The sequence below is a fragment of the Globicephala melas genome, chromosome X (genome assembly GCF_963455315.2).
Source record: "Globicephala melas chromosome X, mGloMel1.2, whole genome shotgun sequence".
NCBI classification, from domain to species: domain Eukaryota; kingdom Metazoa; phylum Chordata; class Mammalia; order Artiodactyla; family Delphinidae; genus Globicephala; species Globicephala melas.
Genome location: NC_083335.1, coordinates 7,928,084 through 8,072,262, shown reverse-complemented (window position 1 = coordinate 8,072,262; position 144,179 = coordinate 7,928,084).

Genomic DNA, 144,179 nt, shown 5'->3' with positions numbered 1-144,179 from the left:
TACACAATGCTAGCAAAAGGCTAATACAATTGCGCCAAATGTTCCCGAGATGAGGTGGCTGCCAGAGTCCTCATGACTTCATGGCAGCCAGCTCAAGTACAACTGCAGCTCCACCACTACCACGCGTCCGAAGGCCGGCCTAAAAGTTGATCTTCTTGAGCGTTACTCTTCCTGGACACGCACTGATTACCCAAAATACATGTAATCAGCAGTTGTCCAAGTAGGGCACCGCACACATCAGGGCTCTCTGTGGAGGATCTCCCCCGTCCCATTCCCATCTTCGCGAGTAACTTTGATCTATCGCCCCATCACATCTTGACAGCTGCACCCATGATATATCCACACTCCTAGAGGATATCGAACCACTGCCTTCCAACCTGCCTCCCTCCCTCACTGGATATCCGCACACAGCTCCACCCCGCTATATGCCTAATGGAGAAGTATCAGAACCCCACCAATAAAACACCTATTGTACTCCTCTCTTCTTTTCAGAGGAATGATTTTCCTTCCTTCAACCTCTTTTCCTTTTATGTTGTGAGGCAAGGAGCTCTTGACTCCTCCTGAAGATGCCAGAGTCACACATGGCTACCATGGTCATTAAGATATCAAGGCAGCCAACTCAAGGACACCTGTAACTCCACCCACAACACTGGTCCAGAGGCCACCAACAACGATGTTCTTGTGAGCCTCACTCTATCCACACGGGCACCCGTCAGTGGTAGTATATGTCAACAGCACCTGTCTGGACAGGGCACCGCACACCGCACGGCTTCTATGTGGATCACACGCCCAACTCCTTCTCACTCACACATGTACCTTTCTTGCTTCTAACCATCACATTCTCATGGCTGTATCCTCGATTGATCTCTAACACTAGAAAATATCTAGACCAACTGCCCTCCAACTTGCATCTCTCCCCCTTGGGGATCTCCTAAACGGCTCTATGCATATCTACAGAACTATGGGAACACAGGAGGCATGATCATGGCTTCTGTTCTCTGCTACTCTGTTAGCAATTATCTTTACCTTATTTACTTTACACACGTTCACGTTGTTCGGGCTGGAACAGGTAAATCATCATCAAGATGCGGCTGAGGTCTACGTGGCTTCCAGGGCCTTCCTGACTTCTGGGAGAAAGATCACCTGGAGCCCCACGCCCATCGCTCATCCAAAGGCCACCACAACCGATAATCCGGTTGCACAATACTCTACCCAAAATGCACTCTTTACCCCTAGTCTAGTAAACGGCAACATTCCGGGCTGGGCAGGGCACACGGCAGGGACTCAATGCGGGGGATATGCTGAGTCTCCTTCTCAATTTATAGCAAGGTATTTCTGCTCTATGCCGACCACACCTTGATGACTGTACCCAAGATGTATCCATACACACAGACAGTGCTAACCCACTGCCCTCAGACTTGCACTGCACCTCACTGAGAATCTCATCACCAGTTCTATGAGTACTGGCAGAAAGACGAGGATACCATGGGAAAGTCTTCCTCCCTTTATCTCCTTTCCTCATAGAAACTGTGTTTCCCGTTCCTAAACTGTGGCTGCCCACACTATTAGGAATATTCGAGCACCGGATTCGTCCACAAAATGCCAGGGATCCTGGTCGCTGCCCGGGCCCTCTTCTCGCCATGGCAAGCAGCTCAACGACATGTGCCGCTCTAACAGTAGAACGTGTCCGAAGGCCACCACAAATGATATTCCTTGTGAGCCTCGCTCTACCCAGGCAGACGGTGTTTAGGCCAAGTTTGACAGATCACGACCCGTCTTGCTACGGCCCCGCATACAGCGTGCCTTCGCGTTGGAGGACTTACCCAGTACTTCTGGCACTTCCAAACAAAGTGTTCACCTCGTTCCCATCACATCGCACTGAATACATTCAACACTTTTCCGAACTTCAAGACACGTTGATTTCCCGCCATGCAACACGCATCCATTACTCAATGAGGATCTGCTCTTCTGCTCCAAGATTTCCTAGGAAGATGATGAACAGCATCAGAGGACGACATCCTTCGCATTCCCTCTTGTTCTACTGGAAAATTCCCTTCAGCTTCACACACCTGTGGGTGTTCACACCGCTAGCAACAGACGAGTGAAATCACCATGCGTCTTACCGACATCACGGGGCTGCCATAGGCCTCGTGACTTCACGGCAGCCAGCTCAAGTCAACTGCAGCTCCACCACTACCACCATTCCAAAAGCCAGCCTAAAACTTGCTCTTGTTGAGTGTTACTCAACCTGACCAGGAACTAATTACCCAAAATACAAGTAATCGGCACCTGACCAGGTAGGGCACCACGCACATCACGGCTCTCGGTGAAGGATCGCCCCAGTCCCCTTCCGACTCTCGCGACTAGCTTTCATCGGTCTTCCCGTCAAATCCTATCGGCTGCACCAATGAGATATCCAGACCCCTAGAAGATATCAAAGCACTGCCTTCAAACCTGCATCTCTCCCTGAGTGTATAGCCACACCCACCTCCACCCCGCCCTATGCCTAATTGAGATGTATCAGGACCCCACGAGAGAAACGCATATTGTACTTCTCTCTTCTTCTCGGAGGAATGATTTCCCTTCCTGCAACCTCTTTGTGTTCACTTGGGGAGGAAAGGACCACCTAACTCATCCTGAGGATGCCAGAAACACAGATGGCTCCCAGGGTCATTAGGATATCAAGGCATCCAGGTCAATGACATCTGCAAATCCACCCACATCACTGTCCCAGAGGCCACCAGCAACGATGTTCTTGTGAGCCTTACTCTACCCAAACAGCAGCGTTCACTAGTACTACATGTGAACACTACCTGTCTGGGCAGGGCACCACACACAGCACACCTTCGAGGTGGAGGACAGGCCCTACCACCCTCTCACTCACACATGTACCTTTCTTACATCTATCCATCACATCCTCATGTCCGTACACGGGCTTCCCCCGTACCCATTCACAATATCTCGACCCACAGTCCTCCAGCTTGCATCTCTCCCCCGTGGAGATCTCCGCAGCTGCTCTATGCATATCTGGAGATATATGTGAACACAGGAAGAATGATCTTGCTTTCTGTTATCTGATACTCTATCGGCAATTATTTTACCTTATTCATTTTATACATGTTCACGTTTTTTAGGGGGGAACAGGTAAATCATCATCAAGCTGTGGTTGAGATCTATGTGGCTCCCACAGCCTTCCCGACTTCGGGGAGGTTGACCACCTGCAGGCCCACGCCCATCGCCCATCCAGAGGCAGCACAACCGACACTCCAGTTGCACAGTACTCCACCTAGAAAGGCCCTGTTTACCCCTAGTCTAGTAAACGGCACCTATCCGGGCTGCGCACTGCACACAGCACAGCCTCACGCTGGGGGACCTGCTGAGTCTCATTTCCCAGCCGTAGAGAATTTTGCTTCTCTATGCCGACCACACCTTAAGACTCTACCCAAGATTTATCCATAGCCTTAGACACTCTTGACCCTCTGCCCTCCGACTTGCATCCCACCTCACTGAGCAGTTCATCACCGCTTCTATGTGTACTGTCACAAGGATGAGGATACCATGGGAGAATCTTCCTCCCTTTATCGATTTTCCTGAGGGGAACTGTCTTTCCCATTCCTACGTTGTGTGTGCCCACATTATTTGGATTGTTAGAGCACCAGAGTCATCCTCAAAACGCCAGGGATCCAGGTCGCTCTCGCTTCCCTCTTCTCGCCATGGCAAGCATCTCAAGGACACATGCAGCTCCACCACCAGAACGGGCCCACAGGCCACCACAAGTGATGTTGCTTGTGAGCCTCCCTCTAGCCAGGCAGACACTGTTGACACCAAGTCTGAGAGACCAGCACCCCTCTGAGCATGGCCACGCACACAGTGTGCTTTCGCGTTGGAGGAACGACCCAGGACTTCTGGCACTTCCACACGTACCTGTCACCACTCTACCCACCACATCATACTGAATGCATTCCAAAATTTTCCCTAGATCGAGACACTTTGATTCACCGCCCTGCAACTTGCACCCATCACTCAATGGGGATCCTTTCTTCTGCTCTAACTTATGCTAGGATGAGTACGAAGAGCATCAGAGGACAAGATCATTAGAGTTCTGTCTTGTTCTATTGGAAAGTCCCATTAGCTTCTCTCAGCTGGCGGTGTACACAATGCTAGCAAAAGGCTAATACAATTGCGCCAAATGTTCCCGAGATGAGGTGGCTGCCAGAGTCCTCATGACTTCATGGCAGCCAGCTCAAGTACAACTGCAGCTCCACCACTACCACGCGTCCGAAGGCCGGCCTAAAAGTTGATCTTCTTGAGCGTTACTCTTCCTGGACACGCACTGATTACCCAAAATACATGTAATCAGCAGTTGTCCAAGTAGGGCACCGCACACATCAGGGCTCTCTGTGGAGGATCTCCCCCGTCCCATTCCCATCTTCGCGAGTAACTTTGATCTATCGCCCCATCACATCTTGACAGCTGCACCCATGATATATCCACACTCCTAGAGGATATCGAACCACTGCCTTCCAACCTGCCTCCCTCCCTCACTGGATATCCGCACACAGCTCCACCCCGCTATATGCCTAATGGAGAAGTATCAGAACCCCACCAATAAAACACCTATTGTACTCCTCTCTTCTTTTCAGAGGAATGATTTTCCTTCCTTCAACCTCTTTTCCTTTTATGTTGTGAGGCAAGGAGCTCTTGACTCCTCCTGAAGATGCCAGAGTCACACATGGCTACCATGGTCATTAAGATATCAAGGCAGCCAACTCAAGGACACCTGTAACTCCACCCACAACACTGGTCCAGAGGCCACCAACAACGATGTTCTTGTGAGCCTCACTCTATCCACACGGGCACCCGTCAGTGGTAGTATATGTCAACAGCACCTGTCTGGACAGGGCACCGCACACCGCACGGCTTCTATGTGGATCACACGCCCAACTCCTTCTCACTCACACATGTACCTTTCTTGCTTCTAACCATCACATTCTCATGGCTGTATCCTCGATTGATCTCTAACACTAGAAAATATCTAGACCAACTGCCCTCCAACTTGCATCTCTCCCCCTTGGGGATCTCCTAAACGGCTCTATGCATATCTACAGAACTATGGGAACACAGGAGGCATGATCATGGCTTCTGTTCTCTGCTACTCTGTTAGCAATTATCTTTACCTTATTTACTTTACACACGTTCACGTTGTTCGGGCTGGAACAGGTAAATCATCATCAAGATGCGGCTGAGGTCTACGTGGCTTCCAGGGCCTTCCTGACTTCTGGGAGAAAGATCACCTGGAGCCCCACGCCCATCGCTCATCCAAAGGCCACCACAACCGATAATCCGGTTGCACAATACTCTACCCAAAATGCACTCTTTACCCCTAGTCTAGTAAACGGCAACATTCCGGGCTGGGCAGGGCACACGGCAGGGACTCAATGCGGGGGATATGCTGAGTCTCCTTCTCAATTTATAGCAAGGTATTTCTGCTCTATGCCGACCACACCTTGATGACTGTACCCAAGATGTATCCATACACACAGACAGTGCTAACCCACTGCCCTCAGACTTGCACTGCACCTCACTGAGAATCTCATCACCAGTTCTATGAGTACTGGCAGAAAGACGAGGATACCATGGGAAAATCTTCCTCCCTTTATCTCCTTTCCTCATAGAAACTGTGTTTCCCGTTCCTAAACTGTGGCTGCCCACACTATTAGGAATATTCGAGCACCGGATTCGTCCACAAAATGCCAGGGATCCTGGTCGCTGCCCGGGCCCTCTTCTCGCCATGGCAAGCAGCTCAACGACATGTGCCGCTCTAACAGTAGAACGTGTCCGAAGGCCACCACAAATGATATTCCTTGTGAGCCTCGCTCTACCCAGGCAGACGGTGTTTAGGCCAAGTTTGACAGATCACGACCCGTCTTGCTACGGCCCCGCATACAGCGTGCCTTCGCGTTGGAGGACTTACCCAGTACTTCTGGCACTTCCAAACAAAGTGTTCACCTCGTTCCCATCACATCGCACTGAATACATTCAACACTTTTCCGAACTTCAAGACACGTTGATTTCCCGCCATGCAACACGCATCCATTACTCAATGAGGATCTGCTCTTCTGCTCCAAGATTTCCTAGGAAGATGATGAACAGCATCAGAGGACGACATCCTTCGCATTCCCTCTTGTTCTACTGGAAAATTCCCTTCAGCTTCACACACCTGTGGGTGTTCACACCGCTAGCAACAGACGAGTGAAATCACCATGCGTCTTACCGACATCACGGGGCTGCCATAGGCCTCGTGACTTCACGGCAGCCAGCTCAAGTCAACTGCAGCTCCACCACTACCACCATTCCAAAAGCCAGCCTAAAACTTGCTCTTGTTGAGTGTTACTCAACCTGACCAGGAACTAATTACCCAAAATACAAGTAATCGGCACCTGACCAGGTAGGGCACCATGCACATCACGGCTCTCGGTGAAGGATCGCCCCAGTCCCCTTCCGACTCTCGCGACTAGCTTTCATCTGTCTTCCCGTCAAATCCTATCGGCTGCACCAATGAGATATCCAGACCCCTAGAAGATATCAAAGCACTGCCTTCAAACCTGCATCTCTCCCTGAGTGTATAGCCACACCCACCTCCACCCCGCCCTATGCCTAATTGAGATGTATCAGGACCCCACGAGAGAAACGCATATTGTACTTCTCTCTTCTTCTCAGAGGAATGATTTCCCTTCCTGCAACCTCTTTGTGTTCACTTGGGGAGGAAAGGACCACCTAACTCATCCTGAGGATGCCAGAAACACAGATGGCTCCCAGGGTCATTAGGATATCAAGGCATCCAGGTCAATGACATCTGCAAATCCACCCACATCACTGTCCCAGAGGCCACCACCAACGATGTTCTTGTGAGCCTTACTCTACCCAAACAGCAGCGTTCACTAGTACTACATGTGAACACTACCTGTCTGGGCAGGGCACCACACACAGCACACCTTCGAGGTGGAGGACAGGCCCTACCACCCTCTCACTCACACATGTACCTTTCTTACATCTATCCATCACATCCTCATGTCCGTACACGGGCTTCCCCCGTACCCATTCACAATATCTCGACCCACAGTCCTCCAGCTTGCATCTCTCCCCCGTGGAGATCTCCGCAGCTGCTCTATGCATATCTGGAGATATATGTGAACACAGGAAGAATGATCTTGCTTTCTGTTATCTGATACTCTATCAGCAATTATTTTACCTTATTCATTTTATACATGTTCACGTTTTTTAGGGGGGAACAGGTAAATCATCATCAAGCTGTGGTTGAGATCTATGTGGCTCCCACAGCCTTCCCGACTTCGGGGAGGTTGACCACCTGCAGGCCCACGCCCATCGCCCATCCAGAGGCAGCACAACCGACACTCCAGTTGCACAGTACTCCACCTAGAAAGGCCCTGTTTACCCCTAGTCTAGTAAACGGCACCTATCCGGGCTGCGCACTGCACACAGCACAGCCTCACGCTGGGGGACCTGCTGAGTCTCATTTCCCAGCCGTAGAGAATTTTGCTTCTCTATGCCGACCACACCTTAAGACTCTACCCAAGATTTATCCATAGCCTTAGACACTCTTGACCCTCTGCCCTCCGACTTGCATCCCACCTCACTGAGCAGTTCATCACCGCTTCTATGTGTACTGTCACAAGGATGAGGATACCATGGGAGAATCTTCCTCCCTTTATCGATTTTCCTGAGGGGAACTGTCTTTCCCATTCCTACGTTGTGTGTGCCCACATTATTTGGATTGTTAGAGCACCAGAGTCATCCTCAAAACGCCAGGGATCCAGGTCGCTCTCGCTTCCCTCTTCTCGCCACGGCAAGCATCTCAAGGACACATGCAGCTCCACCACCAGAACGGGCCCACAGGCCACCACAAGTGATGTTGCTTGTGAGCCTCCCTCTAGCCAGGCAGACACTGTTGACACCAAGTCTGAGAGACCAGCACCCCTCTGAGCATGGCCACGCACACAGTGTGCTTTCGCGTTGGAGGAACGACCCAGGACTTCTGGCACTTCCACACGTACCTGTCACCACTCTACCCACCACATCATACTGAATGCATTCCAAAATTTTCCCTAGATCGAGACACTTTGATTCACCGCCCTGCAACTTGCACCCATCACTCAATGGGGATCCTTTCTTCTGCTCTAACTTATGCTAGGATGAGTAGGAAGAGCATCAGAGGACAAGATCATTAGAGTTCTGTCTTGTTCTATTGGAAAGTCCCATTAGCTTCTCTCAGCTGGCGGTGTACACAATGCTAGCAAAAGGCTAATACAATTGCGCCAAATGTTCCCGAGATGAGGTGGCTGCCAGAGTCCTCATGACTTCATGGCAGCCAGCTCAAGTACAACTGCAGCTCCACCACTACCACGCGTCCGAAGGCCGGCCTAAAAGTTGATCTTCTTGAGCGTTACTCTTCCTGGACACGCACTGATTACCCAAAATACATGTAATCAGCAGTTGTCCAAGTAGGGCACCGCACACATCAGGGCTCTCTGTGGAGGATCTCCCCCGTCCCATTCCCATCTTCGCGAGTAACTTTGATCTATCGCCCCATCACATCTTGACAGCTGCACCCATGATATATCCACACTCCTAGAGGATATCGAACCACTGCCTTCCAACCTGCCTCCCTCCCTCACTGGATATCCGCACACAGCTCCACCCCGCTATATGCCTAATGGAGAAGTATCAGAACCCCACCAATAAAACACCTATTGTACTCCTCTCTTCTTTTCAGAGGAATGATTTTCCTTCCTTCAACCTCTTTTCCTTTTATGTTGTGAGGCAAGGAGCTCTTGACTCCTCCTGAAGATGCCAGAGTCACACATGGCTACCATGGTCATTAAGATATCAAGGCAGCCAACTCAAGGACACCTGTAACTCCACCCACAACACTGGTCCAGAGGCCACCAACAACGATGTTCTTGTGAGCCTCACTCTATCCACACGGGCACCCGTCAGTGGTAGTATATGTCAACAGCACCTGTCTGGACAGGGCACCGCACACCGCACGGCTTCTATGTGGATCACACGCCCAACTCCTTCTCACTCACACATGTACCTTTCTTGCTTCTAACCATCACATTCTCATGGCTGTATCCTCGATTGATCTCTAACACTAGAAAATATCTAGACCAACTGCCCTCCAACTTGCATCTCTCCCCCTTGGGGATCTCCTAAACGGCTCTATGCATATCTACAGAACTATGGGAACACAGGAGGCATGATCATGGCTTCTGTTCTCTGCTACTCTGTTAGCAATTATCTTTACCTTATTTACTTTACACACGTTCACGTTGTTCGGGCTGGAACAGGTAAATCATCATCAAGATGCGGCTGAGGTCTACGTGGCTTCCAGGGCCTTCCTGACTTCTGGGAGAAAGATCACCTGGAGCCCCACGCCCATCGCTCATCCAAAGGCCACCACAACCGATAATCCGGTTGCACAATACTCTACCCAAAATGCACTCTTTACCCCTAGTCTAGTAAACGGCAACATTCCGGGCTGGGCAGGGCACACGGCAGGGACTCAATGCGGGGGATATGCTGAGTCTCCTTCTCAATTTATAGCAAGGTATTTCTGCTCTATGCCGACCACACCTTGATGACTGTACCCAAGATGTATCCATACACACAGACAGTGCTAACCCACTGCCCTCAGACTTGCACTGCACCTCACTGAGAATCTCATCACCAGTTCTATGAGTACTGGCAGAAAGACGAGGATACCATGGGAAAATCTTCCTCCCTTTATCTCCTTTCCTCATAGAAACTGTGTTTCCCGTTCCTAAACTGTGGCTGCCCACACTATTAGGAATATTCGAGCACCGGATTCGTCCACAAAATGCCAGGGATCCTGGTCGCTGCCCGGGCCCTCTTCTTGCCATGGCAAGCAGCTCAACGACATGTGCCGCTCTAACAGTAGAACGTGTCCGAAGGCCACCACAAATGATATTCCTTGTGAGCCTCGCTCTACCCAGGCAGACGGTGTTTAGGCCAAGTTTGACAGATCACGACCCGTCTTGCTACGGCCCCGCATACAGCGTGCCTTCGCGTTGGAGGACTTACCCAGTACTTCTGGCACTTCCAAACAAAGTGTTCACCTCGTTCCCATCACATCGCACTGAATACATTCAACACTTTTCCGAACTTCAAGACACGTTGATTTCCCGCCATGCAACACGCATCCATTACTCAATGAGGATCTGCTCTTCTGCTCCAAGATTTCCTAGGAAGATGATGAACAGCATCAGAGGACGACATCCTTCGCATTCCCTCTTGTTCTACTGGAAAATTCCCTTCAGCTTCACACACCTGTGGGTGTTCACACCGCTAGCAACAGACGAGTGAAATCACCATGCGTCTTACTGACATCACGGGGCTGCCATAGGCCTCGTGACTTCACGGCAGCCAGCTCAAGTCAACTGCAGCTCCACCACTACCACCATTCCAAAAGCCAGCCTAAAACTTGCTCTTGTTGAGTGTTACTCAACCTGACCAGGAACTAATTACCCAAAATACAAGTAATCGGCACCTGACCAGGTAGGGCACCACACACATCACGGCTCTCGGTGAAGGATCGCCCCAGTCCCCTTCCGACTCTCGCGACTAGCTTTCATCGGTCTTCCCGTCAAATCCTATCGGCTGCACCAATGAGATATCCAGACCCCTAGAAGATATCAAAGCACTGCCTTCAAACCTGCATCTCTCCCTGAGTGTATAGCCACACCCACCTCCACCCCGCCCTATGCCTAATTGAGATGTATCAGGACCCCACGAGAGAAACGCATATTGTACTTCTCTCTTCTTCTCGGAGGAATGATTTCCCTTCCTGCAACCTCTTTGTGTTCACTTGGGGAGGAAAGGACCACCTAACTCATCCTGAGGATGCCAGAAACACAGATGGCTCCCAGGGTCATTAGGATATCAAGGCATCCAGGTCAATGACATCTGCAAATCCACCCACATCACTGTCCCAGAGGCCACCACCAACGATGTTCTTGTGAGCCTTACTCTACCCAAACAGCAGCGTTCACTAGTACTACATGTGAACACTACCTGTCTGGGCAGGGCACCACACACAGCACACCTTCGAGGTGGAGGACAGGCCCTACCACCCTCTCACTCACACATGTACCTTTCTTACATCTATCCATCACATCCTCATGTCCGTACACGGGCTTCCCCCGTACCCATTCACAATATCTCGACCCACAGTCCTCCAGCTTGCATCTCTCCCCCGTGGAGATCTCCGCAGCTGCTCTATGCATATCTGGAGATATATGTGAACACAGGAAGAATGATCTTGCTTTCTGTTATCTGATACTCTATCGGCAATTATTTTACCTTATTCATTTTATACATGTTCACGTTTTTTAGGGGGGAACAGGTAAATCATCATCAAGCTGTGGTTGAGATCTATGTGGCTCCCACAGCCTTCCCGACTTCGGGGAGGTTGACCACCTGCAGGCCCACGCCCATCGCCCATCCAGAGGCAGCACAACCGACACTCCAGTTGCACAGTACTCCACCTAGAAAGGCCCTGTTTACCCCTAGTCTAGTAAACGGCACCTATCCGGGCTGCGCACTGCACACAGCACAGCCTCACGCTGGGGGACCTGCTGAGTCTCATTTCCCAGCCGTAGAGAATTTTGCTTCTCTATGCCGACCACACCTTAAGACTCTACCCAAGATTTATCCATAGCCTTAGACACTCTTGACCCTCTGCCCTCCGACTTGCATCCCACCTCACTGAGCAGTTCATCACCGCTTCTATGTGTACTGTCACAAGGATGAGGATACCATGGGAGAATCTTCCTCCCTTTATCGATTTTCCTGAGGGGAACTGTCTTTCCCATTCCTACGTTGTGTGTGCCCACATTATTTGGATTGTTAGAGCACCAGAGTCATCCTCAAAACGCCAGGGATCCAGGTCGCTCTCGCTTCCCTCTTCTCGCCACGGCAAGCATCTCAAGGACACATGCAGCTCCACCACCAGAACGGGCCCACAGGCCACCACAAGTGATGTTGCTTGTGAGCCTCCCTCTAGCCAGGCAGACACTGTTGACACCAAGTCTGAGAGACCAGCACCCCTCTGAGCATGGCCACGCACACAGTGTGCTTTCGCGTTGGAGGAACGACCCAGGACTTCTGGCACTTCCACACGTACCTGTCACCACTCTACCCACCACATCATACTGAATGCATTCCAAAATTTTCCCTAGATCGAGACACTTTGATTCACCGCCCTGCAACTTGCACCCATCACTCAATGGGGATCCTTTCTTCTGCTCTAACTTATGCTAGGATGAGTAGGAAGAGCATCAGAGGACAAGATCATTAGAGTTCTGTCTTGTTCTATTGGAAAGTCCCATTAGCTTCTCTCAGCTGGCGGTGTACACAATGCTAGCAAAAGGCTAATACAATTGCGCCAAATGTTCCCGAGATGAGGTGGCTGCCAGAGTCCTCATGACTTCATGGCAGCCAGCTCAAGTACAACTGCAGCTCCACCACTACCACGCGTCCGAAGGCCGGCCTAAAAGTTGATCTTCTTGAGCGTTACTCTTCCTGGACACGCACTGATTACCCAAAATACATGTAATCAGCAGTTGTCCAAGTAGGGCACCGCACACATCAGGGCTCTCTGTGGAGGATCTCCCCCGTCCCATTCCCATCTTCGCGAGTAACTTTGATCTATCGCCCCATCACATCTTGACAGCTGCACCCATGATATATCCACACTCCTAGAGGATATCGAACCACTGCCTTCCAACCTGCCTCCCTCCCTCACTGGATATCCGCACACAGCTCCACCCCGCTATATGCCTAATGGAGAAGTATCAGAACCCCACCAATAAAACACCTATTGTACTCCTCTCTTCTTTTCAGAGGAATGATTTTCCTTCCTTCAACCTCTTTTCCTTTTATGTTGTGAGGCAAGGAGCTCTTGACTCCTCCTGAAGATGCCAGAGTCACACATGGCTACCATGGTCATTAAGATATCAAGGCAGCCAACTCAAGGACACCTGTAACTCCACCCACAACACTGGTCCAGAGGCCACCAACAACGATGTTCTTGTGAGCCTCACTCTATCCACACGGGCACCCGTCAGTGGTAGTATATGTCAACAGCACCTGTCTGGACAGGGCACCGCACACCGCACGGCTTCTATGTGGATCACACGCCCAACTCCTTCTCACTCACACATGTACCTTTCTTGCTTCTAACCATCACATTCTCATGGCTGTATCCTCGATTGATCTCTAACACTAGAAAATATCTAGACCAACTGCCCTCCAACTTGCATCTCTCCCCCTTGGGGATCTCCTAAACGGCTCTATGCATATCTACAGAACTATGGGAACACAGGAGGCATGATCATGGCTTCTGTTCTCTGCTACTCTGTTAGCAATTATCTTTACCTTATTTACTTTACACACGTTCACGTTGTTCGGGCTGGAACAGGTAAATCATCATCAAGATGCGGCTGAGGTCTACGTGGCTTCCAGGGCCTTCCTGACTTCTGGGAGAAAGATCACCTGGAGCCCCACGCCCATCGCTCATCCAAAGGCCACCACAACCGATAATCCGGTTGCACAATACTCTACCCAAAATGCACTCTTTACCCCTAGTCTAGTAAACGGCAACATTCCGGGCTGGGCAGGGCACACGGCAGGGCCTCAATGCGGGGGATATGCTGAGTCTCCTTCTCAATTTATAGCAAGGTATTTCTGCTCTATGCCGACCACACCTTGATGACTGTACCCAAGATGTATCCATACACACAGACAGTGCTAACCCACTGCCCTCAGACTTGCACTGCACCTCACTGAGAATCTCATCACCAGTTCTATGAGTACTGGCAGAAAGACGAGGATACCATGGGAAAATCTTCCTCCCTTTATCTCCTTTCCTCATAGAAACTGTGTTTCCCGTTCCTAAACTGTGGCTGCCCACACTATTAGGAATATTCGAGCACCGGATTCGTCCACAAAATGCCAGGGATCCTGGTCGCTGCCCGGGCCCTCTTCTCGCCATGGCAAGCAGCTCAACGACATGTGCCGCTCTAACAGTAGAACGTGTCCGAAGGCCACCACAAATGATATTCCTTGTGAGCCTCGCTCTACCCAGGCAGACGGTGTTTAGGCCAAGTTTGACAGATCACGACCCGTCTTGCTACGGCCCCGCATACAGCGTGCCTTCGCGTTGGAGGACTTACCCAGTACTTCTGGCACTTCCAAACAAAGTGTTCACCTCGTTCCCATCACATCGCACTGAATACATTCAACACTTTTCCGAACTTCAAGACACGTTGATTTCCCGCCATGCAACACGCATCCATTACTCAATGAGGATCTGCTCTTCTGCTCCAAGATTTCCTAGGAAGATGATGAACAGCATCAGAGGACGACATCCTTCGCATTCCCTCTTGTTCTACTGGAAAATTCCCTTCAGCTTCACACACCTGTGGGTGTTCACACCGCTAGCAACAGACGAGTGAAATCACCATGCGTCTTACCGACATCACGGGGCTGCCATAGGCCTCGTGACTTCACGGCAGCCAGCTCAAGTCAACTGCAGCTCCACCACTACCACCATTCCAAAAGCCAGCCTAAAACTTGCTCTTGTTGAGTGTTACTCAACCTGACCAGGAACTAATTACCCAAAATACAAGTAATCGGCACCTGACCAGGTAGGGCACCACACACATCACGGCTCTCGGTGAAGGATCGCCCCAGTCCCCTTCCGACTCTCGCGACTAGCTTTCATCGGTCTTCCCGTCAAATCCTATCGGCTGCACCAATGAGATATCCAGACCCCTAGAAGATATCAAAGCACTGCCTTCAAACCTGCATCTCTCCCTGAGTGTATAGCCACACCCACCTCCACCCCGCCCTATGCCTAATTGAGATGTATCAGGACCCCACGAGAGAAACGCATATTGTACTTCTCTCTTCTTCTCGGAGGAATGATTTCCCTTCCTGCAACCTCTTTGTGTTCACTTGGGGAGGAAAGGACCACCTAACTCATCCTGAGGATGCCAGAAACACAGATGGCTCCCAGGGTCATTAGGATATCAAGGCATCCAGGTCAATGACATCTGCAAATCCACCCACATCACTGTCCCAGAGGCCACCACCAACGATGTTCTTGTGAGCCTTACTCTACCCAAACAGCAGCGTTCACTAGTACTACATGTGAACACTACCTGTCTGGGCAGGGCACCACACACAGCACACCTTCGAGGTGGAGGACAGGCCCTACCACCCTCTCACTCACACATGTACCTTTCTTACATCTATCCATCACATCCTCATGTCCGTACACGGGCTTCCCCCGTACCCATTCACAATATCTCGACCCACAGTCCTCCAGCTTGCATCTCTCCCCCGTGGAGATCTCCGCAGCTGCTCTATGCATATCTGGAGATATATGTGAACACAGGAAGAATGATCTTGCTTTCTGTTATCTGATACTCTATCGGCAATTATTTTACCTTATTCATTTTATACATGTTCACGTTTTTTAGGGGGGAACAGGTAAATCATCATCAAGCTGTGGTTGAGATCTATGTGGCTCCCACAGCCTTCCCGACTTCGGGGAGGTTGACCACCTGCAGGCCCACGCCCATCGCCCATCCAGAGGCAGCACAACCGACACTCCAGTTGCACAGTACTCCACCTAGAAAGGCCCTGTTTACCCCTAGTCTAGTAAACGGCACCTATCCGGGCTGCGCACTGCACACAGCACAGCCTCACGCTGGGGGACCTGCTGAGTCTCATTTCCCAGCCGTAGAGAATTTTGCTTCTCTATGCCGACCACACCTTAAGACTCTACCCAAGATTTATCCATAGCCTTAGACACTCTTGACCCTCTGCCCTCCGACTTGCATCCCACCTCACTGAGCAGTTCATCACCGCTTCTATGTGTACTGTCACAAGGTTGAGGATACCATGGGAGAATCTTCCTCCCTTTATCGATTTTCCTGAGGGAACTGTCTTTCCCATTCCTACGTTGTGTGTGCCCACATTATTTGGATTGTTAGAGCACCAGAGTCATCCTCAAAACGCCAGGGATCCAGGTCGCTCTCGCTTCCCTCTTCTCGCCACGGCAAGCATCTCAAGGACACATGCAGCTCCACCACCAGAACGGGCCCACAGGCCACCACAAGTGATGTTGCTTGTGAGCCTCCCTCTAGCCAGGCAGACACTGTTGACACCAAGTCTGAGAGACCAGCACCCCTCTGAGCATGGCCACGCACACAGTGTGCTTTCGCGTTGGAGGAACGACCCAGGACTTCTGGCACTTCCACACGTACCTGTCACCACTCTACCCACCACATCATACTGAATGCATTCCAAAATTTTCCCTAGATCGAGACACTTTGATTCACCGCCCTGCAACTTGCACCCATCACTCAATGGGGATCCTTTCTTCTGCTCTAACTTATGCTAGGATGAGTAGGAAGAGCATCAGAGGACAAGATCATTAGAGTTCTGTCTTGTTCTATTGGAAAGTCCCATTAGCTTCTCTCAGCTGGCGGTGTACACAATGCTAGCAAAAGGCTAATACAATTGCGCCAAATGTTCCCGAGATGAGGTGGCTGCCAGAGTCCTCATGACTTCATGGCAGCCAGCTCAAGTACAACTGCAGCTCCACCACTACCACGCGTCCGAAGGCCGGCCTAAAAGTTGATCTTCTTGAGCGTTACTCTTCCTGGACACGCACTGATTACCCAAAATACATGTAATCAGCAGTTGTCCAAGTAGGGCACCGCACACATCAGGGCTCTCTGTGGAGGATCTCCCCCGTCCCATTCCCATCTTCGCGAGTAACTTTGATCTATCGCCCCATCACATCTTGACAGCTGCACCCATGATATATCCACACTCCTAGAGGATATCGAACCACTGCCTTCCAACCTGCCTCCCTCCCTCACTGGATATCCGCACACAGCTCCACCCCGCTATATGCCTAATGGAGAAGTATCAGAACCCCACCAATAAAACACCTATTGTACTCCTCTCTTCTTTTCAGAGGAATGATTTTCCTTCCTTCAACCTCTTTTCCTTTATGTTGTGAGGCAAGGAGCTCTTGACTCCTCCTGAAGATGCCAGAGTCACACATGGCTACCATGGTCATTAAGATATCAAGGCAGCCAACTCAAGGACACCTGTAACTCCACCCACAACACTGGTCCAGAGGCCACCAACAACGATGTTCTTGTGAGCCTCACTCTATCCACACGGGCACCCGTCAGTGGTAGTATATGTCAACAGCACCTGTCTGGACAGGGCACCGCACACCGCACGGCTTCTATGTGGATCACACGCCCAACTCCTTCTCACTCACACATGTACCTTTCTTGCTTCTAACCATCACATTCTCATGGCTGTATCCTCGATTGATCTCTAACACTAGAAAATATCTAGACCAACTGCCCTCCAACTTGCATCTCTCCCCCTTGGGGATCTCCTAAACGGCTCTATGCATATCTACAGAACTATGGGAACACAGGAGGCATGATCATGGCTTCTGTTCTCTGCTACTCTGTTAGCAATTATCTTTACCTTATTTACTTTACACACGTTCACGTTGTTCGGGCTGGAACAGGTAAATCATCATCAAGATGCGGCTGAGGTCTACGTGGCTTCCAGGGCCTTCCTGACTTCTGGGAGAAAGATCACCTGGAGCCCCACGCCCATCGCTCATCCAAAGGCCACCACAACCGATAATCCGGTTGCACAATACTCTACCCAAAATGCACTCTTTACCCCTAGTCTAGTAAACGGCAACATTCCGGGCTGGGCAGGGCACACGGCAGGGACTCAATGCGGGGGATATGCTGAGTCTCCTTCTCAATTTATAGCAAGGTATTTCTGCTCTATGCCGACCACACCTTGATGACTGTACCCAAGATGTATCCATACACACAGACAGTGCTAACCCACTGCCCTCAGACTTGCACTGCACCTCACTGAGAATCTCATCACCAGTTCTATGAGTACTGGCAGAAAGACGAGGATACCATGGGAAAATCTTCCTCCCTTTATCTCCTTTCCTCATAGAAACTGTGTTTCCCGTTCCTAAACTGTGGCTGCCCACACTATTAGGAATATTCGAGCACCGGATTCGTCCACAAAATGCCAGGGATCCTGGTCGCTGCCCGGGCCCTCTTCTTGCCATGGCAAGCAGCTCAACGACATGTGCCGCTCTAACAGTAGAACGTGTCCGAAGGCCACCACAAATGATATTCCTTGTGAGCCTCGCTCTACCCAGGCAGACGGTGTTTAGGCCAAGTTTGACAGATCACGACCCGTCTTGCTACGGCCCCGCATACAGCGTGCCTTCGCGTTGGAGGACTTACCCAGTACTTCTGGCACTTCCAAACAAAGTGTTCACCTCGTTCCCATCACATCGCACTGAATACATTCAACACTTTTCCGAACTTCAAGACACGTTGATTTCCCGCCATGCAACACGCATCCATTACTCAATGAGGATCTGCTCTTCTGCTCCAAGATTTCCTAGGAAGATGATGAACAGCATCAGAGGACGACATCCTTCGCATTCCCTCTTGTTCTACTGGAAAATTCCCTTCAGCTTCACACACCTGTGGGTGTTCACACCGCTAGCAACAGACGAGTGAAATCACCATGCGTCTTACTGACATCACGGGGCTGCCATAGGCCTCGTGACTTCACGGCAGCCAGCTCAAGTCAACTGCAGCTCCACCACTACCACCATTCCAAAAGCCAGCCTAAAACTTGCTCTTGTTGAGTGTTACTCAACCTGACCAGGAACTAATTACCCAAAATACAAGTAATCGGCACCTGACCAGGTAGGGCACCACACACATCACGGCTCTCGGTGAAGGATCGCCCCAGTCCCCTTCCGACTCTCGCGACTAGCTTTCATCGGTCTTCCCGTCAAATCCTATCGGCTGCACCAATGAGATATCCAGACCCCTAGAAGATATCAAAGCACTGCCTTCAAACCTGCATCTCTCCCTGAGTGTATAGCCACACCCACCTCCACCCCGCCCTATGCCTAATTGAGATGTATCAGGACCCCACGAGAGAAACGCATATTGTACTTCTCTCTTCTTCTCGGAGGAATGATTTCCCTTCCTGCAACCTCTTTGTGTTCACTTGGGGAGGAAAGGACCACCTAACTCATCCTGAGGATGCCAGAAACACAGATGGCTCCCAGGGTCATTAGGATATCAAGGCATCCAGGTCAATGACATCTGCAAATCCACCCACATCACTGTCCCAGAGGCCACCACCAACGATGTTCTTGTGAGCCTTACTCTACCCAAACAGCAGCGTTCACTAGTACTACATGTGAACACTACCTGTCTGGGCAGGGCACCACACACAGCACACCTTCGAGGTGGAGGACAGGCCCTACCACCCTCTCACTCACACATGTACCTTTCTTACATCTATCCATCACATCCTCATGTCCGTACACGGGCTTCCCCCGTACCCATTCACAATATCTCGACCCACAGTCCTCCAGCTTGCATCTCTCCCCCGTGGAGATCTCCGCAGCTGCTCTATGCATATCTGGAGATATATGTGAACACAGGAAGAATGATCTTGCTTTCTGTTATCTGATACTCTATCGGCAATTATTTTACCTTATTCATTTTATACATGTTCACGTTTTTTAGGGGGGAACAGGTAAATCATCATCAAGCTGTGGTTGAGATCTATGTGGCTCCCACAGCCTTCCCGACTTCGGGGAGGTTGACCACCTGCAGGCCCACGCCCATCGCCCATCCAGAGGCAGCACAACCGACACTCCAGTTGCACAGTACTCCACCTAGAAAGGCCCTGTTTACCCCTAGTCTAGTAAACGGCACCTATCCGGGCTGCGCACTGCACACAGCACAGCCTCACGCTGGGGGACCTGCTGAGTCTCATTTCCCAGCCGTAGAGAATTTTGCTTCTCTATGCCGACCACACCTTAAGACTCTACCCAAGATTTATCCATAGCCTTAGACACTCTTGACCCTCTGCCCTCCGACTTGCATCCCACCTCACTGAGCAGTTCATCACCGCTTCTATGTGTACTGTCACAAGGATGAGGATACCATGGGAGAATCTTCCTCCCTTTATCGATTTTCCTGAGGGGAACTGTCTTTCCCATTCCTACGTTGTGTGTGCCCACATTATTTGGATTGTTAGAGCACCAGAGTCATCCTCAAAACGCCAGGGATCCAGGTCGCTCTCGCTTCCCTCTTCTCGCCACGGCAAGCATCTCAAGGACACATGCAGCTCCACCACCAGAACGGGCCCACAGGCCACCACAAGTGATGTTGCTTGTGAGCCTCCCTCTAGCCAGGCAGACACTGTTGACACCAAGTCTGAGAGACCAGCACCCCTCTGAGCATGGCCACGCACACAGTGTGCTTTCGCGTTGGAGGAACGACCCAGGACTTCTGGCACTTCCACACGTACCTGTCACCACTCTACCCACCACATCATACTGAATGCATTCCAAAATTTTCCCTAGATCGAGACACTTTGATTCACCGCCCTGCAACTTGCACCCATCACTCAATGGGGATCCTTTCTTCTGCTCTAACTTATGCTAGGATGAGTAGGAAGAGCATCAGAGGACAAGATCATTAGAGTTCTGTCTTGTTCTATTGGAAAGTCCCATTAGCTTCTCTCAGCTGGCGGTGTACACAATGCTAGCAAAAGGCTAATACAATTGCGCCAAATGTTCCCGAGATGAGGTGGCTGCCAGAGTCCTCATGACTTCATGGCAGCCAGCTCAAGTACAACTGCAGCTCCACCACTACCACGCGTCCGAAGGCCGGCCTAAAAGTTGATCTTCTTGAGCGTTACTCTTCCTGGACACGCACTGATTACCCAAAATACATGTAATCAGCAGTTGTCCAAGTAGGGCACCGCACACATCAGGGCTCTCTGTGGAGGATCTCCCCCGTCCCATTCCCATCTTCGCGAGTAACTTTGATCTATCGCCCCATCACATCTTGACAGCTGCACCCATGATATATCCACACTCCTAGAGGATATCGAACCACTGCCTTCCAACCTGCCTCCCTCCCTCACTGGATATCCGCACACAGCTCCACCCCGCTATATGCCTAATGGAGAAGTATCAGAACCCCACCAATAAAACACCTATTGTACTCCTCTCTTCTTTTCAGAGGAATGATTTTCCTTCCTTCAACCTCTTTTCCTTTTATGTTGTGAGGCAAGGAGCTCTTGACTCCTCCTGAAGATGCCAGAGTCACACATGGCTACCATGGTCATTAAGATATCAAGGCAGCCAACTCAAGGACACCTGTAACTCCACCCACAACACTGGTCCAGAGGCCACCAACAACGATGTTCTTGTGAGCCTCACTCTATCCACACGGGCACCCGTCAGTGGTAGTATATGTCAACAGCACCTGTCTGGACAGGGCACCGCACACCGCACGGCTTCTATGTGGATCACACGCCCAACTCCTTCTCACTCACACATGTACCTTTCTTGCTTCTAACCATCACATTCTCATGGCTGTATCCTCGATTGATCTCTAACACTAGAAAATATCTAGACCAACTGCCCTCCAACTTGCATCTCTCCCCCTTGGGGATCTCCTAAACGGCTCTATGCATATCTACAGAACTATGGGAACACAGGAGGCATGATCATGGCTTCTGTTCTCTGCTACTCTGTTAGCAATTATCTTTACCTTATTTACTTTACACACGTTCACGTTGTTCGGGCTGGAACAGGTAAATCATCATCAAGATGCGGCTGAGGTCTACGTGGCTTCCAGGGCCTTCCTGACTTCTGGGAGAAAGATCACCTGGAGCCCCACGCCCATCGCTCATCCAAAGGCCACCACAACCGATAATCCGGTTGCACAATACTCTACCCAAAATGCACTCTTTACCCCTAGTCTAGTAAACGGCAACATTCCGGGCTGGGCAGGGCACACGGCAGGGCCTCAATGCGGGGGATATGCTGAGTCTCCTTCTCAATTTATAGCAAGGTATTTCTGCTCTATGCCGACCACACCTTGATGACTGTACCCAAGATGTATCCATACACACAGACAGTGCTAACCCACTGCCCTCAGACTTGCACTGCACCTCACTGAGAATCTCATCACCAGTTCTATGAGTACTGGCAGAAAGACGAGGATACCATGGGAAAATCTTCCTCCCTTTATCTCCTTTCCTCATAGAAACTGTGTTTCCCGTTCCTAAACTGTGGCTGCCCACACTATTAGGAATATTCGAGCACCGGATTCGTCCACAAAATGCCAGGGATCCTGGTCGCTGCCCGGGCCCTCTTCTCGCCATGGCAAGCAGCTCAACGACATGTGCCGCTCTAACAGTAGAACGTGTCCGAAGGCCACCACAAATGATATTCCTTGTGAGCCTCGCTCTACCCAGGCAGACGGTGTTTAGGCCAAGTTTGACAGATCACGACCCGTCTTGCTACGGCCCCGCATACAGCGTGCCTTCGCGTTGGAGGACTTACCCAGTACTTCTGGCACTTCCAAACAAAGTGTTCACCTCGTTCCCATCACATCGCACTGAATACATTCAACACTTTTCCGAACTTCAAGACACGTTGATTTCCCGCCATGCAACACGCATCCATTACTCAATGAGGATCTGCTCTTCTGCTCCAAGATTTCCTAGGAAGATGATGAACAGCATCAGAGGACGACATCCTTCGCATTCCCTCTTGTTCTACTGGAAAATTCCCTTCAGCTTCACACACCTGTGGGTGTTCACACCGCTAGCAACAGACGAGTGAAATCACCATGCGTCTTACCGACATCACGGGGCTGCCATAGGCCTCGTGACTTCACGGCAGCCAGCTCAAGTCAACTGCAGCTCCACCACTACCACCATTCCAAAAGCCAGCCTAAAACTTGCTCTTGTTGAGTGTTACTCAACCTGACCAGGAACTAATTACCCAAAATACAAGTAATCGGCACCTGACCAGGTAGGGCACCACACACATCACGGCTCTCGGTGAAGGATCGCCCCAGTCCCCTTCCGACTCTCGCGACTAGCTTTCATCGGTCTTCCCGTCAAATCCTATCGGCTGCACCAATGAGATATCCAGACCCCTAGAAGATATCAAAGCACTGCCTTCAAACCTGCATCTCTCCCTGAGTGTATAGCCACACCCACCTCCACCCCGCCCTATGCCTAATTGAGATGTATCAGGACCCCACGAGAGAAACGCATATTGTACTTCTCTCTTCTTCTCGGAGGAATGATTTCCCTTCCTGCAACCTCTTTGTGTTCACTTGGGGAGGAAAGGACCACCTAACTCATCCTGAGGATGCCAGAAACACAGATGGCTCCCAGGGTCATTAGGATATCAAGGCATCCAGGTCAATGACATCTGCAAATCCACCCACATCACTGTCCCAGAGGCCACCACCAACGATGTTCTTGTGAGCCTTACTCTACCCAAACAGCAGCGTTCACTAGTACTACATGTGAACACTACCTGTCTGGGCAGGGCACCACACACAGCACACCTTCGAGGTGGAGGACAGGCCCTACCACCCTCTCACTCACACATGTACCTTTCTTACATCTATCCATCACATCCTCATGTCCGTACACGGGCTTCCCCCGTACCCATTCACAATATCTCGACCCACAGTCCTCCAGCTTGCATCTCTCCCCCGTGGAGATCTCCGCAGCTGCTCTATGCATATCTGGAGATATATGTGAACACAGGAAGAATGATCTTGCTTTCTGTTATCTGATACTCTATCGGCAATTATTTTACCTTATTCATTTTATACATGTTCACGTTTTTTAGGGGGGAACAGGTAAATCATCATCAAGCTGTGGTTGAGATCTATGTGGCTCCCACAGCCTTCCCGACTTCGGGGAGGTTGACCACCTGCAGGCCCACGCCCATCGCCCATCCAGAGGCAGCACAACCGACACTCCAGTTGCACAGTACTCCACCTAGAAAGGCCCTGTTTACCCCTAGTCTAGTAAACGGCACCTATCCGGGCTGCGCACTGCACACAGCACAGCCTCACGCTGGGGGACCTGCTGAGTCTCATTTCCCAGCCGTAGAGAATTTTGCTTCTCTATGCCGACCACACCTTAAGACTCTACCCAAGATTTATCCATAGCCTTAGACACTCTTGACCCTCTGCCCTCCGACTTGCATCCCACCTCACTGAGCAGTTCATCACCGCTTCTATGTGTACTGTCACAAGGATGAGGATACCATGGGAGAATCTTCCTCCCTTTATCGATTTTCCTGAGGGAACTGTCTTTCCCATTCCTACGTTGTGTGTGCCCACATTATTTGGATTGTTAGAGCACCAGAGTCATCCTCAAAACGCCAGGGATCCAGGTCGCTCTCGCTTCCCTCTTCTCGCCACGGCAAGCATCTCAAGGACACATGCAGCTCCACCACCAGAACGGGCCCACAGGCCACCACAAGTGATGTTGCTTGTGAGCCTCCCTCTAGCCAGGCAGACACTGTTGACACCAAGTCTGAGAGACCAGCACCCCTCTGAGCATGGCCACGCACACAGTGTGCTTTCGCGTTGGAGGAACGACCCAGGACTTCTGGCACTTCCACACGTACCTGTCACCACTCTACCCACCACATCATACTGAATGCATTCCAAAATTTTCCCTAGATCGAGACACTTTGATTCACCGCCCTGCAACTTGCACCCATCACTCAATGGGGATCCTTTCTTCTGCTCTAACTTATGCTAGGATGAGTAGGAAGAGCATCAGAGGACAAGATCATTAGAGTTCTGTCTTGTTCTATTGGAAAGTCCCATTAGCTTCTCTCAGCTGGCGGTGTACACAATGCTAGCAAAAGGCTAATACAATTGCGCCAAATGTTCCCGAGATGAGGTGGCTGCCAGAGTCCTCATGACTTCATGGCAGCCAGCTCAAGTACAACTGCAGCTCCACCACTACCACGCGTCCGAAGGCCGGCCTAAAAGTTGATCTTCTTGAGCGTTACTCTTCCTGGACACGCACTGATTACCCAAAATACATGTAATCAGCAGTTGTCCAAGTAGGGCACCGCACACATCAGGGCTCTCTGTGGAGGATCTCCCCCGTCCCATTCCCATCTTCGCGAGTAACTTTGATCTATCGCCCCATCACATCTTGACAGCTGCACCCATGATATATCCACACTCCTAGAGGATATCGAACCACTGCCTTCCAACCTGCCTCCCTCCCTCACTGGATATCCGCACACAGCTCCACCCCGCTATATGCCTAATGGAGAAGTATCAGAACCCCACCAATAAAACACCTATTGTACTCCTCTCTTCTTTTCAGAGGAATGATTTTCCTTCCTTCAACCTCTTTTCCTTTATGTTGTGAGGCAAGGAGCTCTTGACTCCTCCTGAAGATGCCAGAGTCACACATGGCTACCATGGTCATTAAGATATCAAGGCAGCCAACTCAAGGACACCTGTAACTCCACCCACAACACTGGTCCAGAGGCCACCAACAACGATGTTCTTGTGAGCCTCACTCTATCCACACGGGCACCCGTCAGTGGTAGTATATGTCAACAGCACCTGTCTGGACAGGGCACCGCACACCGCACGGCTTCTATGTGGATCACACGCCCAACTCCTTCTCACTCACACATGTACCTTTCTTGCTTCTAACCATCACATTCTCATGGCTGTATCCTCGATTGATCTCTAACACTAGAAAATATCTAGACCAACTGCCCTCCAACTTGCATCTCTCCCCCTTGGGGATCTCCTAAACGGCTCTATGCATATCTACAGAACTATGGGAACACAGGAGGCATGATCATGGCTTCTGTTCTCTGCTACTCTGTTAGCAATTATCTTTACCTTATTTACTTTACACACGTTCACGTTGTTCGGGCTGGAACAGGTAAATCATCATCAAGATGCGGCTGAGGTCTACGTGGCTTCCAGGGCCTTCCTGACTTCTGGGAGAAAGATCACCTGGAGCCCCACGCCCATCGCTCATCCAAAGGCCACCACAACCGATAATCCGGTTGCACAATACTCTACCCAAAATGCACTCTTTACCCCTAGTCTAGTAAACGGCAACATTCCGGGCTGGGCAGGGCACACGGCAGGGACTCAATGCGGGGGATATGCTGAGTCTCCTTCTCAATTTATAGCAAGGTATTTCTGCTCTATGCCGACCACACCTTGATGACTGTACCCAAGATGTATCCATACACACAGACAGTGCTAACCCACTGCCCTCAGACTTGCACTGCACCTCACTGAGAATCTCATCACCAGTTCTATGAGTACTGGCAGAAAGACGAGGATACCATGGGAAAACCTTCCTCCCTTTATCTCCTTTCCTCATAGAAACTGTGTTTCCCGTTCCTAAACTGTGGCTGCCCACACTATTAGGAATATTCGAGCACCGGATTCGTCCACAAAATGCCAGGGATCCTGGTCGCTGCCCGGGCCCTCTTCTCGCCATGGCAAGCAGCTCAACGACATGTGCCGCTCTAACAGTAGAACGTGTCCGAAGGCCACCACAAATGATATTCCTTGTGAGCCTCGCTCTACCCAGGCAGACGGTGTTTAGGCCAAGTTTGACAGATCACGACCCGTCTTGCTACGGCCCCGCATACAGCGTGCCTTCGCGTTGGAGGACTTACCCAGTACTTCTGGCACTTCCAAACAAAGTGTTCACCTCGTTCCCATCACATCGCACTGAATACATTCAACACTTTTCCGAACTTCAAGACACGTTGATTTCCCGCCATGCAACACGCATCCATTACTCAATGAGGATCTGCTCTTCTGCTCCAAGATTTCCTAGGAAGATGATGAACAGCATCAGAGGACGACATCCTTCGCATTCCCTCTTGTTCTACTGGAAAATTCCCTTCAGCTTCACACACCTGTGGGTGTTCACACCGCTAGCAACAGACGAGTGAAATCACCATGCGTCTTACCGACATCACGGGGCTGCCATAGGCCTCGTGACTTCACGGCAGCCAGCTCAAGTCAACTGCAGCTCCACCACTACCACCATTCCAAAAGCCAGCCTAAAACTTGCTCTTGTTGAGTGTTACTCAACCTGACCAGGAACTAATTACCCAAAATACAAGTAATCGGCACCTGACCAGGTAGGGCACCACACACATCACGGCTCTCGGTGAAGGATCGCCCCAGTCCCCTTCCGACTCTCGCGACTAGCTTTCATCGGTCTTCCCGTCAAATCCTATCGGCTGCACCAATGAGATATCCAGACCCCTAGAAGATATCAAAGCACTGCCTTCAAACCTGCATCTCTCCCTGAGTGTATAGCCACACCCACCTCCACCCCGCCCTATGCCTAATTGAGATGTATCAGGACCCCACGAGAGAAACGCATATTGTACTTCTCTCTTCTTCTCGGAGGAATGATTTCCCTTCCTGCAACCTCTTTGTGTTCACTTGGGGAGGAAAGGACCACCTAACTCATCCTGAGGATGCCAGAAACACAGATGGCTCCCAGGGTCATTAGGATATCAAGGCATCCAGGTCAATGACATCTGCAAATCCACCCACATCACTGTCCCAGAGGCCACCACCAACGATGTTCTTGTGAGCCTTACTCTACCCAAACAGCAGCGTTCACTAGTACTACATGTGAACACTACCTGTCTGGGCAGGGCACCACACACAGCACACCTTCGAGGTGGAGGACAGGCCCTACCACCCTCTCACTCACACATGTACCTTTCTTACATCTATCCATCACATCCTCATGTCCGTACACGGGCTTCCCCCGTACCCATTCACAATATCTCGACCCACAGTCCTCCAGCTTGCATCTCTCCCCCGTGGAGATCTCCGCAGCTGCTCTATGCATATCTGGAGATATATGTGAACACAGGAAGAATGATCTTGCTTTCTGTTATCTGATACTCTATCGGCAATTATTTTACCTTATTCATTTTATACATGTTCACGTTTTTTAGGGGGGAACAGGTAAATCATCATCAAGCTGTGGTTGAGATCTATGTGGCTCCCACAGCCTTCCCGACTTCGGGGAGGTTGACCACCTGCAGGCCCACGCCCATCGCCCATCCAGAGGCAGCACAACCGACACTCCAGGTGCACAGTACTCCACCTAGAAAGGCCCTGTTTACCCCTAGTCTAGTAAACGGCACCTATCCGGGCTGCGCACTGCACACAGCACAGCCTCACGCTGGGGGACCTGCTGAGTCTCATTTCCCAGCCGTAGAGAATTTTGCTTCTCTATGCCGACCACACCTTAAGACTCTACCCAAGATTTATCCATAGCCTTAGACACTCTTGACCCTCTGCCCTCCGACTTGCATCCCACCTCACTGAGCAGTTCATCACCGCTTCTATGTGTACTGTCACAAGGATGAGGATACCATGGGAGAATCTTCCTCCCTTTATCGATTTTCCTGAGGGGAACTGTCTTTCCCATTCCTACGTTGTGTGTGCCCACATTATTTGGATTGTTAGAGCACCAGAGTCATCCTCAAAACGCCAGGGATCCAGGTCGCTCTCGCTTCCCTCTTCTCGCCACGGCAAGCATCTCAAGGACACATGCAGCTCCACCACCAGAACGGGCCCACAGGCCACCACAAGTGATGTTGCTTGTGAGCCTCCCTCTAGCCAGGCAGACACTGTTGACACCAAGTCTGAGAGACCAGCACCCCTCTGAGCATGGCCACGCACACAGTGTGCTTTCGCGTTGGAGGAACGACCCAGGACTTCTGGCACTTCCACACGTACCTGTCACCACTCTACCCACCACATCATACTGAATGCATTCCAAAATTTTCCCTAGATCGAGACACTTTGATTCACCGCCCTGCAACTTGCACCCATCACTCAATGGGGATCCTTTCTTCTGCTCTAACTTATGCTAGGATGAGTACGAAGAGCATCAGAGGACAAGATCATTAGAGTTCTGTCTTGTTCTATTGGAAAGTCCCATTAGCTTCTCTCAGCTGGCGGTGTACACAATGCTAGCAAAAGGCTAATACAATTGCGCCAAATGTTCCCGAGATGAGGTGGCTGCCAGAGTCCTCATGACTTCATGGCAGCCAGCTCAAGTACAACTGCAGCTCCACCACTACCACGCGTCCGAAGGCCGGCCTAAAAGTTGATCTTCTTGAGCGTTACTCTTCCTGGACACGCACTGATTACCCAAAATACATGTAATCAGCAGTTGTCCAAGTAGGGCACCGCACACATCAGGGCTCTCTGTGGAGGATCTCCCCCGTCCCATTCCCATCTTCGCGAGTAACTTTGATCTATCGCCCCATCACATCTTGACAGCTGCACCCATGATATATCCACACTCCTAGAGGATATCGAACCACTGCCTTCCAACCTGCCTCCCTCCCTCACTGGATATCCGCACACAGCTCCACCCCGCTATATGCCTAATGGAGAAGTATCAGAACCCCACCAATAAAACACCTATTGTACTCCTCTCTTCTTTTCAGAGGAATGATTTTCCTTCCTTCAACCTCTTTTCCTTTATGTTGTGAGGCAAGGAGCTCTTGACTCCTCCTGAAGATGCCAGAGTCACACATGGCTACCATGGTCATTAAGATATCAAGGCAGCCAACTCAAGGACACCTGTAACTCCACCCACAACACTGGTCCAGAGGCCACCAACAACGATGTTCTTGTGAGCCTCACTCTATCCACACGGGCACCCGTCAGTGGTAGTATATGTCAACAGCACCTGTCTGGACAGGGCACCGCACACCGCACGGCTTCTATGTGGATCACACGCCCAACTCCTTCTCACTCACACATGTACCTTTCTTGCTTCTAACCATCACATTCTCATGGCTGTATCCTCGATTGATCTCTAACACTAGAAAATATCTAGACCAACTGCCCTCCAACTTGCATCTCTCCCCCTTGGGGATCTCCTAAACGGCTCTATGCATATCTACAGAACTATGGGAACACAGGAGGCATGATCATGGCTTCTGTTCTCTGCTACTCTGTTAGCAATTATCTTTACCTTATTTACTTTACACACGTTCACGTTGTTCGGGCTGGAACAGGTAAATCATCATCAAGATGCGGCTGAGGTCTACGTGGCTTCCAGGGCCTTCCTGACTTCTGGGAGAAAGATCACCTGGAGCCCCACGCCCATCGCTCATCCAAAGGCCACCACAACCGATAATCCGGTTGCACAATACTCTACCCAAAATGCACTCTTTACCCCTAGTCTAGTAAACGGCAACATTCCGGGCTGGGCAGGGCACACGGCAGGGACTCAATGCGGGGGATATGCTGAGTCTCCTTCTCAATTTATAGCAAGGTATTTCTGCTCTATGCCGACCACACCTTGATGACTGTACCCAAGATGTATCCATACACACAGACAGTGCTAACCCACTGCCCTCAGACTTGCACTGCACCTCACTGAGAATCTCATCACCAGTTCTATGAGTACTGGCAGAAAGACGAGGATACCATGGGAAAATCTTCCTCCCTTTATCTCCTTTCCTCATAGAAACTGTGTTTCCCGTTCCTAAACTGTGGCTGCCCACACTATTAGGAATATTCGAGCACCGGATTCGTCCACAAAATGCCAGGGATCCTGGTCGCTGCCCGGGCCCTCTTCTCGCCATGGCAAGCAGCTCAACGACATGTGCCGCTCTAACAGTAGAACGTGTCCGAAGGCCACCACAAATGATATTCCTTGTGAGCCTCGCTCTACCCAGGCAGACGGTGTTTAGGCCAAGTTTGACAGATCACGACCCGTCTTGCTACGGCCCCGCATACAGCGTGCCTTCGCGTTGGAGGACTTACCCAGTACTTCTGGCACTTCCAAACAAAGTGTTCACCTCGTTCCCATCACATCGCACTGAATACATTCAACACTTTTCCGAACTTCAAGACACGTTGATTTCCCGCCATGCAACACGCATCCATTACTCAATGAGGATCTGCTCTTCTGCTCCAAGATTTCCTAGGAAGATGATGAACAGCATCAGAGGACGACATCCTTCGCATTCCCTCTTGTTCTACTGGAAAATTCCCTTCAGCTTCACACACCTGTGGGTGTTCACACCGCTAGCAACAGACGAGTGAAATCACCATGCGTCTTACCGACATCACGGGGCTGCCATAGGCCTCGTGACTTCACGGCAGCCAGCTCAAGTCAACTGCAGCTCCACCACTACCACCATTCCAAAAGCCAGCCTAAAACTTGCTCTTGTTGAGTGTTACTCAACCTGACCAGGAACTAATTACCCAAAATACAAGTAATCGGCACCTGACCAGGTAGGGCACCACACACATCACGGCTCTCGGTGAAGGATCGCCCCAGTCCCCTTCCGACTCTCGCGACTAGCTTTCATCGGTCTTCCCGTCAAATCCTATCGGCTGCACCAATGAGATATCCAGACCCCTAGAAGATATCAAAGCACTGCCTTCAAACCTGCATCTCTCCCTGAGTGTATAGCCACACCCACCTCCACCCCGCCCTATGCCTAATTGAGATGTATCAGGACCCCACGAGAGAAACGCATATTGTACTTCTCTCTTCTTCTCGGAGGAATGATTTCCCTTCCTGCAACCTCTTTGTGTTCACTTGGGGAGGAAAGGACCACCTAACTCATCCTGAGGATGCCAGAAACACAGATGGCTCCCAGGGTCATTAGGATATCAAGGCATCCAGGTCAATGACATCTGCAAATCCACCCACATCACTGTCCCAGAGGCCACCACCAACGATGTTCTTGTGAGCCTTACTCTACCCAAACAGCAGCGTTCACTAGTACTACATGTGAACACTACCTGTCTGGGCAGGGCACCACACACAGCACACCTTCGAGGTGGAGGACAGGCCCTACCACCCTCTCACTCACACATGTACCTTTCTTACATCTATCCATCACATCCTCATGTCCGTACACGGGCTTCCCCCGTACCCATTCACAATATCTCGACCCACAGTCCTCCAGCTTGCATCTCTCCCCCGTGGAGATCTCCGCAGCTGCTCTATGCATATCTGGAGATATATGTGAACACAGGAAGAATGATCTTGCTTTCTGTTATCTGATACTCTATCAGCAATTATTTTACCTTATTCATTTTATACATGTTCACGTTTTTTAGGGGGGAACAGGTAAATCATCATCAAGCTGTGGTTGAGATCTATGTGGCTCCCACAGCCTTCCCGACTTCGGGGAGGTTGACCACCTGCAGGCCCACGCCCATCGCCCATCCAGAGGCAGCACAACCGACACTCCAGTTGCACAGTACTCCACCTAGAAAGGCCCTGTTTACCCCTAGTCTAGTAAACGGCACCTATCCGGGCTGCGCACTGCACACAGCACAGCCTCACGCTGGGGGACCTGCTGAGTCTCATTTCCCAGCCGTAGAGAATTTTGCTTCTCTATGCCGACCACACCTTAAGACTCTACCCAAGATTTATCCATAGCCTTAGACACTCTTGACCCTCTGCCCTCCGACTTGCATCCCACCTCACTGAGCAGTTCATCACCGCTTCTATGTGTACTGTCACAAGGATGAGGATACCATGGGAGAATCTTCCTCCCTTTATCGATTTTCCTGAGGGAACTGTCTTTCCCATTCCTACGTTGTGTGTGCCCACATTATTTGGATTGTTAGAGCACCAGAGTCATCCTCAAAACGCCAGGGATCCAGGTCGCTCTCGCTTCCCTCTTCTCGCCACGGCAAGCATCTCAAGGACACATGCAGCTCCACCACCAGAACGGGCCCACAGGCCACCACAAGTGATGTTGCTTGTGAGCCTCCCTCTAGCCAGGCAGACACTGTTGACACCAAGTCTGAGAGACCAGCACCCCTCTGAGCATGGCCACGCACACAGTGTGCTTTCGCGTTGGAGGAACGACCCAGGACTTCTGGCTCTTCCACACGTACCTGTCACCACTCTACCCACCACATCATACTGAATGCATTCCAAAATTTTCCCTAGATCGAGACACTTTGATTCACCGCCGTGCAACTTGCACCCATCACTCAATGGGGATCCTTTCTTCTGCTCTAACTTATGCTAGGATGAGTAGGAAGAGCATCAGAGGACAAGATCATTAGAGTTCTGTCTTGTTCTATTGGAAAGTCCCATTAGCTTCTCTCAGCTGGCGGTGTACACAATGCTAGCAAAAGGCTAATACAATTGCGCCAAATGTTCCCGAGATGAGGTGGCTGCCAGAGTCCTCATGACTTCATGGCAGCCAGCTCAAGTACAACTGCAGCTCCACCACTACCACGCGTCCGAAGGCCGGCCTAAAAGTTGATCTTCTTGAGCGTTACTCTTCCTGGACACGCACTGATTACCCAAAATACATGTAATCAGCAGTTGTCCAAGTAGGGCACCGCACACATCAGGGCTCTCTGTGGAGGATCTCCCCCGTCCCATTCCCATCTTCGCGAGTAACTTTGATCTATCGCCCCATCACATCTTGACAGCTGCACCCATGATATATCCACACTCCTAGAGGATATCGAACCACTGCCTTCCAACCTGCCTCCCTCCCTCACTGGATATCCGCACACAGCTCCACCCCGCTATATGCCTAATGGAGAAGTATCAGAACCCCACCAATAAAACACCTATTGTACTCCTCTCTTCTTTTCAGAGGAATGATTTTCCTTCCTTCAACCTCTTTTCCTTTATGTTGTGAGGCAAGGAGCTCTTGACTCCTCCTGAAGATGCCAGAGTCACACATGGCTACCATGGTCATTAAGATATCAAGGCAGCCAACTCAAGGACACCTGTAACTCCACCCACAACACTGGTCCAGAGGCCACCAACAACGATGTTCTTGTGAGCCTCACTCTATCCACACGGGCACCCGTCAGTGGTAGTATATGTCAACAGCACCTGTCTGGACAGGGCACCGCACACCGCACGGCTTCTATGTGGATCACACGCCCAACTCCTTCTCACTCACACATGTACCTTTCTTGCTTCTAACCATCACATTCTCATGGCTGTATCCTCGATTGATCTCTAACACTAGAAAATATCTAGACCAACTGCCCTCCAACTTGCATCTCTCCCCCTTGGGGATCTCCTAAACGGCTCTATGCATATCTACAGAACTATGGGAACACAGGAGGCATGATCATGGCTTCTGTTCTCTGCTACTCTGTTAGCAATTATCTTTACCTTATTTACTTTACACACGTTCACGTTGTTCGGGCTGGAACAGGTAAATCATCATCAAGATGCGGCTGAGGTCTACGTGGCTTCCAGGGCCTTCCTGACTTCTGGGAGAAAGATCACCTGGAGCCCCACGCCCATCGCTCATCCAAAGGCCACCACAACCGATAATCCGGTTGCACAATACTCTACCCAAAATGCACTCTTTACCCCTAGTCTAGTAAACGGCAACATTCCGGGCTGGGCAGGGCACACGGCAGGGACTCAATGCGGGGGATATGCTGAGTCTCCTTCTCAATTTATAGCAAGGTATTTCTGCTCTATGCCGACCACACCTTGATGACTGTACCCAAGATGTATCCATACACACAGACAGTGCTAACCCACTGCCCTCAGACTTGCACTGCACCTCACTGAGAATCTCATCACCAGTTCTATGAGTACTGGCAGAAAGACGAGGATACCATGGGAAAATCTTCCTCCCTTTATCTCCTTTCCTCATAGAAACTGTGTTTCCCGTTCCTAAACTGTGGCTGCCCACACTATTAGGAATATTCGAGCACCGGATTCGTCCACAAAATGCCAGGGATCCTGGTCGCTGCCCGGGCCCTCTTCTCGCCATGGCAAGCAGCTCAACGACATGTGCCGCTCTAACAGTAGAACGTGTCCGAAGGCCACCACAAATGATATTCCTTGTGAGCCTCGCTCTACCCAGGCAGACGGTGTTTAGGCCAAGTTTGACAGATCACGACCCGTCTTGCTACGGCCCCGCATACAGCGTGCCTTCGCGTTGGAGGACTTACCCAGTACTTCTGGCACTTCCAAACAAAGTGTTCACCTCGTTCCCATCACATCGCACTGAATACATTCAACACTTTTCCGAACTTCAAGACACGTTGATTTCCCGCCATGCAACACGCATCCATTACTCAATGAGGATCTGCTCTTCTGCTCCAAGATTTCCTAGGAAGATGATGAACAGCATCAGAGGACGACATCCTTCGCATTCCCTCTTGTTCTACTGGAAAATTCCCTTCAGCTTCACACACCTGTGGGTGTTCACACCGCTAGCAACAGACGAGTGAAATCACCATGCGTCTTACCGACATCACGGGGCTGCCATAGGCCTCGTGACTTCACGGCAGCCAGCTCAAGTCAACTGCAGCTCCACCACTACCACCATTCCAAAAGCCAGCCTAAAACTTGCTCTTGTTGAGTGTTACTCAACCTGACCAGGAACTAATTACCCAAAATACAAGTAATTGGCACCTGACCAGGTAGGGCACCACACACATCACGGCTCTCGGTGAAGGATCGCCCCAGTCCCCTTCCGACTCTCGCGACTAGCTTTCATCGGTCTTCCCGTCAAATCCTATCGGCTGCACCAATGAGATATCCAGACCCCTAGAAGATATCAAAGCACTGCCTTCAAACCTGCATCTCTCCCTGAGTGTATAGCCACACCCACCTCCACCCCGCCCTATGCCTAATTGAGATGTATCAGGACCCCACGGGAGAAACGCATATTGTACTTCTCTCTTCTTCTCGGAGGAATGATTTCCCTTCCTGCAACCTCTTTGTGTTCACTTGGGGAGGAAAGGACCACCTAACTCATCCTGAGGATGCCAGAAACACAGATGGCTCCCAGGGTCATTAGGATATCAAGGCATCCAGGTCAATGACATCTGCAAATCCACCCACATCACTGTCCCAGAGGCCACCACCAACGATGTTCTTGTGAGCCTTACTCTACCCAAACAGCAGCGTTCACTAGTACTACATGTGAACACTACCTGTCTGGGCAGGGCACCACACACAGCACACCTTCGAGGTGGAGGACAGGCCCTACCACCCTCTCACTCACACATGTACCTTTCTTACATCTATCCATCACATCCTCATGTCCGTACACGGGCTTCCCCCGTACCCATTCACAATATCTCGACCCACAGTCCTCCAGCTTGCATCTCTCCCCCGTGGAGATCTCCGCAGCTGCTCTATGCATATCTGGAGATATATGTGAACACAGGAAGAATGATCTTGCTTTCTGTTATCTGATACTCTATCGGCAATTATTTTACCTTATTCATTTTATACATGTTCACGTTTTTTAGGGGGGAACAGGTAAATCATCATCAAGCTGTGGTTGAGATCTATGTGGCTCCCACAGCCTTCCCGACTTCGGGGAGGTTGACCACCTGCAGGCCCACGCCCATCGCCCATCCAGAGGCAGCACAACCGACACTCCAGTTGCACAGTACTCCACCTAGAAAGGCCCTGTTTACCCCTAGTCTAGTAAACGGCACCTATCCGGGCTGCGCACTGCACACAGCACAGCCTCACGCTGGGGGACCTGCTGAGTCTCATTTCCCAGCCGTAGAGAATTTTGCTTCTCTATGCCGACCACACCTTAAGACTCTACCCAAGATTTATCCATAGCCTTAGACACTCTTGACCCTCTGCCCTCCGACTTGCATCCCACCTCACTGAGCAGTTCATCACCGCTTCTATGTGTACTGTCACAAGGATGAGGATACCATGGGAGAATCTTCCTCCCTTTATCGATTTTCCTGAGGGGAACTGTCTTTCCCATTCCTACGTTGTGTGTGCCCACATTATTTGGATTGTTAGAGCACCAGAGTCATCCTCAAAACGCCAGGGATCCAGGTCGCTCTCGCTTCCCTCTTCTCGCCACGGCAAGCATCTCAAGGACACATGCAGCTCCACCACCAGAACGGGCCCACAGGCCACCACAAGTGATGTTGCTTGTGAGCCTCCCTCTAGCCAGGCAGACACTGTTGACACCAAGTCTGAGAGACCAGCACCCCTCTGAGCATGGCCACGCACACAGTGTGCTTTCGCGTTGGAGGAACGACCCAGGACTTCTGGCACTTCCACACGTACCTGTCACCACTCTACCCACCACATCATACTGAATGCATTCCAAAATTTTCCCTAGATCGAGACACTTTGATTCACCGCCCTGCAACTTGCACCCATCACTCAATGGGGATCCTTTCTTCTGCTCTAACTTATGCTAGGATGAGTAGGAAGAGCATCAGAGGACAAGATCATTAGAGTTCTGTCTTGTTCTATTGGAAAGTCCCATTAGCTTCTCTCAGCTGGCGGTGTACACAATGCTAGCAAAAGGCTAATACAATTGCGCCAAATGTTCCCGAGATGAGGTGGCTGCCAGAGTCCTCATGACTTCATGGCAGCCAGCTCAAGTACAACTGCAGCTCCACCACTACCACGCGTCCGAAGGCCGGCCTAAAAGTTGATCTTCTTGAGCGTTACTCTTCCTGGACACGCACTGATTACCCAAAATACATGTAATCAGCAGTTGTCCAAGTAGGGCACCGCACACATCAGGGCTCTCTGTGGAGGATCTCCCCCGTCCCATTCCCATCTTCGCGAGTAACTTTGATCTATCGCCCCATCACATCTTGACAGCTGCACCCATGATATATCCACACTCCTAGAGGATATCGAACCACTGCCTTCCAACCTGCCTCCCTCCCTCACTGGATATCCGCACACAGCTCCACCCCGCTATATGCCTAATGGAGAAGTATCAGAACCCCACCAATAAAACACCTATTGTACTCCTCTCTTCTTTTCAGAGGAATGATTTTCCTTCCTTCAACCTCTTTTCCTTTATGTTGTGAGGCAAGGAGCTCTTGACTCCTCCTGAAGATGCCAGAGTCACACATGGCTACCATGGTCATTAAGATATCAAGGCAGCCAACTCAAGGACACCTGTAACTCCACCCACAACACTGGTCCAGAGGCCACCAACAACGATGTTCTTGTGAGCCTCACTCTATCCACACGGGCACCCGTCAGTGGTAGTATATGTCAACAGCACCTGTCTGGACAGGGCACCGCACACCGCACGGCTTCTATGTGGATCACACGCCCAACTCCTTCTCACTCACACATGTACCTTTCTTGCTTCTAACCATCACATTCTCATGGCTGTATCCTCGATTGATCTCTAACACTAGAAAATATCTAGACCAACTGCCCTCCAACTTGCATCTCTCCCCCTTGGGGATCTCCTAAACGGCTCTATGCATATCTACAGAACTATGGGAACACAGGAGGCATGATCATGGCTTCTGTTCTCTGCTACTCTGTTAGCAATTATCTTTACCTTATTTACTTTACACACGTTCACGTTGTTCGGGCTGGAACAGGTAAATCATCATCAAGATGTGGCTGAGGTCTACGTGGCTTCCAGGGCCTTCCTGACTTCTGGGAGAAAGATCACCTGGAGCCCCACGCCCATCGCTCATCCAAAGGCCACCACAACCGATAATCCGGTTGCACAATACTCTACCCAAAATGCACTCTTTACCCCTAGTCTAGTAAACGGCAACATTCCGGGCTGGGCAGGGCACACGGCAGGGACTCAATGCGGGGGATATGCTGAGTCTCCTTCTCAATTTATAGCAAGGTATTTCTGCTCTATGCCGACCACACCTTGATGACTGTACCCAAGATGTATCCATACACACAGACAGTGCTAACCCACTGCCCTCAGACTTGCACTGCACCTCACTGAGAATCTCATCACCAGTTCTATGAGTACTGGCAGAAAGACGAGGATACCATGGGAAAATCTTCCTCCCTTTATCTCCTTTCCTCATAGAAACTGTGTTTCCCGTTCCTAAACTGTGGCTGCCCACACTATTAGGAATATTCGAGCACCGGATTCGTCCACAAAATGCCAGGGATCCTGGTCGCTGCCCGGGCCCTCTTCTCGCCATGGCAAGCAGCTCAACGACATGTGCCGCTCTAACAGTAGAACGTGTCCGAAGGCCACCACAAATGATATTCCTTGTGAGCCTCGCTCTACCCAGGCAGACGGTGTTTAGGCCAAGTTTGACAGATCACGACCCGTCTTGCTACGGCCCCGCATACAGCGTGCCTTCGCGTTGGAGGACTTACCCAGTACTTCTGGCACTTCCAAACAAAGTGTTCACCTCGTTCCCATCACATCGCACTGAATACATTCAACACTTTTCCGAACTTCAAGACACGTTGATTTCCCGCCATGCAACACGCATCCATTACTCAATGAGGATCTGCTCTTCTGCTCCAAGATTTCCTAGGAAGATGATGAACAGCATCAGAGGACGACATCCTTCGCATTCCCTCTTGTTCTACTGGAAAATTCCCTTCAGCTTCACACACCTGTGGGTGTTCACACCGCTAGCAACAGACGAGTGAAATCACCATGCGTCTTACCGACATCACGGGGCTGCCATAGGCCTCGTGACTTCACGGCAGCCAGCTCAAGTCAACTGCAGCTCCACCACTACCACCATTCCAAAAGCCAGCCTAAAACTTGCTCTTGTTGAGTGTTACTCAACCTGACCAGGAACTAATTACCCAAAATACAAGTAATTGGCACCTGACCAGGTAGGGCACCACACACATCACGGCTCTCGGTGAAGGATCGCCCCAGTCCCCTTCCGACTCTCGCGACTAGCTTTCATCGGTCTTCCCGTCAAATCCTATCGGCTGCACCAATGAGATATCCAGACCCCTAGAAGATATCAAAGCACTGCCTTCAAACCTGCATCTCTCCCTGAGTGTATAGCCACACCCACCTCCACCCCGCCCTATGCCTAATTGAGATGTATCAGGACCCCACGGGAGAAACGCATATTGTACTTCTCTCTTCTTCTCGGAGGAATGATTTCCCTTCCTGCAACCTCTTTGTGTTCACTTGGGGAGGAAAGGACCACCTAACTCATCCTGAGGATGCCAGAAACACAGATGGCTCCCAGGGTCATTAGGATATCAAGGCATCCAGGTCAATGACATCTGCAAATCCACCCACATCACTGTCCCAGAGGCCACCACCAACGATGTTCTTGTGAGCCTTACTCTACCCAAACAGCAGCGTTCACTAGTACTACATGTGAACACTACCTGTCTGGGCAGGGCACCACACACAGCACACCTTCGAGGTGGAGGACAGGCCCTACCACCCTCTCACTCACACATGTACCTTTCTTACATCTATCCATCACATCCTCATGTCCGTACACGGGCTTCCCCTGTACCCATTCACAATATCTCGACCCACAGTCCTCCAGCTTGCATCTCTCCCCCGTGGAGATCTCCGCAGCTGCTCTATGCATATCTGGAGATATATGTGAACACAGGAAGAATGATCTTGCTTTCTGTTATCTGATACTCTATCGGCAATTATTTTACCTTATTCATTTTATACATGTTCACGTTTTTTAGGGGGGAACAGGTAAATCATCATCAAGCTGTGGTTGAGATCTATGTGGCTCCCACAGCCTTCCCGACTTCGGGGAGGTTGACCACCTGCAGGCCCACGCCCATCGCCCATCCAGAGGCAGCACAACCGACACTCCAGTTGCACAGTACTCCACCTAGAAAGGCCCTGTTTACCCCTAGTCTAGTAAACGGCACCTATCCGGGCTGCGCACTGCACACAGCACAGCCTCACGCTGGGGGACCTGCTGAGTCTCATTTCCCAGCCGTAGAGAATTTTGCTTCTCTATGCCGACCACACCTTAAGACTCTACCCAAGATTTATCCATAGCCTTAGACACTCTTGACCCTCTGCCCTCCGACTTGCATCCCACCTCACTGAGCAGTTCATCACCGCTTCTATGTGTACTGTCACAAGGATGAGGATACCATGGGAGAATCTTCCTCCCTTTATCGATTTTCCTGAGGGGAACTGTCTTTCCCATTCCTACGTTGTGTGTGCCCACATTATTTGGATTGTTAGAGCACCAGAGTCATCCTCAAAACGCCAGGGATCCAGGTCGCTCTCGCTTCCCTCTTCTCGCCACGGCAAGCATCTCAAGGACACATGCAGCTCCACCACCAGAACGGGCCCACAGGCCACCACAAGTGATGTTGCTTGTGAGCCTCCCTCTAGCCAGGCAGACACTGTTGACACCAAGTCTGAGAGACCAGCACCCCTCTGAGCATGGCCACGCACACAGTGTGCTTTCGCGTTGGAGGAACGACCCAGGACTTCTGGCACTTCCACACGTACCTGTCACCACTCTACCCACCACATCATACTGAATGCATTCCAAAATTTTCCCTAGATCGAGACACTTTGATTCACCGCCCTGCAACTTGCACCCATCACTCAATGGGGATCCTTTCTTCTGCTCTAACTTATGCTAGGATGAGTAGGAAGAGCATCAGAGGACAAGATCATTAGAGTTCTGTCTTGTTCTATTGGAAAGTCCCATTAGCTTCTCTCAGCTGGCGGTGTACACAATGCTAGCAAAAGGCTAATACAATTGCGCCAAATGTTCCCGAGATGAGGTGGCTGCCAGAGTCCTCATGACTTCATGGCAGCCAGCTCAAGTACAACTGCAGCTCCACCACTACCACGCGTCCGAAGGCCGGCCTAAAAGTTGATCTTCTTGAGCGTTACTCTTCCTGGACACGCACTGATTACCCAAAATACATGTAATCAGCAGTTGTCCAAGTAGGGCACCGCACACATCAGGGCTCTCTGTGGAGGATCTCCCCCGTCCCATTCCCATCTTCGCGAGTAACTTTGATCTATCGCCCCATCACATCTTGACAGCTGCACCCATGATATATCCACACTCCTAGAGGATATCGAACCACTGCCTTCCAACCTGCCTCCCTCCCTCACTGGATATCCGCACACAGCTCCACCCCGCTATATGCCTAATGGAGAAGTATCAGAACCCCACCAATAAAACACCTATTGTACTCCTCTCTTCTTTTCAGAGGAATGATTTTCCTTCCTTCAACCTCTTTTCCTTTATGTTGTGAGGCAAGGAGCTCTTGACTCCTCCTGAAGATGCCAGAGTCACACATGGCTACCATGGTCATTAAGATATCAAGGCAGCCAACTCAAGGACACCTGTAACTCCACCCACAACACTGGTCCAGAGGCCACCAACAACGATGTTCTTGTGAGCCTCACTCTATCCACACGGGCACCCGTCAGTGGTAGTATATGTCAACAGCACCTGTCTGGACAGGGCACCGCACACCGCACGGCTTCTATGTGGATCACACGCCCAACTCCTTCTCACTCACACATGTACCTTTCTTGCTTCTAACCATCACATTCTCATGGCTGTATCCTCGATTGATCTCTAACACTAGAAAATATCTAGACCAACTGCCCTCCAACTTGCATCTCTCCCCCTTGGGGATCTCCTAAACGGCTCTATGCATATCTACAGAACTATGGGAACACAGGAGGCATGATCATGGCTTCTGTTCTCTGCTACTCTGTTAGCAATTATCTTTACCTTATTTACTTTACACACGTTCACGTTGTTCGGGCTGGAACAGGTAAATCATCATCAAGATGTGGCTGAGGTCTACGTGGCTTCCAGGGCCTTCCTGACTTCTGGGAGAAAGATCACCTGGAGCCCCACGCCCATCGCTCATCCAAAGGCCACCACAACCGATAATCCGGTTGCACAATACTCTACCCAAAATGCACTCTTTACCCCTAGTCTAGTAAACGGCAACATTCCGGGCTGGGCAGGGCACACGGCAGGGACTCAATGCGGGGGATATGCTGAGTCTCCTTCTCAATTTATAGCAAGGTATTTCTGCTCTATGCCGACCACACCTTGATGACTGTACCCAAGATGTATCCATACACACAGACAGTGCTAACCCACTGCCCTCAGACTTGCACTGCACCTCACTGAGAATCTCATCACCAGTTCTATGAGTACTGGCAGAAAGACGAGGATACCATGGGAAAATCTTCCTCCCTTTATCTCCTTTCCTCATAGAAACTGTGTTTCCCGTTCCTAAACTGTGGCTGCCCACACTATTAGGAATATTCGAGCACCGGATTCGTCCACAAAATGCCAGGGATCCTGGTCGCTGCCCGGGCCCTCTTCTCGCCATGGCAAGCAGCTCAACGACATGTGCCGCTCTAACAGTAGAACGTGTCCGAAGGCCACCACAAATGATATTCCTTGTGAGCCTCGCTCTACCCAGGCAGACGGTGTTTAGGCCAAGTTTGACAGATCACGACCCGTCTTGCTACGGCCCCGCATACAGCGTGCCTTCGCGTTGGAGGACTTACCCAGTACTTCTGGCACTTCCAAACAAAGTGTTCACCTCGTTCCCATCACATCGCACTGAATACATTCAACACTTTTCCGAACTTCAAGACACGTTGATTTCCCGCCATGCAACACGCATCCATTACTCAATGAGGATCTGCTCTTCTGCTCCAAGATTTCCTAGGAAGATGATGAACAGCATCAGAGGACGACATCCTTCGCATTCCCTCTTGTTCTACTGGAAAATTCCCTTCAGCTTCACACACCTGTGGGTGTTCACACCGCTAGCAACAGACGAGTGAAATCACCATGCGTCTTACCGACATCACGGGGCTGCCATAGGCCTCGTGACTTCACGGCAGCCAGCTCAAGTCAACTGCAGCTCCACCACTACCACCATTCCAAAAGCCAGCCTAAAACTTGCTCTTGTTGAGTGTTACTCAACCTGACCAGGAACTAATTACCCAAAATACAAGTAATTGGCACCTGACCAGGTAGGGCACCACACACATCACGGCTCTCGGTGAAGGATCGCCCCAGTCCCCTTCCGACTCTCGCGACTAGCTTTCATCGGTCTTCCCGTCAAATCCTATCGGCTGCACCAATGAGATATCCAGACCCCTAGAAGATATCAAAGCACTGCCTTCAAACCTGCATCTCTCCCTGAGTGTATAGCCACACCCACCTCCACCCCGCCCTATGCCTAATTGAGATGTATCAGGACCCCACGGGAGAAACGCATATTGTACTTCTCTCTTCTTCTCGGAGGAATGATTTCCCTTCCTGCAACCTCTTTGTGTTCACTTGGGGAGGAAAGGACCACCTAACTCATCCTGAGGATGCCAGAAACACAGATGGCTCCCAGGGTCATTAGGATATCAAGGCATCCAGGTCAATGACATCTGCAAATCCACCCACATCACTGTCCCAGAGGCCACCACCAACGATGTTCTTGTGAGCCTTACTCTACCCAAACAGCAGCGTTCACTAGTACTACATGTGAACACTACCTGTCTGGGCAGGGCACCACACACAGCACACCTTCGAGGTGGAGGACAGGCCCTACCACCCTCTCACTCACACATGTACCTTTCTTACATCTATCCATCACATCCTCATGTCCGTACACGGGCTTCCCCTGTACCCATTCACAATATCTCGACCCACAGTCCTCCAGCTTGCATCTCTCCCCCGTGGAGATCTCCGCAGCTGCTCTATGCATATCTGGAGATATATGTGAACACAGGAAGAATGATCTTGCTTTCTGTTATCTGATACTCTATCGGCAATTATTTTACCTTATTCATTTTATACATGTTCACGTTTTTTAGGGGGGAACAGGTAAATCATCATCAAGCTGTGGTTGAGATCTATGTGGCTCCCACAGCCTTCCCGACTTCGGGGAGGTTGACCACCTGCAGGCCCACGCCCATCGCCCATCCAGAGGCAGCACAACCGACACTCCAGTTGCACAGTACTCCACCTAGAAAGGCCCTGTTTACCCCTAGTCTAGTAAACGGCACCTATCCGGGCTGCGCACTGCACACAGCACAGCCTCACGCTGGGGGACCTGCTGAGTCTCATTTCCCAGCCGTAGAGAATTTTGCTTCTCTATGCCGACCACACCTTAAGACTCTACCCAAGATTTATCCATAGCCTTAGACACTCTTGACCCTCTGCCCTCCGACTTGCATCCCACCTCACTGAGCAGTTCATCACCGCTTCTATGTGTACTGTCACAAGGATGAGGATACCATGGGAGAATCTTCCTCCCTTTATCGATTTTCCTGAGGGGAACTGTCTTTCCCATTCCTACGTTGTGTGTGCCCACATTATTTGGATTGTTAGAGCACCAGAGTCATCCTCAAAACGCCAGGGATCCAGGTCGCTCTCGCTTCCCTCTTCTCGCCACGGCAAGCATCTCAAGGACACATGCAGCTCCACCACCAGAACGGGCCCACAGGCCTCCACAAGTGATGTTGCTTGTGAGCCTCCCTCTAGCCAGGCAGACACTGTTGACACCAAGTCTGAGAGACCAGCACCCCTCTGAGCATGGCCACGCACACAGTGTGCTTTCGCGTTGGAGGAACGACCCAGGACTTCTGGCACTTCCACACGTACCTGTCACCACTCTACCCACCACATCATACTGAATGCATTCCAAAATTTTCCCTAGATCGAGACACTTTGATTCACCGCCCTGCAACTTGCACCCATCACTCAATGGGGATCCTTTCTTCTGCTCTAACTTATGCTAGGATGAGTACGAAGAGCATCAGAGGACAAGATCATTAGAGTTCTGTCTTGTTCTATTGGAAAGTCCCATTAGCTTCTCTCAGCTGGCGGTGTACACAATGCTAGCAAAAGGCTAATACAATTGCGCCAAATGTTCCCGAGATGAGGTGGCTGCCAGAGTCCTCATGACTTCATGGCAGCCAGCTCAAGTACAACTGCAGCTCCACCACTACCACGCGTCCGAAGGCCGGCCTAAAAGTTGATCTTCTTGAGCGTTACTCTTCCTGGACACGCACTGATTACCCAAAATACATGTAATCAGCAGTTGTCCAAGTAGGGCACCGCACACATCAGGGCTCTCTGTGGAGGATCTCCCCCGTCCCATTCCCATCTTCGCGAGTAACTTTGATCTATCGCCCCATCACATCTTGACAGCTGCACCCATGATATATCCACACTCCTAGAGGATATCGAACCACTGCCTTCCAACCTGCCTCCCTCCCTCACTGGATATCCGCACACAGCTCCACCCCGCTATATGCCTAATGGAGAAGTATCAGAACCCCACCAATAAAACACCTATTGTACTCCTCTCTTCTTTTCAGAGGAATGATTTTCCTTCCTTCAACCTCTTTTCCTTTATGTTGTGAGGCAAGGAGCTCTTGACTCCTCCTGAAGATGCCAGAGTCACACATGGCTACCATGGTCATTAAGATATCAAGGCAGCCAACTCAAGGACACCTGTAACTCCACCCACAACACTGGTCCAGAGGCCACCAACAACGATGTTCTTGTGAGCCTCACTCTATCCACACGGGCACCCGTCAGTGGTAGTATATGTCAACAGCACCTGTCTGGACAGGGCACCGCACACCGCACGGCTTCTATGTGGATCACACGCCCAACTCCTTCTCACTCACACATGTACCTTTCTTGCTTCTAACCATCACATTCTCATGGCTGTATCCTCGATTGATCTCTAACACTAGAAAATATCTAGACCAACTGCCCTCCAACTTGCATCTCTCCCCCTTGGGGATCTCCTAAACGGCTCTATGCATATCTACAGAACTATGGGAACACAGGAGGCATGATCATGGCTTCTGTTCTCTGCTACTCTGTTAGCAATTATCTTTACCTTATTTACTTTACACACGTTCACGTTGTTCGGGCTGGAACAGGTAAATCATCATCAAGATGCGGCTGAGGTCTACGTGGCTTCCAGGGCCTTCCTGACTTCTGGGAGAAAGATCACCTGGAGCCCCACGCCCATCGCTCATCCAAAGGCCACCACAACCGATAATCCGGTTGCACAATACTCTACCCAAAATGCACTCTTTACCCCTAGTCTAGTAAACGGCAACATTCCGGGCTGGGCAGGGCACACGGCAGGGCCTCAATGCGGGGGATATGCTGAGTCTCCTTCTCAATTTATAGCAAGGTATTTCTGCTCTATGCCGACCACACCTTGATGACTGTACCCAAGATGTATCCATACACACAGACAGTGCTAACCCACTGCCCTCAGACTTGCACTGCACCTCACTGAGAATCTCATCACCAGTTCTATGAGTACTGGCAGAAAGACGAGGATACCATGGGAAAATCTTCCTCCCTTTATCTCCTTTCCTCATAGAAACTGTGTTTCCCGTTCCTAAACTGTGGCTGCCCACACTATTAGGAATATTCGAGCACCGGATTCGTCCACAAAATGCCAGGGATCCTGGTCGCTGCCCGGGCCCTCTTCTCGCCATGGCAAGCAGCTCAACGACATGTGCCGCTCTAACAGTAGAACGTGTCCGAAGGCCACCACAAATGATATTCCTTGTGAGCCTCGCTCTACCCAGGCAGACGGTGTTTAGGCCAAGTTTGACAGATCACGACCCGTCTTGCTACGGCCCCGCATACAGCGTGCCTTCGCGTTGGAGGACTTACCCAGTACTTCTGGCACTTCCAAACAAAGTGTTCACCTCGTTCCCATCACATCGCACTGAATACATTCAACACTTTTCCGAACTTCAAGACACGTTGATTTCCCGCCATGCAACACGCATCCATTACTCAATGAGGATCTGCTCTTCTGCTCCAAGATTTCCTAGGAAGATGATGAACAGCATCAGAGGACGACATCCTTCGCATTCCCTCTTGTTCTACTGGAAAATTCCCTTCAGCTTCACACACCTGTGGGTGTTCACACCGCTAGCAACAGACGAGTGAAATCACCATGCGTCTTACCGACATCACGGGGCTGCCATAGGCCTCGTGACTTCACGGCAGCCAGCTCAAGTCAACTGCAGCTCCACCACTACCACCATTCCAAAAGCCAGCCTAAAACTTGCTCTTGTTGAGTGTTACTCAACCTGACCAGGAACTAATTACCCAAAATACAAGTAATTGGCACCTGACCAGGTAGGGCACCACACACATCACGGCTCTCGGTGAAGGATCGCCCCAGTCCCCTTCCGACTCTCGCGACTAGCTTTCATCGGTCTTCCCGTCAAATCCTATCGGCTGCACCAATGAGATATCCAGACCCCTAGAAGATATCAAAGCACTGCCTTCAAACCTGCATCTCTCCCTGAGTGTATAGCCACACCCACCTCCACCCCGCCCTATGCCTAATTGAGATGTATCAGGACCCCACGGGAGAAACGCATATTGTACTTCTCTCTTCTTCTCGGAGGAATGATTTCCCTTCCTGCAACCTCTTTGTGTTCACTTGGGGAGGAAAGGACCACCTAACTCATCCTGAGGATGCCAGAAACACAGATGGCTCCCAGGGTCATTAGGATATCAAGGCATCCAGGTCAATGACATCTGCAAATCCACCCACATCACTGTCCCAGAGGCCACCACCAACGATGTTCTTGTGAGCCTTACTCTACCCAAACAGCAGCGTTCACTAGTACTACATGTGAACACTACCTGTCTGGGCAGGGCACCACACACAGCACACCTTCGAGGTGGAGGACAGGCCCTACCACCCTCTCACTCACACATGTACCTTTCTTACATCTATCCATCACATCCTCATGTCCGTACACGGGCTTCCCCCGTACCCATTCACAATATCTCGACCCACAGTCCTCCAGCTTGCATCTCTCCCCCGTGGAGATCTCCGCAGCTGCTCTATGCATATCTGGAGATATATGTGAACACAGGAAGAATGATCTTGCTTTCTGTTATCTGATACTCTATCGGCAATTATTTTACCTTATTCATTTTATACATGTTCACGTTTTTTAGGGGGGAACAGGTAAATCATCATCAAGCTGTGGTTGAGATCTATGTGGCTCCCACAGCCTTCCCGACTTCGGGGAGGTTGACCACCTGCAGGCCCACGCCCATCGCCCATCCAGAGGCAGCACAACCGACACTCCAGTTGCACAGTACTCCACCTAGAAAGGCCCTGTTTACCCCTAGTCTAGTAAACGGCACCTATCCGGGCTGCGCACTGCACACAGCACAGCCTCACGCTGGGGGACCTGCTGAGTCTCATTTCCCAGCCGTAGAGAATTTTGCTTCTCTATGCCGACCACACCTTAAGACTCTACCCAAGATTTATCCATAGCCTTAGACACTCTTGACCCTCTGCCCTCCGACTTGCATCCCACCTCACTGAGCAGTTCATCACCGCTTCTATGTGTACTGTCACAAGGATGAGGATACCATGGGAGAATCTTCCTCCCTTTATCGATTTTCCTGAGGGAACTGTCTTTCCCATTCCTACGTTGTGTGTGCCCACATTATTTGGATTGTTAGAGCACCAGAGTCATCCTCAAAACGCCAGGGATCCAGGTCGCTCTCGCTTCCCTCTTCTCGCCACGGCAAGCATCTCAAGGACACATGCAGCTCCACCACCAGAACGGGCCCACAGGCCACCACAAGTGATGTTGCTTGTGAGCCTCCCTCTAGCCAGGCAGACACTGTTGACACCAAGTCTGAGAGACCAGCACCCCTCTGAGCATGGCCACGCACACAGTGTGCTTTCGCGTTGGAGGAACGACCCAGGACTTCTGGCACTTCCACACGTACCTGTCACCACTCTACCCACCACATCATACTGAATGCATTCCAAAATTTTCCCTAGATCGAGACACTTTGATTCACCGCCCTGCAACTTGCACCCATCACTCAATGGGGATCCTTTCTTCTGCTCTAACTTATGCTAGGATGAGTAGGAAGAGCATCAGAGGACAAGATCATTAGAGTTCTGTCTTGTTCTATTGGAAAGTCCCATTAGCTTCTCTCAGCTGGCGGTGTACACAATGCTAGCAAAAGGCTAATACAATTGCGCCAAATGTTCCCGAGATGAGGTGGCTGCCAGAGTCCTCATGACTTCATGGCAGCCAGCTCAAGTACAACTGCAGCTCCACCACTACCACGCGTCCGAAGGCCGGCCTAAAAGTTGATCTTCTTGAGCGTTACTCTTCCTGGACACGCACTGATTACCCAAAATACATGTAATCAGCAGTTGTCCAAGTAGGGCACCGCACACATCAGGGCTCTCTGTGGAGGATCTCCCCCGTCCCATTCCCATCTTCGCGAGTAACTTTGATCTATCGCCCCATCACATCTTGACAGCTGCACCCATGATATATCCACACTCCTAGAGGATATCGAACCACTGCCTTCCAACCTGCCTCCCTCCCTCACTGGATATCCGCACACAGCTCCACCCCGCTATATGCCTAATGGAGAAGTATCAGAACCCCACCAATAAAACACCTATTGTACTCCTCTCTTCTTTTCAGAGGAATGATTTTCCTTCCTTCAACCTCTTTTCCTTTATGTTGTGAGGCAAGGAGCTCTTGACTCCTCCTGAAGATGCCAGAGTCACACATGGCTACCATGGTCATTAAGATATCAAGGCAGCCAACTCAAGGACACCTGTAACTCCACCCACAACACTGGTCCAGAGGCCACCAACAACGATGTTCTTGTGAGCCTCACTCTATCCACACGGGCACCCGTCAGTGGTAGTATATGTCAACAGCACCTGTCTGGACAGGGCACCGCACACCGCACGGCTTCTATGTGGATCACACGCCCAACTCCTTCTCACTCACACATGTACCTTTCTTGCTTCTAACCATCACATTCTCATGGCTGTATCCTCGATTGATCTCTAACACTAGAAAATATCTAGACCAACTGCCCTCCAACTTGCATCTCTCCCCCTTGGGGATCTCCTAAACGGCTCTATGCATATCTACAGAACTATGGGAACACAGGAGGCATGATCATGGCTTCTGTTCTCTGCTACTCTGTTAGCAATTATCTTTACCTTATTTACTTTACACACGTTCACGTTGTTCGGGCTGGAACAGGTAAATCATCATCAAGATGCGGCTGAGGTCTACGTGGCTTCCAGGGCCTTCCTGACTTCTGGGAGAAAGATCACCTGGAGCCCCACGCCCATCGCTCATCCAAAGGCCACCACAACCGATAATCCGGTTGCACAATACTCTACCCAAAATGCACTCTTTACCCCTAGTCTAGTAAACGGCAACATTCCGGGCTGGGCAGGGCACACGGCAGGGCCTCAATGCGGGGGATATGCTGAGTCTCCTTCTCAATTTATAGCAAGGTATTTCTGCTCTATGCCGACCACACCTTGATGACTGTACCCAAGATGTATCCATACACACAGACAGTGCTAACCCACTGCCCTCAGACTTGCACTGCACCTCACTGAGAATCTCATCACCAGTTCTATGAGTACTGGCAGAAAGACGAGGATACCATGGGAAAATCTTCCTCCCTTTATCTCCTTTCCTCATAGAAACTGTGTTTCCCGTTCCTAAACTGTGGCTGCCCACACTATTAGGAATATTCGAGCACCGGATTCGTCCACAAAATGCCAGGGATCCTGGTCGCTGCCCGGGCCCTCTTCTCGCCATGGCAAGCAGCTCAACGACATGTGCCGCTCTAACAGTAGAACGTGTCCGAAGGCCACCACAAATGATATTCCTTGTGAGCCTCGCTCTACCCAGGCAGACGGTGTTTAGGCCAAGTTTGACAGATCACGACCCGTCTTGCTACGGCCCCGCATACAGCGTGCCTTCGCGTTGGAGGACTTACCCAGTACTTCTGGCACTTCCAAACAAAGTGTTCACCTCGTTCCCATCACATCGCACTGAATACATTCAACACTTTTCCGAACTTCAAGACACGTTGATTTCCCGCCATGCAACACGCATCCATTACTCAATGAGGATCTGCTCTTCTGCTCCAAGATTTCCTAGGAAGATGATGAACAGCATCAGAGGACGACATCCTTCGCATTCCCTCTTGTTCTACTGGAAAATTCCCTTCAGCTTCACACACCTGTGGGTGTTCACACCGCTAGCAACAGACGAGTGAAATCACCATGCGTCTTACCGACATCACGGGGCTGCCATAGGCCTCGTGACTTCACGGCAGCCAGCTCAAGTCAACTGCAGCTCCACCACTACCACCATTCCAAAAGCCAGCCTAAAACTTGCTCTTGTTGAGTGTTACTCAACCTGACCAGGAACTAATTACCCAAAATACAAGTAATTGGCACCTGACCAGGTAGGGCACCACACACATCACGGCTCTCGGTGAAGGATCGCCCCAGTCCCCTTCCGACTCTCGCGACTAGCTTTCATCGGTCTTCCCGTCAAATCCTATCGGCTGCACCAATGAGATATCCAGACCCCTAGAAGATATCAAAGCACTGCCTTCAAACCTGCATCTCTCCCTGAGTGTATAGCCACACCCACCTCCACCCCGCCCTATGCCTAATTGAGATGTATCAGGACCCCACGGGAGAAACGCATATTGTACTTCTCTCTTCTTCTCGGAGGAATGATTTCCCTTCCTGCAACCTCTTTGTGTTCACTTGGGGAGGAAAGGACCACCTAACTCATCCTGAGGATGCCAGAAACACAGATGGCTCCCAGGGTCATTAGGATATCAAGGCATCCAGGTCAATGACATCTGCAAATCCACCCACATCACTGTCCCAGAGGCCACCACCAACGATGTTCTTGTGAGCCTTACTCTACCCAAACAGCAGCGTTCACTAGTACTACATGTGAACACTACCTGTCTGGGCAGGGCACCACACACAGCACACCTTCGAGGTGGAGGACAGGCCCTACCACCCTCTCACTCACACATGTACCTTTCTTACATCTATCCATCACATCCTCATGTCCGTACACGGGCTTCCCCCGTACCCATTCACAATATCTCGACCCACAGTCCTCCAGCTTGCATCTCTCCCCCGTGGAGATCTCCGCAGCTGCTCTATGCATATCTGGAGATATATGTGAACACAGGAAGAATGATCTTGCTTTCTGTTATCTGATACTCTATCGGCAATTATTTTACCTTATTCATTTTATACATGTTCACGTTTTTTAGGGGGGAACAGGTAAATCATCATCAAGCTGTGGTTGAGATCTATGTGGCTCCCACAGCCTTCCCGACTTCGGGGAGGTTGACCACCTGCAGGCCCACGCCCATCGCCCATCCAGAGGCAGCACAACCGACACTCCAGTTGCACAGTACTCCACCTAGAAAGGCCCTGTTTACCCCTAGTCTAGTAAACGGCACCTATCCGGGCTGCGCACTGCACACAGCACAGCCTCACGCTGGGGGACCTGCTGAGTCTCATTTCCCAGCCGTAGAGAATTTTGCTTCTCTATGCCGACCACACCTTAAGACTCTACCCAAGATTTATCCATAGCCTTAGACACTCTTGACCCTCTGCCCTCCGACTTGCATCCCACCTCACTGAGCAGTTCATCACCGCTTCTATGTGTACTGTCACAAGGATGAGGATACCATGGGAGAATCTTCCTCCCTTTATCGATTTTCCTGAGGGAACTGTCTTTCCCATTCCTACGTTGTGTGTGCCCACATTATTTGGATTGTTAGAGCACCAGAGTCATCCTCAAAACGCCAGGGATCCAGGTCGCTCTCGCTTCCCTCTTCTCGCCACGGCAAGCATCTCAAGGACACATGCAGCTCCACCACCAGAACGGGCCCACAGGCCACCACAAGTGATGTTGCTTGTGAGCCTCCCTCTAGCCAGGCAGACACTGTTGACACCAAGTCTGAGAGACCAGCACCCCTCTGAGCATGGCCACGCACACAGTGTGCTTTCGCGTTGGAGGAACGACCCAGGACTTCTGGCACTTCCACACGTACCTGTCACCACTCTACCCACCACATCATACTGAATGCATTCCAAAATTTTCCCTAGATCGAGACACTTTGATTCACCGCCCTGCAACTTGCACCCATCACTCAATGGGGATCCTTTCTTCTGCTCTAACTTATGCTAGGATGAGTAGGAAGAGCATCAGAGGACAAGATCATTAGAGTTCTGTCTTGTTCTATTGGAAAGTCCCATTAGCTTCTCTCAGCTGGCGGTGTACACAATGCTAGCAAAAGGCTAATACAATTGCGCCAAATGTTCCCGAGATGAGGTGGCTGCCAGAGTCCTCATGACTTCATGGCAGCCAGCTCAAGTACAACTGCAGCTCCACCACTACCACGCGTCCGAAGGCCGGCCTAAAAGTTGATCTTCTTGAGCGTTACTCTTCCTGGACACGCACTGATTACCCAAAATACATGTAATCAGCAGTTGTCCAAGTAGGGCACCGCACACATCAGGGCTCTCTGTGGAGGATCTCCCCCGTCCCATTCCCATCTTCGCGAGTAACTTTGATCTATCGCCCCATCACATCTTGACAGCTGCACCCATGATATATCCACACTCCTAGAGGATATCGAACCACTGCCTTCCAACCTGCCTCCCTCCCTCACTGGATATCCGCACACAGCTCCACCCCGCTATATGCCTAATGGAGAAGTATCAGAACCCCACCAATAAAACACCTATTGTACTCCTCTCTTCTTTTCAGAGGAATGATTTTCCTTCCTTCAACCTCTTTTCCTTTATGTTGTGAGGCAAGGAGCTCTTGACTCCTCCTGAAGATGCCAGAGTCACACATGGCTACCATGGTCATTAAGATATCAAGGCAGCCAACTCAAGGACACCTGTAACTCCACCCACAACACTGGTCCAGAGGCCACCAACAACGATGTTCTTGTGAGCCTCACTCTATCCACACGGGCACCCGTCAGTGGTAGTATATGTCAACAGCACCTGTCTGGACAGGGCACCGCACACCGCACAGCTTCTATGTGGATCACACGCCCAACTCCTTCTCACTCACACATGTACCTTTCTTGCTTCTAACCATCACATTCTCATGGCTGTATCCTCGATTGATCTCTAACACTAGAAAATATCTAGACCAACTGCCCTCCAACTTGCATCTCTCCCCCTTGGGGATCTCCTAAACGGCTCTATGCATATCTACAGAACTATGGGAACACAGGAGGCATGATCATGGCTTCTGTTCTCTGCTACTCTGTTAGCAATTATCTTTACCTTATTTACTTTACACACGTTCACGTTGTTCGGGCTGGAACAGGTAAATCATCATCAAGATGCGGCTGAGGTCTACGTGGCTTCCAGGGCCTTCCTGACTTCTGGGAGAAAGATCACCTGGAGCCCCACGCCCATCGCTCATCCAAAGGCCACCACAACCGATAATCCGGTTGCACAATACTCTACCCAAAATGCACTCTTTACCCCTAGTCTAGTAAACGGCAACATTCCGGGCTGGGCAGGGCACACGGCAGGGACTCAATGCGGGGGATATGCTGAGTCTCCTTCTCAATTTATAGCAAGGTATTTCTGCTCTATGCCGACCACACCTTGATGACTGTACCCAAGATGTATCCATACACACAGACAGTGCTAACCCACTGCCCTCAGACTTGCACTGCACCTCACTGAGAATCTCATCACCAGTTCTATGAGTACTGGCAGAAAGACGAGGATACCATGGGAAAATCTTCCTCCCTTTATCTCCTTTCCTCATAGAAACTGTGTTTCCCGTTCCTAAACTGTGGCTGCCCACACTATTAGGAATATTCGAGCACCGGATTCGTCCACAAAATGCCAGGGATCCTGGTCGCTGCCCGGGCCCTCTTCTCGCCATGGCAAGCAGCTCAACGACATGTGCCGCTCTAACAGTAGAACGTGTCCGAAGGCCACCACAAATGATATTCCTTGTGAGCCTCGCTCTACCCAGGCAGACGGTGTTTAGGCCAAGTTTGACAGATCACGACCCGTCTTGCTACGGCCCCGCATACAGCGTGCCTTCGCGTTGGAGGACTTACCCAGTACTTCTGGCACTTCCAAACAAAGTGTTCACCTCGTTCCCATCACATCGCACTGAATACATTCAACACTTTTCCGAACTTCAAGACACGTTGATTTCCCGCCATGCAACACGCATCCATTACTCAATGAGGATCTGCTCTTCTGCTCCAAGATTTCCTAGGAAGATGATGAACAGCATCAGAGGACGACATCCTTCGCATTCCCTCTTGTTCTACTGGAAAATTCCCTTCAGCTTCACACACCTGTGGGTGTTCACACCGCTAGCAACAGACGAGTGAAATCACCATGCGGCTTACCGACATCACGGGGCTGCCATAGGCCTCGTGACTTCACGGCAGCCAGCTCAAGTCAACTGCAGCTCCACCACTACCACCATTCCAAAAGCCAGCCTAAAACTTGCTCTTGTTGAGTGTTACTCAACCTGACCAGGAACTAATTACCCAAAATACAGGTAATCGGCACCTGACCAGGTAGGGCACCACACACATCACGGCTCTCGGTGAAGGATCGCCCCAGTCCCCTTCCGACTCTCGCGACTAGCTTTCATCGGTCTTCCCGTCAAATCCTATCGGCTGCACCAATGAGATATCCAGACCCCTAGAAGATATCAAAGCACTGCCTTCAAACCTGCATCTCTCCCTGAGTGTATAGCCACACCCACCTCCACCCCGCCCTATGCCTAATTGAGATGTATCAGGACCCCACGAGAGAAACGCATATTGTACTTCTCTCTTCTTCTCGGAGGAATGATTTCCCTTCCTGCAACCTCTTTGTGTTCACTTGGGGAGGAAAGGACCACCTAACTCATCCTGAGGATGCCAGAAACACAGATGGCTCCCAGGGTCATTAGGATATCAAGGCATCCAGGTCAATGACATCTGCAAATCCACCCACATCACTGTCCCAGAGGCCACCACCAACGATGTTCTTGTGAGCCTTACTCTACCCAAACAGCAGCGTTCACTAGTACTACATGTGAACACTACCTGTCTGGGCAGGGCACCACACACAGCACACCTTCGAGGTGGAGGACAGGCCCTACCACCCTCTCACTCACACATGTACCTTTCTTACATCTATCCATCACATCCTCATGTCCGTACACGGGCTTCCCCCGTACCCATTCACAATATCTCGACCCACAGTCCTCCAGCTTGCATCTCTCCCCCGTGGAGATCTCCGCAGCTGCTCTATGCATATCTGGAGATATATGTGAACACAGGAAGAATGATCTTGCTTTCTGTTATCTGATACTCTATCAGCAATTATTTTACCTTATTCATTTTATACATGTTCACGTTTTTTAGGGGGGAACAGGTAAATCATCATCAAGCTGTGGTTGAGATCTATGTGGCTCCCACAGCCTTCCCGACTTCGGGGAGGTTGACCACCTGCAGGCCCACGCCCATCGCCCATCCAGAGGCAGCACAACCGACACTCCAGTTGCACAGTACTCCACCTAGAAAGGCCCTGTTTACCCCTAGTCTAGTAAACGGCACCTATCCGGGCTGCGCACTGCACACAGCACAGCCTCACGCTGGGGGACCTGCTGAGTCTCATTTCCCAGCCGTAGAGAATTTTGCTTCTCTATGCCGACCACACCTTAAGACTCTACCCAAGATTTATCCATAGCCTTAGACACTCTTGACCCTCTGCCCTCCGACTTGCATCCCACCTCACTGAGCAGTTCATCACCGCTTCTATGTGTACTGTCACAAGGATGAGGATACCATGGGAGAATCTTCCTCCCTTTATCGATTTTCCTGAGGGGAACTGTCTTTCCCATTCCTACGTTGTGTGTGCCCACATTATTTGGATTGTTAGAGCACCAGAGTCATCCTCAAAACGCCAGGGATCCAGGTCGCTCTCACTTCCCTCTTCTCGCCATGGCAAGCATCTCAAGGACACATGCAGCTCCACCACCAGAACGGGCCCACAGGCCACCACAAGTGATGTTGCTTGTGAGCCTCCCTCTAGCCAGGCAGACACTGTTGACACCAAGTCTGAGAGACCAGCACCCCTCTGAGCATGGCCACGCACACAGTGTGCTTTCGCGTTGGAGGAACGACCCAGGACTTCTGGCACTTCCACACGTACCTGTCACCACTCTACCCACCACATCATACTGAATGCATTCCAAAATTTTCCCTAGATTGAGACACTTTGATTCACCGCCCTGCAACTTGCACCCATCACTCAATGGGGATCCTTTCTTCTGCTCTAACTTATGCTAGGATGAGTACGAAGAGCATCAGAGGACAAGATCATTAGAGTTCTGTCTTGTTCTATTGGAAAGTCCCATTAGCTTCTCTCAGCTGGCGGTGTACACAATGCTAGCAAAAGGCTAATACAATTGCGCCAAATGTTCCCGAGATGAGGTGGCTGCCAGAGTCCTCATGACTTCATGGCAGCCAGCTCAAGTACAACTGCAGCTCCACCACTACCACGCGTCCGAAGGCCGGCCTAAAAGTTGATCTTCTTGAGCGTTACTCTTCCTGGACACGCACTGATTACCCAAAATACATGTAATCAGCAGTTGTCCAAGTAGGGCACCGCACACATCAGGGCTCTCTGTGGAGGATCTCCCCCGTCCCATTCCCATCTTCGCGAGTAACTTTGATCTATCGCCCCATCACATCTTGACAGCTGCACCCATGATATATCCACACTCCTAGAGGATATCGAACCACTGCCTTCCAACCTGCCTCCCTCCCTCACTGGATATCCGCACACAGCTCCACCCCGCTATATGCCTAATGGAGAAGTATCAGAACCCCACCAATAAAACACCTATTGTACTCCTCTCTTCTTTTCAGAGGAATGATTTTCCTTCCTTCAACCTCTTTTCCTTTATGTTGTGAGGCAAGGAGCTCTTGACTCCTCCTGAAGATGCCAGAGTCACACATGGCTACCATGGTCATTAAGATATCAAGGCAGCCAACTCAAGGACACCTGTAACTCCACCCACAACACTGGTCCAGAGGCCACCAACAACGATGTTCTTGTGAGCCTCACTCTATCCACACGGGCACCCGTCAGTGGTAGTATATGTCAACAGCACCTGTCTGGACAGGGCACCGCACACCGCACGGCTTCTATGTGGATCACACGCCCAACTCCTTCTCACTCACACATGTACCTTTCTTGCTTCTAACCATCACATTCTCATGGCTGTATCCTCGATTGATCTCTAACACTAGAAAATATCTAGACCAACTGCCCTCCAACTTGCATCTCTCCCCCTTGGGGATCTCCTAAACGGCTCTATGCATATCTACAGAACTATGGGAACACAGGAGGCATGATCATGGCTTCTGTTCTCTGCTACTCTGTTAGCAATTATCTTTACCTTATTTACTTTACACACGTTCACGTTGTTCGGGCTGGAACAGGTAAATCATCATCAAGATGCGGCTGAGGTCTACGTGGCTTCCAGGGCCTTCCTGACTTCTGGGAGAAAGATCACCTGGAGCCCCACGCCCATTGCTCATCCAAAGGCCACCACAACCGATAATCCGGTTGCACAATACTCTACCCAAAATGCACTCTTTACCCCTAGTCTAGTAAACGGCAACATTCCGGGCTGGGCAGGGCACACGGCAGGGCCTCAATGCGGGGGATATGCTGAGTCTCCTTCTCAATTTATAGCAAGGTATTTCTGCTCTATGCCGACCACACCTTGATGACTGTACCCAAGATGTATCCATACACACAGACAGTGCTAACCCACTGCCCTCAGACTTGCACTGCACCTCACTGAGAATCTCATCACCAGTTCTATGAGTACTGGCAGAAAGACGAGGATACCATGGGAAAATCTTCCTCCCTTTATCTCCTTTCCTCATAGAAACTGTGTTTCCCGTTCCTAAACTGTGGCTGCCCACACTATTAGGAATATTCGAGCACCGGATTCGTCCACAAAATGCCAGGGATCCTGGTCGCTGCCCAGGCCCTCTTCTCGCCATGGCAAGCAGCTCAACGACATGTGCCGCTCTAACAGTAGAACGTGTCCGAAGGCCACCACAAATGATATTCCTTGTGAGCCTCGCTCTACCCAGGCAGACGGTGTTTAGGCCAAGTTTGACAGATCACGACCCGTCTTGCTACGGCCCCGCATACAGCGTGCCTTCGCGTTGGAGGACTTACCCAGTACTTCTGGCACTTCCAAACAAAGTGTTCACCTCGTTCCCATCACATCGCACTGAATACATTCAACACTTTTCCGAACTTCAAGACACGTTGATTTCCCGCCATGCAACACGCATCCATTACTCAATGAGGATCTGCTCTTCTGCTCCAAGATTTCCTAGGAAGATGATGAACAGCATCAGAGGACGACATCCTTCGCATTCCCTCTTGTTCTACTGGAAGATTCCCTTCAGCTTCACACACCTGTGGGTGTTCACACCGCTAGCAACAGACGAGTGAAATCACCATGCGTCTTACCGACATCACGGGGCTGCCATAGGCCTCGTGACTTCACGGCAGCCAGCTCAAGTCAACTGCAGCTCCACCACTACCACCATTCCAAAAGCCAGCCTAAAACTTGCTCTTGTTGAGTGTTACTCAACCTGACCAGGAAATAATTACCCAAAATACAAGTAATCGGCACCTGACCAGGTAGGGCACCACGCACATCACGGCTCTCGGTGAAGGATCGCCCCAGTCCCCTTCCGACTCTCGCGACTAGCTTTCATCTGTCTTCCCGTCAAATCCTATCGGCTGCACCAATGAGATATCCAGACCCCTAGAAGATATCAAAGCACTGCCTTCAAACCTGCATCTCTTCCTGAGTGTATAGCCACACCCACCTCCACCCCGCCCTATGCCTAATTGAGATGTATCAGGACCCCACGAGAGAAACGCATATTGTACTTCTCTCTTCTTCTCGGAGGAATGATTTCCCTTCCTGCAACCTCTTTGTGTTCACTTGGGGAGGAAAGGACCACCTAACTCATCCTGAGGATGCCAGAAACACAGATGGCTCCCAGGGTCATTAGGATATCAAGGCATCCAGGTCAATGACATCTGCAAATCCACCCACATCACTGTCCCAGAGGCCACCACCAACGATGTTCTTGTGAGCCTTACTCTACCCAAACAGCAGCGTTCACTAGTACTACATGTGAACACTACCTGTCTGGGCAGGGCACCACACACAGCACACCTTCGAGGTGGAGGACAGGCCCTACCACCCTCTCACTCACACATGTACCTTTCTTACATCTATCCATCACATCCTCATGTCCGTACACGGGCTTCCCCCGTACCCATTCACAATATCTCGACCCACAGTCCTCCAGCTTGCATCTCTCCCCCGTGGAGATCTCCGCAGCTGCTCTATGCATATCTGGAGATATATGTGAACACAGGAAGAATGATCTTGCTTTCTGTTATCTGATACTCTATCGGCAATTATTTTACCTTATTCATTTTATACATGTTCACGTTTTTTAGGGGGGAACAGGTAAATCATCATCAAGCTGTGGTTGAGATCTATGTGGCTCCCACAGCCTTCCCGACTTCGGGGAGGTTGACCACCTGCAGGCCCACGCCCATCGCCCATCCAGAGGCAGCACAACCGACACTCCAGTTGCACAGTACTCCACCTAGAAAGGCCCTGTTTACCCCTAGTCTAGTAAACGGCACCTATCCGGGCTGCGCACTGCACACAGCACAGCCTCACGCTGGGGGACCTGCTGAGTCTCATTTCCCAGCCGTAGAGAATTTTGCTTCTCTATGCCGACCACACCTTAAGACTCTACCCAAGATTTATCCATAGCTTTAGACACTCTTGACCCTCTGCCCTCCGACTTGCATCCCACCTCACTGAGCAGTTCATCACAGCTTCTATGTGTACTGTCACAAGGATGAGGATACCATGGGAGAATCTTCCTCCCTTTATCGATTTTCCTGAGGGGAACTGTCTTTCCCATTCCTACGTTGTGTGTGCCCACATTATTTGGATTGTTAGAGCACCAGAGTCATCCTCAAAACGCCAGGGATCCAGGTCGCTCTCACTTCCCTCTTCTCGCCATGGCAAGCATCTCAAGGACACATGCAGCTCCACCACCAGAACGGGCCCACAGGCTACCACAAGTGATGTTGCTTGTGAGCCTCCCTCTAGCCAGGCAGACACTGTTGACACCAAGTCTGAGAGACCAGCACCCCTCTGAGCATGGCCACGCACACAGTGTGCTTTCGCGTTGGAGGAACGACCCAGGACTTCTGGCACTTCCACACGTACCTGTCACCACTCTACCCACCACATCATACTGAATGCATTCCAAAATTTTCCCTAGATCGAGACACTTTGATTCACCGCCGTGCAACTTGCACCCATCACTCAATGGGGATCCTTTCTTCTGCTCTAACTTATGCTAGGATGAGTAGGAAGAGCATCAGAGGACAAGATCATTAGAGTTCTGTCTTGTTCTATTGGAAAGTCCCATTAGCTTCTCTCAGCTGGCGGTGTACACAATGCTAGCAAAAGGCTAATACAATTGCGCCAAATGTTCCCGAGATGAGGTGGCTGCCAGAGTCCTCATGACTTCATGGCAGCCAGCTCAAGTACAACTGCAGCTCCACCACTACCACGCGTCCGAAGGCCGGCCTAAAAGTTGATCTTCTTGAGCGTTACTCTTCCTGGACACGCACTGATTACCCAAAATACATGTAATCAGCAGTTGTCCAAGTAGGGCACCGCACACATCAGGGCTCTCTGTGGAGGATCTCCCCCGTCCCATTCCCATCTTCGCGAGTAACTTTGATCTATCGCCCCATCACATCTTGACAGCTGCACCCATGATATATCCACACTCCTAGAGGATATCGAACCACTGCCTTCCAACCTGCCTCCCTCCCTCACTGGATATCCGCACACAGCTCCACCCCGCTATATGCCTAATGGAGAAGTATCAGAACCCCACCAATAAAACACCTATTGTACTCCTCTCTTCTTTTCAGAGGAATGATTTTCCTTCCTTCAACCTCTTTTCCTTTATGTTGTGAGGCAAGGAGCTCTTGACTCCTCCTGAAGATGCCAGAGTCACACATGGCTACCATGGTCATTAAGATATCAAGGCAGCCAACTCAAGGACACCTGTAACTCCACCCACAACACTGGTCCAGAGGCCACCAACAACGATGTTCTTGTGAGCCTCACTCTATCCACACGGGCACCCGTCAGTGGTAGTATATGTCAACAGCACCTGTCTGGACAGGGCACCGCACACCGCACGGCTTCTATGTGGATCACACGCCCAACTCCTTCTCACTCACACATGTACCTTTCTTGCTTCTAACCATCACATTCTCATGGCTGTATCCTCGATTGATCTCTAACACTAGAAAATATCTAGACCAACTGCCCTCCAACTTGCATCTCTCCCCCTTGGGGATCTCCTAAACGGCTCTATGCATATCTACAGAACTATGGGAACACAGGAGGCATGATCATGGCTTCTGTTCTCTGCTACTCTGTTAGCAATTATCTTTACCTTATTTACTTTACACACGTTCACGTTGTTCGGGCTGGAACAGGTAAATCATCATCAAGATGCGGCTGAGGTCTACGTGGCTTCCAGGGCCTTCCTGACTTCTGGGAGAAAGATCACCTGGAGCCCCACGCCCATCGCTCATCCAAAGGCCACCACAACCGATAATCCGGTTGCACAATACTCTACCCAAAATGCACTCTTTACCCCTAGTCTAGTAAACGGCAACATTCCGGGCTGGGCAGGGCACACGGCAGGGCCTCAATGCGGGGGATATGCTGAGTCTCCTTCTCAATTTATAGCAAGGTATTTCTGCTCTATGCCGACCACACCTTGATGACTGTACCCAAGATGTATCCATACACACAGACAGTGCTAACCCACTGCCCTCAGACTTGCACTGCACCTCACTGAGAATCTCATCACCAGTTCTATGAGTACTGGCAGAAAGACGAGGATACCATGGGAAAATCTTCCTCCCTTTATCTCCTTTCCTCATAGAAACTGTGTTTCCCGTTCCTAAACTGTGGCTGCCCACACTATTAGGAATATTCGAGCACCGGATTCGTCCACAAAATGCCAGGGATCCTGGTCGCTGCCCAGGCCCTCTTCTCGCCATGGCAAGCAGCTCAACGACATGTGCCGCTCTAACAGTAGAACGTGTCCGAAGGCCACCACAAATGATATTCCTTGTGAGCCTCGCTCTACCCAGGCAGACGGTGTTTAGGCCAAGTTTGACAGATCACGACCCGTCTTGCTACGGCCCCGCATACAGCGTGCCTTCGCGTTGGAGGACTTACCCAGTACTTCTGGCACTTCCAAACAAAGTGTTCACCTCGTTCCCATCACATCGCACTGAATACATTCAACACTTTTCCGAACTTCAAGACACGTTGATTTCCCGCCATGCAACACGCATCCATTACTCAATGAGGATCTGCTCTTCTGCTCCAAGATTTCCTAGGAAGATGATGAACAGCATCAGAGGATGACATCCTTCGCATTCCCTCTTGTTCTACTGGAAGATTCCCTTCAGCTTCACACACCTGTGGGTGTTCACACCGCTAGCAACAGACGAGCGAAATCACCATGCGTCTTACCGACATCACGGGGCTGCCATAGGCCTCGTGACTTCACGGCAGCCAGCTCAAGTCAACTGCAGCTCCACCACTACCACCATTCCAAAAGCCAGCCTAAAACTTGCTCTTGTTGAGTGTTACTCAACCTGACCAGGAAATAATTACCCAAAATACAAGTAATCGGCACCTGACCAGGTAGGGCACCACGCACATCACGGCTCTCGGTGAAGGATCGCCCCAGTCCCCTTCCGACTCTCGCGACTAGCTTTCATCGGTCTTCCCGTCAAATCCTATCGGCTGCACCAATGAGATATCCAGACCCCTAGAAGATATCAAAGCACTGCCTTCAAACCTGCATCTCTCCCTGAGTGTATAGCCACACCCACCTCCACCCCGCCCTATGCCTAATTGAGATGTATCAGGACCCCACGAGAGAAACGCATATTGTACTTCTCTCTTCTTCTCGGAGGAATGATTTCCCTTCCTGCAACCTCTTTGTGTTCACTTGGGGAGGAAAGGACCACCTAACTCATCCTGAGGATGCCAGAAACACAGATGGCTCCCAGGGTCATTAGGATATCAAGGCATCCAGGTCAATGACATCTGCAAATCCACCCACATCACTGTCCCAGAGGCCACCACCAACGATGTTCTTGTGAGCCTTACTCTACCCAAACAGCAGCGTTCACTAGTACTACATGTGAACACTACCTGTCTGGGCAGGGCACCACACACAGCACACCTTCGAGGTGGAGGACAGGCCCTACCACCCTCTCACTCACACATGTACCTTTCTTACATCTATCCATCACATCCTCATGTCCGTACACGGGCTTCCCCCGTACCCATTCACAATATCTCGACCCACAGTCCTCCAGCTTGCATCTCTCCCCCGTGGAGATCTCCGCAGCTGCTCTATGCATATCTGGAGATATATGTGAACACAGGAAGAATGATCTTGCTTTCTGTTATCTGATACTCTATCGGCAATTATTTTACCTTATTCATTTTATACATGTTCACGTTTTTTAGGGGGGATCAGGTAAATCATCATCAAGGTGTGGTTGAGATCTATGTGGCTCCCACAGCCTTCCCGACTTCGGGGAGGTTGACCACCTGCAGGCCCACGCCCATCGCCCATCCAGAGGCAGCACAACCGACACTCCAGTTGCACAGTACTCCACCTAGAAAGGCCCTGTTTACCCCTAGTCTAGTAAACGGCACCTATCCGGGCTGCGCACTGCACACAGCACAGCCTCACGCTGGGGGACCTGCTGAGTCTCATTTCCCAGCCGTAGAGAATTTTGCTTCTCTATGCCGACCACACCTTAAGACTCTACCCAAGATTTATCCATAGCTTTAGACACTCTTGACCCTCTGCCCTCCGACTTGCATCCCACCTCACTGAGCAGTTCATCACAGCTTCTATGTGTACTGTCACAAGGATGAGGATACCATGGGAGAATCTTCCTCCCTTTATCGATTTTCCTGAGGGGAACTGTCTTTCCCATTCCTACGTTGTGTGTGCCCACATTATTTGGATTGTTAGAGCACCAGAGTCATCCTCAAAACGCCAGGGATCCAGGTCGCTCTCGCTTCCCTCTTCTCGCCATGGCAAGCATCTCAAGGACACATGCAGCTCCACCACCAGAACGGGCCCACAGGCCACCACAAGTGATGTTGCTTGTGAGCCTCCCTCTAGCCAGGCAGACACTGTTGACACCAAGTCTGAGAGACCAGCACCCCTCTGAGCATGGCCACGCACACAGTGTGCTTTCGCGTTGGAGGAACGACCCAGGACTTCTGGCACTTCCACACGTACCTGTCACCACTCTACCCACCACATCATACTGAATGCATTCCAAAATTTTCCCTAGATCGAGACACTTTGATTCACCGCCGTGCAACTTGCACCCATCACTCAATGGGGATCCTTTCTTCTGCTCTAACTTATGCTAGGATGAGTAGGAAGAGCATCAGAGGACAAGATCATTAGAGTTCTGTCTTGTTCTATTGGAAAGTCCCATTAGCTTCTCTCAGCTGGCGGTGTACACAATGCTAGCAAAAGGCTAATACAATTGCGCCAAATGTTCCCGAGATGAGGTGGCTGCCAGAGTCCTCATGACTTCATGGCAGCCAGCTCAAGTACAACTGCAGCTCCACCACTACCACGCGTCCGAAGGCCGGCCTAAAAGTTGATCTTCTTGAGCGTTACTCTTCCTGGACACGCACTGATTACCCAAAATACATGTAATCAGCAGTTGTCCAAGTAGGGCACCGCACACATCAGGGCTCTCTGTGGAGGATCTCCCCCGTCCCATTCCCATCTTCGCGAGTAACTTTGATCTATCGCCCCATCACATCTTGACAGCTGCACCCATGATATATCCACACTCCTAGAGGATATCGAACCACTGCCTTCCAACCTGCCTCCCTCCCTCACTGGATATCCGCACACAGCTCCACCCCGCTATATGCCTAATGGAGAAGTATCAGAACCCCACCAATAAAACACCTATTGTACTCCTCTCTTCTTTTCAGAGGAATGATTTTCCTTCCTTCAACCTCTTTTCCTTTATGTTGTGAGGCAAGGAGCTCTTGACTCCTCCTGAAGATGCCAGAGTCACACATGGCTACCATGGTCATTAAGATATCAAGGCAGCCAACTCAAGGACACCTGTAACTCCACCCACAACACTGGTCCAGAGGCCACCAACAACGATGTTCTTGTGAGCCTCACTCTATCCACACGGGCACCCGTCAGTGGTAGTATATGTCAACAGCACCTGTCTGGACAGGGCACCGCACACCGCACGGCTTCTATGTGGATCACACGCCCAACTCCTTCTCACTCACACATGTACCTTTCTTGCTTCTAACCATCACATTCTCATGGCTGTATCCTCGATTGATCTCTAACACTAGAAAATATCTAGACCAACTGCCCTCCAACTTGCATCTCTCCCCCTTGGGGATCTCCTAAACGGCTCTATGCATATCTACAGAACTATGGGAACACAGGAGGCATGATCATGGCTTCTGTTCTCTGCTACTCTGTTAGCAATTATCTTTACCTTATTTACTTTACACACGTTCACGTTGTTCGGGCTGGAACAGGTAAATCATCATCAAGATGCGGCTGAGGTCTACGTGGCTTCCAGGGCCTTCCTGACTTCTGGGAGAAAGATCACCTGGAGCCCCACGCCCATCGCTCATCCAAAGGCCACCACAACCGATAATCCGGTTGCACAATACTCTACCCAAAATGCACTCTTTACCCCTAGTCTAGTAAACGGCAACATTCCGGGCTGGGCAGGGCACACGGCAGGGCCTCAATGCGGGGGATATGCTGAGTCTCCTTCTCAATTTATAGCAAGGTATTTCTGCTCTATGCCGACCACACCTTGATGACTGTACCCAAGATGTATCCATACACACAGACAGTGCTAACCCACTGCCCTCAGACTTGCACTGCACCTCACTGAGAATCTCATCACCAGTTCTATGAGTACTGGCAGAAAGACGAGGATACCATGGGAAAATCTTCCTCCCTTTATCTCCTTTCCTCATAGAAACTGTGTTTCCCGTTCCTAAACTGTGGCTGCCCACACTATTAGGAATATTCGAGCACCGGATTCGTCCACAAAATGCCAGGGATCCTGGTCGCTGCCCGGGCCCTCTTCTCGCCATGGCAAGCAGCTCAACGACATGTGCCGCTCTAACAGTAGAACGTGTCCGAAGGCCACCACAAATGATATTCCTTGTGAGCCTCGCTCTACCCAGGCAGACGGTGTTTAGGCCAAGTTTGACAGATCACGACCCGTCTTGCTACGGCCCCGCATACAGCGTGCCTTCGCGTTGGAGGACTTACCCAGTACTTCTGGCACTTCCAAACAAAGTGTTCACCTCGTTCCCATCACATCGCACTGAATACGTTCAACACTTTTCCGAACTTCAAGACACGTTGATTTCCCGCCATGCAACACGCATCCATTACTCAATGAGGATCTGCTCTTCTGCTCCAAGATTTCCTAGGAAGATGATGAACAGCATCAGAGGACGACATCCTTCGCATTCCCTCTTGTTCTACTGGAAGATTCCCTTCAGCTTCACACACCTGTGGGTGTTCACACCGCTAGCAACAGACGAGCGAAATCACCATGCGTCTTACCGACATCACGGGGCTGCCATAGGCCTCGTGACTTCACGGCAGCCAGCTCAAGTCAACTGCAGCTCCACCACTACCACCATTCCAAAAGCCAGCCTAAAACTTGCTCTTGTTGAGTGTTACTCAACCTGACCAGGAAATAATTACCCAAAATACAAGTAATCGGCACCTGACCAGGTAGGGCACCACGCACATCACGGCTCTCGGTGAAGGATCGCCCCAGTCCCCTTCCGACTCTCGCGACTAGCTTTCATCTGTCTTCCCGTCAAATCCTATCGGCTGCACCAATGAGATATCCAGACCCCTAGAAGATATCAAAGCACTGCCTTCAAACCTGCATCTCTCCCTGAGTGTATAGCCACACCCACCTCCACCCCGCCCTATGCCTAATTGAGATGTATCAGGACCTCACGAGAGAAACGCATATTGTACTTCTCTCTTCTTCTCGGAGGAATGATTTCCCTTCCTGCAACCTCTTTGTGTTCACTTGGGGAGGAAAGGACCACCTAACTCATCCTGAGGATGCCAGAAACACAGATGGCTCCCAGGGTCATTAGGATATCAAGGCATCCAGGTCAATGACATCTGCAAATCCACCCACATCACTGTCCCAGAGGCCACCACCAACGATGTTCTTGTGAGCCTTACTCTACCCAAACAGCAGCGTTCACTAGTACTACATGTGAACACTACCTGTCTGGGCAGGGCACCACACACAGCACACCTTCGAGGTGGAGGACAGGCCCTACCACCCTCTCACTCACACATGTACCTTTCTTACATCTATCCATCACATCCTCATGTCCGTACACGGGCTTCCCCCGTACCCATTCACAATATCTCGACCCACAGTCCTCCAGCTTGCATCTCTCCCCCGTGGAGATCTCCGCAGCTGCTCTATGCATATCTGGAGATATATGTGAACACAGGAAGAATGATCTTGCTTTCTGTTATCTGATACTCTATCAGCAATTATTTTACCTTATTCATTTTATACATGTTCACGTTTTTTAGGGGGGAACAGGTAAATCATCATCAAGCTGTGGTTGAGATCTATGTGGCTCCCACAGCCTTCCCGACTTCGGGGAGGTTGACCACCTGCAGGCCCACGCCCATCGCCCATCCAGAGGCAGCACAACCGACACTCCAGTTGCACAGTACTCCACCTAGAAAGGCCCTGTTTACCCCTAGTCTAGGAAACGGCACCTATCCGGGCTGCGCACTGCACACAGCACAGCCTCACGCTGGGGGACCTGCTGAGTCTCATTTCCCAGCCGTAGAGAATTTTGCTTCTCTATGCCGACCACACCTTAAGACTCTACCCAAGATTTATCCATAGCCTTAGACACTCTTGACCCTCTGCCCTCCGACTTGCATCCCACCTCACTGAGCAGTTCATCACCGCTTCTATGTGTACTGTCACAAGGATGAGGATACCATGGGAGAATCTTCCTCCCTTTATCGATTTTCCTGAGGGGAACTGTCTTTCCCATTCCTACGTTGTGTGTGTCCACATTATTTGGATTGTTAGAGCACCAGAGTCATCCTCAAAACGCCAGGGATCCAGGTCGCTCTCGCTTCCCTCTTCTCGCCATGGCAAGCATCTCAAGGACACATGCAGCTCCACCACCAGAACGGGCCCACAGGCCACCACAAGTGATGTTGCTTGTGAGCCTCCCTCTAGCCAGGCAGACACTGTTGACACCAAGTCTGAGAGACCAGCACCCCTCTGAGCATGGCCACGCACACAGTGTGCTTTCGCGTTGGAGGAACGACCCAGGACTTCTGGCACTTCCACACGTACCTGTCACCACTCTACCCACCACATCATACTGAATGCATTCCAAAATTTTCCCTAGATCGAGACACTTTGATTCACCGCCGTGCAACTTGCACCCATCACTCAATGGGGATCCTTTCTTCTGCTCTAACTTATGCTAGGATGAGTAGGAAGAGCATCAGAGGACAAGATCATTAGAGTTCTGTCTTGTTCTATTGGAAAGTCCCATTAGCTTCTCTCAGCTGGCGGTGTACACAATGCTAGCAAAAGGCTAATACAATTGTGCCAAATGTTCCCGAGATGAGGTGGCTGCCAGAGTCCTCATGACTTCATGGCAGCCAGCTCAAGTACAACTGCAGCTCCACCACTACCACGCGTCCGAAGGCCGGCCTAAAAGTTGATCTTCTTGAGCGTTACTCTTCCTGGACACGCACTGATTACCCAAAATACATGTAATCAGCAGTTGTCCAAGTAGGGCACCGCACACATCAGGGCTCTCTGTGGAGGATCTCCCCCGTCCCATTCCCATCTTCGCGAGTAACTTTGATCTATCGCCCCATCACATCTTGACAGCTGCACCCATGATATATCCACACTCCTAGAGGATATCGAACCACTGCCTTCCAACCTGCCTCCCTCCCTCACTGGATATCCGCACACAGCTCCACCCCGCTATATGCCTAATGGAGAAGTATCAGAACCCCACCAATAAAACACCTATTGTACTCCTCTCTTCTTTTCAGAGGAATGATTTTCCTTCCTTCAACCTCTTTTCCTTTATGTTGTGAGGCAAGGAGCTCTTGACTCCTCCTGAAGATGCCAGAGTCACACATGGCTACCATGGTCATTAAGATATCAAGGCAGCCAACTCAAGGACACCTGTAACTCCACCCACAACACTGGTCCAGAGGCCACCAACAACGATGTTCTTGTGAGCCTCACTCTATCCACACGGGCACCCGTCAGTGGTAGTATATGTCAACAGCACCTGTCTGGACAGGGCACCGCACACCGCACGGCTTCTATGTGGATCACACGCCCAACTCCTTCTCACTCACACATGTACCTTTCTTGCTTCTAACCATCACATTCTCATGGCTGTATCCTCGATTGATCTCTAACACTAGAAAATATCTAGACCAACTGCCCTCCAACTTGCATCTCTCCCCCTTGGGGATCTCCTAAACGGCTCTATGCATATCTACAGAACTATGGGAACACAGGAGGCATGATCATGGCTTCTGTTCTCTGCTACTCTGTTAGCAATTATCTTTACCTTATTTACTTTACACACGTTCACGTTGTTCGGGCTGGAACAGGTAAATCATCATCAAGATGCGGCTGAGGTCTACGTGGCTTCCAGGGCCTTCCTGACTTCTGGGAGAAAGATCACCTGGAGCCCCACGCCCATCGCTCATCCAAAGGCCACCACAACCGATAATCCGGTTGCACAATACTCTACCCAAAATGCACTCTTTACCCCTAGTCTAGTAAACGGCAACATTCCGGGCTGGGCAGGGCACACGGCAGGGCCTCAATGCGGGGGATATGCTGAGTCTCCTTCTCAATTTATAGCAAGGTATTTCTGCTCTATGCCGACCACACCTTGATGACTGTACCCAAGATGTATCCATACACACAGACAGTGCTAACCCACTGCCCTCAGACTTGCACTGCACCTCACTGAGAATCTCATCACCAGTTCTATGAGTACTGGCAGAAAGACGAGGATACCATGGGAAAATCTTCCTCCCTTTATCTCCTTTCCTCATAGAAACTGTGTTTCCCGTTCCTAAACTGTGGCTGCCCACACTATTAGGAATATTCGAGCACCGGATTCGTCCACAAAATGCCAGGGATCCTGGTCGCTGCCCAGGCCCTCTTCTCGCCATGGCAAGCAGCTCAACGACATGTGCCGCTCTAACAGTAGAACGTGTCCGAAGGCCACCACAAATGATATTCCTTGTGAGCCTCGCTCTACCCAGGCAGACGGTGTTTAGGCCAAGTTTGACAGATCACGACCCGTCTTGCTACGGCCCCGCATACAGCGTGCCTTCGCGTTGGAGGACTTACCCAGTACTTCTGGCACTTCCAAACAAAGTGTTCACCTCGTTCCCATCACATCGCACTGAATACATTCAACACTTTTCCAAACTTCAAGACACGTTGATTTCCCGCCATGCAACACGCATCCATTACTCAATGAGGATCTGCTCTTCTGCTCCAAGATTTCCTAGGAAGATGATGAACAGCATCAGAGGATGACATCCTTCGCATTCCCTCTTGTTCTACTGGAAGATTCCCTTCAGCTTCACACACCTGTGGGTGTTCACACCGCTAGCAACAGACGAGCGAAATCACCATGCGTCTTACCGACATCACGGGGCTGCCATAGGCCTCGTGACTTCACGGCAGCCAGCTCAAGTCAACTGCAGCTCCACCACTACCACCATTCCAAAAGCCAGCCTAAAACTTGCTCTTGTTGAGTGTTACTCAACCTGACCAGGAACTAATTACCCAAAATACAAGTAATCGGCACCTGACCAGGTAGGGCACCACGCACATCACGGCTCTCGGTGAAGGATCGCCCCAGTCCCCTTCCGACTCTCGCGACTAGCTTTCATCGGTCTTCCCGTCAAATCCTATCGGCTGCACCAATGAGATATCCAGACCCCTAGAAGATATCAAAGCACTGCCTTCAAACCTGCATCTCTCCCTGAGTGTATAGCCACACCCACCTCCACCCCGCCCTATGCCTAATTGAGATGTATCAGGACCCCACGAGAGAAACGCATATTGTACTTCTCTCTTCTTCTCGGAGGAATGATTTCCCTTCCTGCAACCTCTTTGTGTTCACTTGGGGAGGAAAGGACCACCTAACTCATCCTGAGGATGCCAGAAACACAGATGGCTCCCAGGGTCATTAGGATATCAAGGCATCCAGGTCAATGACATCTGCAAATCCACCCACATCACTGTCCCAGAGGCCACCACCAACGATGTTCTTGTGAGCCTTACTCTACCCAAACAGCAGCGTTCACTAGTACTACATGTGAACACTACCTGTCTGGGCAGGGCACCACACACAGCACACCTTCGAGGTGGAGGACAGGCCCTACCACCCTCTCACTCACACATGTACCTTTCTTACATCTATCCATCACATCCTCATGTCCGTACACGGGCTTCCCCCGTACCCATTCACAATATCTCGACCCACAGTCCTCCAGCTTGCATCTCTCCCCCGTGGAGATCTCCGCAGCTGCTCTATGCATATCTGGAGATATATGTGAACACAGGAAGAATGATCTTGCTTTCTGTTATCTGATACTCTATCGGCAATTATTTTACCTTATTCATTTTATACATGTTCACGTTTTTTAGGGGGGATCAGGTAAATCATCATCAAGGTGTGGTTGAGATCTATGTGGCTCCCACAGCCTTCCTGACTTCGGGGAGGTTGACCACCTGCAGGCCCACGCCCATCGCCCATCCAGAGGCAGCACAACCGACACTCCAGTTGCACAGTACTCCACCTAGAAAGGCACTGTTTACCCCTAGTCTAGTAAACGGCACCTATCCGGGCTGCGCACTGCACACAGCACAGCCTCACGCTGGGGGACCTGCTGAGTCTCATTTCCCAGCCGTAGAGAATTTTGCTTCTCTATGCCGACCACACCTTAAGACTCTACCCAAGATTTATCCATAGCCTTAGACACTCTTGACCCTCTGCCCTCCGACTTGCATCCCACCTCACTGAGCAGTTCATCACAGCTTCTATGTGTACTGTCACAAGGATGAGGATACCATGGGAGAATCTTCCTCCCTTTATCGATTTTCCTGAGGGGAACTGTCTTTCCCATTCCTACGTTGTGTGTGCCCACATTATTTGGATTGTTAGAGCACCAGAGTCATCCTCAAAACGCCAGGGATCCAGGTCGCTCTCGCTTCCCTCTTCTCGCCATGGCAAGCATCTCAAGGACACATGCAGCTCCACCACCAGAACGGGCCCACAGGCCACCACAAGTGATGTTGCTTGTGAGCCTCCCTCTAGCCAGGCAGACACTGTTGACACCAAGTCTGAGAGACCAGCACCCCTCTGAGCATGGCCACGCACACAGTGTGCTTTCGCGTTGGAGGAACGACCCAGGACTTCTGGCACTTCCACACGTACCTGTCACCACTCTACCCACCACATCATACTGAATGCATTCCAAAATTTTCCCTAGATCGAGACACTTTGATTCACCGCCCTGCAACTTGCACCCATCACTCAATGGGGATCCTTTCTTCTGCTCTAACTTATGCTAGGATGAGTACAAAGAGCATCAGAGGACAAGATCATTAGAGTTCTGTCTTGTTCTATTGGAAAGTCCCATTAGCTTCTCTCAGCTGGCGGTGTACACAATGCTAGCAAAAGGCTAATACAATTGCGCCAAATGTTCCCGAGATGAGGTGGCTGCCAGAGTCCTCATGACTTCATGGCAGCCAGCTCAAGTACAACTGCAGCTCCACCACTACCACGCGTCCGAAGGCCGGCCTAAAAGTTGATCTTCTTGAGCGTTACTCTTCCTGGACACGCACTGATTACCCAAAATACATGTAATCAGCAGTTGTCCAAGTAGGGCACCGCACACATCAGGGCTCTCTGTGGAGGATCTCCCCCGTCCCATTCCCATCTTCGCGAGTAACTTTGATCTATCGCCCCATCACATCTTGACAGCTGCACCCATGATATATCCACACTCCTAGAGGATATCGAACCACTGCCTTCCAACCTGCCTCTCTCCCTCACTGGATATCCGCACACAGCTCCACCCCGCTATATGCCTAATGGAGAAGTATCAGAACCCCACCAATAAAACACCTATTGTACTCCTCTCTTCTTTTCAGAGGAATGATTTTCCTTCCTTCAACCTGTTTTCCTTTATGTTGTGAGGCAAGGAGCTCTTGACTCCTCCTGAAGATGCCAGAGTCACACATGGCTACCATGGTCATTAAGATATCAAGGCAGCCAACTCAAGGACACCTGTAACTCCACCCACAACACTGGTCCAGAGGCCACCAACAACGATGTTCTTGTGAGCCTCACTCTATCCACACGGGCACCCGTCAGTGGTAGTATATGTCAACAGCACCTGTCTGGACAGGGCACCGCACACTGCACGGCTTCTATGTGGATCACACGCCCAACTCCTTCTCACTCACACATGTACCTTTCTTGCTTCTAACCATCACATTCTCATGGCTGTATCCTCGATTGATCTCTAACACTAGAAAATATCTAGACCAACTGCCCTCCAACTTGCATCTCTCCCCCTTGGGGATCTCCTAAACGGCTCTATGCATATCTACAGAACTATGGGAACACAGGAGGCATGATCATGGCTTCTGTTCTCTGCTACTCTGTTAGCAATTATCTTTACCTTATTTACTTTACACACGTTCACGTTGTTCGGGCTGGAACAGGTAAATCATCATCAAGATGCGGCTGAGGTCTACGTGGCTTCCAGGGCCTTCCTGACTTCTGGGAGAAAGATCACCTGGAGCCCCACGCCCATCGCTCATCCAAAGGCCACCACAACCGATAATCCGGTTGCACAATACTCTACCCAAAATGCACTCTTTACCCCTAGTCTAGTAAACGGCAACATTCCGGGCTGGGCAGGGCACACGGCAGGGCCTCAATGCGGGGGATATGCTGAGTCTCCTTCTCAATTTATAGCAAGGTATTTCTGCTCTATGCCGACCACACCTTGATGACTGTACCCAAGATGTATCCATACACACAGACAGTGCTAACCCACTGCCCTCAGACTTGCACTGCACCTCACTGAGAATCTCATCACCAGTTCTATGAGTACTGGCAGAAAGACGAGGATACCATGGGAAAATCTTCCTCCCTTTATCTCCTTTCCTCATAGAAACTGTGTTTCCCGTTCCTAAACTGTGGCTGCCCACACTATTAGGAATATTCGAGCACCGGATTCGTCCACAAAATGCCAGGGATCCTGGTCGCTGCCCAGGCCCTCTTCTCGCCATGGCAAGCAGCTCAACGACATGTGCCGCTCTAACAGTAGAACGTGTCCGAAGGCCACCACAAATGATATTCCTTGTGAGCCTCGCTCTACCCAGGCAGACGGTGTTTAGGCCAAGTTTGACAGATCACGACCCGTCTTGCTACGGCCCCGCATACAGCGTGCCTTCGCGTTGGAGGACTTACCCAGTACTTCTGGCACTTCCAAACAAAGTGTTCACCTCATTCCCATCACATCGCACTGAATACATTCAACACTTTTCCGAACTTCAAGACACGTTGATTTCCCGCCATGCAACACGCATCCATTACTCAATGAGGATCTGCTCTTCTGCTCCAAGATTTCCTAGGAAGATGATGAACAGCATCAGAGGACGACATCCTTCGCATTCCCTCTTGTTCTACTGGAAGATTCCCTTCAGCTTCACACACCTGTGGGTGTTCACACCGCTAGCAACAGACGAGCGAAATCACCATGCGTCTTACCGACATCACGGGGCTGCCATAGGCCTCGTGACTTCACGGCAGCCAGCTCAAGTCAACTGCAGCTCCACCACTACCACCATTCCAAAAGCCAGCCTAAAAGTTGCTCTTGTTGAGTGTTACTCAACCTGACCAGGAACTAATTACCCAAAATACAAGTAATCGGCACCTGACCAGGTAGGGCACCACACACATCACGGCTCTCGGTGAAGGATCGCCCCAGTCCCCTTCCGACTCTCGCGACTAGCTTTCATCGGTCTTCCCGTCAAATCCTATCGGCTGCACCAATGAGATATCCAGACCCCTAGAAGATATCAAAGCACTGCCTTCAAACCTGCATCTCTCCCTGAGTGTATAGCCACACCCACCTCCACCCCGCCCTATGCCTAATTGAGATGTATCAGGACCCCACGAGAGAAACGCATATTGTACTTCTCTCTTCTTCTCGGAGGAATGATTTCCCTTCCTGCAACCTCTTTGTGTTCACTTGGGGAGGAAAGGACCACCTAACTCATCCTGAGGATGCCAGAAACACAGATGGCTCCCAGGGTCATTAGGATATCAAGGCATCCAGGTCAATGACATCTGCAAATCCACCCACATCACTGTCCCAGAGGCCACCACCAACGATGTTCTTGTGAGCCTTACTCTACCCAAACAGCAGCGTTCACTAGTACTACATGTGAACACTACCTGTCTGGGCAGGGCACCGCACACAGCACACCTTCGAGGTGGAGGACAGGCCCTACCACCCTCTCACTCACACATGTACCTTTCTTACATCTATCCATCACATCCTCATGTCCGTACACGGGCTTCCCCCGTACCCATTCACAATATCTCGACCCACAGTCCTCCAGCTTGCATCTCTCCCCCGTGGAGATCTCCGCAGCTGCTCTATGCATATCTGGAGATATATGTGAACACAGGAAGAATGATCTTGCTTTCTGTTATCTGATACTCTATCGGCAATTATTTTACCTTATTCATTTTATACATGTTCACGTTTTTTAGGGGGGAACAGGTAAATCATCATCAAGCTGTGGTTGAGATCTATGTGGCTCCCACAGCCTTCCCGACTTCGGGGAGGTTGACCACCTGCAGGCCCACGCCCATCGCCCATCCAGAGGCAGCACAACCGACACTCCAGTTGCACAGTACTCCACCTAGAAAGGCCCTGTTTACCCCTAGTCTAGTAAACGGCACCTATCCGGGCTGCGCACTGCACACAGCACAGCCTCACGCTGGGGGACCTGCTGAGTCTCATTTCCCAGCCGTAGAGAATTTTGCTTCTCTATGCCGACCACACCTTAAGACTCTACCCAAGATTTATCCATAGCCTTAGACACTCTTGACCCTCTGCCCTCCGACTTGCATCCCACCTCACTGAGCAGTTCATCACCGCTTCTATGTGTACTGTCACAAGGATGAGGATACCATGGGAGAATCTTCCTCCCTTTATCGATTTTCCTGAGGGGGACTGTCTTTCCCATTCCTACGTTGTGTGTGCCCACATTATTTGGATTGTTAGAGCAGCAGAGTCGTCCTCAAAACGCCAGGGATCCAGGTCGCTCTCGCTTCCCTCTTCTCGCCACGGCAAGCATCTCAAGGACACATGCAGCTCCACCACCAGAACGGGCCCACAGGCCACCACAAGTGATGTTGCTTGTGAGCCTCCCTCTAGCCAGGCAGACACTGTTGACACCAAGTCTGAGAGACCAGCACCCCTCTGAGCATGGCCACGCACACAGTGTGCTTTCGCGTTGGAGGAACGACCCAGGACTTCTGGCACTTCCACACGTACCTGTCACCACTCTACCCACCACATCATACTGAATGCATTCCAAAATTTTCCCTAGATCGAGACACTTTGATTCACCGCCCTGCAACTTGCACCCATCACTCAATGGGGATCCTTTCTTCTGCTCTAACTTATGCTAGGATGAGTAGGAAGAGCATCAGAGGACAAGATCATTAGAGTTCTGTCTTGTTCTATTGGAAAGTCCCATTAGCTTCTCTCAGCTGGCGGTGTACACAATGCTAGCAAAAGGCTAATACAATTGCGCCAAATGTTCCCGAGATGAGGTGGCTGCCAGAGTCCTCATGACTTCATGGCAGCCAGCTCAAGTACAACTGCAGCTCCACCACTACCACGCGTCCGAAGGCCGGCCTAAAAGTTGATCTTCTTGAGCGTTACTCTTCCTGGACACGCACTGATTACCCAAAATACATGTAATCAGCAGTTGTCCAAGTAGGGCACCGCACACATCAGGGCTCTCTGTGGAGGATCTCCCCCGTCCCATTCCCATCTTCGCGAGTAACTTTGATCTATCGCCCCATCACATCTTGACAGCTGCACCCATGATATATCCACACTCCTAGAGGATATCGAACCACTGCCTTCCAACCTGCCTCCCTCCCTCACTGGATATCCGCACACAGCTCCACCCCGCTATATGCCTAATGGAGAAGTATCAGAACCCCACCAATAAAACACCTATTGTACTCCTCTCTTCTTTTCAGAGGAATGATTTTCCTTCCTTCAACCTCTTTTCCTTTATGTTGTGAGGCAAGGAGCTCTTGACTCCTCCTGAAGATGCCAGAGTCACACATGGCTACCATGGTCATTAAGATATCAAGGCAGCCAACTCAAGGACACCTGTAACTCCACCCACAACACTGGTCCAGAGGCCACCAACAACGATGTTCTTGTGAGCCTCACTCTATCCACACGGGCACCCGTCAGTGGTAGTATATGTCAACAGCACCTGTCTGGACAGGGCACCGCACACCGCACGGCTTCTATGTGGATCACACGCCCAACTCCTTCTCACTCACACATGTACCTTTCTTGCTTCTAACCATCACATTCTCATGGCTGTATCCTCGATTGATCTCTAACACTAGAAAATATCTAGACCAACTGCCCTCCAACTTGCATCTCTCCCCCTTGGGGATCTCCTAAACGGCTCTATGCATATCTACAGAACTATGGGAACACAGGAGGCATGATCATGGCTTCTGTTCTCTGCTACTCTGTTAGCAATTATCTTTACCTTATTTACTTTACACACGTTCACGTTGTTCGGGCTGGAACAGGTAAATCATCATCAAGATGCGGCTGAGGTCTACGTGGCTTCCAGGGCCTTCCTGACTTCTGGGAGAAAGATCACCTGGAGCCCCACGCCCATCGCTCATCCAAAGGCCACCACAACCGATAATCCGGTTGCACAATACTCTACCCAAAATGCACTCTTTACCCCTAGTCTAGTAAACGGCAACATTCCGGGCTGGGCAGGGCACACGGCAGGGCCTCAATGCGGGGGATATGCTGAGTCTCCTTCTCAATTTATAGCAAGGTATTTCTGCTCTATGCCGACCACACCTTGATGACTGTACCCAAGATGTATCCATACACACAGACAGTGCTAACCCACTGCCCTCAGACTTGCACTGCACCTCACTGAGAATCTCATCACCAGTTCTATGAGTACTGGCAGAAAGACGAGGATACCATGGGAAAATCTTCCTCCCTTTATCTCCTTTCCTCATAGAAACTGTGTTTCCCGTTCCTAAACTGTGGCTGCCCACACTATTAGGAATATTCGAGCACCGGATTCGTCCACAAAATGCCAGGGATCCTGGTCGCTGCCCGGGCCCTCTTCTCGCCATGGCAAGCAGCTCAACGACATGTGCCGCTCTAACAGTAGAACGTGTCCGAAGGCCACCACAAATGATATTCCTTGTGAGCCTCGCTCTACCCAGGCAGACGGTGTTTAGGCCAAGTTTGACAGATCACGACCCGTCTTGCTACGGCCCCGCATACAGCGTGCCTTCGCGTTGGAGGACTTACCCAGTACTTCTGGCACTTCCAAACAAAGTGTTCACCTCGTTCCCATCACATCGCACTGAATACGTTCAACACTTTTCCGAACTTCAAGACACGTTGATTTCCCGCCATGCAACACGCATCCATTACTCAATGAGGATCTGCTCTTCTGCTCCAAGATTTCCTAGGAAGATGATGAACAGCATCAGAGGACGACATCCTTCGCATTCCCTCTTGTTCTACTGGAAGATTCCCTTCAGCTTCACACACCTGTGGGTGTTCACACCGCTAGCAACAGACGAGCGAAATCACCATGCGTCTTACCGACATCACGGGGCTGCCATAGGCCTCGTGACTTCACGGCAGCCAGCTCAAGTCAACTGCAGCTCCACCACTACCACCATTCCAAAAGCCAGCCTAAAACTTGCTCTTGTTGAGTGTTACTCAACCTGACCAGGAAATAATTACCCAAAATACAAGTAATCGGCACCTGACCAGGTAGGGCACCACGCACATCACGGCTCTCGGTGAAGGATCGCCCCAGTCCCCTTCCGACTCTCGCGACTAGCTTTCATCTGTCTTCCCGTCAAATCCTATCGGCTGCACCAATGAGATATCCAGACCCCTAGAAGATATCAAAGCACTGCCTTCAAACCTGCATCTCTCCCTGAGTGTATAGCCACACCCACCTCCACCCCGCCCTATGCCTAATTGAGATGTATCAGGACCTCACGAGAGAAACGCATATTGTACTTCTCTCTTCTTCTCGGAGGAATGATTTCCCTTCCTGCAACCTCTTTGTGTTCACTTGGGGAGGAAAGGACCACCTAACTCATCCTGAGGATGCCAGAAACACAGATGGCTCCCAGGGTCATTAGGATATCAAGGCATCCAGGTCAATGACATCTGCAAATCCACCCACATCACTGTCCCAGAGGCCACCACCAACGATGTTCTTGTGAGCCTTACTCTACCCAAACAGCAGCGTTCACTAGTACTACATGTGAACACTACCTGTCTGGGCAGGGCACCACACACAGCACACCTTCGAGGTGGAGGACAGGCCCTACCACCCTCTCACTCACACATGTACCTTTCTTACATCTATCCATCACATCCTCATGTCCGTACACGGGCTTCCCCCGTACCCATTCACAATATCTCGACCCACAGTCCTCCAGCTTGCATCTCTCCCCCGTGGAGATCTCCGCAGCTGCTCTATGCATATCTGGAGATATATGTGAACACAGGAAGAATGATCTTGCTTTCTGTTATCTGATACTCTATCAGCAATTATTTTACCTTATTCATTTTATACATGTTCACGTTTTTTAGGGGGGAACAGGTAAATCATCATCAAGCTGTGGTTGAGATCTATGTGGCTCCCACAGCCTTCCCGACTTCGGGGAGGTTGACCACCTGCAGGCCCACGCCCATCGCCCATCCAGAGGCAGCACAACCGACACTCCAGTTGCACAGTACTCCACCTAGAAAGGCCCTGTTTACCCCTAGTCTAGGAAACGGCACCTATCCGGGCTGCGCACTGCACACAGCACAGCCTCACGCTGGGGGACCTGCTGAGTCTCATTTCCCAGCCGTAGAGAATTTTGCTTCTCTATGCCGACCACACCTTAAGACTCTACCCAAGATTTATCCATAGCCTTAGACACTCTTGACCCTCTGCCCTCCGACTTGCATCCCACCTCACTGAGCAGTTCATCACCGCTTCTATGTGTACTGTCACAAGGATGAGGATACCATGGGAGAATCTTCCTCCCTTTATCGATTTTCCTGAGGGGAACTGTCTTTCCCATTCCTACGTTGTGTGTGTCCACATTATTTGGATTGTTAGAGCACCAGAGTCATCCTCAAAACGCCAGGGATCCAGGTCGCTCTCGCTTCCCTCTTCTCGCCATGGCAAGCATCTCAAGGACACATGCAGCTCCACCACCAGAACGGGCCCACAGGCCACCACAAGTGATGTTGCTTGTGAGCCTCCCTCTAGCCAGGCAGACACTGTTGACACCAAGTCTGAGAGACCAGCACCCCTCTGAGCATGGCCACGCACACAGTGTGCTTTCGCGTTGGAGGAACGACCCAGGACTTCTGGCACTTCCACACGTACCTGTCACCACTCTACCCACCACATCATACTGAATGCATTCCAAAATTTTCCCTAGATCGAGACACTTTGATTCACCGCCGTGCAACTTGCACCCATCACTCAATGGGGATCCTTTCTTCTGCTCTAACTTATGCTAGGATGAGTAGGAAGAGCATCAGAGGACAAGATCATTAGAGTTCTGTCTTGTTCTATTGGAAAGTCCCATTAGCTTCTCTCAGCTGGCGGTGTACACAATGCTAGCAAAAGGCTAATACAATTGTGCCAAATGTTCCCGAGATGAGGTGGCTGCCAGAGTCCTCATGACTTCATGGCAGCCAGCTCAAGTACAACTGCAGCTCCACCACTACCACGCGTCCGAAGGCCGGCCTAAAAGTTGATCTTCTTGAGCGTTACTCTTCCTGGACACGCACTGATTACCCAAAATACATGTAATCAGCAGTTGTCCAAGTAGGGCACCGCACACATCAGGGCTCTCTGTGGAGGATCTCCCCCGTCCCATTCCCATCTTCGCGAGTAACTTTGATCTATCGCCCCATCACATCTTGACAGCTGCACCCATGATATATCCACACTCCTAGAGGATATCGAACCACTGCCTTCCAACCTGCCTCCCTCCCTCACTGGATATCCGCACACAGCTCCACCCCGCTATATGCCTAATGGAGAAGTATCAGAACCCCACCAATAAAACACCTATTGTACTCCTCTCTTCTTTTCAGAGGAATGATTTTCCTTCCTTCAACCTCTTTTCCTTTATGTTGTGAGGCAAGGAGCTCTTGACTCCTCCTGAAGATGCCAGAGTCACACATGGCTACCATGGTCATTAAGATATCAAGGCAGCCAACTCAAGGACACCTGTAACTCCACCCACAACACTGGTCCAGAGGCCACCAACAACGATGTTCTTGTGAGCCTCACTCTATCCACACGGGCACCCGTCAGTGGTAGTATATGTCAACAGCACCTGTCTGGACAGGGCACCGCACACCGCACGGCTTCTATGTGGATCACACGCCCAACTCCTTCTCACTCACACATGTACCTTTCTTGCTTCTAACCATCACATTCTCATGGCTGTATCCTCGATTGATCTCTAACACTAGAAAATATCTAGACCAACTGCCCTCCAACTTGCATCTCTCCCCCTTGGGGATCTCCTAAACGGCTCTATGCATATCTACAGAACTATGGGAACACAGGAGGCATGATCATGGCTTCTGTTCTCTGCTACTCTGTTAGCAATTATCTTTACCTTATTTACTTTACACACGTTCACGTTGTTCGGGCTGGAACAGGTAAATCATCATCAAGATGCGGCTGAGGTCTACGTGGCTTCCAGGGCCTTCCTGACTTCTGGGAGAAAGATCACCTGGAGCCCCACGCCCATCGCTCATCCAAAGGCCACCACAACCGATAATCCGGTTGCACAATACTCTACCCAAAATGCACTCTTTACCCCTAGTCTAGTAAACGGCAACATTCCGGGCTGGGCAGGGCACACGGCAGGGCCTCAATGCGGGGGATATGCTGAGTCTCCTTCTCAATTTATAGCAAGGTATTTCTGCTCTATGCCGACCACACCTTGATGACTGTACCCAAGATGTATCCATACACACAGACAGTGCTAACCCACTGCCCTCAGACTTGCACTGCACCTCACTGAGAATCTCATCACCAGTTCTATGAGTACTGGCAGAAAGACGAGGATACCATGGGAAAATCTTCCTCCCTTTATCTCCTTTCCTCATAGAAACTGTGTTTCCCGTTCCTAAACTGTGGCTGCCCACACTATTAGGAATATTCGAGCACCGGATTCGTCCACAAAATGCCAGGGATCCTGGTCGCTGCCCAGGCCCTCTTCTCGCCATGGCAAGCAGCTCAACGACATGTGCCGCTCTAACAGTAGAACGTGTCCGAAGGCCACCACAAATGATATTCCTTGTGAGCCTCGCTCTACCCAGGCAGACGGTGTTTAGGCCAAGTTTGACAGATCACGACCCGTCTTGCTACGGCCCCGCATACAGCGTGCCTTCGCGTTGGAGGACTTACCCAGTACTTCTGGCACTTCCAAACAAAGTGTTCACCTCGTTCCCATCACATCGCACTGAATACATTCAACACTTTTCCAAACTTCAAGACACGTTGATTTCCCGCCATGCAACACGCATCCATTACTCAATGAGGATCTGCTCTTCTGCTCCAAGATTTCCTAGGAAGATGATGAACAGCATCAGAGGATGACATCCTTCGCATTCCCTCTTGTTCTACTGGAAGATTCCCTTCAGCTTCACACACCTGTGGGTGTTCACACCGCTAGCAACAGACGAGCGAAATCACCATGCGTCTTACCGACATCACGGGGCTGCCATAGGCCTCGTGACTTCACGGCAGCCAGCTCAAGTCAACTGCAGCTCCACCACTACCACCATTCCAAAAGCCAGCCTAAAACTTGCTCTTGTTGAGTGTTACTCAACCTGACCAGGAACTAATTACCCAAAATACAAGTAATCGGCACCTGACCAGGTAGGGCACCACGCACATCACGGCTCTCGGTGAAGGATCGCCCCAGTCCCCTTCCGACTCTCGCGACTAGCTTTCATCGGTCTTCCCGTCAAATCCTATCGGCTGCACCAATGAGATATCCAGACCCCTAGAAGATATCAAAGCACTGCCTTCAAACCTGCATCTCTCCCTGAGTGTATAGCCACACCCACCTCCACCCCGCCCTATGCCTAATTGAGATGTATCAGGACCCCACGAGAGAAACGCATATTGTACTTCTCTCTTCTTCTCGGAGGAATGATTTCCCTTCCTGCAACCTCTTTGTGTTCACTTGGGGAGGAAAGGACCACCTAACTCATCCTGAGGATGCCAGAAACACAGATGGCTCCCAGGGTCATTAGGATATCAAGGCATCCAGGTCAATGACATCTGCAAATCCACCCACATCACTGTCCCAGAGGCCACCACCAACGATGTTCTTGTGAGCCTTACTCTACCCAAACAGCAGCGTTCACTAGTACTACATGTGAACACTACCTGTCTGGGCAGGGCACCACACACAGCACACCTTCGAGGTGGAGGACAGGCCCTACCACCCTCTCACTCACACATGTACCTTTCTTACATCTATCCATCACATCCTCATGTCCGTACACGGGCTTCCCCCGTACCCATTCACAATATCTCGACCCACAGTCCTCCAGCTTGCATCTCTCCCCCGTGGAGATCTCCGCAGCTGCTCTATGCATATCTGGAGATATATGTGAACACAGGAAGAATGATCTTGCTTTCTGTTATCTGATACTCTATCGGCAATTATTTTACCTTATTCATTTTATACATGTTCACGTTTTTTAGGGGGGATCAGGTAAATCATCATCAAGGTGTGGTTGAGATCTATGTGGCTCCCACAGCCTTCCCGACTTCGGGGAGGTTGACCACCTGCAGGCCCACGCCCATCGCCCATCCAGAGGCAGCACAACCGACACTCCAGTTGCACAGTACTCCACCTAGAAAGGCACTGTTTACCCCTAGTCTAGTAAACGGCACCTATCCGGGCTGCGCACTGCACACAGCACAGCCTCACGCTGGGGGACCTGCTGAGTCTCATTTCCCAGCCGTAGAGAATTTTGCTTCTCTATGCCGACCACACCTTAAGACTCTACCCAAGATTTATCCATAGCCTTAGACACTCTTGACCCTCTGCCCTCCGACTTGCATCCCACCTCACTGAGCAGTTCATCACAGCTTCTATGTGTACTGTCACAAGGATGAGGATACCATGGGAGAATCTTCCTCCCTTTATCGATTTTCCTGAGGGGAACTGTCTTTCCCATTCCTACGTTGTGTGTGCCCACATTATTTGGATTGTTAGAGCACCAGAGTCATCCTCAAAACGCCAGGGATCCAGGTCGCTCTCGCTTCCCTCTTCTCGCCATGGCAAGCATCTCAAGGACACATGCAGCTCCACCACCAGAACGGGCCCACAGGCCACCACAAGTGATGTTGCTTGTGAGCCTCCCTCTAGCCAGGCAGACACTGTTGACACCAAGTCTGAGAGACCAGCACCCCTCTGAGCATGGCCACGCACACAGTGTGCTTTCGCGTTGGAGGAACGACCCAGGACTTCTGGCACTTCCACACGTACCTGTCACCACTCTACCCACCACATCATACTGAATGCATTCCAAAATTTTCCCTAGATCGAGACACTTTGATTCACCGCCCTGCAACTTGCACCCATCACTCAATGGGGATCCTTTCTTCTGCTCTAACTTATGCTAGGATGAGTACAAAGAGCATCAGAGGACAAGATCATTAGAGTTCTGTCTTGTTCTATTGGAAAGTCCCATTAGCTTCTCTCAGCTGGCGGTGTACACAATGCTAGCAAAAGGCTAATACAATTGCGCCAAATGTTCCCGAGATGAGGTGGCTGCCAGAGTCCTCATGACTTCATGGCAGCCAGCTCAAGTACAACTGCAGCTCCACCACTACCACGCGTCCGAAGGCCGGCCTAAAAGTTGATCTTCTTGAGCGTTACTCTTCCTGGACACGCACTGATTACCCAAAATACATGTAATCAGCAGTTGTCCAAGTAGGGCACCGCACACATCAGGGCTCTCTGTGGAGGATCTCCCCCGTCCCATTCCCATCTTCGCGAGTAACTTTGATCTATCGCCCCATCACATCTTGACAGCTGCACCCATGATATATCCACACTCCTAGAGGATATCGAACCACTGCCTTCCAACCTGCCTCTCTCCCTCACTGGATATCCGCACACAGCTCCACCCCGCTATATGCCTAATGGAGAAGTATCAGAACCCCACCAATAAAACACCTATTGTACTCCTCTCTTCTTTTCAGAGGAATGATTTTCCTTCCTTCAACCTGTTTTCCTTTATGTTGTGAGGCAAGGAGCTCTTGACTCCTCCTGAAGATGCCAGAGTCACACATGGCTACCATGGTCATTAAGATATCAAGGCAGCCAACTCAAGGACACCTGTAACTCCACCCACAACACTGGTCCAGAGGCCACCAACAACGATGTTCTTGTGAGCCTCACTCTATCCACACGGGCACCCGTCAGTGGTAGTATATGTCAACAGCACCTGTCTGGACAGGGCACCGCACACCGCACGGCTTCTATGTGGATCACACGCCCAACTCCTTCTCACTCACACATGTACCTTTCTTGCTTCTAACCATCACATTCTCATGGCTGTATCCTCGATTGATCTCTAACACTAGAAAATATCTAGACCAACTGCCCTCCAACTTGCATCTCTCCCCCTTGGGGATCTCCTAAACGGCTCTATGCATATCTACAGAACTATGGGAACACAGGAGGCATGATCATGGCTTCTGTTCTCTGCTACTCTGTTAGCAATTATCTTTACCTTATTTACTTTACACACGTTCACGTTGTTCGGGCTGGAACAGGTAAATCATCATCAAGATGCGGCTGAGGTCTACGTGGCTTCCAGGGCCTTCCTGACTTCTGGGAGAAAGATCACCTGGAGCCCCACGCCCATCGCTCATCCAAAGGCCACCACAACCGATAATCCGGTTGCACAATACTCTACCCAAAATGCACTCTTTACCCCTAGTCTAGTAAACGGCAACATTCCGGGCTGGGCAGGGCACACGGCAGGGCCTCAATGCGGGGGATATGCTGAGTCTCCTTCTCAATTTATAGCAAGGTATTTCTGCTCTATGCCGACCACACCTTGATGACTGTACCCAAGATGTATCCATACACACAGACAGTGCTAACCCACTGCCCTCAGACTTGCACTGCACCTCACTGAGAATCTCATCACCAGTTCTATGAGTACTGGCAGAAAGACGAGGATACCATGGGAAAATCTTCCTCCCTTTATCTCCTTTCCTCATAGAAACTGTGTTTCCCGTTCCTAAACTGTGGCTGCCCACACTATTAGGAATATTCGAGCACCGGATTCGTCCACAAAATGCCAGGGATCCTGGTCGCTGCCCAGGCCCTCTTCTCGCCATGGCAAGCAGCTCAACGACATGTGCCGCTCTAACAGTAGAACGTGTCCGAAGGCCACCACAAATGATATTCCTTGTGAGCCTCGCTCTACCCAGGCAGACGGTGTTTAGGCCAAGTTTGACAGATCACGACCCGTCTTGCTACGGCCCCGCATACAGCGTGCCTTCGCGTTGGAGGACTTACCCAGTACTTCTGGCACTTCCAAACAAAGTGTTCACCTCATTCCCATCACATCGCACTGAATACATTCAACACTTTTCCGAACTTCAAGACACGTTGATTTCCCGCCATGCAACACGCATCCATTACTCAATGAGGATCTGCTCTTCTGCTCCAAGATTTCCTAGGAAGATGATGAACAGCATCAGAGGACGACATCCTTCGCATTCCCTCTTGTTCTACTGGAAGATTCCCTTCAGCTTCACACACCTGTGGGTGTTCACACCGCTAGCAACAGACGAGCGAAATCACCATGCGTCTTACCGACATCACGGGGCTGCCATAGGCCTCGTGACTTCACGGCAGCCAGCTCAAGTCAACTGCAGCTCCACCACTACCACCATTCCAAAAGCCAGCCTAAAAGTTGCTCTTGTTGAGTGTTACTCAACCTGACCAGGAACTAATTACCCAAAATACAAGTAATCGGCACCTGACCAGGTAGGGCACCACACACATCACGGCTCTCGGTGAAGGATCGCCCCAGTCCCCTTCCGACTCTCGCGACTAGCTTTCATCGGTCTTCCCGTCAAATCCTATCGGCTGCACCAATGAGATATCCAGACCCCTAGAAGATATCAAAGCACTGCCTTCAAACCTGCATCTCTCCCTGAGTGTATAGCCACACCCACCTCCACCCCGCCCTATGCCTAATTGAGATGTATCAGGACCCCACGAGAGAAACGCATATTGTACTTCTCTCTTCTTCTCGGAGGAATGATTTCCCTTCCTGCAACCTCTTTGTGTTCACTTGGGGAGGAAAGGACCACCTAACTCATCCTGAGGATGCCAGAAACACAGATGGCTCCCAGGGTCATTAGGATATCAAGGCATCCAGGTCAATGACATCTGCAAATCCACCCACATCACTGTCCCAGAGGCCACCACCAACGATGTTCTTGTGAGCCTTACTCTACCCAAACAGCAGCGTTCACTAGTACTACATGTGAACACTACCTGTCTGGGCAGGGCACCGCACACAGCACACCTTCGAGGTGGAGGACAGGCCCTACCACCCTCTCACTCACACATGTACCTTTCTTACATCTATCCATCACATCCTCATGTCCGTACACGGGCTTCCCCCGTACCCATTCACAATATCTCGACCCACAGTCCTCCAGCTTGCATCTCTCCCCCGTGGAGATCTCCGCAGCTGCTCTATGCATATCTGGAGATATATGTGAACACAGGAAGAATGATCTTGCTTTCTGTTATCTGATACTCTATCGGCAATTATTTTACCTTATTCATTTTATACATGTTCACGTTTTTTAGGGGGGAACAGGTAAATCATCATCAAGCTGTGGTTGAGATCTATGTGGCTCCCACAGCCTTCCCGACTTCGGGGAGGTTGACCACCTGCAGGCCCACGCCCATCGCCCATCCAGAGGCAGCACAACCGACACTCCAGTTGCACAGTACTCCACCTAGAAAGGCCCTGTTTACCCCTAGTCTAGTAAACGGCACCTATCCGGGCTGCGCACTGCACACAGCACAGCCTCACGCTGGGGGACCTGCTGAGTCTCATTTCCCAGCCGTAGAGAATTTTGCTTCTCTATGCCGACCACACCTTAAGACTCTACCCAAGATTTATCCATAGCCTTAGACACTCTTGACCCTCTGCCCTCCGACTTGCATCCCACCTCACTGAGCAGTTCATCACCGCTTCTATGTGTACTGTCACAAGGATGAGGATACCATGGGAGAATCTTCCTCCCTTTATCGATTTTCCTGAGGGGGACTGTCTTTCCCATTCCTACGTTGTGTGTGCCCACATTATTTGGATTGTTAGAGCAGCAGAGTCGTCCTCAAAACGCCAGGGATCCAGGTCGCTCTCGCTTCCCTCTTCTCGCCACGGCAAGCATCTCAAGGACACATGCAGCTCCACCACCAGAACGGGCCCACAGGCCACCACAAGTGATGTTGCTTGTGAGCCTCCCTCTAGCCAGGCAGACACTGTTGACACCAAGTCTGAGAGACCAGCACCCCTCTGAGCATGGCCACGCACACAGTGTGCTTTCGCGTTGGAGGAACGACCCAGGACTTCTGGCACTTCCACACGTACCTGTCACCACTCTACCCACCACATCATACTGAATGCATTCCAAAATTTTCCCTAGATCGAGACACTTTGATTCACCGCCCTGCAACTTGCACCCATCACTCAATGGGGATCCTTTCTTCTGCTCTAACTTATGCTAGGATGAGTAGGAAGAGCATCAGAGGACAAGATCATTAGAGTTCTGTCTTGTTCTATTGGAAAGTCCCATTAGCTTCTCTCAGCTGGCGGTGTACACAATGCTAGCAAAAGGCTAATACAATTGCGCCAAATGTTCCCGAGATGAGGTGGCTGCCAGAGTCCTCATGACTTCATGGCAGCCAGCTCAAGTACAACTGCAGCTCCACCACTACCACGCGTCCGAAGGCCGGCCTAAAAGTTGATCTTCTTGAGCGTTACTCTTCCTGGACACGCACTGATTACCCAAAATACATGTAATCAGCAGTTGTCCAAGTAGGGCACCGCACACATCAGGGCTCTCTGTGGAGGATCTCCCCCGTCCCATTCCCATCTTCGCGAGTAACTTTGATCTATCGCCCCATCACATCTTGACAGCTGCACCCATGATATATCCACACTCCTAGAGGATATCGAACCACTGCCTTCCAACCTGCCTCCCTCCCTCACTGGATATCCGCACACAGCTCCACCCCGCTATATGCCTAATGGAGAAGTATCAGAACCCCACCAATAAAACACCTATTGTACTCCTCTCTTCTTTTCAGAGGAATGATTTTCCTTCCTTCAACCTCTTTTCCTTTATGTTGTGAGGCAAGGAGCTCTTGACTCCTCCTGAAGATGCCAGAGTCACACATGGCTACCATGGTCATTAAGATATCAAGGCAGCCAACTCAAGGACACCTGTAACTCCACCCACAACACTGGTCCAGAGGCCACCAACAACGATGTTCTTGTGAGCCTCACTCTATCCACACGGGCACCCGTCAGTGGTAGTATATGTCAACAGCACCTGTCTGGACAGGGCACCGCACACCGCACGGCTTCTATGTGGATCACACGCCCAACTCCTTCTCACTCACACATGTACCTTTCTTGCTTCTAACCATCACATTCTCATGGCTGTATCCTCGATTGATCTCTAACACTAGAAAATATCTAGACCAACTGCCCTCCAACTTGCATCTCTCCCCCTTGGGGATCTCCTAAACGGCTCTATGCATATCTACAGAACTATGGGAACACAGGAGGCATGATCATGGCTTCTGTTCTCTGCTACTCTGTTAGCAATTATCTTTACCTTATTTACTTTACACACGTTCACGTTGTTCGGGCTGGAACAGGTAAATCATCATCAAGATGCGGCTGAGGTCTACGTGGCTTCCAGGGCCTTCCTGACTTCTGGGAGAAAGATCACCTGGAGCCCCACGCCCATCGCTCATCCAAAGGCCACCACAACCGATAATCCGGTTGCACAATACTCTACCCAAAATGCACTCTTTACCCCTAGTCTAGTAAACGGCAACATTCCGGGCTGGGCAGGGCACACGGCAGGGCCTCAATGCGGGGGATATGCTGAGTCTCCTTCTCAATTTATAGCAAGGTATTTCTGCTCTATGCCGACCACACCTTGATGACTGTACCCAAGATGTATCCATACACACAGACAGTGCTAACCCACTGCCCTCAGACTTGCACTGCACCTCACTGAGAATCTCATCACCAGTTCTATGAGTACTGGCAGAAAGACGAGGATACCATGGGAAAATCTTCCTCCCTTTATCTCCTTTCCTCATAGAAACTGTGTTTCCCGTTCCTAAACTGTGGCTGCCCACACTATTAGGAATATTCGAGCACCGGATTCGTCCACAAAATGCCAGGGATCCTGGTCGCTGCCCAGGCCCTCTTCTCGCCATGGCAAGCAGCTCAACGACATGTGCCGCTCTAACAGTAGAACGTGTCCGAAGGCCACCACAAATGATATTCCTTGTGAGCCTCGCTCTACCCAGGCAGACGGTGTTTAGGCCAAGTTTGACAGATCACGACCCGTCTTGCTACGGCCCCGCATACAGCGTGCCTTCGCGTTGGAGGACTTACCCAGTACTTCTGGCACTTCCAAACAAAGTGTTCACCTCGTTCCCATCACATCGCACTGAATACATTCAACACTTTTCCGAACTTCAAGACACGTTGATTTCCCGCCATGCAACACGCATCCATTACTCAATGAGGATCTGCTCTTCTGCTCCAAGATTTCCTAGGAAGATGATGAACAGCATCAGAGGACGACATCCTTCGCATTCCCTCTTGTTCTACTGGAAGATTCCCTTCAGCTTCACACACCTGTGGGTGTTCACACCGCTAGCAACAGACGAGTGAAATCACCATGCGTCTTACCGACATCACGGGGCTGCCATAGGCCTCGTGACTTCACGGCAGCCAGCTCAAGTCAACTGCAGCTCCACCACTACCACCATTCCAAAAGCCAGCCTAAAAGTTGCTCTTGTTGAGTGTTACTCAACCTGACCAGGAACTAATTACCCAAAATACAAGTAATCGGCACCTGACCAGGTAGGGCACCACACACATCACGGCTCTCGGTGAAGGATCGCCCCAGTCCCCTTCCGACTCTCGCGACTAGCTTTCATCGGTCTTCCCGTCAAATCCTATCGGCTGCACCAATGAGATATCCAGACCCCTAGAAGATATCAAAGCACTGCCTTCAAACCTGCATCTCTCCCTGAGTGTATAGCCACACCCACCTCCACCCCGCCCTATGCCTAATTGAGATGTATCAGGACCCCACGAGAGAAACGCATATTGTACTTCTCTCTTCTTCTCGGAGGAATGATTTCCCTTCCTGCAACCTCTTTGTGTTCACTTGGGGAGGAAAGGACCACCTAACTCATCCTGAGGATGCCAGAAACACAGATGGCTCCCAGGGTCATTAGGATATCAAGGCATCCAGGTCAATGACATCTGCAAATCCACCCACATCACTGTCCCAGAGGCCACCACCAACGATGTTCTTGTGAGCCTTACTCTACCCAAACAGCAGCGTTCACTAGTACTACATGTGAACACTACCTGTCTGGGCAGGGCACCACACACAGCACACCTTCGAGGTGGAGGACAGGCCCTACCACCCTCTCACTCACACATGTACCTTTCTTACATCTATCCATCACATCCTCATGTCCGTACACGGGCTTCCCCCGTACCCATTCACAATATCTCGACCCACAGTCCTCCAGCTTGCATCTCTCCCCCGTGGAGATCTCCGCAGCTGCTCTATGCATATCTGGAGATATATGTGAACACAGGAAGAATGATCTTGCTTTCTGTTATCTGATACTCTATCGGCAATTATTTTACCTTATTCATTTTATACATGTTCACGTTTTTTAGGGGGGAACAGGTAAATCATCATCAAGCTGTGGTTGAGATCTATGTGGCTCCCACAGCCTTCCCGACTTCGGGGAGGTTGACCACCTGCAGGCCCACGCCCATCGCCCATCCAGAGGCAGCACAACCGACACTACAGTTGCACAGTACTCCACCTAGAAAGGCACTGTTTACCCCTAGTCTAGTAAACGGCACCTATCCGGGCTGCGCACTGCACACAGCACAGCCTCACGCTGGGGGACCTGCTGAGTCTCATTTCCCAGCCGTAGAGAATTTTGCTTCTCTATGCCGACCGCACCTTAAGACTCTACCCAAGATTTATCCATAGCCTTAGACACTCTTGACCCTCTGCCCTCCGACTTGCATCCCACCTCACTGAGCAGTTCATCACCGCTTCTATGTGTACTGTCACAAGGATGAGGATACCATGGGAGAATCTTCCTCCCTTTATCGATTTTCCTGAGGGGAACTGTCTTTCCCATTCCTACGTTGTGTGTGCCCACATTATTTGGACTGTTAGAGCACCAGAGTCATCCTCAAAACGCCAGGGATCCAGGTCGCTCTCGCTTCCCTCTTCTCGCCATGGCAAGCATCTCAAGGACACATGCAGCTCCACCACCAGAACGGGCCCACAGGCCACCACAAGTGATGTTGCTTGTGAGCCTCCCTCTAGCCAGGCAGACACTGTTGACACCAAGTCTGAGAGACCAGCACCCCTCTGAGCATGGCCACGCACACAGTGTGCTTTCGCGTTGGAGGAACGACCCAGGACTTCTGGCACTTCCACACGTACCTGTCACCACTCTACCCACCACATCATACTGAATGCATTCCAAAATTTTCCCTAGATCGAGACACTTTGATTCACCGCCCTGCAACTTGCACCCATCACTCAATGGGGATCCTTTCTTCTGCTCTAACTTATGCTAGGATGAGTACGAAGAGCATCAGAGGACAAGATCATTAGAGTTCTGTCTTGTTCTATTGGAAAGTCCCATTAGCTTCTCTCAGCTGGCGGTGTACACAATGCTAGCAAAAGGCTAATACAATTGCGCCAAATGTTCCCGAGATGAGGTGGCTGCCAGAGTCCTCATGACTTCACGGCAGCCAGCTCAAGTACAACTGCAGCTCCACCACTGCCACGCGTCCGAAGGCCGGCCTAAAAGTTGATCTTCTTGAGCGTTACTCTTCCTGGACACGCACTGATTACCCAAAATACATGTAATCAGCAGTTGTCCAAGTAGGGCACCGCACACATCAGGGCTCTCTGTGGAGGATCTCCCCCGTCCCATTCCCATCTTCGCGAGTAACTTTGATCTATCGCCCCATCACATCTTGACAGCTGCACCCATGATATATCCACACTCCTAGAGGATATCGAACCACTGCCTTCCAACCTGCCTCCCTCCCTCACTGGATATCCGCACACAGCTCCACCCCGCTATATGCCTAATGGAGAAGTATCAGAACCCCACCAATAAAACACCTATTGTACTCCTCTCTTCTTTTCAGAGGAATGATTTTCCTTCCTTCAACCTCTTTTTCTTTACGTTGTGAGGCAAGGAGCTCTTGACTCCTCCTGAAGATGCCAGAGTCACACATGGCTACCATGGTCATTAAGATATCAAGGCAGCCAACTCAAGGACACCTGTAACTCCACCCACAACACTGGTCCAGTGGCCACCAACAACGATGTTCTTATGAGCCTCACTCTATCCACACGGGCACCCGTCAGTGGTAGTTTATGTCAACAGCAGCTGTCTGGACAGGGCACCGCACACCGCACGGCTTCTATGTGGATCACACGCCCAACTCCTTCTCACTCACACATGTACCTTTCTTGCTTCTAACCATCACATTCTCATGGCTGTATCCTCGATTGATCTCTAACACTAGAAAATATCTAGACCAACTGCCCTCCAACTTGCATCTCTCCCCCTTGGGGATCTCCTAAACGGCTCTATGCATATCTACAGAACTATGGGAACACAGGAGGCATGATCATGGCTTCTGTTCTCTGCTACTCTGTTAGCAATTATCTTTACCTTATTTACTTTACACACGTTCACGTTGTTCGGGCTGGAACAGGTAAATCATCATCAAGATGTGGCTGAGGTCTACGTGGCTTCCAGGGCCTTCCTGACTTCTGGGAGGAAGATCACCTGGAGCCCCACGCCCATCGCTCATCCAAAGGCCACCACAACCGATAATCCGGTTGCACAATACTCTACCCAAAATGCACTCTTTACCCCTAGTCTAGTAAACGGCAACATTCCGGGCTGGGCAGGGCACACGGCAGGGCCTCAATGCGGGGATATGCTGAGTCTCCTTCTCAATTTATAGCAAAGTATTTCTTCTCTATGCCGACCACACCTTGATGACTGTACCCAAGATGTATCCATACACATAGACAGTGCTAACCCACTGCCCTCAGACTTGCACTGCACCTCACTGAGAATCTCATCACCAGTTCTATGAGTACTGGCAGAAAGACGAGGATACCATGGGAAAATCTTCCTCCCTTTATCTCCTTTCCTCATAGAAACTGTGTTTCCCGTTCCTAAACTGTGGCTGCCCACACTATTAGGAATATTCGAGCACCGGATTCGTCCACAAAATGCCAGGGATCCTGGTCGCTGCCCGGGCCCTCTTCTCGCCATGGCAAGCAGCTCAACGACATGTGCCGCTCTAACAGTAGAACGTGTCCGAAGGCCACCACAAATGATATTCCTTGTGAGCCTCGCTCTACCCAGGCAGACGGTGTTTAGGCCAAGTTTGACAGATCACGACCCGTCTTGCTACGGCCCCGCATACAGCGTGCCTTCGCGTTGGAGGACTTACCCAGTACTTCTGGCACTTCCAAACAAAGTGTTCACCTCGTTCCCATCACATCGCACTGAATACATTCAACACTTTTCCGAACTTCAAGACACGTTGATTTCCCGCCATGCAACACGCATCCATTACTCAATGAGGATCTGCTCTTCTGCTCCAAGATTTCCTAGGAAGATGATGAACAGCATCAGAGGACGACATCCTTCGCATTCCCTCTTGTTCTACTGGAAAATTCCCTTCAGCTTCACACACCTGTGGGTGTTCACACCGCTAGCAACAGACGAGTGAAATCACCATGCGTCTTACCGACATCACGGGGCTGCCATAGGCCTCGTGACTTCACGGCAGCCAGCTCAAGTCAACTGCAGCTCCACCACTACCACCATTCCAAAAGCCAGCCTAAAACTTGCTCTTGTTGAGTGTTACTCAACCTGACCAGGAACTAATTACCCAAAATACAAGTAATCGGCACCTGACCAGGTAGGGCACCACACACATCACGGCTCTCGGTGAAGGATCGCCCCAGTCCCCTTCCGACTCTCGCGACTAGCTTTCATCGGTCTTCCCGTCAAATCCTATCGGCTGCACCAATGAGATATCCAGACCCCTAGAAGATATCAAAGCACTGCCTTCAAACCTGCATCTCTCCCTGAGTGTATAGCCACACCCACCTCCACCCCGCCCTATGCCTAATTGAGATGTATCAGGACCCCACGAGAGAAACGCATATTGTACTTCTCTCTTCTTCTCGGAGGAATGATTTCCCTTCCTGCAACCTCTTTGTGTTCACTTGGGGAGGAAAGGACCACCTAACTCATCCTGAGGATGCCAGAAACACAGATGGCTCCCAGGGTCATTAGGATATCAAGGCATCCAGGTCAATGACATCTGCAAATCCACCCACATCACTGTCCCAGAGGCCACCACCAACGATGTTCTTGTGAGCCTTACTCTACCCAAACAGCAGCGTTCACTAGTACTACATGTGAACACTACCTGTCTGGGCAGGGCACCACACACAGCACACCTTCGAGGTGGAGGACAGGCCCTACCACCCTCTCACTCACACATGTACCTTTCTTACATCTATCCATCACATCCTCATGTCCGTACACGGGCTTCCCCCGTACCCATTCACTATCTCGACCCACAGTCCTCCAGCTTGCATCTCTCCCCCGTGGAGATCTCCGCAGCTGCTCTATGCATATCTGGAGATATATGTGAACACAGGAAGAATGATCTTGCTTTCTGTTATCTGCTACTCTATCAGCAATTATTTTACCTTATTCACTTTATACATGTTCACGTTTTTTAGGGGGGATCAGGTAAATCATCATCAAGGTGTGGTTGAGATCTATGTGGCTCCCACAGCCTTCCTGACTTCGGGGAGGTTGACCACCTCCAGGCCCACGCCCATCGCCCATCCAGAGGCAGCACACCCGACACTCCAGTTGCACAGTACTCCACCTAGAAAGGCCCTGTTTACCCCTAGTCTAGTAAACGGCACCTATCCGGGCTGTGCACTGCACACAGCACAGCCTCACGCTGGGGGACCTGCTGAGTCTCATTTCCCAGCCGTAGAGAATTTTGCTTCTCTATGCCGACCACACCTTAAGACTCTACCCCAGATTTATCCATAGCCTTAGACACTCTTGACCCTCTGCCCTCCGACTTGCATCCCACCTCACTGAGCAGTTCATCACCGCTTCTATGTGTACTGTCACAAGGATGAGGATACCATGGGAGAATCTTCCTCCCTTTATCGATTCTCCTGAGGGGAACTGTCTTTCCCATTCCTACGTTGTGTGTGCCCACATTATTTAGATTATTAGAGCACCAGAGTCATCCTCAAAACGCCAGGGATCCAGGTCGCTCTCGCTCCCCTCTTCTCGCCATGGCAAGCATCTCAAGGACACATGCAGCTCCACCACCAGAACGAGGCCACAGCCACCACAAGTGATGTTGCTTGTGAGCCTCCCTCTAGCCAGGCAGACACTGTTGACACCAAGTCTGAGAGACCAGCACCCCTCTGAGCATGGCCACGCACACAGTGTGCTTTTGCGTTGGAGGAACGACCCAGGACTTCTGGCACTTCCACACGTACCTGTCACCACTCTACCCACCACATCATACTGAATGCATTCCAAAAATTTTCCCTACATCGAGACACTTTGATTCACCGCCCTGCAACTTGCACCCATCACTCAATGGGGATCCTTTCTCCTGCTCTAACTTATGCTAGGATGAGTAGGAAGAGCATCAGAGGACAAGATCATTAGAGTTCTGTTTGTTCTATTGGAAAGTCCCATTAGCTTCGCTCAGCTGGCGGTGTACACGATGCTAGCAAAAGGCTAATACAATTGCGCCGAATGTTCCCGAGATGAGGTGGCTGCCAGAGACCTCGTGACTTCACGGCAGCCAGCTCAAGTCAACTGCAGCTCCACCACTACCACCATTCCAAAAGCCAGCCTAAAATTTGCTCTTCTTGAGTGTTACTCAACCTGACCAAGATCTAATTACCCAAAATACAAGTAATCGGCACCTGGCCGGGTAGGGCACCACACACATCAGGGCTCTCGGTGAAGGATCGCCCCATCCTCTTCCGACTGTCGCGACTAGCTTTCATCTGTCTTCCCGTCAAATCCTATCGGCTGCACCAATGAGATATCCAGAGCCCTAGAAGATATCAAAGCACTGCCTTCAAAACTGTATCTCTCCCTGAGTGTATAGCCGCACCCACCTCCACCCCGCCCTATGCCTAATTGAGATGTATCAGGACCCCACGAGAGAAACGCATATTGTACTTCTCTCTTCTTCTCAGAGGAATGATTTCCCTTCCTGCAACCTCTTTGTGTTCATTTTGGGAGGAAAGGACCACCTAACTCATCCTGAGGATGCCAGAAACACAGATGGCTCCCGCGGTCATTAGGATATCAAGGGATCCAGGTCAATTACACCTGTAAATCCACCCACATCACTGTCCCAGAGGCCTCCAGCAACGATGTTCTTGTGAGCCTTACTCTACCCAAGCAGCAGCATTCACTAGTACTACATGTGAACACTACCTGTCTGGGCAGGGCACCACACACAGCACACCTTCGAGGTGGAGGACAGGCCCTACCACCCTCTCACTCACACATGTACCTTTCTTACATCTATCCATCACATCCTCATGTCCGTACACGGGCTTCCCCCGTACCCATTCACAATATCTCGACCCACAGTCCTCCAGCTTGCATCTCTCCCCCGTGGAGATCTCCGCAGCTGCTCTATGCATATCTGGAGATATATGTGAACACAGGAAGAATGATCTTGCTTCCTGTTATCTGATACTCTATCAGCAATTATTTTACCTCATTCACTTTATACATGTTCACGTTTTTTAGGGGGGATCAAGTAAATCATCATCAAGGTGTGGTTGAGATCTATGTGGCTCCCACAGCCTTCCTGACTTCGGGGAGGTTGACCACCTGCAGGCCCACGCCCATCGCCCATCCAGAGGCAGCACACCCGACACTCCAGTTGCACAGTACTCCACCTAGAAAGGCACTGTTTACCCCTACTCTAGTAAACGGCACCTATTCGGGCTGCGCACTGCACACAGCACGGCCTCACGCTGGGGAACCTGCTGAGTCTCATTTCCCAGCCGTAGAGAATTTTGCTTCTCTATGCCGACCACACCTTAAGACTCTACCCAAGATTTATCCATAGGCTTAGACACTCTTGACCCTCTGCCCTCCGACTTGCATCCCACCTCACTGAGCAGTTCATCACCGCTTCTATGTGTACTGTCACAAGGATGAGGATGCCATGGGAGAATCTTCCTCCCTTTATCAATTTTCCTGAGGGCAACTGTCTTTCCCATTCCTAAGTTGTGTGTGCCCACATTATTTGGATTATTAGAGCACCAGAGTCATCCTCAAAACGCCAGGGATCCAGGTCGCTCTCGCTTCCCTCTTCTCGCCATGGCAAGCATCTCAAGGACACATGCAGCTCCACCACCAGAACGGGTCCACAGGCCACCACAAGTGATGTTCCTTGTGAGCCTCCCTCTAGCCAGGCAGACACTGTTTACAGACACTGTTTACACCAAGTCTGAGAGACCAGCACCCCTCTGAGCATGGCCACGCACACAGTGTGGTTTCGCGCCCAGGACTTCTGGCACTTCCACACGTACCTGTCACCACTCTACCCACCACATCATACTGAATGCATTCCAAAAATTTTCCCTACATCGAGACACTTTGATTCACCGCCCTGCAACTTGCACCCATCACTCAATGGGGATCCTTTCTCCTGCTCTAACTTATGCTAGGATCAGTAGGAAGAGCATCAGAGGACAACATCATTAGAGTTCTGTCTTGTTCTATTGGAAAGTCCCATTAGCTTCGCTCAGCTGGCGGTGTACACGATGCTAGCAAAAGGCTAATACAATTGCGCCGAATGTTCCCGAGATGAGGTGGCTGCCAGAGACCTCGTGACTTCACGGCAGCCAGCTCAAGTCAACTGCAGCTCCACCACTACCACCATTCCAAAAGCCAGCCTAAAAGTTGCTCTTGTTGAGTGTTACTCAACCTGACCAGGAACTAATTACCCAAAATACAAGTAATCGGCACCTGGTCGGGTAGGGCACCACACACATCAGGGCTCTCGGTGAAGGATCGCCCCATCCTCTTCCGACTGTCGCGACTAGCTTTCATCTGTCTTCCCGTCAAATCCTATCGGCTGCACCAATGAGATATCCAGAGCCCTAGAAGATATCAAAGCACTGCCTTCAAACCTGTATCTCTCCCTGAGTGTATAGCCGCACCCACCTCCACCCCGCCCTATGCCTAATTGAGATGTATCAGGACCCCACGAGAGAAACGCATATTGTACTTCTCTCTTCTTCTCAGAGGAATGATTTCCCTTCCTGCAACCTCTTTGTGTTCATTTTGGGAGGAAAGGACCACCTAACTCATCCTGAGGATGCCAGAAACACAGATGGCTCCCGGGGTCATTAGGGTATCAAGGGATCCAGGTCAATGACATCTGCATATCCACCCACATCACTGTCCCAGAGACCACCACCAACGATGTTCTTCTGAGCCTTACTCTACCCAAACAGCAGCGTTCACTAGTACTACATGTGAACACTACCTGTCTGGGCAGGGCACCGCACACAGCACACCTTCGAAGTGGAGGAAAGGCCCAACCACCCTCTCACTCACACATGTACCTTTCTTACATCTATCCATCACATCCTCATGTCCGTACACGGGCTTCCCCCGTACCCATTCACAATATCTCGACCCACAGTCCTCCAGCTTGCATCTCTCCCCCGTGGAGATTTCCGCAGCTGCTCTATGCATACCTGGAGATATATGTGAACACAGGAAGAATGATCTTGCTTTCTGTTATCTGATACTCTATCAGCAATTATTTTACCTTATTCATTTTATACATGTTCACGTTTTTTAGGGGGGATCAGGTAAATCATCATCAAGGTGTGGTTGAGATCTATGTGGCTCCCACAGCCTTCCTGACTTCGGGGAGGTTGACCACCTGCAGGCCCACGCCCATCGCCCATCCAGAGGCAGCACACCCGACACTCCAGTTGCACAGTACTCCACCTAGAAAGGCACTGTTTACCCCTAGTCTAGTAAACGGCACCTATCCGGGCTGCGCACTGCACACAGCACAGCCTCACGCTTGGGGACCTGTTGAGTCTCATTTCCCAGCCGTAGAGAATTTTGCTGTTCTATGCCGACCACACCTTAAGACTCTACTCAAGATTTCTCCATAGCCTTAGACACTCTTGACCCTCTGCCCTCCGACTAGCATCCCACCTCACTGAGCAGTTCATCACCGCTTCTATGTGTACTGTCACAAGGATGAGGATGCCATGGGAGAATCTTCCTCCCTTTATCGATTTTCCTGAGGGCAACTGTCTTTCCCATTCGTAAGTTGTGTGTGCCCACATTATTTGGATTATTAGAGCACCAGAGTCATCCTCAAAACGCCAGGGATCCAGGTCGCTCTCGCTTCCCTCTTCTCGCCATGGCAAGCATCTCAAGGACACATGCAGCTCCACCACCAGAACGGGTCCACAGGCCACCACAAGTGATGTTCCTTGCGAGCCTCCCTCTAGCCAGGCAGACACTGTTTACAGACACTGTTTACACCAAGTCTGAGAGACCAGCACCCCTCTGAGCATGGCCACGCACACAGTGTGGTTTCGCGTTGGAGGAACGACCCAGAACTTCTGGCACTTCCACACGTACCTGTCACCACTCTACCCACCACATCATACTGAATGCATTCCAAAAATTTTCCCTACATCGAGACACTTTGATTCACCGCCCTGCAACTTGCACCCATCACTCAATGGGGATCCTTTCTTCTGCTCTAACTTATGCTAGGATGAGTAGGAAGAGCATCAGAGGACAAGATCATTAGAGTTCTGTCTTCTTCTATTGGAAAGTCCCATTAGCTTCGCTCAGCTGGCGGTGTACACGATGCTAGCAAAAGGCTAATACAATTGCACCGAATGTTCCCGAGATGAGGTGGCTGCCAGAGACCTCATGACTTCACGGAAGCCAGCTCAAGTCAACTGCAGCTCCACCACTACCACCATTCCAAAAGCCATCCAATAACTTGCTCTTGTTGAGTGTTACTCAACCTGACCAGGAACTAATTACCCAAAATACAAGTAATCGGCAACTGGCCGGGTAGGGTACCACACACATCAGGGCTATCGGTGAAGGATCGCCCCATCCTCTTCCGACTATCGCGACTACCTTTCATCTGTCTTCCCGTCAAATCCTATCGGCTGCAACAATGAGATATCCAGACCCCTAGAAGATATCAAAGTACTGCCTTCAAACTTGTATCTCTCCCTGAGTGTATACCCGCACCCACCTCCACCCCGCCCTATGCCTAATTGAGATGTATGAGGACCCCACGAGAGAAACGCATATTGTACTTCTCTCTTCTTCTCAGAGGAATGATTTCCCTTCCTGCAACCTCTTTGTGTTCATTTTGGGAGGAAAGGACCACCTAACTCATCCTGAGGATGCCAGAAACACAGATGGCTCCCGCGGTCATTAGGATATCAAGGGATCCAGGTCAATTACACCTGTAAATCCACCCACATCACTGTCCCAGAGGCCTCCAGCAACGATGTTCTTGTGAGCCTTACTCTACCCAAACAGCAGCATTCACTAGTACTACATGTGAACACTACCTGTCTGGGCAGGGCACCACACACAGCACACCTTCGAGGTGGAGGACAGGCCCTACCACCCTCTCACTCACACATGTACCTTTCTTACATCTATCCATCACATCCTCATGTCCGTACACGGGCTTCCCCCGTACCCATTCACAATATCTCGACCCACAGTCCTCCAGCTTGCATCTCTCCCCCGTGGAGATCTCCGCAGCTGCTCTATGCATATCTGGAGATATATGTGAACACAGGAAGAATGACCTTGCTTCCTGTTATCTGATACTCTATCAGCAATTATTTTACCTCATTCACTTTATACATGTTCACGTTTTTTAGGGGGGATCAAGTAAATCATCATCAAGGTGTGGTTGAGATCTATGTGGCTCCCACAGCCTTCCTGACTTCGGGGAGGTTGACCACCTGCAGGCCCACGCCCATCGCCCATCCAGAGGCAGCACACCCGACACTCCAGTTGCACAGTACTCCACCTAGAAAGGCAATGTTTACCCCTACTCTAGTAAACGGCACCTATCCGGGCTGCGCACTGCACACAGCACGGCCTCACGCTGGGGGACCTGCTGAGTCTCATTTCCCAGCCGTAGAGAATTTTGCTTCTCTATGCCGACCACACCTTAAGACTCTACCCAAGATTTATCCATAGGCTTAGACACTCTTGACCCTCTGCCCTCCGACTTGCATCCCACCTCACTGAGCAGTTCATCACCGCTTCTATGTGTACTGTCACAAGGATGAGGATGCCATGGGAGAATCTTCCTCCCTTTATCAATTTTCCTGAGGGCAACTGTCTTTCCCATTCCTAAGTTGTGTGTGCCCACATTATTTGGATTATTAGAGCACCAGAGTCATCCTCAAAACGCCAGGGATCCAGGTCGCTCTCGCTTCCCTCTTCTCGCCATGGCAAGCATCTCAAGGACACATGCAGCTCCACCACCAGAACGGGTCCACAGGCCACCACAAGTGATGTTCCTTGTGAGCCTCCCTCTAGCCAGGCAGACACTGTTTACAGACACTGTTTACACCAAGTCTGAGAGACCAGCACCCCTCTGAGCATGGCCACGCACACAGTGTGGTTTCGCGCCCAGGACTTCTGGCACTTCCACACGTACCTGTCACCACTCTACCCACCACATCATACTGAATGCATTCCAAAAATTTTCCCTACATCGAGACACTTTGATTCACCGCCCTGCAACTTGCACCCATCACTCACTGGGGATCCTTTCTCCTGCTCTAACTTATGCTAGGATGAGTAGGAAGAGCATCAGAGGACAAGATCATTAGAGTTCTGTCTTGTTCTATTGGAAAGTCCCATTAGCTTCGCTCAGCTGGCGGTGTACACGATGCTAGCAAAAGGCTAATACAATTGCGCCGAATGTTCCCGAGATGAGGTGGCTGCCAGAGACCTCGTGACTTCACGGCAGCCAGCTCAAGTCAACTGCAGCTCCACCACTACCACCATTCCAAAAGCCAGCCTAAAAGTTGCTCTTGTTGAGTGTTACTCAACCTGACCAGGAACTAATTACCCAAAATACAAGTAATCGGCACCTGGCCGGGTAGGGCACCACACACATCAGGGCTCTCGGTGAAGGATCGCCCCATCCTCTTCCGACTGTCGCGACTAGCTTTCATCTGTCTTCCCGTCAAATCCTATCGGCTGCACCAATGAGATATCCAGAGCCCTAGAAGATATCAAAGCACTGCCTTCAAACCTGTATCTCTCCCTGAGTGTATAGCCGCACCCACCTCCACCCCGCCCTATGCCTAATTGAGATGTATCAGGACCCCACGAGAGAAACGCATATTGTACTTCTCTCTTCTTCTCAGAGGAATGATTTCCCTTCCTGCAACCTCTTTGTGTTCATTTTGGGAGGAAAGGACCACCTAACTCATCCTGAGGATGCCAGAAACACAGATGGCTCCCGGGGTCATTAGGGTATCAAGGCATCCAGGTCAATGACATCTGCAAATCCACCCACATCACTGTCCCAGAGGCCACCACCAACGATGTTCTTGTGAGCCTTACTCTACCCAAACAGCAGCGTTCACTAGTACTACATGTGAACACTACCTGTCTGGGCAGGGCACCGCACACAGCACACCTTCGAGGTGGAGGACAGGCCCTACCACCCTCTCACTCACACATGTACCTTTCTTACATCTATCCATCACATCCTCATGTCCGTACACGGGCTTCCCCCGTACCCATTCACAATATCTCGACCCACAGTGCTCCAGCTTGCATCTCTCCCCCGTGGAGATCTCCGCAGCTGCTCTATGCATATCTGGAGATATATGTGAACACAGGAAGAATGATCTTGCTTTCTGTTATCTGATACTCTATCAGCAATTATTTTACCTCATTCATTTTATACATGTTCACGTTTTTTAGGGGGGATCAGGTAAATCATCATCAAGCTGTGGTTGAGATCTATGTGGCTCCCACAGCCTTCCTGACTTCGGGGAGGTTGACCACCTGCAGGCCCACGCCCATCGCCCATCCAGAGGCAGCACACCCCACCCTCCAGTTGCACAGTACTCCACCTAGAAAGGCACTGTTTACCCCTAGTCTAGTAAACGGCACCTATCCGGGCTGCGCACTGCACACAGCACAGCCTCACGCTTGGGGACCTGTTGAGTCTCATTTCCCAGCCGTAGAGAATTTTGCTGTTCTATGCCGACCACACCTTAAGACTCTACTGAAGATTTATCCATAGCCTTAGACACTCTTGACCCTCTGCCCTCCGACTAGCATCCCACCTCACTGAGCAGTTCATCACCGCTTCTATGTGTACTGTCACAAGGATGAGGATGCCATGGGAGAATCTTCCTCCCTTTATCGATTTTCCTGAGGGCAACTGTCTTTCCCATTCGTAAGTTGTGTGTGCCCACATTATTTGGATTATTAGAGCACCAGAGTCATCCTCAAAACGCCAGGGATCCAGGTCGCTCTCGCTTCCCTCTTCTCGCCATGGCAAGCATCTCAAGGACACATGCAGCTCCACCACCAGAACGGGTCCACAGGCCACCACAAGTGATGTTCCTTGCGAGCCTCCCTCTAGCCAGGCAGACACTGTTTACAGACACTGTTTACACCAAGTCTGAGAGACCAGCACCCCTCTGAGCATGGCCACGCACACAGTGTGGTTTCGCGTTGGAGGAACGACCCAGAACTTCTGGCACTTCCACACGTACCTGTCACCACTCTACCCACCACATCATACTGAATGCATTCCAAAAATTTTCCCTACATCGAGACACTTTGATTCACCGCCCTGCAACTTGCACCCATCACTCAATGGGGATCCTTTCTTCTGCTCTAACTTATGCTAGGATGAGTAGGAAGAGCATCAGAGGACAAGATCATTAGAGTTCTGTCTTCTTCTATTGGAAAGTCCCATTAGCTTCGCTCAGCTGGCGGTGTACACGATGCTAGCAAAAGGCTAATACAATTGCACCGAATGTTCCCGAGATGAGGGGGCTGCCAGAGACCTCATGACTTCACGGAAGCCAGCTCAAGTCAACTGCAGCTCCACCACTACCACCATTCCAAAAGCCATCCAATAACTTGCTCTTGTTGAGTGTTACTCAACCTGACCAGGAACTAATTACCCAAAATACAAGTAATCGGCAACTGGCCGGGTAGGGTACCACACACATCAGGGCTATCGGTGAAGGATCGCCCCATCCTCTTCCGACTGTCGCGACTACCTTTCATCTGTCTTCCCGTCAAATCCTATCGGCTGCAACAATGAGATATCCAGACCCCTAGAAGATATCAAAGTACTGCCTTCAAACTTGTATCTCTCCCTGAGTGTATACCCGCACCCACCTCCACCCCGCCCTATGCCTAATTGAGATGTATGAGGACCCCACGAGAGAAACGCATATTGTACTTCTCTCTTCTTCTCAGAGGAATGATTTCCCTTCCTGCAACCTCTTTGTGTTCATTTTGGGAGGAAAGGACCACCTAACTCATCCTGAGGATGCCAGAAACACAGATGGCTCCCGCGGTCATTAGGATATCAAGGGATCCAGGTCAATTACACCTGTAAATCCACCCACATCACTGTCCCAGAGGCCTCCAGCAACGATGTTCTTGTGAGCCTTACTCTACCCAAACAGCAGCATTCACTAGTACTACATGTGAACACTACCTGTCTGGGCAGGGCACCACACACAGCACACCTTCGAGGTGGAGGACAGGCCCTACCACCCTCTCACTCACACATGTACCTTTCTTACATCTATCCATCACATCCTCATGTCCGTACACGGGCTTCCCCCGTACCCATTCACAATATCTCGACCCACAGTCCTCCAGCTTGCATCTCTCCCCCGTGGAGATCTCCGCAGCTGCTCTATGCATATCTGGAGATATATGTGAACACAGGAAGAATGACCTTGCTTCCTGTTATCTGATACTCTATCAGCAATTATTTTACCTCATTCACTTTATACATGTTCACGTTTTTTAGGGGGGATCAAGTAAATCATCATCAAGGTGTGGTTGAGATCTATGTGGCTCCCACAGCCTTCCTGACTTCGGGGAGGTTGACCACCTGCAGGCCCACGCCCATCGCCCATCCAGAGGCAGCACACCCGACACTCCAGTTGCACAGTACTCCACCTAGAAAGGCAATGTTTACCCCTACTCTAGTAAACGGCACCTATCCGGGCTGCGCACTGCACACAGCACGGCCTCACGCTGGGGGACCTGCTGAGTCTCATTTCCCAGCCGTAGAGAATTTTGCTTCTCTATGCCGACCACACCTTAAGACTCTACCCAAGATTTATCCATAGGCTTAGACACTCTTGACCCTCTGCCCTCCGACTTGCATCCCACCTCACTGAGCAGTTCATCACCGCTTCTATGTGTACTGTCACAAGGATGAGGATGCCATGGGAGAATCTTCCTCCCTTTATCAATTTTCCTGAGGGCAACTGTCTTTCCCATTCCTAAGTTGTGTGTGCCCACATTATTTGGATTATTAGAGCACCAGAGTCATCCTCAAAACGCCAGGGATCCAGGTCGCTCTCGCTTCCCTCTTCTCGCCATGGCAAGCATCTCAAGGACACATGCAGCTCCACCACCAGAACGGGTCCACAGGCCACCACAAGTGATGTTCCTTGTGAGCCTCCCTCTAGCCAGGCAGACACTGTTTACAGACACTGTTTACACCAAGTCTGAGAGACCAGCACCCCTCTGAGCATGGCCACGCACACAGTGTGGTTTCGCGCCCAGGACTTCTGGCACTTCCACACGTACCTGTCACCACTCTACCCACCACATCATACTGAATGCATTCCAAAAATTTTCCCTACATCGAGACACTTTGATTCACCGCCCTGCAACTTGCACCCATCACTCAATGGGGATCCTTTCTCCTGCTCTAACTTATGCTAGGATGAGTAGGAAGAGCATCAGAGGACAAGATCATTAGAGTTCTGTCTTGTTCTATTGGAAAGTCCCATTAGCTTCGCTCAGCTGGCGGTGTACACGATGCTAGCAAAAGGCTAATACAATTGCGCCGAATGTTCCCGAGATGAGGTGGCTGCCAGAGACCTCGTGACTTCACGGCAGCCAGCTCAAGTCAACTGCAGCTCCACCACTACCACCATTCCAAAAGCCAGCCTAAAAGTTGCTCTTGTTGAGTGTTACTCAACCTGACCAGGAACTAATTACCCAAAATACAAGTAATCGGCACCTGGCCGGGTAGGGCACCACACACATCAGGGCTCTCGGTGAAGGATCGCCCCATCCTCTTCCGACTGTCGCTACTAGCTTTCATCTGTCTTCCCGTCAAATCCTATCGGCTGCACCAATGTGATATCCAGACCCCTAGAAGATATCAAAGTACTGCCTTCAAACCTGTATCTCTCCCTGAGTGTATAGCCGCACCCACCTCCACCCCGCCCTATGTCTAATTGAGATGTATCAGGACCCCACGAGAGAAACGCATATTGTACTTCTCTCTTCTTCTCAGAGGAATGATTTCCCTTCCTGCAACCTCTTTGTGTTCATTTTGGGAGGAAAGGACCACCTAACTCATCCTGAGGATGCCAGAAACACAGATGGCTCCCGGGGTCATTAGGGTATCAAGGCATCCAGGTCAATGACATCTGCAAATCCACCCACATCACTGTCCCAGAGGCCACCACCAACGATGTTCTTGTGAGCCTTACTCTACCCAAACAGCAGCGTTCACTAGTACTACATGTGAACACTACCTGTCTGGGCAGGGCACCGCACACAGCACACCTTCGAGGTGGAGGACAGGCCCTACCACCCTCTCACTCACACATGTACCTTTCTTACATCTATCCATCACATCCTCATGTCCGTACACGGGCTTCCCCCGTACCCATTCACAATATCTCGACCCACAGTGCTCCAGCTTACATCTCTCCCCCGTGGAGATCTCCGCAGCTGCTCTATGCATATCTGGAGATATATGTGAACACAGGAAGAATGATCTTGCTTTCTGTTATCTGCTACTCTATCAGCAATTATTTTACCTCATTCACTTTATACATGTTCACGTTTTTTAGGGGGGATCAGGTAAATCATCATCAAGGTGTGGTTGAGATCTATGTGGCTCCCACAGCCTTCCTGACTTCGGGGAGGTTGACCACCTGCAGGCCCACGCCCATCGCCCATCCAGAGGCAGCACACCCGACACTCCAGTTGCACAGTACTCCACCTAGAAAGGCACTGTTTAACCCTAATCTAGGAAACGGCACCTATCCGGGCTGCGCACTGCACACAGCACAGCCTCACGCTGGGGGACCTGCTGAGTCTCATTTCCCAGCCGTAGAGAATTTTGCTTCTCTATGCCGACCACACCTTAAGACTCTACTCAAGATTTCTCCATAGCCTTAGACACTCTTGACCCTCTGCCCTCCGACTTGCATCCCACCTCACTGAGCAGTTCATCACCGCTTCTATGTGTACTGTCACAAGGATGAGGATGCCATGGGAGAATCTTCCTCCCTTTATCGATTTTCCTGAGGGCAACTGTCTTTCCCATTCCTAAGTTGTGTGTGCCCACATTATTTGGATTATTAGAGCACAGAGTCATCCTCAAAACGCCAGGCATCCAGGTCGCTCTCGCTTCCCTCTTCTCGCCATGGCAAGCATCTCAAGGACACATGCAGCTCCACCACCAGAACGGGTCCACAGGCCACCACAAGTGATGTTCCTTGTGAGCCTCCCTCTAGCCAGGCAGACACTGTTTACAGACACTGTTTACACCAAGTCTGAGAGACCAGCATCCCTCTGAGCATGGCCACGCACACAGTGTGCTTTCGCGTTGGAGGAACGACCCAGGACTTCTGGCACTTCCACACGTACCTGTCACCACTCTACCCACCACATCATACTGAATGCATTCCAAAAATTTTCCCTACATCGAGACACTTTGATTCACCGCCCTGCAACTTGCACCCATCACTCACTGGGGATCCTTTCTCCTGCTCTAACTTATGCTAGGATGAGTAGGAAGAGCATCAGAGGACAAGATCATTAGAGTTCTGTCTTGTTCTATTGGAAAGTCCCATTAGCTTCGCTCAGCTGGTGGTGTACACGATGCTAGCAAAAGGCTAATACAATTGCGCCGAATGTTCCCGAGATGAGGTGGCTGCCAGAGACCTCGTGACTTCACGGCAGCCAGCTCAAGTCAACTGCAGCTCCACCACTACCACCATTCCAAAAGCCAGCCTAAAAGTTGCTCTTGTTGAGTGTTACTCAACCTGACCAGGAACTAATTACCCAAAATACAAGTAATCGGCACCTGGCCGGGTAGGGCACCACACACATCAGGGCTCTCGGTGAAGGATCGCCCCATCCTCTTCCGACTGTCGCGACTAGCTTTCATCTGTCTTCCCGTCAAATCCTATCGGCTGCACCAATGAGATATCCAGACCCCTAGAAGATATCAAAGTACTGCCTTCAAACCTGTATCTCTCCCTGAGTGTATAGCCGCACCCACCTCCACCCCGCCCTATGTCTAATTGAGATGTATCAGGACCCCACGAGAGAAACGCATATTGTACTTCTCTCTTCTTCTCAGAGGAATGATTTCCCTTCCTGCAACCTCTTTGTGTTCATTTTGGGAGGAAAGGACCACCTAACTCATCCTGAGGATGCCAGAAACACAGATGGCTCCCGGGGTCATTAGGGTATCAAGGCATCCAGGTCAATGACATCTGCAAATCCACCCACATCACTGTCCCAGAGGCCACCACCAACGATGTTCTTGTGAGCCTTACTCTACCCAAACAGCAGCGTTCACTAGTACTACATGTGAACACTACCTGTCTGGGCAGGGCACCGCACACAGCACACCTTCGAGGTGGAGGACAGGCCCTACCACCCTCTCACTCACACATGTACCTTTCTTACATCTATCCATCACATCCTCATGTCCGTACACGGGCTTCCCCCGTACCCATTCACAATATCTCGACCCACAGTGCTCCAGCTTGCATCTCTCCCCCGTGGAGATCTCCGCAGCTGCTCTATGCATATCTGGAGATATATGTGAACACAGGAAGAATGATCTTGCTTTCTGTTATCTGCTACTCTATCAGCAATTATTTTACCTCATTCACTTTATACATGTTCACGTTTTTTAGGGGGGATCAGGTAAATCATCATCAAGGTGTGGTTGAGATCTATGTGGCTCCCACAGCCTTCCTGACTTCGGGGAGGTTGACCACCTGCAGGCCCACGCCCATCGCCCATCCAGAGGCAGCACACCCGACACTCCAGTTGCACAGTACTCCACCTAGAAAGGCACTGTTTACCCCTAGTCTAGGAAACGGCACCTATCCGGGCTGCGCAGTGCACACAGCACAGCCTCACGCTGGGGGACCTGCTGAGTCTCATTTCCCAGCCGTAGAGAATTTTGCTTCTCTATGCCGACCACACCTTAAGACTCTACTCAAGATTTCTCCATAGCCTTAGACACTCTTGACCCTCTGCCCTCCGACTTGCATCCCACCTCACTGAGCAGTTCATCACCGCTTCTATGTGTACTGTCACAAGGATGAGGATGCCATGGGAGAATCTTCCTCCCTTTATCGATTCTCCTGAGGGGAACTGTCTTTCCCATTCCTAAGTTGTGTGTGCCCACATTATTTGGATTATTAGAGCACCAGAGTCATCCTCAAAACGCCAGGCATCCAGGTCGCTCTCGCTTCCCTCTTCTCGCCATGGCAAGCATCTCAAGGACACATGCAGCTCCACCACCAGAACGGGTCCACAGGCCACCACAAGTGATGTTCCTTGTGAGCCTCCCTCTAGCCAGGCAGACACTGTTTACAGACACTGTTTACACCAAGTCTGAGAGACCAGCATCCCTCTGAGCATGGCCACGCACACAGTGTGCTTTCGCGTTGGAGGAACGACCCAGGACTTCTGGCACTTCCACACGTACCTGTCACCACTCTACCCACCACATCATACTGAATGCATTCCAAAAATTTTCCCTACATCGAGACACTTTGATTCACCGCCCTGCAACTTGCACCCATCACTCAATGGGGATCCTTTCTCCTGCTCTAACTTATGCTAGGATGAGTAGGAAGAGCATCAGAGGACAAGATCATTAGAGTTCTGTCTTGTTCTATTGGAAAGTCCCATTAGCTTCGCTCAGCTGGCGGTGTACACGATGCTAGCAAAAGGCTAATACAATTGCGCCACATGTTCCCGAGATGAGGTGGCTGCCAGAGACCTCGTGACTTCACGGCAGCCAGCTCAAGTCAACTGCAGCTCCACCACTACCACCATTCCAAAAGCCAGCCTAAAAGTTGCTCTTGTTGAGTGTTACTCAACCTGACCAGGAACTAATTACCCAAAATACAAGTAATCGGCACCTGGCCGGGTAGGGCACCACACACATCAGGGCTCTCGGTGAAGGATCGCCCCATCCTCTTCCGACTGTCGCGACTAGCTTTCATCTGTCTTCCCGTCAAATCCTATCGGCTGCACCAATGTGATATCCAGAGCCCTAGAAGATATCAAAGTACTGCCTTCAAACCTGTATCTCTCCCTGAGTGTATAGCCGCACCCACCTCCACCCCGCCCTATGTCTAATTGAGATGTATCAGGACCCCACGAGAGAAACGCATATTGTACTTCTCTCTTCTTCTCAGAGGAATGATTTCCCTTCCTGCAACCTCTTTGTGTTCATTTTGGGAGGAAAGGACCACCTAACTCATCCTGAGGATGCCAGAAACACAGATGGCTCCCGGGGTCATTAGGGTATCAAGGCATCCAGGTCAATGACATCTGCAAATCCACCCACATCACTGTCCCAGAGGCCACCACCAACGATGTTCTTGTGAGCCTTACTCTACCCAAACAGCAGCGTTCACTAGTACTACATGTGAACACTACCTGTCTGGGCAGGGCACCGCACACAGCACACCTTCGAGGTGGAGGACAGGCCCTACCACCCTCTCACTCACACATGTACCTTTCTTACATCTATCCATCACATCCTCATGTCCGTACACGGGCTTCCCCCGTACCCATTCACAATATCTCGACCCACAGTGCTCCAGCTTGCATCTCTCCCCCGTGGAGATCTCCGCAGCTGCTCTATGCATATCTGGAGATATATGTGAACACAGGAAGAATGATCTTGCTTTCTGTTATCTGCTACTCTATCAGCAATTATTTTACCTCATTCACTTTATACATGTTCACGTTTTTTAGGGGGGATCAGGTAAATCATCATCAAGGTGTGGTTGAGATCTATGTGGCTCCCACAGCCTTCCTGACTTCGGGGAGGTTGACCACCTGCAGGCCCACGCCCATCGCCCATCCAGAGGCAGCACACCCGACACTCCAGTTGCACAGTACTCCACCTAGAAAGGCACTGTTTACCCCTAGTCTAGGAAACGGCACCTATCCGGGCTGCGCAGTGCACACAGCACAGCCTCACGCTGGGGGACCTGCTGAGTCTCATTTCCCAGCCGTAGAGAATTTTGCTTCTCTATGCCGACCACACCTTAAGACTCTACTCAAGATTTCTCCATAGCCTTAGACACTCTTGACCCTCTGCCCTCCGACTTGCATCCCACCTCACTGAGCAGTTCATCACCGCTTCTATGTGTACTGTCACAAGGATGAGGATGCCATGGGAGAATCTTCCTCCCTTTATCGATTCTCCTGAGGGGAACTGTCTTTCCCATTCCTAAGTTGTGTGTGCCCACATTATTTGGATTATTAGAGCACCAGAGTCATCCTCAAAACGCCAGGCATCCAGGTCGCTCTCGCTTCCCTCTTCTCGCCATGGCAAGCATCTCAAGGACACATGCAGCTCCACCACCAGAACGGGTCCACAGGCCACCACAAGTGATGTTCCTTGTGAGCCTCCCTCTAGCCAGGCAGACACTGTTTACAGACACTGTTTACACCAAGTCTGAGAGACCAGCATCCCTCTGAGCATGGCCACGCACACAGTGTGCTTTCGCGTTGGAGGAACGACCCAGGACTTCTGGCACTTCCACACGTACCTGTCACCACTCTACCCACCACATCATACTGAATGCATTCCAAAAATTTTCCCTACATCGAGACACTTTGATTCACCGCCCTGCAACTTGCACCCATCACTCAATGGGGATCCTTTCTCCTGCTCTAACTTATGCTAGGATGAGTAGGAAGAGCATCAGAGGACAAGATCATTAGAGTTCTGTCTTGTTCTATTGGAAAGTCCCATTAGCTTCGCTCAGCTGGCGGTGTACACGATGCTAGCAAAAGGCTAATACAATTGCGCCACATGTTCCCGAGATGAGGTGGCTGCCAGAGACCTCGTGACTTCACGGCAGCCAGCTCAAGTCAACTGCAGCTCCACCACTACCACCATTCCAAAAGCCAGCCTAAAAGTTGCTCTTGTTGAGTGTTACTCAACCTGACCAGGAACTAATTACCCAAAATACAAGTAATCGGCACCTGGCCGGGTAGGGCACCACACACATCAGGGCTCTCGGTGAAGGATCGCCCCATCCTCTTCCGACTGTCGCGACTAGCTTTCATCTGTCTTCCCGTCAAATCCTATCGGCTGCACCAATGTGATATCCAGAGCCCTAGAAGATATCAAAGTACTGCCTTCAAACCTGTATCTCTCCCTGAGTGTATAGCCGCACCCACCTCCACCCCGCCCTATGTCTAATTGAGATGTATCAGGACCCCACGAGAGAAACGCATATTGTACTTCTCTCTTCTTCTCAGAGGAATGATTTCCCTTCCTGCAACCTCTTTGTGTTCATTTTGGGAGGAAAGGACCACCTAACTCATCCTGAGGATGCCAGAAACACAGATGGCTCCCGGGGTCATTAGGGTATCAAGGCATCCAGGTCAATGACATCTGCAAATCCACCCACATCACTGTCCCAGAGGCCACCACCAACGATGTTCTTGTGAGCCTTACTCTACCCAAACAGCAGCGTTCACTAGTACTACATGTGAACACTACCTGTCTGGGCAGGGCACCGCACACAGCACACCTTCGAGGTGGAGGACAGGCCCTACCACCCTCTCACTCACACATGTACCTTTCTTACATCTATCCATCACATCCTCATGTCCGTACACGGGCTTCCCCCGTACCCATTCACAATATCTCGACCCACAGTGCTCCAGCTTGCATCTCTCCCCCGTGGAGATCTCCGCAGCTGCTCTATGCATATCTGGAGATATATGTGAACACAGGAAGAATGATCTTGCTTTCTGTTATCTGCTACTCTATCAGCAATTATTTTACCTCATTCACTTTATACATGTTCACGTTTTTTAGGGGGGATCAGGTAAATCATCATCAAGGTGTGGTTGAGATCTATGTGGCTCCCACAGCCTTCCTGACTTCGGGGAGGTTGACCACCTGCAGGCCCACGCCCATCGCCCATCCAGAGGCAGCACACCCGACACTCCAGTTGCACAGTACTCCACCTAGAAAGGCACTGTTTACCCCTAGTCTAGTAAACGGCACCTATCCGGGCTGCGCACTGCACACAGCACAGCCTCACGCTGGGGGACCTGCTGAGTCTCATTTCCCAGCCGTAGAGAATTTTGCTTCTCTATGCCGACCACACCTTAAGACTCTACTCAAGATTTCTCCATAGCCTTAGACACTCTTGACCCTCTGCCCTCCGACTTGCATTCCACCTCACTGAGCAGTTCATCACCGCTTCTATGTGTACTGTCACAAGGATGAGGATGCCATGGGAGAATCTTCCTCCCTTTATCGATTTTCCTGAGGGCAACTGTCTTTCCCATTCCTAAGTTGTGTGTGCCCACATTATTTGGATTATTAGAGCACAGAGTCATCCTCAAAACGCCAGGCATCCAGGTCGCTCTCGCTTCCCTCTTCTCGCCATGGCAAGCATCTCAAGGACACATGCAGCTCCACCACCAGAACGGGTCCACAGGCCACCACAACTGGTGTTCCTTGTGAGCCTCCCTCTAGCCAGGCAGACACTGTTTACAGACACTGTTTACACCAAGTCTGAGAGACCAGCATCCCTCTGAGCATGGCCACGCACACAGTGTGCTTTCGCGTTGGAGGAACGACCCAGGACTTCTGGCACTTCCACACGTACCTGTCACCACTCTACCCACCACATCATACTGAATGCATTCCAAAAATTTTCCCTACATCGAGACACTTTGATTCACCGCCCTGCAACTTGCACCCATCACTCAATGGGGATCCTTTCTCCTGCTCTAACTTATGCTAGGATGAGTAGGAAGAGCATCAGAGGACAATATCATTAGAGTTCTGTCTTGTTCTATTGGAAACTCCCATTAGCTTCGCTCAGCTGGCGGTGTACACGATGCTAGCAAAAGGCTAATACAATTGCGCCGAATGTTCCCGAGATGAGGTGGCTGCCAGAGACCTCGTGACTTCACGGCAGCCAGCTCAAGTCAACTGCAGCTCCACCACTACCACCATTCCAAAAGCCAGCCTAAAAGTTGCTCTTGTTGAGTGTTACTCAACCTGACCAGGAACTAATTACCCAAAATACAAGTAATCGGCACCTGGCCGGGTAGGGCACCACACACATCAGGGCTCTCGGTGAAGGATCGCCCCATCCTCTTCCGACTGTCACGACTAGCATTCATCTGTCTTCCCGTCAAATCCTATCGGCTGCACCAATGTGATACCAGACCCCTAGAAGATATCAAAGTACTGCCTTCAAAGCTGTATCTCTCCCTGAGTGTATAGCCGCACCCACCTCCACCCCGCCCTATGCCTAATTGAGATGTATCAGGACCCCACGAGAGAAACACATATTGTACTTCTCTCTTCTTCTCAGAGGAATGATTTCCCTTCCTGCAACCTCTTTGTGTTCATTTTCGGAGGAAAGGACCACCTAACTCATCCTGAGGATGCCAGAAACACAGATGGCTCCCGGGGTCATTAGGGTATCAAGGCATCCAGGTCAATGACATCTGCAAATCCACCCACATCACTGTCCCAGAGGCCACCACCAACGATGTTCTTGTGAGCCTTACTCTACCCAAACAGCAGCGTTCACTAGTACTACATGTGAACACTACCTGTCTGGGCAGGGCACCGCACACAGCACACCTTCGAGGTGGAGGACAGGCCCTACCACCCTCTCACTCACACATGTACCTTTCTTACATCTATCCATCACATCCTCATGTCCGTACACGGGCTTCCCCCGTACCCATTCACAATATCTCGACCCACAGTCCTCCAGCTTGCATCTCTCCCCCGTGGAGATCTCCGCAGCTGCTCTATGCATATCTGGAGATATATGTGAACACAGGAAGAATGATCTTGCTTTCTGTTATCTGCTACTCTATCAGCAATTATTTTACCTCATTCACTTTATACATGTTCACGTTTTTTAGGGGGGATCAGGTAAATCATCATCAAGGTGTGGTTGAGATCTATGTGGCTCCCACAGCCTTCCTGACTTCGGGGAGGTTGACCACCTGCAGGCCCACGCCCATCGCCCATCCAGAGGCAGCACACCCGACACTCCAGTTGCACAGTACTCCACCTAGAAAGGCACTGTTTACCCCTAGTCTAGTAAACGGCACCTATCCGGGCTGCGCACTGCACACAGCACAGCCTCACGCTGGGGGACCTGCTGAGTCTCATTTCCCAGCCGTAGAGAATTTTGCTTCTCTATGCCGACCACACCTTAAGACTCTACTCAAGATTTATCCATAGCCTTAGACACTCTTGACCCTCTGCCCTCCGACTTGCATTCCACCTCACTGAGCAGTTCATCACCGCTTCTATGTGTACTGTCACAAGGATGAGGATGCCATGGGAGAATCTTCCTCCCTTTATCGATTTTCCTGAGGAGAACTGTCTTTCCCATTCCTAAGTTGTGTGTGCCCACATTATTTGGATTATTAGAGCACAGAGTCATCCTCAAAACGCCAGGCATCCAGGTCGCTCTCGCTTCCCTCTTCTCGCCATGGCAAGCATCTCAAGGACACATGCAGCTCCACCACCAGAACGGGTCCACAGGCCACCACAAGTGATGTTGCTTGTGAGCCTCCCTCTAGCCAGGCAGACACTGTTTACAGACACTGTTTACACCAAGTCTGAGAGACCAGCATCCCTCTGAGCATGGCCACGCACACAGTGTGCTTTCGCGTTGGAGGAACGACCCAGGACTTCTGGCACTTCCACACGTACCTGTCACCACTCTACCCACCACATCATACTGAATGCATTCCAAAAATTTTCCCTACATCGAGACACTTTGATTCACCGCCCTGCAACTTGCACCCATCACTCAATGGGGATCCTTTCTCCTGCTCTAACTTATGCTAGGATGAGTAGGAAGAGCATCAGAGGACAAGATCATTAGAGTTCTGTCTTGTTCTATTGGAAAGTCCCATTAGCTTCGCTCAGCTGGCGGTGTACACGATGCTAGCAAAAGGCTAATACAATTGCGCCGAATGTTCCCGAGATGAGGTGGCTGCCAGAGACCTCGTGACTTCACGGCAGCCAGCTCAAGTCAACTGCAGCTCCACCACTACCACCATTCCAAAAGCCAGCCTAAAAGTTGCTCTTGTTGAGTGTTACTCAACCTGACCAGGAACTAATTACCCAAAATACAAGTAATCGGCACCTGGCCGGGTAGGGCACCACACACATCAGGGCTCTCGGTGAAGGATCGCCCCATCCTCTTCCGACTGTCGCGACTAGCTTTCATCTGTCTTCCCGTCAAATCCTATCGGCTGCACCAATGAGATATCCAGAGCCCTAGAAGATATCAAAGCACTGCCTTCAAACCTGTATCTCTCCCTGTGTGTATAGCCGCACCCACCTCCACCCCGCCCTATGTCTAATTGAGATGTATCAGGACCCCACGAGAGAAACGCATATTGTACTTCTCTCTTCTTCTCAGTGGAATGATTTTCCTTCCTGCAACCTCTTTGTGTTCATTTTGGGAGGAAAGGACCACCTAACTCATCCTGAGGATGCCAGAAACACAGATGGCTCCCGGGGTCATTAGGGTATCAAGGCATCCAGGTCAATGACATCTGCAAATCCACCCACATCACTGTCCCAGAGGGCACCACCAACGATGTTCTTGTGAGCCTTACTCTACCCAAACAGCAGCGTTCACTAGTACTACATGTGAACACTACCTGTCTGGGCAGGGCACCGCACACAGCACACCTTCGAGGTGGAGGACAGGCCCTACCACCCTCTCACTCACACATGTACCTTTCTTACATCTATCCATCACATCCTCATTTCCGTACACGGGCTTCCCCCGTACCCATTCACAATATCTCGACCCACAGTCCTCCAGCTTGCATCTCTCCCCCGTGGAGATCTCCGCAGCTGCTCTATGCATATCTGGAGATATATGTGAACACAGGAAGAATGATCTTGCTTTCTGTTATCTGCTACTCTATCAGCAATTATTTTACCTCATTCACTTTATACATGTTCACGTTTTTTAGGGGGGATCAGGTAAATCATCATCAAGGTGTGGTTGAGATCTATGTGGCTCCCACAGCCTTCCTGACTTCGGGGAGGTTGACCACCTGCAGGCCCACGCCCATCGCCCATCCAGAGGCAGCACGCCCGACACTCCAGTTGCACAGTACTCCACCTAGAAAGGCACTGTTTACCCCTAGTCTAGTAAACGGCACCTATCCGGGCTGCGCACTGCACACAGCACAGCCTCACGCTGGGGGACCTGCTGAGTCTCATTTCCCAGCCGTAGAGAATTTTGCTTCTCTATGCCGACCACACCTTAAGACTCTACTCAAGATTTATCCATAGCCTTAGACACTCTTGACCCTCTGCCCTCCGACTTGCATTACACCTCACTGAGCAGTTCATCACCGCTTCTATGTGTACTGTCACAAGGATGAGGATGCCATGGGAGAATCTTCCTCCCTTTATCGATTTTCCTGAGGAGAACTGTCTTTCCCATTCCTAAGTTGTGTGTGCCCACATTATTTGGATTATTAGAGCACCAGAGTCATCCTCAAAACGCCAGGCATCCAGGTCGCTCTCGCTTCCCTCTTCTCGCCATGGCAAGCATCTCAAGGACACATGCAGCTCCACCACCAGAACGGGTCCACAGGCCACCACAAGTGATGTTGCTTGTGAGCCTCCCTCTAGCCAGGCAGACACTGTTTACAGACACTGTTTACACCAAGTCTGAGAGACCAGCATCCCTCTGAGCATGGCCACGCACACAGTGTGCTTTCGCGTTGGAGGAACGACCCAGGACTTCTGGCACTTCCACACGTACCTGTCACCACTCTACCCACCACATCATACTGAATGCATTCCAAAAATTTTCCCTACATCGAGACACTTTGATTCACCGCCCTGCAACTTGCACCCATCACTCAATGGGGATCCTTTCTCCTGCTCTAACTTATGCTAGGATGAGTAGGAAGAGCATCAGAGGACAAGATCATTAGAGTTCTGTCTTGTTCTATTGGAAAGTCCCATTAGCTTCGCTCAGCTGGCGGTGTACACGATGCTAGCAAAAGGCTAATACAATTGCGCCGAATGTTCCCGAGATGAGGTGGCTGCCAGAGACCTCGTGACTTCACGGCAGCCAGCTCAAGTCAACTGCAGCTCCACCACTACCACCATTCCAAAAGCCAGCCTAAAAGTTGCTCTTGTTGAGTGTTACTCAATCTGACCAGGAACTAATTACCCAAAATACAAGTAATCGGCACCTGGCCGGGTAGGGCACCACACACATCAGGGCTCTCGGTGAAGGATCGCCCCATCCTCTTCCGACTGTCGCGACTAGCTTTCATCTGTCTTCCCGTCAAATCCTATCGGCTGCACCAATGAGATATCCAGAGCCCTAGAAGATATCAAAGCACTGCCTTCAAACCTGTATCTCTCCCTGAGTGTATAGCCGCACCCACCTCCACCCCGCCCTATGCCTAATTGAGATGTATCAGGACCCCACGAGAGAAACACATATTGTACTTCTCTCTTCTTCTCAGAGGAATGATTTCCCTTCCTGCAACCTCTTTGTGTTCATTTTCGGAGGAAAGGACCACCTAACTCTTCCTGAGGATGCCAGAAACACAGATGGCTCCCGGGGTCATTAGGGTATCAAGGCATCCAGGTCAATGACATCTGCAAATCCACCCACATCACTGTCCCAGAGGCCACCACCAACGATGTTCTTGTGAGCCTTACTCTACCCAAACAGCAGCGTTCACTAGTACTACATGTGAACACTACCTGTCTGGGCAGGGCACCGCACACAGCACACCTTCGAGGTGGAGGACAGGCCCTACCACCCTCTCACTCACACATGTACCTTTCTTACATCTATCCATCACATCCTCATGTCCGTACACGGGCTTCCCCCATACCCATTCACAATATCTCGACCCACAGTCCTCCAGCTTGCATCTCTCCCCCGTGGAGATCTCCGCAGCTGCTCTATGCATATCTGGAGATATATGTGAACACAGGAAGAATGATCTTGCTTTCTGTTATCTGCTACTCTATCAGCAATTATTTTACCTCATTCACTTTATACATGTTCACGTTTTTTAGGGGGGATCAGGTAAATCATCATCAAGGTGTGGTTGAGATCTATGTGGCTCCCACAGCCTTCCTGACTTCGGGGAGGTTGACCACCTGCAGGCCCACGCCCATCGCCCATCCAGAGGCAGCACGCCCGACACTCCAGTTGCACAGTACTCCACCTAGAAAGGCACTGTTTACCCCTAGTCTAGTAAACGGCACCTATCCGGGCTGTGCACTGCACACAGCACAGCCTCACGCTGGGGGACCTGCTGAGTCTCATTTCCCAGCCGTAGAGAATTTTGCTTCTCTATGCCGACCACACCTTAAGACTCTACTCAAGATTTCTCCATAGCCTTAGACACTCTTGACCCTCTGCCCTCCGACTTGCATCCCACCTCACTGAGCAGTTCATCACCGCTTCTATGTGTACTGTCACAAGGATGAGGATGCCATGGGAGAATCTTCCTCCCTTTATCGATTTTCCTGAGGGCAACTGTCTTTCCCATTCCTAAGTTGTGTGTGCCCACATTATTTGGATTATTAGAGCACCAGAGTCATCCTCAAAACGCCAGGGATCCAGGTCGCTCTCGCTTCCCTCTTCTCGCCATGGCAAGCATCTCAAGGACACATGCAGCTCCACCACCAGAACGGGTCCACAGGCCACCACAAGTGATGTTCCCTGTGAGCCTCCCTCTAGCCAGGCAGACACTGTTTACAGACACTGTTTACACCAAGTCTGAGAGACCAGCATCCCTCTGAGCATGGCCACGCACACAGTGTGCTTTCGCGTTGGAGGAACGACCCAGGACTTCTGGCACTTCCACACGTACCTGTCACCACTCTACCCACCACATCATACTGAATGCATTCCAAAAATTTTCCCTACATCGAGACACTTTGATTCACCACGCTGCAACTTGCACCCATCACTCAATGGGGATCCTTTCTCCTGCTCTAACTTATGCTAGGATGAGTAGGAAGAGCATCAGAGGACAAGATCATTAGAGTTCTGTCTTGTTCTATTGGAAACTCCCATTAGCTTCGCTCAGCTGGCGGTGTACACGATGCTAGCAAAAGGCTAATACAATTGCGCCGAATGTTCCCGAGATGAGGTGGCTGCCAGAGACCTCGTGACTTCACGGCAGCCAGCTCAAGTCAAGTGCAGCTCCACCACTACCACCATTCCAAAACCCAGCCTAAAAGTTGCTCTTGTTGAGTGTTACTCAACCTGACCAGGAACTAATTACCCAAAATACAAGTAATCGGCACCTGGCCGGGTAGGGCACCACACACATCAGGGCTCTCGGTGAAGGATCACCCCATCCTCTTCCGACTGTCGCGACTAGCTTTCATCTGTCTTCCCGTCAAATCCTATCGGCTGCACCAATGAGATATCCAGACCCCTAGAAGATATCAAAGCACTGCCTTCAAACCTGTATCTCTCCCTGTGTGTATAGCCGCACCCACCTCCACCCCGCCCTATGTCTAATTGAGATGTATCAGGACCCCACGAGAGAAACGCATATTGTACTTCTCTCTTCTTCTCAGTGGAATGATTTTCCTTCCTGCAACCTCTTTGTGTTCATTTTGGGAGGAAAGGACCACCTAACTCATCCTGAGGATGCCAGAAACACAGATGGCTCCCGGGGTCATTAGGGTATCAAGGCATCCAGGTCAATGACATCTGCAAATCCACCCACATCACTGTCCCAGAGGCCACCACCAACGATGTTCTTGTGAGCCTTACTCTACCCAAACAGCAGCGTTCACTAGTACTACATGTGAACACTACCTGTCTGGGCAGGGCACCGCACACAGCACACCTTCGAGGTGGAGGACAGGCCCTACCACCCTCTCACTCACACATGTACCTTTCTTACATCTATCCATCACATCCTCATGTCCGTACACGGGCTTCCCCCGTACCCATTCACAATATCTCGACTCACAGTCCTCCAGCTTGCATCTCTCCCCCGTGGAGATCTCCGCAGCTGCTCTATGCATATCTGGAGATATATGTGAACACAGGAAGAATGATCTTGCTTTCTGTTATCTGCTACTCTATCAGCAATTATTTTACCTCATTCACTTTATACATGTTCACGTTTTTTAGGGGGGATCAGGTAAATCATCATCAAGGTGTGGTTGAGATCTATGTGGCTCCCACAGCCTTCCTGACTTCGGGGAGGTTGACCACCTGCAGGCCCACGCCCATCGCCCATCCAGAGGCAGCACACCCGACACTCCAGTTGCACAGTACTCCACCTAGAAAGGCACTGTTTACCCCTAGTCTAGTAAACGGCACCTATCCGGGCTGCGCACTGCACACAGCACAGCCTCACGCTGGGGTACCTGCTGAGTCTCATTTCCCAGCCGTAGAGAATTTTGCTTCTCTATGCCGACCACACCTTAAGACTCTACTCAAGATTTCTCCATAGCCTTAGACACTCCTGACCCTCTGCCCTCCGACTTGCATCCCACCTCACTGAGCAGTTCATCACCGCTTCTATGTGTACTGTCACAAGGATGAGGATGCCATGGGAGAATCTTCCTCCCTTTATCGATTTTCCTGAGGGGAACTGTCTTTCCCATTCCTAAGTTGTGTGTGCCCACATTATTTGGATTATTAGAGCACCAGAGTCATCCTCAAAACGCCAGGGATCCAGGTCGCTCTCGCTTCCCTCTTCTCGCCATGGCAAGCATCTCAAGGACACATGCAGCTCCACCACCAGAACGGGTCCACAGGCCACCACAAGTGATGTTCCTTGTGAGCCTCCCTCTAGCCAGGCAGACACTGTTTACAGACACTGTTTACACCAAGTCTGAGAGACCAGCATCCCTCTGAGCATGGCCACGCACACAGTGTGCTTTCGCGTTGGAGGAACGACCCAGGACTTCTGGCACTTCCACACGTACCTGTCACCACTCTACCCACCACATCATACTGAATGCATTCCAAAAATTTTCCCTACATCAAGACACTTTGATTCACCGCCCTGCAACTTGCACCCATCACTCAATGGGGATCCTTTCTCCTGCTCTAACTTATGCTAGGATGAGTAGGAAGAGCATCAGAGGACAAGATCATTAGAGTTCTGTCTTGTTCTATTGGAAAGTCCCATTAGCTTCGCTCAGCTGGCGGTGTACACGATGCTAGCAAAAGGCTAATACAATTGCGCCGAATGTTCCCGAGATGAGGTGGCTGCCAGAGACCTCGTGACTTCACGGCAGCCAGCTCAAGTCAACTGCAGCTCCACCACTACCACCATTCCAAAAGCCAGCCTAAAAGTTGCTCTTGTTGAGTGTTACTCAACCTGACCAGGAACTAATTACCCAAAATACAAGTAATCGGCACCTGGCCGGGTAGGGCACCACACACATCAGGGCTCTCGGTGAAGGATCGCCCCATCCTCTTCCGACTGTCGCGACTAGCTTTCATCTGTCTTCCCGTCAAATCCTATCGGCTGCACCAATGAGATATCCAGAGCCCTAGAAGATATCAAAGTACTGCCTTCAAACCTGTATCTCTCCCTGAGTGTATAGCCGCACCCACCTCCACCCCGCCCTATGTCTAATTGAGATGTATCAGGACCCCACGAGAGAAACGCATATTGTACTTCTCTCTTCTTCTCAGAGGAATGATTTCCCTTCCTGCAACCTCTTTGTGTTCATTTTGGGAGGAAAGGACCACCTAACTCATCCTGAGGATGCCAGAAACACAGATGGCTCCCGGGGTCATTAGGGTATCAAGGCATCCAGGTCAATGACATCTGCAAATCCACCCACATCACTGTCCCAGAGGCCACCACCAACGATGTTCTTGTGAGCCTTACTCTACCCAAACAGCAGCGTTCACTAGTACTACATGTGAACACTACCTGTCTGGGCAGGGCACCGCACACAGCACACCTTCGAGGTGGAGGACAGGCCCTACCACCCTCTCACTCACACATGTACCTTTCTTACATCTATCCATCACATCCTCATGTCCGTACACGGGCTTCCCCCGTACCCATTCACAATATCTCGACCCACAGTCCTCCAGCTTGCATCTCTCCCCCGTGGAGATCTCCGCAGCTGCTCTATGCATATCTGGAGATATATGTGAACACAGGAAGAATGATCTTGCTTTCTGTTATCTGCTACTCTATCAGCAATTATTTTACCTCATTCACTTTATACATGTTCACGTTTTTTAGGGGGGATCAGGTAAATCATCATCAAGGTGTGGTTGAGATCTATGTGGCTCCCACAGCCTTCCTGACTTCGGGGAGGTTGACCACCTGCAGGCCCACGCCCATCGCCCATCCAGAGGCAGCACACCCGACACTCCAGTTGCACAGTACTCCACCTAGAAAGGCCCTGTTTACCCCTAGTCTAGTAAACGGCACCTATCCGGGCTGCGCACTGCACACAGCACAGCCTCACGCTGGGGAACCTGCTGAGTCTCATTTCCCAGCCGTAGAGAATTTTGCTTCTCTATGCCGACCACACCTTAAGACTCTACTCAAGATTTCTCCATAGCCTTAGACACTCTTGACCCTCTGCCCTCCGACTTGCATCCCACCTCACTGAGCAGTTCCTCACCGCTTCTATGTGTACTGTCACAAGGATGAGGATGCCATGGGAGAATCTTCCTCCCTTTATCGATTTTCCTGAGGGGAACTGTCTTTCCCATTCCTAAGTTGTGTGTGCCCACATTATTTGGATTATTAGAGCACCAGAGTCATCCTCAAAACGCCAGGCATCCAGGTCGCTCTCGCTTCCCTCTTCTCGCCATGGCAAGCATCTCAAGGACACATGCAGCTCCACCACCAGAACGGGTCCACAGGCCACCACAAGTGATGTTCCTTGTGAGCCTCCCTCTAGCCAGGCAGACACTGTTTACAGACACTGTTTACACCAAGTCTGAGAGACCAGCATCCCTCTGAGCATGGCCACGCACACAGTGTGCTTTCGCGTTGGAGGAACGACCCAGGACTTCTGGCACTTCCACACGTACCTGTCCCCACTCTACCCACCACATCATACTGAATGCATTCCAAAAATTTTCCCTACATCGAGACACTTTGATTCACCGCCCTGCAACTTGCACCCATCACTCAATGGGGATCCTTTCTCCTGCTCTAACTTATGCTAGGATCAGTAGGAAGAGCATCAGAGGACAAGGTCATTAGAGTTCTGTCTTGTTCTATTGGAAAGTCCCATTAGCTTCGCTCAGCTGGCGGTGTACACGATGCTAGCAAAAGGCTAATACAATTGCGCCGAATGTTCCCGAGATGAGGTGGCTGCCAGAGACCTCGTGACTTCACGGCAGCCAGCTCAAGTCAACTGCAGCTCCACCACTACCACCATTCCAAAAGCCAGCCTAAAAGTTGCTCTTGTTGAGTGTTACTCAACCTGACCAGGAACTAATTACCCAAAATACAAGTAATCGGCACCTGGCCGGGTAGGGCACCACACACATCAGGGCTCTCGGTGAAGGATCGCCACATCCTCTTCCGACTGTCGCGACTAGCTTTCATCTGTCTTCCCGTCAAATCCTATCGGCTGCACCAATGAGATATCCAGACCCCTAGAAGATATCAAAGCACTGCCTTCAAACCTGTATCTCTCCCTGAGTGTATAGCCGCACCCACCTCCACGCCGCCCTATGCCTAATTGAGATGTATCAGGACCCCACGAGAGAAACGCATATTGTACTTCTCTCTTCTTCTCAGAGGAATGATTTCCCTTCCTGCAACCTCTTTGTGTTCACTTTGGGATGAACGGACCACCTAACTCACCCTGAGGACGCCAGAAACACAGATGGCTCCCAGGGTCATTAGGATATCAAGGCATCCAGGTCAATGACATCTGCAAATCCACCCACATCACTGTCCCAGAGGCCACCACCAACGATGTTCTTGTGAGCCTTACTCTACCCAAACAGCAGCGTTCACTAGTACTACATGTGAACACTACCTGTCTGGGCAGGGCACCGCACACAGCACACCTTCGAGGTGGAGGACAGGCCCTACCACCCTCTCACTCACACATGTACCTTTCTTACATCTATCCATCACATCCTCATGTCCGTACACGGGCTTCCCCCGTACCCATTCACAATATCTCGACCCACAGTCCTCCAGCTTGCATCTCTCCCCCGTGGAGATCTCCGCAGCTGCTCTATGCATATCTGGAGATATATGTGAACACAGGAAGAATGATCTTGCTTTCTGTTATCTGCTACTCTATCAGCAATTATTTTACCTTATTCACTTTATACATGTTCACGTTTTTTACGGGGGATCAGGTAAATCATCATCAAGGTGTGGTTGAGATCTATGTGGCTCCCACAGCCTTCCTGACTTCGGGGAGGTTGACCACCTGCAGGCCCACGCCCATCGCCCATCCAGAGGCAGCACAACCGACACTCCAGTTGCACAGTACTCCACCTAGAAAGGCACTGTTTACCCCTAGTCTAGTAAACGGCACCTATCCGGGCTGCGCACTGCACACAGCACAGCCTCACGCTTGGGGACCTGTTGAGTCTCATTTCCCAGCCGTAAAGAATTTTGCTTCTCTATGCCGACCACACCTTAAGACTCTACTCAAGATTTCTCCATAGCCTTAGACACTCTTGACCCTCTGCCCTCCGACTTGCATCCCACCTCACTGAGCAGTTCATCACCGCTTCTATGTGTACTGTCACAAGGATGAGGATGCCATGGGAGAATCTTCCTCCCTTTATCGATTCTCCTGAGGGGAACTGTCTTTCCCATTCCTAAGTTGTGTGTGCCCACATTATTTGGATTATTAGAGCACCAGAGTCATCCTCAAAACGCCAGGGATCCAGGTCGCTCTCTCTTCCCTCTTCTCGCCATGGCAAGCATCTCAAGGACACATGCAGCTCCACCACCAGAACGGGTCCACAGGCCACCACAAGTGATGTTCCTTGTGAGCCTCCCTCTAGCCAGGCAGACACTGTTTACAGACACTGTTTACACCAAGTCTGAGAGACCAGCATCCCTCTGAGCATGGCCACGCACACAGTGTGCTTTCGCGTTGGAGGAACGACCCAGGACTTCTGGCACTTCCACACGTACCTGTCACCACTCTACCCACCACATCATACTGAATGCATTCCAAGAATTTTCCCTACATCGAGACACTCTGATTCACCGCCCTGCAACTTGCACCCATCACTCAATGGGGATCCTTTCTCCTGCTCTAACTTATGCTAGGATGAGTAGGAAGAGCATCAGAGGACAAGATCATTAGAGTTCTGTCTTGTTCTATTGGAAAGTCCCATTAGCTTCGCTCAGCTGGCGGTGTACACGATGCTAGCAAAAGGCTAATACAATTGCGCCGAATGTTCCCGAGATGAGGTGGCTGCCAGAGACCTCGTGACTTCACGGCAGCCAGCTCAAGTCAACTGCAGCTCCACCACTACCACCATTCCAAAAGCCAGCCTAAAAGTTGCTCTTGTTGAGTGTTACTCAACCTGACCAGGAACTAATTACCCAAAATACAAGTAATCGGCACCTGGCCGGGTAGGGCACCACACACATCAGGGCTCTCGGTGAAGGATCGCCCTATCCTCTTCCGACTGTCGCGACTAGCTTTCATCTGTCTTCCCGTCAAATCCTATCGGCTGCACCAATGAGATATCCAGAGCCCTAGAAGATATCAAAGTACTGCCTTCAAACCTGTATCTCTCCCTGAGTGTATAGCCGCACCCACCTCCACCCCGCCCTATGTCTAATTGAGATGTATCAGGACCCCACGAGAGAAACGCATATTGTACTTCTCTCTTCTTCTCAGAGGAATGATTTCCCTTCCTGCAACCTCTTTGTGTTCATTTTGGGAGGAAAGGACCACCTAACTCATCCTGAGGATGCCAGAAACACAGATGGCTCCCGGGGTCATTAGGGTATCAAGGCATCCAGGTCAATGACATCTGCAAATCCACCCACATCACTGTCCCAGAGGCCACCACCAACGATGTTCTTGTGAGCCTTACTCTACCCAAACAGCAGCGTTCACTAGTACTACATGTGAACACTACCTGTCTGGGCAGGGCACCGCACACAGCACACCTTCGAGGTGGAGGACAGGCCCTACCACCCTCTCACTCACACATGTACCTTTCTTACATCTATCCATCACATCCTCATGTCCGTACACGGGCTTCCCCCGTACCCATTCACAATATCTCGACCCACAGTCCTCCAGCTTGCATCTCTCCCCCGTGGAGATCTCCGCAGCTGCTCTATGCATATCTGGAGATATATGTGAACACAGGAAGAATGATCTTGCTTTCTGTTATCTGCTACTCTATCAGCAATTATTTTACCTCATTCACTTTATACATGTTCACGTTTTTTAGGGGGGATCAGGTAAATCATCATCAAGGTGTGGTTGAGATCTATGTGGCTCCCACAGCCTTCCTGACTTCGGGGAGGTTGACCACCTGCAGGCCCACGCCCATCGCCCATCCAGAGGCAGCACACCCGACACTCCAGTTGCACAGTACTCCACCTAGAAAGGCACTGTTTACCCCTAGTCTAGTAAACGGCACCTATCCGGGCTGCGCACTGCACACAGCACAGCCTCACGCTGGGGGACCTGCTGAGTCTCATTTCCCAGCCATAGAGAATTTTGCTTCTCTATGCCGACCACACCTTAAGACTCTACTCAAGATTTCTCCATAGCCTTAGACACTCTTGACCCTCTGCCCTCCGACTTGCATCCCACCTCACTGAGCAGTTCATCACCGCTTCTATGTGTACTGTCACAAGGATGAGGATGCCATGGGAGAATCTTCCTCCCTTTATCGATTTTCCTGAGGGCAACTGTCTTTCCCATTCCTAAGTTGTGTGTGCCCACATTATTTGCATTATTAGAGCACCAGAGTCATCCTCAAAACGCCAGGGATCCAGGTCGCTCTCGCTTCCCTCTTCTCGCCATGGCAAGCATCTCAAGGACACATGCAGCTCCACCACCAGAACGGGTCCACAGGCCACCACAAGTGATGTTCCCTGTGAGCCTCCCTCTAGCCAGGCAGACACTGTTTACAGACACTGTTTACACCAAGTCTGAGAGACCAGCATCCCTCTGAGCATGGCCACGCACACAGTGTGGTTTCGCGTTGGAGGAACGACCCAGGACTTCTGGCACTTCCACACGTACCTGTCACCACTGTACCCACCACATCATACTGAATGCATTCCAAGAATTTTCCCTACATCGAGACACTTTGATTCACCGCCCTGCAACTTGCACCCATCACTCAATGGGGATCCTTTCTCCTGCTCTAACTTATGCTAGGATGAGTAGGAAGAGCATCAGAGGACAAGATCATTAGAGTTCTGTCTTGTTCTATTGGAAAGTCCCATTAGCTTCGCTCAGCTGGCGGTGTACACGATGCTAGCAAAAGGCTAATACAATTGCGCCGAATGTTCCCGAGATGAGGTGGCTGCCAGAGACCTCGTGACTTCACGGCAGCCAGCTCAAGTCAACTGCAGCTCCACCACTACCACCATTCCAAAAGCCAGCCTAAAAGTTGCTCTTGTTGAGTGTTACTCAACCTGACCAGGAACTAATTACCCAAAATACAAGTAATCGGCAACTGGCCGGGTAGGGCACCACACACATCAGGGCTCTCGGTGAAGGATCGCCCCATCCTCTTCCGACTGTCGCGACTAGCTTTCATCTGTCTTCCCGTCAAATCCTATCGGCTGCACCAATGAGATATCCAGACCCCTAGAAGATATCAAAGTACTGCCTTCAAACCTGTATCTCTCCCTGAGTGTATAGCCGCACCCACCTCCACCCCGCCCTATGTCTAATTGAGATGTATCAGGACCCCACGAGAGAAACGCATATTGTACTTCTCTCTTCTTCTCAGAGGAATGATTTCCCTTCCTGCAACCTCTTTGTGTTCATTTTGGGAGGAAAGGACCACCTAACTCATCCTGAGGATGCCAGAAACACAGATGGCTCCCGGGGTCATTAGGGTATCAAGGCAACCAGGTCAATGACATCTGCAAATCCACCCACATCACTGTCCCAGAGGCCACCACCAACGATGTTCTTGTGAGCCTTACTCTACCCAAACAGCAGCGTTCACTAGTACTACATGTGAACACTACCTGTCTGGGCAGGGCACCGCACACAGCACACCTTCGAGGTGGAGGACAGGCCCTACCACCCTCTCACTCACACATGTACCTTTCTTACATCTATCCATCACATCCTCATGTCCGTACACGGGCTTCCCCCGTACCCATTCACAATATCTCGACTCACAGTCCTCCAGCTTGCATCTCTCCCCCGTGGAGATCTCCGCAGCTGCTCTATGCATATCTGGAGATATATGTGAACACAGGAAGAATGATCTTGCTTTCTGTTATCTGCTACTCTATCAGCAGTTATTTTACCTCATTCACTTTATACATGTTCACGTTTTTTAGGGGGGATCAGGTAAATCATCATCAAGGTGTGGTTGAGATCTATGTGGCTCCCACAGCCTTCCTGACTTCGGGGAGGTTGACCACCTGCAGGCCCACGCCCATCGCCCATCCAGAGGCAGCACACCCGACACTCCAGTTGCACAGTACTCCACCTAGAAAGGCACTGTTTACCCCTAGTCTAGTAAACGGCACCTATCCGGGCTGCGCACTGCACACAGCACAGCCTCACGCTGGGGGACCTGCTGAGTCTCATTTCCCAGCCGTAGAGAATTTTGCTTCTCTATGCCGACCACACCTTAAGACTCTACTCAAGATTTCTCCATAGCCTTAGACACTCTTGACCCTCTGCCCTCCGACTTGCATCCCACCTCACTGAGCAGTTCATCACCGCTTCTATGTGTACTGTCACAAGGATGAGGATGCCATGGGAGAATCTTCCTCCCTTTATCGATTTTCCTGAGGGCAACTGTCTTTCCCATTCCTAAGTTCTGTGTGCCCACATTATTTGGATTATTAGAGCACCAGAGTCATCCTCAAAACGCCAGGCATCCAGGTCGCTCTCGCTTCCCTCTTCGCGCCATGGCAAGCATCTCAAGGACACATGCAGCTCCACCACCAGAACGGGTCCACAGGCCACCACAAGTGATGTTCCTTGTGAGCCTCCCTCTAGCCAGGCAGACACTGTTTACAGACACTGTTTACACCAAGTCTGAGAGACCAGCATCCCTCTGAGCATGGCCACGCACACAGTGTGGTTTCGCGTTGGAGGAACGACCCAGGACTTCTGGCACTTCCACACGTACCTGTCACCACTCTACCCACCACATCATACTGAATGCATTCCAAAAATTTTCCCTACATCGAGACACTTTGATTCACCGCCCTGCAACTTGCACCCATCACTCACTGGGGATCCTTTCTCCTGCTCTAACTTATGCTAGGATGAGTAGGAAGAGCATCAGAGGACAACATCATTAGAGTTCTGTCTTGTTCTATTGGAAAGTCCCATTAGCTTCGCTCAGCTGGCGGTGTACACGATGCTAGCAAAAGGCTAATACAATTGCGCCGAATGTTCCCGAGATGAGGTGGCTGCCAGAGACCTCGTGACTTCACGGCAGCCAGCTCAAGTCAACTGCAGCTCCACCACTACCACCATTCCAAAAGCCAGCCTAAAAGTTGCTCTTGTTGAGTGTTACTCAACCTGACCAGGAACTAATTACCCAAAATACAAGTAATCGGCACCTGGCCGGGTAGGGCACCACACACATCAGGGCTCTCGGTGAAGGATCGCCCCATCCTCTTCCGACTGTCGCGACTAGCTTTCATCTGTCTTCCCGTCAAATCCTATCGGCTGCACCAATGAGATATCCAGAGCCCTAGAAGATATCAAAGTACTGCCTTCAAGCCTGTATCTCTCCCTGAGTGTATAGCCGCACCCACCTCCATCCCGCCCTATGTCTAATTGAGATGTATCAGGACCCCACGAGAGAAACGCATATTGTACTTCTCTCTTCTTCTCAGAGGAATGATTTCCCTTCCTGCAACCTCTTTGTGTTCATTTTGGGAGGAAAGGACCACCTAACTCATCCTGAGGATGCCAGAAACACAGATGGCTCCCGGGGTCATTAGGGTATCAAGGCATCCAGGTCAATGACATCTGCAAATCCACCCACATCACTGTCCCAGAGGCCACCACCAACGATGTTCTTGTGAGCCTTACTCTACCCAAACAGCAGCGTTCACTAGTACTACATGTGAACACTACCTGTCTGGGCAGGGCACCGCACACAGCACACCTTCGAGGTGGAGGACAGGCCCTACCACCCTCTCACTCACACATGTACCTTTCTTACATCTATCCATCACATCCTCATGTCCGTACACGGGCTTCCCCCGTACCCATTCACAATATCTCGACCCACAGTCCTCCAGCTTGCATCTCTCCCCCGTGGAGATCTCCGCAGCTGCTCTATGCATATCTGGAGATATATGTGAACACAGGAAGAATGATCTTGCTTTCTGTTATCTGCTACTCTATCAGCAATTATTTTACCTCATTCACTTTATACATGTTCACGTTTTTTAGGGGGGATCAGGTAAATCATCATCAAGGTGTGGTTGAGATCTATGTGGCTCCCACAGCCTTCCTGACTTCGGGGAGGTTGACCACCTGCAGGCCCACGCCCATCGCCCATCCAGAGGCAGCACACCCGACATTCCAGTTGCACAGTACTCCACCTAGAAAGGCACTGTTTACCCCTAGTCTAGTAAACGGCACCTATCCGGGCTGCGCACTGCACACAGCACAGCCTCACGCTGGGGGACCTGCTGAGTCTCATTTCCCAGCCATAGAGAATTTTGCTTCTCTATGCCGACCACACCTTAAGACTCTACTCAAGATTTATCCATAGCCTTAGACACTCTTGACCCTCTGCCCTCCGACTTGCATTCCACCTCACTGAGCAGTTCATCACCGCTTCTATGTGTACTGTCACAAGGATGAGGATGCCATGGGAGAATCTTCCTCCCTTTATCGATTTTCCTGAGGGGAACTGTCTTTCCCATTCCTAAGTTGTGTGTGCCCACATTATTTGGATTATTAGAGCACCAGAGTCATCCTCAAAACGCCAGGCATCCAGGTCGCTCTCGCTTCCCTCTTCTCGCCATGGCAAGCATCTCAAGGACACATGCAGCTCCACCACCAGAACGGGTCCACAGGCCACCACAAGTGATGTTCCTTGTGAGCCTCCCTCTAGCCAGGCAGACACTGTTTACAGACACTGTTTACACCAAGTCTGAGAGACCAGCATCCCTCTGAGCATGGCCACGCACACAGTGTGCTTTCGCGTTGGAGGAACGACCCAGGACTTCTGGCACTTCCACACGTACCTGTCACCACTCTACCCACCACATCATACTGAATGCATTCCAAAAATTTTCCCTACATCGAGACACTTTGATTCACCGCCCTGCAACTTGAATCCATCACTCACTGGGGATCCTTTCTCCTGCTCTAACTTATGCTAGGATGAGTAGGAAGAGCATCAGAGGACAAGATCATTAGAGTTCTGTCTTGTTCTATTGGAAAGTCCCATTAGCTTCGCTCAGCTGGCGGTGTACACGATGCTAGCAAAAGGCTAATACAATTGCGCCGAATGTTCCCGAGATGAGGTGGCTGCCAGAGACCTCGTGACTTCACGGCAGCCAGCTCAAGTCAACTGCAGCTCCACCACTACCACCATTCCAAAAGCCAGCCTAAAAGTTGCTCTTGTTGAGTGTTACTCAACCTGACCAGGAACTAATTACCCAAAATACAAGTAATCGGCACCTGGCCGGGTAGGGCACCACACACATCAGGGCTCTCGGTGAAGGATCACCCCATCCTCTTCCGACTGTCGCGACTAGCTTTCATCTGTCTTCCCGTCAAATCCTATCGGCTGCACCAATGAGATATCCAGAGCCCTAGAAGATATCAAAGCACTGCCTTCAAGCCTGTATCTCTCCCTGAGTGTATAGCCGCACCCACCTCCACCCCGCCCTATGTCTAATTGAGATGTATCAGGACCCCACGAGAGAAACGCATATTGTACTTCTCTCTTCTTCTCAGAGGAATGATTTCCCTTCCTGCAACCTCTTTGTGTTCATTTTGGGAGGAAAGGACCACCTAACTCATCCTGAGGATGCCAGAAACACAGATGGCTCCCGGGGTCATTAGGGTATCAAGGCATCCAGGTCAATGACATCTGCAAATCCACCCACATCACTGTCCCAGAGGCCACCACCAACGATGTTCTTGTGAGCCTTACTCTACCCAAACAGCAGCGTTCACTAGTACTACATGTGAACACTACCTGTCTGGGCAGGGCACCGCACACAGCACACCTTCGAGGTGGAGGACAGGCCCTACCACCCTCTCACTCACACATGTACCTTTCTTACATCTATCCATCACATCCTCATGTCCGTACACGGGCTTCCCCCGTACCCATTCACAATATCTCGACCCACAGTCCTCCAGCTTGCATCTCTCCCCCGTGGAGATCTCCGCAGCTGCTCTATGCATATCTGGAGATATATGTGAACACAGGAAGAATGATCTTGCTTTCTGTTATCTGCTACTCTATCAGCAATTATTTTACCTCATTCACTTTATACATGTTCACGTTTTTTAGGGGGGATCAGGTAAATCATCATCAAGGTGTGGTTGAGATCTATGTGGCTCCCACAGCCTTCCTGACTTCGGGGAGGTTGACCACCTGCAGGCCCACGCCCATCGCCCATCCAGAGGCAGCACACCCGACATTCCAGTTGCACAGTACTCCACCTAGAAAGGCACTGTTTACCCCTAGTCTAGTAAACGGCACCTATCCGGGCTGCGCACTGCACACAGCACAGCCTCACCCTGGGGGACCTGCTGAGTCTCATTTCCCAGCCGTAGAGAATTTTGCTTCTCTATGCCGACCACACCTTAAGACTCTACTCAAGATTTCTCCATAGCCTTAGACACTCTTGACCCTCTGCCCTCCGACTTGCATTCCACCTCACTGAGCAGTTCATCACCGCTTCTATGTGTACTGTCACAAGGATGAGGATGCCATGGGAGAATCTTCCTCCCTTTATCGATTTTCCTGAGGGGAACTGTCTTTCCCATTCCTAAGTTGTGTGTGCCCACATTATTTGGATTATTAGAGCACCAGAGTCATCCTCAAAACGCCAGGCATCCAGGTCGCTCTCGCTTCCCTCTTCTCGCCATGGCAAGCATCTCAAGGACACATGCAGCTCCACCACCAGAACGGGTCCACAGGCCACCACAAGTGATGTTCCTTGTGAGCCTCCCTCTAGCCAGGCAGACACTGTTTACAGACACTGTTTACACCAAGTCTGAGAGACCAGCATCCCTCTGAGCATGGCCACGCACACAGTGTGCTTTCGCGTTGGAGGAACGACCCAGGACTTCTGGCACTTCCACACGTACCTGTCACCACTCTACCCACCATATCATACTGAATGCATTCCAAAAATTTTCCCTACATCGAGACACTTTGATTCACCGCCCTGCAACTTGAATCCATCACTCACTGGGGATCCTTTCTCCTGCTCTAACTTATGCTAGGATGAGTAGGAAGAGCATCAGAGGACAAGATCATTAGAGTTCTGTCTTGTTCTATTGGAAAGTCCCATTAGCTTCGCTCAGCTGGCGGTGTACACGATGCTAGCAAAAGGCTAATACAATTGCGCCGAATGTTCCCGAGATGAGGTGGCTGCCAGAGACCTCGTGACTTCACGGCAGCCAGCTCAAGTCAACTGCAGCTCCACCACTACCACCATTCCAAAAGCCAGCCTAAAAGTTGCTCTTGTTGAGTGTTACTCAACCTGACCAGGAACTAATTACCCAAAATACAAGTAATCGGCACCTGGCCGGGTAGGGCACCACACACATCAGGGCTCTCGGTGAAGGATCGCCCCATCCTCTTCCGACTGTCGCGACTAGCTTTCATCTGTCTTCCCGTCAAATCCTATCGGCTGCACCAATGAGATATCCAGAGCCCTAGAAGATATCAAAGCACTGCCTTCAAGCCTGTATCTCTCCCTGAGTGTATAGCCGCACCCACCTCCACCCCGCCCTATGCCTAATTGAGATGTATCAGGACCCCACGAGAGAAACGCATATTGTACTTCTCTCTTCTTCTCAGAGGAATGATTTCCCTTCCTGCAACCTCTTTGTGTTCATTTTGGGAGGAAAGGACCACCTAACTCATCCTGAGGATGCCAGAAACACAGATGGCTCCCGGGGTCATTAGGGTATCAAGGCATCCAGGTCAATGACATCTGCAAATCCACCCACATCACTGTCCCAGAGGCCACCACCAACGATGTTCTTGTGAGCCTTACTCTACCCAAACAGCAGCGTTCACTAGTACTACATGTGAACACTACCTGTCTGGGCAGGGCACCGCACACAGCACACCTTCGAGGTGGACGACAGGCCCTACCACCCTCTCACTCACACATGTACCTTTCTTACATCTATCCATCACATCCTCATGTCCGTACACGGGCTTCCCCCGTACCCATTCACAATATCTCGACCCACAGTCCTCCAGCTTGCATCTCTCCCCCGTGGAGATCTCCGCAGCTGCTCTATGCATATCTGGAGATATATGTGAACACAGGAAGAATGATCTTGCTTTCTGTTATCTGCTACTCTATCAGCAATTATTTTACCTCATTCACTTTATACATGTTCACGTTTTTTAGGGGGGATCAGGTAAATCATCATCAAGGTGTGGTTGAGATCTATGTGGCTCCCACAGCCTTCCTGACTTCGGGGAGGTTGACCACCTGCAGGCCCACGCCCATCGCCCATCCAGAGGCAGCACACCCGACACTCCAGTTGCACAGTACTCCACCTAGAAAGGCACTGTTTACCCCTAGTCTAGTAAACGGCACCTATCCGGGCTGCGCACTGCACACAGCACAGCCTCACGCTGGGGGACCTGCTGAGTCTCATTTCCCAGCCGTAGAGAATTTTGCTTCTCTATGCCGACCACACCTTAAGACTCTACTCAAGATTTCTCCATAGCCTTAGACACTCTTGACCCTCTGCCCTCCGACTTGCATTCCACCTCACTGAGCAGTTCATCACCGCTTCTATGTGTACTGTCACAAGGATGAGGATGCCATGGGAGAATCTTCCTCCCTTTATCGATTTTCCTGAGGGGAACTGTCTTTCCCATTCCTAAGTTCTGTGTGCCCACATTATTTGGATTATTAGAGCACCAGAGTCATCCTCAAAACGCCAGGCATCCAGGTCGCTCTCGCTTCCCTCTTCTCGCCATGGCAAGCATCTCAAGGACACATGCAGCTCCACCACCAGAACGGGTCCACAGGCCACCACAAGTGATGTTCCTTGTGAGCCTCCCTGTAGCCAGGCAGACACTGTTTACACCAAGTCTGAGAGACCAGCATCCCTCTGAGCATGGCCACGCACACAGTGTGCTTTCGCGTTGGAGGAACGACTCAGGACTTCTGGCACTTCCACACGTACCTGTCACCACTCTACCCACCACATCATACTGAATGCATTCCAAAAATTTTCCCTACATCGAGACACTTTGATTCACCGCCCTGCAACTTGCACCCATCACTCACTGGGGATCCTTTCTCCTGCTCTAACTTATGCTAGGATGAGTAGGAAGAGCATCAGAGGACAAGATCATTAGAGTTCTGTCTTGTTCTATTGGAAAGTCCCATTAGCTTCGCTCAGCTGGCGGTGTACACGATGCTAGCAGAAGGCTAATACAATTGCGCCGAATGTTCCCGAGATGAGGTGGCTGCCAGAGACCTCGTGACTTCACGGCAGCCAGCTCAAGTCAACTGCAGCTCCACCACTACCACCATTCCAAAAGCCAGCCTAAAAGTTGCTCTTGTTGAGTGTTACTCAACCTGACCAGGAACTAATTACCCAAAATACAAGTAATCGGCACCTGGCCGGGTAGGGCACCACACACATCAGGGCTCTCGGTGAAGGATCGCCCCATCCTCTTCCGACTGTCGCGACTAGCTTTCATCTGTCTTCCCGTCAAATCCTATCGGCTGCACCAATGAGATATCCAGAGCCCTGGAAGATATCAAAGCACTGCCTTCAAACCTGTATCTCTCCCTGAGTGTATAGCCGCACCCACCTCCACCCCGCCCTATGCCTAATTGAGATGTATCAGGACCCCACGAGAGAAACGCATATTGTACTTCTCTCTTCTTCTCAGAGGAATGATTTCCCTTCCTGCAACCTCTTTGTGTTCATTTTGGGAGGAAAGGACCACCTAACTCATCCTGAGGATGCCAGAAACACAGATGGCTCCCGGGGTCATTAGGGTATCAAGGCATCCAGGTCAATGACATCTGCAAATCCACCCACATCACTGTCCCAGAGGCCACCACCAACGATGTTCTTGTGAGCCTTACTCTACCCAAACAGCAGCGTTCACTAGTACTACATGTGAACACTACCTGTCTGGGCAGGGCACCGCACACAGCACACCTTCGAGGTGGAGGACAGGCCCTACCACCCTCTCACTCACACATGTACCTTTCTTACATCTATCCATCACATCCTCATGTCCGTACACGGGCTTCCCCCGTACCCATTCACAATATCTCGACCCACAGTCCTCCAGCTTGCATCTCTCCCCCGTGGAGATCTCCGCAGCTGCTCTATGCATATCTGGAGATATATGTGAACACAGGAAGAATGATCTTGCTTTCTGTTATCTGCTACTCTATCAGCAATTATTTTACCTCATTCACTTTATACATGTTCACGTTTTTTAGGGGGGATCAGGTAAATCATCATCAAGGTGTGGTTGAGATCTATGTGGCTCCCACAGCCTTCCTGACTTCGGGGAGGTTGACCACCTGCAGGCCCACGCCCATCGCCCATCCAGAGGCAGCACACCCGACACTCCAGTTGCACAGTACTCCACCTAGAAAGGCACTGTTTACCCCTAGTCTAGTAAACGGCACCTATCCGGGCTGCGCACTGCACACAGCACAGCCTCACGCTGGGGGACCTGCTGAGTCTCATTTCCCAGCCGTAGAGAATTTTGCTTCTCTATGCCGACCACACCTTAAGACTCTACTCAAGATTTCTCCATAGCCTTAGACACTCTTGACCCTCTGCCCTCCGACTTGCATCCCACCTCACTGAGCAGTTCATCACCGCTTCTATGTGTACTGTCACAAGGATGAGGATGCCATGGGAGAATCTTCCTCCCTTTATCGATTTTCCTGAGGGGAACTGTCTTTCCCATTCCTAAGTTCTGTGTGCCCACATTATTTGGATTATTAGAGCACCAGAGTCATCCTCAAAACGCCAGGCATCCAGGTCGCTCTCGCTTCCCTCTTCTCGCCATGGCAAGCATCTCAAGGACACATGCAGCTCCACCACCAGAACGGGTCCACAGGCCACCACAAGTGATGTTCCTTGTGAGCCTCCCTCTAGCCAGGCAGACACTGTTTACAGACACTGTTTACACCAAGTCTGAGAGACCAGCATCCCTCTGAGCATGGCCACGCACACAGTGTGGTTTCGCGTTGGAGGAACGACCCAGGACTTCTGGCACTTCCACACGTACCTGTCACCACTCTACCCACCACATCATACTGAATGCATTCCAAAAATTTTCCCTACATCGAGACACTTTGATTCACCGCCCTGCAACTTGCACCCATCACTCAATGGGGATCCTTTCTCCTGCTCTAACTTATGCTAGGATGAGTAGGAAGAGCATCAGAGGACAAGATCATTAGAGTTCTGTCTTGTTCTATTGGAAAGTCCCATTAGCTTCGCTCAGCTGGCGGTGTACACGATGCTAGCAAAAGGCTAATACAATTGCGCCGAATGTTCCCGAGATGAGGTGGCTGCCAGAGACCTCGTGACTTCACGGCAGCCAGCTCAAGTCAACTGCAGCTCCACCACTACCACCATTCCAAAAGCCAGCCTAAAAGTTGCTCTTGTTGAGTGTTACTCAACCTGACCAGGAACTAATTACCCAAAATACAAGTAATCGGCACCTGGTCGGGTAGGGCACCACACACATCAGGGCTCTCGGTGAAGGATCGCCCCATCCTCTTCCGACTGTCGCGACTAGCTTTCATCTGTCTTCCCGTCAAATCCTATCGGCTGCACCAATGAGATATCCAGAGCCCTAGAAGATATCAAAGCACTGCCTTCAAACCTGCATCTCTCCCTGAGTGTATAGCCGCACCCACCTCCACCCCGCCCTATGCCTAATTGAGATGTATCAGGACCCCACGAGAGAAACGCATATTGTACTTCTCTCTTCTTCTCAGAGGAATGATTTCCCTTCCTGCAACCTCTTTGTGTTCATTTTGGGAGGAAAGGACCACCTAACTCATCCTGAGGATGCCAGAAACACAGATGGCTCCCGGGGTCATTAGGGTATCAAGGCATCCAGGTCAATGACATCTGCAAATCCACCCACATCACTGTCCCAGAGGCCACCACCAACGATGTTCTTGTGAGCCTTACTCTACCCAAACAGCAGCGTTCACTAGTACTACATGTGAACACTACCTGTCTGGGCAGGGCACCGCACACAGCACACCTTCGAGGTGGAGGACAAGCCCTACCACCCTCTCACTCACACATGTACCTTTCTTACATCTATCC